Source organism: Muscardinus avellanarius (genome assembly GCF_963383645.1).
Source record: "Muscardinus avellanarius genome assembly, chromosome: 2".
NCBI lineage: Eukaryota > Metazoa > Chordata > Mammalia > Rodentia > Gliridae > Muscardinus > Muscardinus avellanarius.
Window position 1 is genome coordinate 11823728 of NC_137787.1, and position 144179 is coordinate 11967906.

The window sequence follows — 144179 nt, forward strand, 5'->3', positions numbered from 1 at the left end:
ATGAGGATTGAGCCTGTATTAATTGTTAATAAGAGCTATATTAATTACTGATAAGAATAAGCTTTCATACTTAGGCAAAACAATAAAATCCTTTTCTCTTGTCTCTAAGCTGTCAGCCAAGAGCTGCAGCCAATATTCACCTCGGTCAGCTAAAAGTTAGCTGTTAGCCCAGCTAAACATGGAATGCTAAAACAAACACTAAATTCTCACAGTAGTTTAAAGTAAGGTCAAAAGATCCCTATATTAATTACTAAGTACACAAAAGTGATATAGCCCAAAGTCTCCATACTTTAAAGACAAATTTGCGTAATAAATAACTTCTAGCAGAGAGATATAAAAATGGCTAAAAATTGCCCAAGGATGCGGGAAGATGGTACAGGCCTTCTCCAAAGTGGGCACATACCATGTAACCCCTGACCTTGTTAACCAAGTAACACATCTTGGTCATATATCTAACAAGAAAGGCCAACACCGTGGAGATCATTGGTGTTAGGGCTTGCGCCTGCATTAGGTCAAGGGGAGGTAAAAGACTACTGGCCAAGAAGCATGGGGGAAATGAGATAATGAATCCTTATTTAAAAACTGCTCTATGTTCAAAACTCCAGTGTCTTACCTTCAAGGCACTCCACCACATTAATCTCTCTAATGCAGTGCTTTGTAATTCTGTCCCTTCTTTCTACCTTTGTAATAATAAAAACTGCTTAAGCTTGCAGCAGTATAGTTCTGGGTATTTTTTCTAAATTAGCTAAGAACCGGATAGCATTGGAGCATGCCGTGAGGCAAGGCCTGTGCTGGGGCCTCCGAGGCCGGGATCAGAGCCTGCCGACGGGTTTGGCCGGTGCCGGGGCTAGCAGCTGGCATCGGAGCCTTCCGTGAGGCAAGGCCGCTACTGAGGCGAGGATCTGAGCCTGCCTTGAGGCTAGGCCGGTGCTGGGGCCACCGAGGCCAGGATTGGAGCCAGCCGAGGGGTTAGGCCAGTGTCAGGGCCAGCGAGACCAGAATCGGGGCCTCCCATGAGGCAAGGCCGCTGCTTGAGCCAGCAAGACCTGGATCAGTCCACCGGGTAGCCAGACCACTACTGGGGCTGTCAAGAGTGGGATCCGTATTTGCAATGTGGCATGCACAAAGAAATATCGCAGAAAATAAAAATCAGATGCTTCCCCTAATCAGCAAAAACTAAGAGGAAAGGGGCAACAGGAAGAGGTTTAGCTTAGAAAGGGCCCTATAGTGAAGCAATTAAGGTGACCAATCAGAGGGTATGGAATAGGGGAGGATAGAGCCTCTTTAAAACGAAGGAGGTACATAAACAAATGTATCAAAGTTAATCACCAAACAAGCATGGGATCGAGGGAGGGGGAGGGAATGGGATGGGGACTGGATGAGGGCTAATTGGATGATGTGTGCTTGTATATCCTCTCAAGTCTTATATTCCAATGTGATATATGATTACAATGCACCAATAAAAATAAATTTTAAAAAATAATCTTCAAAGTACTGAGAAAAGCACAGTCAAGGACCATGGTGGGTGGTCAACAAATATTTGCTGAATGAATGAGTGAATTAAGACTGCAATCTGAAAGGGGAGCGGAAACTGAAAAGACACTGTGCTCACCTGTGTGTCCTGAGGGTTTTGAGGAGAAATGGCCCAGGGCCCAACTTTGTGTGATGACACTTGTCCAAGTGAGACCACAGTAATCCATGGAAACATCTTCCATCACTGAACACCAGTCCCCATTTGAATCCACCTCTCCTACAGTTGGGACGTAAGCATGGACTTTCCCCATACGGCAGCCCTGGCATAATCGACACAGCCTGAACTTTGTGTATTTGAGCAAATTCTTACATCAGTTTATGAGCACTTTGTATTTCTCATGAAAGACAAGAGAATTGGGCTATCAGATGTAGCAAATAGGATGCCAGTTAAGTATGAATTCTAGATAAAATATAATTTTGGCATCATCATGTCCAAAATATTGTATTAGTAGAAACATACTGCTACTTAAAAGTATTTGTTATTTATCTGAGATTCTAAGTAAACGGGGCCTTCTGTGTTTTATTATCATTGATTTACTAATGAGGAAACTATGGCTCCATTTACTGTCAGCCGTCTTCCCCACCCTATCCCCAGGGCAAACAGCAGCCACGAGGAGGCTAGGTATTAGCTCTAGATGAGGTCGACACACTGGGCTGTGAGCCTGGAGCTGTCTGGACGCATCTCCGTCCAAAGTGGGGAGCTAAACTCAGGAAGGGACACATTCATGTTTTTCTGGTGGTACTGGGATTAAACCCAGGGGCTCTCAACCACTGATCTATATCCCCAATTCTCTTTCAACTTTTATTTCCAGACAGGGTCTCCCTAAGTGCGATCACCCCGCAACACCTAGTAGTTTTTAGTTAAAACTTGGACATTTTGTTAATTTTTCGTTGAGACTTTGGATTCCATCATAGCCCTCTCAAGAGTACAATTTTTTTGTTTTCATTTTATCAAGCAGTTAACTGTGTTCTGTTTTGTGGTGCTGGGAACTGAGCACAGCGGCATTCTATCTTTGAGATACACTTTGAGCTCTATTTTATTTTATTTTTTTAATTTGGAAATAAGGTATCACTGAGTTGCTGAGGCTGTACTTGAACCTGTGATCCTCTTGTCTCAGCCTCCCAAGTCCTGGAATTACAGGTGTGTATACCAAGTTCAACCAGATATGTAAGCCGAATTACTACAACTCTGTTCATCTTTGGTTAAGTGTCCATTGCCTCACATGAAGTTGGTGGGGCCTGTGTTCAGGCAAGAAGCTATAAAAACAGGGAACTCAGTGCCTGCTGGTCCCTTCCTCTTGCTGTCAGGTCACTTCCTGTGTCTGCCTCCCATTGGTCGGTCTCCAGTGCCTTCAGACTATTGTTTTCAGTATGTTTCCAGAATTCATTACTCATAAGGGGGTTGATCAGAAAGGAATCACTTCTCCGGGCGTGGTGGCGCAGGCTTGTAATCCCAGCATTCGGGAGGCTGAGACCCCGGAGGATGGCAGTTTGTGGACAGCCTCAGCTACTTGGTGAGGCCCTCTGCAACTCAGTGAGACCCTGTTTCAAAATAAAGAATACAAAATAGGGCAGGGGAGGGGGGTAGCTCAGGGGTTGAATGTCCCTGGGTTCCATCGCCCCCCCCCCCACACACAAAATAACCACTTCTCCATTACTGGAAGCTAAAAATCCTTCCATGAACTTGTTTCTAAATGCTTAAGCAGATGCAGATTTGAGATGGCGTCTCTAGTTCAGGACTCTCAACCGAGTATCTGTAACTGCCTCCTTCTTACATCACACGTAGGACTTTCAGAACCATGTCTAAAACTGACTCAGCACCTGCCCATCACCCAGCTGCTTCTAACAAGAAATGTTGCTCTCTTCCATCCAGCTGTCTAAGCCAGAGGCCTGAGCATTACCCAGGTGACTCCACCTGACCCCTAACATCTTATTATGCTGGCTCAGGCACCATCTTTTTTCACTTTAAGTTACTGGGACAACCTCATAATCATCTCCCTGTCTGGCTTTAGTCTTTCAGGAAATCCATCCTGCACTCTGCAAAGTCATATTTGAAAACCGCAAATTTGATTATGTTCAACTCCTTAAAATCCCTCAATGTTTAATCACCCTTATGCTTCGCACTGCCCTAAAACGAGTCAGATCCTAAAATGTTTGTACAGGAAGCCCTCCCTGCTCTGGCTTCTCTCTGTTCAGTCTGATCTTTTCATCATTTTGCACCAGTCTCCATTCTCCCTCTGATTTGAAATTTATCTAACGCTCCAAGTTTCTGTAAGCCCCAGATTTTTGCATTTGCAAGTGACCTCAGTACCTGCATTTCTCTTGACTCTGAACTAGATAATTCTTCCTCGTTCTTCAGGTCTCAGCTGGGTATTTCTTTTTATAGAAATCCTATCTCAGTGCTCTAGTTTGGGTCATCTATATCCATAGCACAGGAGCCTCGATCACAGCTCTTACTCACTGGGCAGATCTGTCTACACCCTCATTACACAAGTAATCCCAAGCTTCCTACTCGATTTCTGGACAGGCACTGTATTTTGTTTACTGTTAAGTCCCAGTACCTAACCTGGTTTCTGGCTCACAACAGAACATCCTTCATATTTGTGCTGATGAAGATAAAAATTTGAAAGCTATGGAACAATAACATTTTAAAGGACTGTTACTTTTCAGTGCCAGCTCTTTAATTTTCCCATTAGTTGGGCCACAAATCACTCATTATTCGAGAAACATTGTTTAGTTTATGTAGCCCAGAGGCTGGTCATAGTAACCCAGAGGTGACTCACACAGAGCTATGGCATGGAAGAGCTCACTGCCTGGTTGATAAGCAAAAGAACAAATGAACCACAAATATTATGTGAAATCAGAAGCAGTGTTTTAGAAATATAGCCAACAGTAATAAAACTATGTATTTAGTTTTGAACATTGGGGGATGAAGTGTCCAAGCATAAAACAAGTTTTTTTTCTTGTTTTGGCTTTTGTCTTTTGTGGTGCTGGGGATTAAGCCCAGAGGTATTCTACCTCTGAGTTACATACCCAGGCCACTAATATTTTGAAACAGGGTGTCGCTAAGTTGTGGAAGGCCTTAAGTAGCTGAGGCTGGTCTCAAACCTGTGATTCTCCTGTCTCAGCCTCCCAAGTACTGGGATTACAGGTGTGCGGCACCATGCCTGGAGTGAACAAGTTTTTATTTACATAACAATTAAGAAACATGCTAAGAAGCCGGGTGTGGTGTTGCATGGCTGAGACAGGAACAGCCTCAGCTACTATTTAGTGAGGCCGTTTGCAACTCAATAAGATCCTGTTTCAAAATACAGAATAAAAAAATATAGGGCTGAGGGTGCAACTTGGAGGTAGAATGCCCTTGGGTTCCATCTCTCCCCCTCCCAAAAAATGTTAAGGGCACGAATTGGCAAATCCCAAAAGATAAACTAGGACTAGCAAATTAACATTTGGAAAACAGTCAGTTTCTTTAGCAATTTCATTACAAGACACTGTATTTTGTTAATAATAATGCCCGAGACCACTTAAAAATCCTAGACCAGTAAGGATCAAGGAAAGTAAATATTCATATCTTAATGGTAGAAAGATACATTTAGAAAAATTTTTTCAGAGTATTTGGCATCATGAAGTAGGAACCTTGATATTAATTCCAATAAGTCTACTTAGAAATTTATCTTTCAAAAAAACTCTACACACACACACACACACACACACACACACACTCACACACTGATTTATGTATAAGTATTAAAATGTTATTCATACTAGTATAAATTGGAAACAAATTAAATGTGAAAATGTTAAATAGAGTGATTTTTTTCCTGTAGTGGGGATTGAACCCAGAGGTATTCTACCTCTGAGGTACACCCTCAGCCCTATTTCATCCTTTATTTTGAAAAAGGGTCTCACTAAGTTGCAGAGGGCCTCACACGTTGCTGAGCCCGACTGTGAACCATCAATCCTCCTGTCTCAACCTCTCGAATACTGGGATCACAAGCATGTGCCACCATATCTGGTTTAGAGTGACCTATTAGATAGTACTATGCTGGCATTAAAAATTTTGCTTTTCCAGTATTATCACATAATATATAGGTAAAATTTTATATATAATCACATGCAACCATTTTACATATTGGTGTATAAGATGTACATATAAACTCACAAGCAAAAAGTAAGATTATGGCTAAAATATATACTTTCTATATTTGCCTAATTATGTAGAGGACTCAGCAAAGTTTTCCTGTAAAGGGATATTTTAAGTCCAGTGGGCCACAGACCGACTGTACAGCTATACAGTTCTCACGGTCACTGGGCTAGACCAAAATAGAAAATAAATTTAAAAAATGGGTGTTGTTGCATTCCAATAAAACTTTGTTTACAAAAATACGGGGAGAGCCAGATTTAGCCACAAAGCAGTTCAGTAGCTTACTGACCTGTCATCCAGCATGAAGATGTTATTTGTTACATACTTTGTGAGTTGTATATTTTCAGAAATATTTGCTTTCAAAAATAACTTTATACTTGTATTCTGAGGAACCTATTGTGCACTCAGAATCGACCCTTGTAGTAAAGACTTGATTTTATGTACATAATCCATAATACATTTTTGAGAATTTTCCAGAGTAAATGGTGGCTTCACCTAGCTCTTCCTTATTATATAAATCCCCCACCACACTGACAAACTTTTCTAGTGAAGTATCATTCTAATCCCTGCATTTTCCTCACGAAGATGGCTAAATTCCTAGATTCGCGGGACGGTCACAGTGATTCTTTGACCAAGGCCTCTTGCGGAGCATGGATCTGCCTTGATGGGCTCCAGGTTGATACTCTCACTTCACTCCTTATTTTTGTACTAGAGATTGCCAGAGACTTTCTACCTCCGAGCTATACCCCAGCCCTATTTTTTAAAATATATTTTGAAATGGCATCTGACTTGCTGAGGCTGTCCTTGAACCTGCTGATCCTTCTACCTCAGCCTCCGAAATACTGGGATTACAGGCGTGTGCTGCGACACCTGGATTCTTTACTACTTTTGAAAAATATATATACTAGCTAGACATTTAAAGTCGGCACACCCCTGGTCTAAAGGACTAATGAAGGAATGTAATATTTGACCAAAAAGACTTATAGTGCAGCTATTTAATGACCTTGTATACTAGTTCATGATGGGAAAGGGAACCAATTATTAAAAAGCAAATTATTACCAATTATTAAAAACAAATAACATTTGCATAAATTGTATATAAGAAAATACATAAAATGGAAACATACTAAATTTTTGGGAAAAACTATACAAAAAAGTTAGTATATTCTGGAGGTAGGTAGCTCTCTTTTCTTCAATGAATATACTTTTGCAAAAGTACACACCAACGTAGACCTATGAAGTGATTCCTTTTAAATTCCACAAGTAAATTGGGTGTAATAAAACCAGTTTCCCATTCTGTTTTCTTAACATTGCCATAGAAAGCAGCGCCCCACTTCAGCCAGTTCCCAGGAGCTGGGCACACCTCAGGACAGTGGAATCCGGATATACACCACGCTCCTCTAGGCCAACACTCTTCTGAGCTCTCTGCTCCAAGGTAGACTGACGCCAGGGAGTTCTTCAGGTATTCTCAGCCCATCTGTGCTCAGCAGAGCCTCATTTTTCCTCCACACGAATGGCTTTACACTGAGTGCAATATACCCATCACAACAGGCTCCGAGAAAAGATTCCCCCGCCATCACATACAGTCCTCCCTAAGGCCTTTCTGTTTGAGGTTGATCCTGGAATGTTTCATTACTTTAATAAGCAAAATACTGTTTGTGTGAACTCCTTATTCCCTGAAACATGTCTAAAACCACACATGCTTGAGAAGAAACTTTTAGCTGTGCCTGGTGGCACAGGCTTGTAATCCCCGCGCTTGGGAGGCGGAGACAGGAGGATAAAACAGGTTTGAGGCCAGCTGTGCTGGCTTAAGAGACCCTGTTTCCAAATAAAAAAGTATAAAAATAGGTATGGGAGTATAGCCTGGAGGTAGAAGGGTTCCATCCCCAGAGCCACTCAAAAAAAAAAAAAAAAAAAAAAAAGGAACTTTTAAGTCAAATGCAGTTTTACAGAATTGCTTTGCTGAGTTTTTCTTAAAGGGTATCCAGAGTTATTTTGACCTAATAAATTAAAACTTTTAATTTGATAAACAAAACACTGTGTAGTATAAATAGGACCTAAATCAGTGCTTCCTGATCTTGAATTTGCATACACATCACCTGAAGATGACCTATTTCCCTGGGTCAGGCCCTGGGCCTATGCATAGCTCACAAGCTTCGAACAAGGGCATCCCAGCTGGTAGTCCTCAGACCACACTTAAGTACCACATGACTGTAACCCTCTTCCAAGCCTTACACAGAATATATACACTGCAGAGAATTTTAAATACAATCACTATTGGCTTATACCCCTTTCCATGTTCATGTTTATAGGGATCTGAAAAAAGGGAAAAATTTGCAAAAATTATTCCTATACCACACACACACACACACCTCCTTTAATCAAATGGCCTAAGGGTGGGGAGAGGCAACTTTCAAGTAGCAGCTGAGCCATCAATAGGGCATAGTGCGTCTATACACTCCTCTTGTCTACAGCCTACCACTCCTCTATGTGTGCACGAGGCTGGACTGAGGTGCCTTCTCTCCTGAGGCTCCTTATTTGCACTTATATTTACATGTCGCACTCTACCCATCTAGATTCCTAAAAATACAATCTGGGCGACTCAATATTGAAATGTTAGCTTTTAAGATAATGCTTGAATGAGCTGGGCGTGGTGGCGCAAGCATGTAATCCTAGCATCTACCAGCCTCAATTAGTGAGGCCCTTTGCAACCCAGCGAGACACTGTTTCAAAAGAAAAAAAAAATAGGGCTGGGGGTGTAGCTTGGAGGTAGAATGCACCTTGGTTCCATCCCCAGTACTGCAAAAGAAAAAAAAGAAAAAGGAAATGCATGAATGAGAAAATTTATCTGGGTAACCATGGCATCAATCAACCTCTGCAGTAAGTAACAAAAGGAAAGATGAGGTGTTACTTCCTTTCCTGAGTCAGCACTCAAAAGAATTCCCCCACACTGGAGGTTGGAATGAAATAGCAGCCTGCAGGCCATTTTAGTATTTGTAAAACTTAAATAATTCCCTTAAACAGTAACTTAGTTGAGAGGATAACTGATAAGCCAACAGTGTGATTTATAAAATGTACTCTGACCTAGTTCCAAGTGAAGAGTTATATACAGGGAGGTACTCACTTAAAGTAAAAAACGACAAGTGACCAGACACTACATAATGTACACCACAGAAAACGTCTGCAAGGTACCCAAGTTCCTCACGTGCAAGGTTGACTCATCAATTCCATTTCTAACAGGTAAAATTTCCAACATTGAAAAGTTGGACCTCCATATCCATCAGGGGAATTATGAGAACTCTGTGTAGTGACATGTACTAAGGGTTATAAAATAGTAATACAATTAATAAGCAATAAAATAGCAATGCATAAAATAAGTTAACAAAAACACAGGAAATAAATAAAATATAAAAAACCAAAAAATGTATAAACTAAACATAATACCTATCAAGTAATTACAGTAGTAAATAAAAGTTACAAAATAGTGAGCATGATATGATCGCATTCTCCAAGCTTGTTAATTTACTCACTCATAAAACAAAATTCAGAAGTACTTACATTATCTCTGTATAGGACCATAAAATCTTATAGAAAGTATGTTCAGGTTCTTTACATGAGCATGTATTTTCACAATCAGAAAAACTATTGAATGTATTTCCTTGGGAAGAAAACTATTACATAGGAAAATATAACATTAAAAATTAATATTGTGGCCAGGCATGGTGGCACAGCTTTGTGACCATCTTCAGCAACTTATAGAGAAACCCTATTTCAAAATAAAAAAATGGAACTGGGTGTAGTAGCTCAGAAGTAGAATGGGCCTGGGTCCAATCCCCAGTATCACATAGACGCAAATTAATATGACATAGGAAAAATTTTATGTGGGCAAGAACATATAGGAGAAAAAATAAACATGGATCCTGTGGGGTAGGAGGGCAGTTTTTCTGACTCTCAATATTTGCTAAACAAATGAGTTTTTTTTAAATGCTGTTTTCCTGAATTTATACTTATTATAATTATTGGAAGCAGGAGCTTCAAAGGAAAAACAGGAAAAATTTTCATCAGAATTCTACTTTGGTTACTTACTAAATAGCTGTATAGTCTTGGCCAAGTGAAGACTCAAGGTTTGAGCTGGGCTTGGTAGCCCACGCTTATAATCCCAGCATTTGGGAGGCTGAGACAGGAGGATTGTGGTTCACAGCCAGTCTCAGCTACTTTAGCCCTTTGCAACTCAGTGAGACCATTTCAAAATAAAGAATAAAAAATAGGGCTGGAGGTGTAGCTCAGAGGTAGAATGTCCCTGAATTCCATCCCCAATACCGCAAATAAATAAGGGTCAGTTGTGTGTGTGTGTGTGTGTGTGTGTGTGTGTGTGTGTGTGTGTCAAATACTGCCTTACAGGGTTTTGGTGTCCATCAAAGGTCAATTATATGAGGTATGAGTTGCATGGAACAAGCTGATGACCAAAAAGTGTTAATGTTATTAGTTCAAAATCAATCACTTTGCTGGTTTTTTTCGATGTTTTTTTTTTATTTTTTTACTGGCGCATCTTGATGGGGTTCAAGATGAACTTCGCTGTTTTTTTTGTTTTGTTTTGTTACTGGAGATTGAACCCAGGGGTTTTCTACCTCTGGGCTACACATTCAGACCTATTTTATATTTATTTTGAAACAGGGTCTCACTGAGTTGCTGAGAGCCTAAATAGCTGAGGCTAGCTTCAAACCTGTGCGATCCTCCTCTCTCAGCCTCCCAAGTACTGTGAGCGCCAAATACAAGCGTGAGCCACCACGCCCAGCTGACTTCGCTGTTTTTTAAATAGTCAGTTTCATATGTTTAACCTAACAGCTATTATTCTGAAACATTAAATCTCCAATGCTAATTACTCTCCAATTAACCAAATATTCCAAATGGTTGATGAGAATTTCTGTTTTCTTTTTTGGCACTGGAGTTTGAACCAAGGGGCATACCTCTGAGTTACATCCCCAGCCATATTTTATTTTTAAACAGAGGTTTTACTAGGTCAGTGAGGGTCTCTCTACTTGCTGAGGCTGTCTTCGAACCTGTGATCCGCCTGTCTCAGCCTCCCATGTACTGGGATTACAGGCACGCACCACCACACCCAGCTGAGAACCTTTTTTAACATTTATAAGAGACCTCATTTTAATGTTGGAATTGGAATCATCTAAATTCTCAAATGCCCATTAATGGAAGATTTTGACTGAACACAGGAAAATTTACTCTAAGCTAGTACTTTTTTAAAAGAGCCTTGATCAAACCTGGCGTGGTGGCGCACGCTTGTAATCCCCACGCTTGAGAGGCAGAGACAGGAGGATCGCGCAGGTTCGAAGCCAGCTGTGCTGGTTTAAGAGACCCTATTTCCAAATAAAAAAGTATAAAATAGGTCTGGGAGTGTAGCCCAGAGATAGAAGGGTTAAAAAAAAAAAGCCTTGATCAAAAGACTTCAGTAAAAATAATTAGCACACCATTTAAGAAAAAACTGAGAAACAATAAAAAGTCCAATCTTTTCACATCAAATAAGAGACAAAGGATGTGCTGGGTGTGGGTGGAGACAAGCATTCCTTCCAAGGAAACTAAATTTTCTCCTGAGTTCTGATGATAAGAAAATTTGAAAGACAAAAAATGTGTAATTGGGATTATTAACAAATAACAGTGGTTACTACAAGGAAATAAGGTCAGGGGTGTAATGATGGGAAATTCAATATTTACCACTGAAATTTTTATAGATAGAGCAGGGTAGGTAAAATCCTATCACAATTGTCTTAAAACTACACCTACACCTGTTGGTATCTCAAGAAAGGTTGTCATTCCATGGGGGGAGAGGGAGGTTATATTTTAAGTAACTTCCTGCTTTTTAAAAATGCAAACAGTTTGTAATTTTAAAAAGCCGACAAAAAGCACTCGTAGCTATTAACATATAACAGAAAAAAAAGTCCTGATGCGAAGTTATACATGAACTGTTTTATAGGAATAACTACAAAAGATTCTTCCAGTACTCCAGACATGGCAATCAAAGGAAGAGGATATTCCAAGTTGTACACAAATTCAGGTCTTTATTTCTTAAAAAACTTCCAACAATATTTCACAATGAACAAGAACTTACCAAATTTATCTACCATACTAAAACATTTTAGACATGAATACTGAAATCAGTCCATAAGTTTTCATCAAATCTTAAACCACTTCCAGCACCAAGACTGGTCTTCAAGATCCATTCCTCCCTATTTCTAGTCTTCAAGTACAAAGATATGTTCTAATGAGGTCTTACGCCAAGTCCTCCTCATAACAAACTTTTCCATTTCCAAGAAGCAAGTCCTGTGCCTAATAATAAATGCACAATAAGGATTTTCTGAATTATAACCTGAAAAATCCAAATCACAATTTTCATGTTAACTCAGATTTCTTCTAAGACAAAAGTAAATTTTGAATAAATAATGTATAGTTGTGCCAAAACACTCTGCCACAGTTAGTATTTTCTCTTCTTAAACAGGAGGTATGTTCTAAGCTAATATAGATAAGAAAAACCCCAGCCGGGCGTGGTGGCACGCGCTTGTAATCCCCACGCTTGGGAGGCTGAGAGAGGAGGATTGCACAGGTTCAAAGCCAGCCTCAGCTACTTAGTGAGGCTTTCAGCAACTTAGTGAGACCCTGTCTCCAAATAAAATATAAAATGGGTCTAGGAGTATAGCCTGGAGGTAGAAATCCTCTGGGTTCCACCTCCAGGACCACCAAAAAAAAAAAAAAAAAAAAAAAAAAAAAGAAAAAAAACCTTTATACCAACAAATTGTAAAAGAAAACCCTAAATCTTACACATTCAGAAACTTTGGAGCAAAGAAAAAAATCAAGGTGCAAAAAAAATAAATAAAGGTGAATATCCAGTCTTTTAATGACTAAATGTCTTCATAGTACAATGTAAAAGCTAGGGTTTTTCATCTATCTGAAGACAATTACTTTGAGAAAAATTTTTTTCCTTTTATGGAAGAATTTCTTAAATGGAAGCATAAGATTATACTGTACAGCTAGTGAGCCTCAAAATAGTTATCTACTTTACGGAAAGTTTCCAGGCAAGCAGAATCAAGAGTTATCTTCATTATATGTATAGAGATATTCTCATTGTAACATTTTTTTGTAAAAAAAAAAAAAGTCTATATAAGCATATTCTTTCAAAGGGATATCCTTGTAATTGAATCCTGAAGTCATTCATACAATGAGTTAGAACCAGATGTGGTAATTATGGGAAGACAACCAAGTTACACAAAAGGAATCGATTACAACTGTATGTAACAAGGGAGAGAGAAAGACATTTCTGAAAGACTATATGAGATATTCTTCAAGAAGGTGACAATGAAAACACAGAGGAAATTTTTTTCTTTATACCCTGTGATACTGCATACTTTGTAAAAAGTTATAAGCATGTATTAACTCAGAACGTACAAAAAACTTAAGTCTTTAAAAAACCTGTTGACCCAAAGCATTCTAGGACACACTGATGGAGACTTCTGTCAGCTTTAGTAATCATAGAGTCGAATTAGAAGGCTCTTTGGTGTTTTGCTTATTCAGTCATTTAATTCAAGAACAAGGAAAAACAATTTGAAATTCAAATACAAATGGTAGTCTTATTGCTTAGACTGTAACTTGGATAAATAACTAAAAACTTGATGGGCATCTTCATTAGCAATTAAAGTATTTTACCTGGGTCGACTTTTCTTTTACAATGGCCTGGATCACAATATCCGAACTTCATTAGAACCCACAGTTCTGTTTGTGTGTTAGACAAGGACAAATTTAAAAAACATATTTAAATATACAATGAATTCTAACTAGTGGCATAAAATAAATAATGCAAAGAGGTTACTGGGTATACATTCTTGGCAAAGATGTCTCTGGAAAAGACCATCATAAACTGAAACTATACAGACTAAGTCCAAGATCACAGTAAAAGGTGCCGTAGTCTCCTCAGGATCTGCCAGTTCAAAGGCCTTGAAAAGCACTGAGTGTTTGAGGCTAAACAAAGTGGGAGTGATAGGATAGTGGCTACTTCAAGAGTAGACACACTGCTTGCTGGAGTCAAAAGCCAACTTTTTAAAACATTGTGCTGGACAAACAAAACAGCAGACAGAATTCAAAGTATAGGCCATTAATGTACAACCCCTGCAACTGTGAAATTATTGGGCTTTTTGAAATTAGGGTTCAAAATACTTGGGTCTTTCCAAATTAAATACCTCAAGGTCTGGTATACTTCTAGAAATAAACTAGTGTCCAAATGTTTGCTGAATGGATTAATATAAAACATAAGGCTCTTCAACTACTAGATACAATAATCAAAATAGAAATAAGTTATAATGAACAAGCTGTGGAATCACACGTCACTGCTGTGCTGGAGTTGGCTTGCAAAGGCTTGGGAGATCCATGGGTGTACTTCTCTTTCAAACTGCATTTTATGAATCAGACTGGCAGGTCAACTGGGCCACAGAGAGGGTATTTGTATCCTAAGTATCTGTAAATACTACAAAACGGCCTTTTTCATTCACAGAAGACAGTTAAATATTTACCAGCACAACACTGGATTAATATACCATGGCTATATATCCATTTGTTCAAATAGAACCACATGAAAAGGTTTGTTAATGACATTGCTTTAAAATATACAAAGAAAAACTTGGATAAAATCAATACAATCAGCAAATATAATAAAATTTTAACATCTTTTAAAAAGCAAATTTGAGAACTAATGGCAAACAGCATGTGTAAAGGTGGAATTCTTAGTCATTATGATACTGCAGATGTGTCTTCAGTTTAAAACACACTCCACTATTGACCCTACTCTACAGTTTGAATAGAACTAGAAACTAAGCAGTACTGATTCCATCAAATTATGAGAAACTCAAGTTAATTATTTTTTATGTATATGATACAGAAAGTAGTTTTCTTGACATCTCAAAAGGGTAAAAAAGAATCTCCTTTCATTAATGTGACAACATTTTAATGAGACAATAAAATATTTGCTCCTAAGAACAAGTAACTTTATTATGCCCTGTGGATCCATAAAGGAATATGTGAGATAATAAAAGCATTTAGCAAGCAACTGATGAGTGTAATAAAGCACAGCCCACAATTCCACTATTATTACTTGAAAATAAACAATGTTAGGAAGTTTGCAATTCTAACTGGAATTTGTTGACCCTAGCGAACATTAGAAACATAGGAAGATAAGGCGGGTGTGATGGCGCGCGCTTGTAATCCCCGTGTTTAGGAGGCAAAGACAGGATGCTCGCGTGGGTTCGAAGCCAGACACGCTGGCTTTTGAGACCCTGTTTCCAAATAATAAGTATAAAATAGCTCTGGGAGTGTAGCCCAGAAGTAGAAGGGTTTCCAGGAACCCCAGTACCACCAAAAAAAAAAAAAAAAAAAAAAAAAAAAAAAACCCAAAAAACATAGTAAGATAGTAGCATGTTTACTCCACAAGTAAATATTCTTCTAGAAGCATACAAACTTAAATGCAGTGGTTCTGTGTGGTTGGAAGAGCTGTGTGAAGACAAGCTATTTTCATAATAACAGGTGTTATTTTCCTTTTTCACACTCTTGATTCCACAAATGCACATTGCAGTTTTCCAGTGTCTTTGGCTGTGTGGTTATAAAAAAAAAAAAATCAAAATGCAAAAGCAATATGAGAATCAGCTTGTATTAAGCTAGACATTAAAATGGTCTTGCCCAGAATTTTAGGCAAAACCTAAAAGAACACTCCTGCTTTTCATAGTTTTGATTTTTAGGAGTTATTTCTCCAGCAAAAAAAAATGTTTTCTATTAACAAGTAGAGTATTACGGTTATAATTAAATGGGTAAGCATGCTTCAGAAATATCTCAGTATTGATTTTAATGCCCTAAATTCTAAAAGATACAAGTTTTATAAACAAAACCTCTTTGCACATCTTTAACAGTTTTGAGGAGTTATGTCCTTGGACCAAAGGGCTCAGAACTGTTGATCCAGTGGTAAAGCGGCAGCCGGTTTCCTACCTCCCTTTGCCAACTCACGGGCTCTGTTTCCAGGAGGATGTGTACTGGAAGCAGGTATACCTCACAGGTAAAGACTGAGTTACACAAGGAATTACTTTAAGGAAGAAAGTGAAAACCAAGCCCTTATTTTCACAAAAAATAAAAATAAAACATTCTCTATTTTTAAAAAAAATGTCTTTATACCAACAAAGCTTTTGTCACCCTCCTCACAAAAAAATGCCACATTTCTTTTCCTGAACAAAGACAGAACGGGAAAAATCTGACTCAACCACTGAGCCAAAATATTTGAAGGTCTTCATCTCTGTCACTTTGAAGGGTTCTTACTACCCAATGGAATTCTGATAGTTTCTATAAATAAGAAACAAATCTGAATGCAGAAGTAGAAGTTGGTTTTTTTTAAACAATAAGCAGTAAAGAACACGAGAAAATCCATTTTAAAGCTGAATCCCTTCTCACCCCAAACATCTTGATTTTAAGCACACTTTAAGGTCAAGACAATAAGAACTCCCCATTTAGTTACAAATTTCTAGATCCCCTCTCCCCAAAAGCAGTCTTCCAAATTATTTTGATAAAAACTTTAATTTACTTCTTAGAAGGAAATGGCTCGTAGGATAATGGCCTACAATTCTATAGTACATTTGAACTTATTTGAACCTGATACAATCTAAAACAGAAACTTAAAAACATTTCTTAGGTTTTTCCTACATGAAACACAGGCTGAGGGAGTCCCCCCAAATGTAGAAACCTTTCAAGATTATATCAACACACATCTGGACCCGTGCAGGAATCATTTAATTCTAAGAGATGTATTGCTCAGAAAAGGGGAAGAGATTTTCCAGTCATCCTGCTTATTAAAACGGTTCAAACAGACCATACTTTCAGCTAGATGTTCACTGGACAGCAATATTTTAACAAGTCCAAAACACTATTGAGATTTTAAAACATTATGATAACAACTCATGTAGTCATCAATGCAAAAGGCATTCAACATGAATATTTGAGGAAACTGACGTTCACCTTTTAATACCAAAGCTTTTTAAAAAATTTTTAATCATCTTCAGATAAAAATTCTCATACATGTATTACATATCTGTGTATGCAATTTCACCTTTTCTTGATGACACAGAGTTACAATAGCAGGCAATTATCAGAAGATGGTGTAATACAGTGGCTTCCCAGGCTGGGCTGGCTGTCCCTGTACCTAAACGGTCTTGGCTGTGGGTGCTGCTCAGTCTTTCCAGTCTCCTCCTTTCAAGTTGTCACTTCTGACTAATAATATGCTATGGGCTAGAAAATCAAGTAATCAAAATCATTAAAATATCACATAAAACAAATGCATGAGCTCTAGCACATGGGCTTTATGACTTACATGGGTTGCTCAGAGACATTAAAAATAAACTATTCCAAGTTTTTTTTAGCTGTGTTCCATTTTGATGAGATTGCCAAATTATCTCTGGATGAATGAGGCCTTACTATATATAAATATTTAAGCAAGTGCATGTGAATATTAACAAAAATATATAACTTAGTATCATTGCCTTTTTAAACAAAGTATTCCATAATGGTGAATAACATAGGCTCCAGCCTCTCCTCTCAAATGTCCTACATTATAATATCAGTTTGTCCAGGAAAAAGAAAAAAAAAAACAAAAAGAAAACAACTGAGGTGCATCATGTCACAGTTAATGCATGTCTGCTTCTAATACATTCAAAAATAATTAAAATTAAAAAATCAATAGTTAAAATAGGCCTTTTACAAGTCTGAGAATTCAAGATCTTTAAAAAATTTGCAAATAACACATACATGCAAATTCTTCATATATACAAATCTCACAGAAGTAGGAAGTTGCAAAGAAATCAGAAATGTTATGGGTAATCTGACAAGCTACATTTAAATGCTTTACCACCGACATATTCCTGAACACAGCAGTCCTATAGTTAAATTTTCTACATGGCCTTTTTATAAAAAGTTAGTCACTAGAAGTCTTTAAGATTCGAGATGTTCTCAATTCACTACTCCTATTTAAGGCCACTTTGGTAAAGGCATTGCAGCAAGAACACAAATACAATAGCATATTTTCTAATATTTATTTTTCACCTGCAAACTGTAGCAAAACATGATCAGCTTTATTATGCAGACAGGTATCCCTCTACATTTTTAAAGAATTTAGGCATGTATAAATAGAAGAGCTCTTTAGAAAGGAAAAATTCAAGAACGAATAAAACCTTCCAATTTTGACTTTGTAACTTTCTAGTAGCAATGGTTAAAATGATTTTAGGCCGTTCATTCCAAGATATATGACAGCACCTTAAAAGTGGCTGATCTATTTCCCCAGTAACATTTCTCACATAACAATGTGTTAAAGTTACAAATACTGATATGCACAAATAGCTACTTTCTAAGAAAAATATGTACAGTACTGCAGCATAATGAATGTGGTATCTGCAATAACTTAATATTAGCCAATTTTTCATATACATGATACCGCTACCTTTTTCTGCCAATACTCAGGTTAAAAGTTGTTACTGGAGCCCTCTGTTTTGCACATATTACCTGGTGTTTAATACACAATGCAGGCTTTTTAAAGACTTCTCTTGTGTTTAAAGCTAAGATCAGTGAAACAAGACAACAGTGCAAGAGGCGGAGAGATGTAATGTGACCACGTACAAGTCCGTCCAGGAAATGTCTATATAAGGCTATAAGAAAGGATTGGTTGATGAGCTTCCCGTTGGGAACTGTCCTGCAGGTGCCCCAGTCTAAAGGAGACAAAACACAACAGTCAAATAAAAGACGTCTGAGTGCAAACTGTGAGAAAATTAAATTGCTGATAATCTTATTTCAACTTTATTAAGAATTATTTTATTGGCCGGGCATGGTGGCTCACACGTGTAATCCCAGCATTCAGGAGGCTGAGACCAGAGGATTGCAGTTTGCGGACAGCCTCAGGTACTTAGTGAGGCCGTTCGCAACTCAGTGAGACCCTGTTTCAAAAATAAAAAGACTAAAAAATAGGGCTGGGGGTGTAGCTCAGAGGTAGAATGCCCCTGGGTTCCATCCGAAGTACCGCACACACACAAAAGAAATAATTATTTTATTATTGGCAACAATATTCATTTATCATGCTTACCGGCAGCATGTGTCTGGGACTGTTCTTTTATAGCCATTATTTATATAATTCTTGTACCTGAATTTAAGAAGGGACTTGGTCTTTTTTATGGTACTTGAGATTAAACCCAGGGGCATTCCACCTAAGTTAAACTCTCATCCCTATTTTATTTTTTATTTTGAAATAGAGTCCTGCTAAGTTGCTGAGACTGGCCTTGAACCTTTGATCCTCCTGCCTCAGACTCCCAAGTGGGGATCACAGGTACGCCACCATTTTTAGCATGGCTTCTTAAAAGATGGACTAGAGGCTGGGTGTGTTGACGCACACTTGTAATCCCAGCCATTTGGGAGGATGAGACAGAAGGATCGCAGTTCACAGAGAGCCTCAGCTACTTAGTGAGGCCCTTTGCAACTCAGTGATATCCTGTTTTAAAATAAAAAATAGGACTGGGGGTGTAGCCCACAGGTAGAGTGCCCCTTGGTTCCTTATTCAGTAACACACACACACACACACACACACACACACACACACACACACACACACAAATGAGTTATTCAAACAAAAATCTGACTCCTAAGACTCCTTAAATCTTTTACTTACTGTTAATGCTTTGATTTGCAATTAATTCTTTTATTTTTGAAGTTCAAATAAGGATCATGCATAATTGGCTTCGTCTCAATTTGTGTTATCTTCTCATATCAGAACATCAAACAGCATGTAGAAATATCCACATCCTATCTTTCCCAATTTGAAAATAAGCTACAACAACCTAGAAAGTACTTACAATTGAATTTTACGTACCATGAAAGGATTACTAGACACTCCAGCAGCTGCAACTTGACCAAAAGGGGTCACCACTGGCTTTGTTTGTCCAAATGCTGCAAAACCTGCACCTTGTTAAAACAGAATCATCAATTATAATCCATAACTTCAACAGACAATCTGATGCTAATAAAATCTCACATTAAGTTTCAAAGAAACTTATCAGAGCACCAAATTAAAAAAAAATCAAAGTTCAATTAAATCTCATGTTCTTTCAGATAACACAAAATTTCCTATGACATGTCTTTCAAAGTTTTTTGCATAGCTTTTCAGAAATAGTTAATTCTAACCTGTTCCAGTTACCTAAGTCAAGGACATTCAAATAATTTAATTAACTGATTATTTGGGAGGGGCTGTATAAACTATACAATTGTATAAAAGAGTATTTTAAGACATATCATTTATGGCTCTTTCACAGATCGTATTTCCAAATTTATATCTTATCACTGACTTAAAAAAACTAAATGTAGTTAAAGAATAATATTCAAATCTATAGATTTCAAACTTTTGCAAATCATAGATAAGGTTAGGTGAATCATCTTGCCTCTTCTAAAAACAAACCCCAACTACAGTATAGCTATCTAGTCTGCTTTAGACCATATACACACAGACACACACACTCTTATTCAAATAAGCACATAGGCAATATTTTTGTAATGAAAAAACACTCTAAAGGTGAATTAATGAGAAAACTACACTGCTGGTTCTAATAAGGAAGAAATGCTCTTTTAATAGTCACTGATTTCTCCTTAGTCTGTAATCTAATTATACAAAACATACTTAACATGATACGTAAAGAATAACTAAAGTGAGCTTTAGTACTTAGGAGGCTGAGACAGGAGGACCACAGGTTCAAGGCCAGACTCACTAACTTACCAAGGCCCTCTGCAACTTAGCAAGGCTCCATTTCAAAATAAATAACACAGGGCTGGAATTTAGCTCAGAGGTAGAATGTCTCTGGGTTCAATCCCCAGTGTCTTGTCTGTCTGTCTAACACACACACACACACACACACACACACACGACAGAGCTGCTGAATCTTACCATTAGGCTGTTGGGAAAAGGCTGGCTGCTGAGGGAAAGCTGCTTGGGCCGGGAAGGCAGGCTGCTGGAAACTGCCACTGAAGCTGGTGGGAAGACTGTAGGGAGCGGGCGTGCCGAACCCCGCAGGCATGCTCATGGACGCAGTGCCAAAGGTGGCGGCTGACAGAGGAGAGGGGTCAGTGACACACAAAAGGTAGAGTTTGTTTCTTTTACTCAACATTGCAAATGTACTTCACTCACCTCGAGAAACATGAAGATATACATTAGAGGCATATGAAATTCCAATCAAGTTAAATAATCATGGTTAGCACTATCAGTTTAGCGTAACTGAGAAAATGTTGTTCTCCTGAAACCCGATGACCAGATCAAAATTATTAAAGGTGTCACTTGAAATGCCCCAAATTCTCAAAGTAATTAAGTTAAAGCCCATGATAATGGAACTCACACATATACTAGTATACATTTTGGTTTTTAAGTCTATAAAATAACAATCAAAATTTTAATTCTATTATTAAACTATCTGCTATGTGTTCTCCCCTCAAAAAAGTTTACTAAAAATAACAGAACTTATAGGACAAAGAGGATCAGAGGAAGACTAGGCAGTTTTGTAACCAGAGCCAAAAAAATACTCTATTAAAAGCAAACACAATTAAAAGGACATGTTAAATTCCTGTTAAATCAATTCCAAATAAAATATATGGGGCTCCCACTTTTTCTTGAAGGAAAAAATGCTTTGGAAGAGGGTTGAAGAAGGGATTGACAAGCCACAGAGATTAGTGCAAACTGCAGAAACAAGTGGAAGAGAAGTGGAATTGGCATTTTTTACAAGACAAAAGATGTCATGACCGCTAAGGTGGCACTCCTCTGCCTCCACGCCCTGCTGCTATGACGTGTGGGTGGACAAAGCACATGTATGATGAAAGGACCTGTGTGTGAATTACTGCTACATATGTGCTATCATTCTTCCATTTATCAACCATTTAGAAACACATATAGCAGAAAAGTATGTTACTTATTGTTAGCAAATATTTAAAAACACCTTTCAACTATATGTTCTAGAAAGGGACATGTTGCCTTAAACACAGACTACTAGTAATTAATTATATAGTAAAATATCACTAGGAAGCTGCTATCCAAAAAATCATAACTGAGTTTCTTTACCTTAAAAAATTACCAAATTTATCATCTAGTTAAGGCACAGAAACACTAAATGTTCCATAAAATACTAATGTTTCTACTTTTTAAAAACTGAAAAGTAAGTTATTGTCCAAATTAATTATCTTGGTCCTTATGTTTGAAACAATGCAATTTGTTTTTGTTGTTGTTGTTGAACCCAGGGACAGTCTACCTCCAAGCTACATCCCCAGCCCTATTTTTTATTCTTTACTTTGAAACAGGGCCTCACTAAGTAGCGAGGCTGGCCCTAACTCAAGATCCTCCTGTCTCCTCTCCCAGGCACTGCATGTGCCACCACCCCCGGCCACAATGCAATTTCGATCAATGAATCTAATTATACTATCAAACTTTTAAAAATTATTTCATTACTGATATAAAGAAAAGACAGGCCATGGGAAGCAAGTGAAAGGATAATAAGCACACTGCAAGGGAAACAGGAAGGTTTCGTAACAGACAATAATGCATTGACGTAACTCGACAAATCACTAAGAAAGCACTAAAAAGCAAAGCTTGGATAAAGTTAAGCAAAACCAAACTCCATGGAATAATGTGGTAAAATGGTTTGCTATAAAAAGGTATCACTGAAAGTACTATGGATTTAAACTTAAAAAAAATCAAAAACCCACTAACATTCTACTGTGACCATGGAGGTAAGCAATAATACTTTTCAGCATTAAAACATAAATCACTACATAAGATATTCATGTAACTTTAAATGGAACAAAATCTCGATGCCACACATCCATGCCCACTCCATTTTAAAACATGGAAAAAACTTAATTCCACATGCAAGGATCCAGAACACTAGCAGAAGCTTCCACAAGCAGGTAGACAAATTGCCACACAAATCTAGGTGTTAGTTGTGGCCACCTACCAAAGTGAGCGTGAGGGAACACTTGAGAATGCATTGCTCCAGAAAGGCCTTATGGAAAGCCACAGAGAGACCAATGTCAATTAGGTACGGATAACCATGGTTACGACAGAAGTAAATCTGCCTCACTAAAGAGTTCTAAAATTACAACATACTATTGCCAAATGGGCAGCACAATAATATATAATAAAAACACATTCACAAAATAAGCCTTTTACTTTCAACTATATTCATGACACATTAATAATTATACCATTTGAAACAAAGAGTTTAGAATACCCAATGAAAACAGTGATGAAATCCATTTTTAAAATAAGCACCACCATTTTTCCCCCCACATGAAGACACAACTCTATAAAATAGGGCTTGTGGGCATCAGGAGTGATACCCAATGCTGTAGAGTGTCTAAAACCCATGTCTTAACTAGACATATACAGATAACTCATGTGAACCAAGTACCATGAGGAGAAAATTATTAAACACAATTCATTAAAAATGGGAGAAGTGCGTTTTCAGGTTAAAATATAATGGCTTAAAGGTTAGAGGAAAGAAAAATATATTTTGTGCAGATCTTACCTGATATGTTTGAGGACAGAAAGGCTACATATATTAATTTACATAAACCATGTTTTGTCAAATATAAAAACTTTGTTTTTGGTTTATCTTAACAATCTGGAGAAGAATTGTTTCCAAAGTATATTTCTATGGCTGCCTATTCATTCATTCATTCATTCATTCATTCATTCATTCATTCACTCATTCATTCATACATTCATTCATTCATTCTGGGAATAGAACCCAGAATGTATCTCCAAGCTACATTACTATCTACTACTTTATATTTTATTTGGAAACAGAGTCTCACTAAGTTGCTGAAAGCCTAAGTAGCTGAGGCTGGCTTCCAACCTGCACGATCCTCCTGTCTCAGCCTCCCAAATACTGGGATTACAAGCGTGTGCCATCATGTCCGGCTTTATGCCTTTCAAATTAGAATAGATTTTAGGATGGCATACATTTGAAGAACTATTTCTTAAGAGTGTGAGTCTTGGTTCCCTGCCATTCATTCTCTAGCTGCATGGCGTTGCTCAATGGTACAAGGCCCATGTGCAAATGGAGAGAGGGGTAAAGGACGGAGACAACAGGATCGACATACTTTACAAAGCTGCTATAAAGATAAGATGGAGCCATGAAGGAGAAGTGTAGTATAGTCTATTCAGCAAATGTATTTTTCATGCTAAATTTATCTATTTATTTATTTTTAATTAATTTTTTTGTGGTAATGAGGGTGGAACCCAGAGGCATTCTACCTCCAAGCTATACCCCCAGCCCTATTTTTTATTCTTTATTTTGAAACACGGTCTCACTGAGTTGCCAAGGGCCTCCCTAAGTAGCTGAAGCTGGCCACAAACCGTGAGCCTGTTGTCTCAACCTCCCAAATGCTGGGATTACAAGTGTGTACCACCATATCTGGCCAATTTTTTTTGGTTTGTTTGTTTGTTTGTTTGTTTATTTATTTATGTATGTATGTATGTATGTACTGAGGGCTGAACCTAGAGGCATTCTACGTCCAAGCCATACCCCGGCTTGATTTTATTTATTTGGAAACAGGGTCTCACTAGGTTTCTGTGCCTTGCTACATTGCTAATGCTGGCTTTGAAGCCGTGATCTTCCTGTCTCAGGCTCCCAAGTATTGGGATCACAAGCATGCACCACTACACCAAGCTTTTCTTGCTAAATTTAAAAAGACATTTTTCATACTGTGCTATGAATTCAACAAAAGGTTAAACAAGAAGCATTCTGTGATAAACAAGTTTGGACAAGTTAGATTTTTCTCCTTAGCATTCTGAAGGGTTTGAGAAACACTGCATTAACAATACTGGCTATCATATGATATGTGTGTATCTTCGCATTTCTCATGTGTATTTAGGTATAGAATCCTTTCCCATGTAACATTGCTAACAATATCTCAGTCAACAGTGATTGTTATCCAACACTCAACTCCAAAGAAACTACATGTCACTGCCTTAAATCTCTGGATTCCCAAACTGCTACAAGTTTTCTCTGGAATCTAACAGCATTTTGATATATAATTTATGTGCCATATAATCTGTCCACTGAAAGTATAGAATTCAATGTTTTTAATATACAATTTGTCCACTGAAAGTATAGAATTCAATGTCTTTAAATATACTCATAATATTGTACAACCAATACCATAATCAAATTTTATATGATTTTTATCTTCTCTAAAAGAAATTCCATATCCATAAGCTGTTATTCCCCATATTGTCCCGCCACCACCAGACTAAACCCTCAGAAACCATTAATTAATCTATTTTTCTACCTCTATATATTTGCCTATTTTGGGCATTTTACACAAATAGAACCATAAATACATAAGTTTTTTTAACTAATTGTTTTGCTCAGAATAAGGTTTTCAAGGTTCATTTGTGTTGTAATGTATGTATCGGTATTTCCGTATTTCTTATTATCAAAAAATATTCCACTGTATGGCTACTCGACATTCAGTTTCATGAGTTGGTCATTTTTGGGCGGTTTCCACTTTGGGGCTACTGTGAACAATGTAGCTATGGATATGTTTCCATTCCTCCTGGTACAGTCCTGATAAGGGAACTACTAGGTGACTCTTTTTGAGGAACAGTCCAACCAGTTTCCAAAAGCGTACCATTTTCCCCACCAGCAATATATGAGGTTTCCTTTACATCCTCACTAATGCTTATCACAGTCTTATCGTGACAGCCACCCCAGCAGCTGGCACGTGGCACCTCACAGTAGTTCTGATTTATATTCCCCAGTGATTCATGATGCTGAACATCTTTTTATGTGCTTAGAACATCTGTTCACCAGGGAGAAATGACTACTGACACTTTTTGCTTATTTTTAAACTGACTGTCATTTCATTATTATGTACGAATTCTTCCAATATTCCAAATACAAGTGCCTTGTCAGATGTGACTTGCAAACATTTTCTTCAGTTTGTATAAAGTTTAGTTTGGGGTTGTATTCATTTTTACAACATTCCTATTGCTTTCGTCTTCCCTCTTCTCTATTAACAAACTGACAATTTTCACTTTTTACTGCTAAAACTGCCACTTGAGATGATTAAATGTTAGAGATGTTCAAACATTAGAGTATACAGAGGGCGGCCTCAGCAACACAGCGAGACTCCCAGCAACCTAGTGAGACTGCTTCAAAACGAAAAATAAACGGGCTTCGGGTGTGGCTCTGGGTAGAATGCCTCTGAGTTCAATTCCGAATAATGAAATAATAATTAAAAAAGATGAACTATTACCTAAACCCTAAAGACAATTTCATTAACACTTTTACAAATCAGTTTCCACCTACGTAAAAAATTAAGGAGGTGGAGTCTAGATACTCTAGAAATCTTCAGCTCAGCCAGGCATGGTGGTGCGTGCTTGTAATCCCAATACTTGGGAGGTTGAAAGACAGGAGGACCCCAGGTTTGAGGACAGCCTCAACAAAATATAGACTCTCAGCAACCCTGTGAGTCCTTCCTTCCTTCTCTTCCTTTCTTTCCCTCCCTTGCTCCCTCCCCCCCTCCCTCTCTCTCTTTCTTTCTTTCTTTCTTTCTTTCTTTCTTTCTTTCTTTCTTTTTTTGTGATACTAGGAATGGAAGCCAGGGGATTCTATCTCCAAGCTATATCTCCAGTCATATTTTTTATTCTTCATTTTGAAACAGGATCTCGATAAGGTGTGGCAGGCCTCACTAAGTAGCTGGGGCTGGCCGTGAATCTGCAATCCTCCTGTCTCAGCCTCCCAAGTACTGGGATTGCAAGTGTGTGCCACCATGCCTGCCTTGAGATCTTGTTTCAAACCAAAAAATAAAACAGGACTGGGAGTACGGTTTAGACTAGAACTCCCCTAGGTTCAATCCTCAGTACCCCCCCAAAAAAAAAGAAGAAGAAAAAGAAAGAAATCTTCAAATCTTCAGCTCTATTATTTCTGTAATTTTATCTCACTGGGAAGAAAAATGTTCTTTAAAACCATATATTAATATCTTAAAATAACAGAAAATAAGGACATTCATTCACTGGCAAAAAAAAATTAAGTTTTAATAAAATTTCCCAATATATGAAAATATTTAGAGTCTATTAATTAGATTTAAGGGCTCTGGAAAAAAATGCTAAATATCATTTCAGAAAAAAATATTTAAGCCAAGCCGGGCGTGGTGGCGCACGCTTGTAATCCCCGCACTTGGGAGGCAGAGACAGGAGGATCGCGCAGGTTCGAAGCCAGCCGCGCTGGCGTAAGAGACCCTGTTTCAAAAATATAAAATGGGTCTGGGAGTGTAGCCTGGAGTAGAAGGGCTTCCAAGAACCCCAGTACCACCACCAAAAAAAAAAAAAAAAAAAAAATTAAGCCATAGAAGCTAATCTCCTAAAAAGGGTTCCTACATAATATGTTAAAAGAAAGTTAAAGGCCAAAAATTTGCTTTTTTTTCCTGTTTTTTTGTTTTTCTTTTGATTTACTAGAGATGGAACCCAGGGTCATTCTACCTCCCAGCTACACCCCCAGCCCTATTTTTTATTCTCGATTTTGAAACAAGGTCTCAATGAGTTGCAAAGGGCCTCACTAAGTAGCTGAGTCTGGTCATGAACCTGCTATCCTCCTGTCTCAGTCTCCCAAATGCTGGGATTATAAACATGTGCCACCATGCCTACTGTCCAAAGTTTTATAAATCTAGGATAAAAGATTAAAATGTATATTTTAAGAATGAAATGTTATTGGTAGAACTTTTTCTCATTCATTCATTCATTCATTCATTCATTCATTCATTCATTTTTGTGTGTGTGGTACTGGAGATTGAGCCTAGGGCATTCTACCACTGAGCTACACACATAGCCTTACTTGTTATTTTTCAAATAGGTTCTAAGTTTGGAGGGCCTTGCTAAGAGACTGGCTGTGATACTTTTGTTCAGTCTCCCAAGTACTGGGAGAAAAAGTGTGGGCTACCATATCCATCTTGGTAGAAGTTTTTCAAATTTCACAAAAAGTTATTATACAACATTTTTTTCCCCAAAAGCTACCTCAGAATGTAATTTCATAGTAGTAACAGACTTTAGGATAATAAGAAATAATATCTAAAGACTATTAATTTTGATGGTATGAAGCATTAGAAATTCCTAAGCATTGTGTACCTACCAAGGTGTTTACATTTCAGCTTCAACAGAAACATACAATTAACAGTTTGCTTTAATTTAGCCAACTTAATAACAACCTAATAAAGATGGTCAGTGAGATAAATTAAAAATGGCTTATAATAGAAAAAAATTTTACCTTAAAATAAAAATTTGTGGACATAGATTTACCTTGCTAATAAATATCACTAATACTAAAATTACTTTGTATCATCTATACATTTTATACCTTTATAGCCGATGCTTAGCTTTTACAAGATTTTTGTACTCTAAATAAAATAAACAAAAAAGAAAAAAGCAAAACAAATCAAAACCCCGTTAAAAACCCAAACTCTTAAGGACAGAACCAACTTAGTGGTAGAGTCATGAGAAGAAAATACTAAGTACACTGGGTGCAGTGGCACCCACCTATAACCCCAGTTCTTGGGAAGCTGGGACAGGAAGACCACAGGTGTCAGGCCAGCTCCAGCAACACAGCAAGACTCTCTTTCAGAAACAAAAATAATAAGAGGAGCTGAGAGTGTAGCTCAGAGGTACAATGTCCTAGGTTCAGTCCCCAACACCAAACCCTACCCCCCCCAAAAAAAGCAAAAAAATACTAAGTATATCAAGTACCTAATATAATACAAAGAGCTGATTTGCCTCATTTGATTTTACACTAACTCTGCCAACCAGAGAATATTATTCCCATTCTAAAAATAAAGACAGCATAAGACTTAAATCTAAAGCCATCACTGTGTATATGTGAATAATCAGCAAATCACAACAGTAATAACTGATCAATATATATGAATTAAAATAAATCATTTTTAAAATGATTTTAAATTTCTGGTGTTCTTCACATGGCGTTTTCACGGTAATTGTTTCCCCACAGCTTACTGTTCTATAACCTGCCTTTTTTCTTACCTGTTGCTCCTCTGGTGTTGGTCTGAAATGGATTTGTAGAAGATGCCACAGAAGGACCAGCAGCAGCAACAAATGGATTTGTGGAAGGCGTAGCTTTAAAAAATAATAAAATATACCATAAAATTCTAATATATTTTGTATTCAAGATTTTAAGTGTGTTCATCCAATTTATGAAGAAAGAAAACGTGAGCTTTTTGATAATAAATCATATCTTTGAGACTGCCTTACGGTACTGCTGAGAAAATGCTACACAATATATAGATTCTATTAAAACCAATGCATACACCAGAAGCCCATACCTCCAAACGGAGCAGGCACGCTTGAAGAAGCAGGTTGTGTCTGTGCGGAAGCACCCACTGGAACTGTTCCAAAAACATTGCTGAAAACAAATACTCAGAGTCAATATTTAGAGAGAAAGAAAGAAAAAGCAAGGATAATGCAGCCATAAAATGTGGAAAGAGATTAAAACTGAAAATAACAGGTCATAGCAGTTATCAAACTGTGTGCTTCAAAATGTGTCCACACCGGGCGTGGTGGCGCACGCCTGTAATCCCTGCCAAGCTTGAGAGGCTGAGACAGGAGGATCACACAGGTTCGAACCCAGCCTCAGCTGGCTTAAGAGACCCTGTTTCCAAATAAAATATAAAATAGGTCTGGGAGTGTAGCCCGGAGGTAGAAGGCCCCTGGGTTCCATTCCTAGTACCACAAAACACACACCACACACCACACACACACACACAATGTGTTCGCTTATACTCTGAAAATTACTGAGACCCTAATAATAGACTGATTTTTATGTGCTACATTTGTCAATCTGTATCAAAGGGAAATTAAAAGTTGAGAATTTTAGAAAAATATTCCTCAGATTTAAAGTTATTATATAACAAAAACATTTTTATGATAAATATATTCACAAAACAAAAAGAACTTAGTGAGAAAAGTAGCACTGTTTTGTTTCTGCAAATCCCTTTAAGTGGTGACTTAGAAGATCAGTAAGTCATGATTTGTTCTGATTAAAGTACATGAAGGATGTGGCCTTACACAAATAGTTGAAAGACAGTATTTTAATATTCTCTTGTGAATTTTTTTAGATTAACTGCAAATACTGTCTTTTATATCATAACCAAAAACACCAGTGATAGTTTCCGAAAGATGAGCTGAAATATGGAATGTGATAGCGCACCAATGAAACTGTATTCCACTAAAGTTCACTGGTCTATATTGCATTTTAAATGAACTTTTATAGACTTTTTATCATGCACTGGCCATTTGGAAAATGCATATTCACTGAGTTATGACAATCTTCAAAATACTGATATTTCTTTATGAAACATAAAAAATCACATTCATTAATATGACCAACCATCTTGTCATAAATGCAGAAAAATAATGAGAAGCTGCCAAATTCAAGGTAGTCTATAAATTTTCCAAAGTTTTAATATTTGCTTGAAAGTTATCAATTTCATCCACTGTTTTCTTTAAACTGACAAATAAGAACAGCTATGGTTAATCTACCAAATAAATGGCACTCCATAAAATAAGTAGCTGCTTCTTCCTACATTCAAACTAACCGCGTAAGTAGCTTATTTCAAGACAATGCAGACTTTGTTATGCACTAGAAACACTTGATTTTACGCCTACTTCAACATACAGAAAACTAAGAAGACATAAGTAGGGCAAAGATTCAATAAAGTTAAAATGTTACTGCTTCAAGAATGCTCATAAAAAGAGCTGGGCGTGGTGGTGCAAGCTTATAATCCCAGTGCTTGGCAGGCTGAGACAGGAGGATCCTGGTTCATGGCTAGCCTTGGCTACCTAGTGAGGCCCTCCACAACTTAGTGAGACTGTTTCAAAATAAATAATTAAAAATCCGGCTGGGAGTTGCTCGGAGGTAGAATGACCCTGAGTTCAATCTCCAGCACCATACAAGCGCGCGCGCGCGCGCGCACACACACACACACACACACACACACAAATGAATACTCTTAAGAAAAAAAAAATGATCAGGAATATTCACAAATACAGCAGCGTGTGGTGGTGAGAAATGCAGAGACTACTCGATGACCAGTGTCTCATTGTGCGCTAAGACACTAGCAAGTTTTACCTGCCGTCAGCACAAATGCTAGCTAGTGAAAAGGGAAATAACCTCTTAGAATTATTATGAAAAATGTTTTTACTTCAAAGATCCCAAACTTTCTATGGACTATACTTTGTGGGAACATATGATGTCATCAATAAACAAACCATCTGTTACCTGTAACTTATCTATGCTTTCAGACCACCTTATTATAGTCCATTATTAATTTTTCCTGACATACAAAAAAGTTATTATCAAACAGTCCAAGTAGCTGGAACTATAAAGCTTACCATTTCTCTTTAGAAAGGGTGCTGAAAGGAATTAAGCCATAGGATAATAAAGAAGCAGATATTGGCCGGGCATGCTGGTACACACTTGTAACACCAGTACTTGGGAGGCTATGCTGGGAGGATCTGGGTTCATGGCCAGCCTCAGCTACTTAGTGAGACCATTTCAAAATAAAGATTAAAAAATCTGGCTAGGCGTGTGGCTCAGAGGTAAAAATACCCCTGGGTTTAATCCCCACAACCACAAAAAACAAAACAACAAAAATCACCCAGCAGATATAATCTACAGGAATGGAAAACAGAAGATAAAACACTGCACAGGTAAATGTTGGGGTTTGTCTTCATTCTTAGCTTTAAATTAAACTTCCTAATGACAAGAATCCCTTTGTATCAAACATCAAACATAAATAAACATGGTAGTAGATGTGCGTTTACATATACCAGCGTAACCAATATGAGAACTGAGGCTGGATTTTGGTGCAAATAGTTCTAAAAATTACATCTATGACATGATACTTTCACTTTTTAGTCTTTATGATTGAAAACTGTAACTGAAAAATATATGACTGTTAAATACATTATCTGAATTGTACAATCCATATAGAATTGTTCACTTAACTTCAAGAGTGACATGTAAAAAATCTGATCCAATGAAAGATAAAGTTATAACAATTACACAATAATATATATATATATATATATATATATATATATATATATATATATATTTTTTTTTTTTTTTGCAGTACTGGGGATGAAACCCAGGGGCATTCTACCTCCAAGCTACACCCCCAGCCCTATTTTTTATTCGTTATTTTGAAACAGGGTCTCACTGAGTTGCAAAGGGCCTCACTATGTAGCTGAGGCTGTTCTCGAACCGCGATCCTTCTGTCTCAGCCTCCCAAGTGCTACGATTACAAGGGTGCGCCACCACGCCCGGCTAATAATTACATTTTATTAACAAATCACATTCAATTTTCTCAGATTAAAAAAAACTATTCAATATTTCCTTAATTATGTTTTGGTTTGGTGGTGATAGTAACTGGAGATGGAACCCAGAGGCATTCTACCTCTAAGATACTCTTCCAGCCCTATTTTATTCTTTTATTTTGAAATAGGGTCTAAGTTGCAGAGGGCCTAAGTTCCTGAGGTTGTCCTTGAACCTGCTATTTTCCTGTCTCTGTCTCCCAAGTACTGGGATTACAAGAATGCGCCACCACACCCAGCTTTAATCATTTTAGAATTATATCCCCCAAACAGTTATTCCTTAACTACATTATTCAGAGCTGGGGGAACAAGATAAACACAAGGAAGGTATAGTAAGGCAAGGCACCTGCTGGCATTCCTTGTGGAAGCATGCGCGTTGCTGGAGGTGGCTGCAGAACTAAAAACGCTGTCCAGTTCCGCCAGGGCCGCATACTTGTCTGAAGACGCACTCGCCTGCCTGGGAGCTGGAAGCACAGCACCGGCAGGAGCCTTAGCCGGGGCCCCAAAGCCACTCCCTTGATCACCACCTGAAAACAACCGGAACACAGGGAAAAACTGCAGGGAAGCTCTAGGTGTGCTTTCAACTTGTCAACCACATTTATCATGGAACACAGGTAAGAGTTAAAACTAAGCTAAAAAATTAAACGGGATTCCAGATAATCAATAAATAATCTAAATTAATAATGAACAAGACTAGCTGCTATACATGCTACTATGGGAAGGACAATACTATTTCTGTAACAAAATCTGTCTAGAGTTTTATGTATTATATGTCTAGATAATACAGAGAAGAAATTCTTAAAGAAACCCAAGACATGTAGATCTCACTCTAGAAAACATAAATTCACACAATGTTGGACCTATTTGTGAGCAACCTATTAGCACCATCTTCCCAGAGTTTCCATGAAGGAGTTATAAACATTTACTGTCTATTATGCATTTACTCTAAATATCTTGCATGCAATAGCCCACGGAACACAACTCCTTAAGTTCAATGCTATTATCACTGTCATTTTGGAGATGAGAAAAACTGGCCAGGGCATCAGGATGCAGAAGCCCATCAGCACCAGATCCCCATGCTCACGACTGCACTGTGCATTTGCAGGGGCAAATGCTAGTCGGCCTCAAGGACAAAACTTAGTCTAGGATACATGTAAAAACAATGAATGTAATAAAGATACTAAAATAGTAAGAGGGAATAGTTCAAAATATACTATGGAAACTATCAAATAACCCTCCAGTCAGTTCTGTAATTGAAATTTATTGGCCTTTTATAGCCATAGAGTAATAAAATATGCTTTCCAGGAATTATTTTCTTTTAAAGTAAAAAATTAATAAAGTTCTATGTTTTCAGTTAGTAGGTATTTCAGGCCCAAATTCAAGGGAACATTTTACTTAAAAATATTCAATGTAGACTGTGTCTATACAACTGAAAAAAAGCATTATACCCTCACATTTTAATAAATATAATCGAACTTATTTAGAGTAGTTTGATATACAAATTTGCATTTGTCTAAAGCTTGATACCTTGACCAGCACTGAAGATATTGTCTAAATTAGCAAGTGCCGCATATTTGTCTGCTGTCTGTAAACCAGCTTTGTTTGTTGAAACTTTACTAACAGTTGATGCTGTCTGATGACTCTGGGAAGCATTGAAGGTTCCAAAATCAGCACTGGAGGATTTGGGGAAGTTATCAAAATGAGCAAAATTAGCATTTACTGATCCAGCATTTCCACCTGTAACAGAATAAACAGAACACTTGAAATTTCTAGACTTGTCCCAATACCATCTGGTAGATCATCTTCCTAAATTAAGCATCCTATAAATATTATAGGGCATTCTTATACACATTTTAAAAACTATACACATTTTTAAAATCAGTGAATGGGAAACTGCACAACTTTAATCTATATGTGACTTTTTCTAACTTGTGAAACTACACTTTCAAAAGCCCTGGGTAATGTGTAAGATGGCGCCGACTGTGCAGTAGTGACCATGACTCACAGGAGGAAATGCGTGCTACCTGGTTAGAGTTCGTGTGCTTCTCAGAACATCCAGCTGTTCTACGTCCTTCAACTAACTCCCCCTTCAACAGACTACAAACAATAAGCAGCACATCTTCCTTAGAGGATTTAAACTTTTGACGCTACATGGAGACACAGTTTAAACATATCCAAGGGGCAGGGATTAACAACGTTTAAGATGAAATATTTTGATCAGGAATTTCTTAAAAGATGGTCCTTGAATTTTACACTTATTTCACTTACTGAAGAGATATTATTAATTCTACAGTCATTTAATGTGCATTCAATAACATAGCGTTCATAGTAAAACCATGCCCTGCTGTAGTTTAAAACGTAAACATTTTAGCATGTTTTAGCAATTTTTGACTCCATAAAGCACTAGTCACTTAATTGTCACTGTAAGTCTTTAAAGAATGTTCTCTATTTTAGAGCTTTATTCTAAAGTACTAATGGAAGATAAAACCAGTATATATCAACCTATGCTTTTGGTCCTACACTTTTGACATTAGATCATTATTCCTAAGCTATACTTTTAGCAATCAAAATAGGATATACATGTAGTTATATACTAATGTGATGGCAAAATACACTTAAGAGATATTTTCAAAACAGAATGGGTGCGCTCCTGTGCAAAAAACACAAACACTCATCAGTCAGCTCCTTAGAAATTCTAAAACAAATACTGATAAAATGTTTTCAGGAATTAAACTCTGGTTATTTCAGTTAAAACTAAGGAAATACATGTCAGCATTTAAAAGGTAGTAATCTATTATTAGCAGCAGGCAAAGGAAATAAATATGAAATTTCTAATATCTGTTCTTTTTCTGTGTGGGGGTACTGGGGACAGAACCCAGGGGCCTTCTACCTCTGGGCTACACCCCCAGACCTATTTTTTTTATATTTTATTTGGAAACAGGGTCTCACTAAGTTGCTGAGAGCTTCAACAAGTAGCTGAGGCTGGCTTCGAGCCTACGCAATCCTCCTGTCTCAGCCTCCCAAGTACTGGGATTACAAGCGTGCGCCACCATGCCCGGCTAAATTTCTAATATTTGTATGAAGAATTTTACTTCAAATTATTAAACCTACTAACTTGTTTATTAAGTACCACTGCGGTCTCCTATGCTGTCAGTTTAGTAATAAAGAGGGAGAGTAAACGTGTGCATTTGTGAAGGATCCTCACTAAAAATTATTAACAATTTTAAATTAAAACCATCCATGAAACATAGCACAAAACATATACATTAGTCTAAAAAAAAACAGCCTACTTGACAACAGAACTTACTGTGGGCAGCCTGGAGAGGAAAAGCTGAAGTAAATTCACCAAAACTGCAGCTAGATGAAAGCATTCTAAATGCTGGACAGCCAGAAATTATGGAAATGATGAAAGTTAAAGAAAAAAAAAAAGAAAATTGAAAGAAAAGGCTTTAAGACAATACACATAGAATCAAAAGTTGAAAGAAAAGCAATCAGCCAAAGATCTAAATAAGGGTTCGATGAGTTTCTGTAAATAGTAGTTTACAGGAGAATATTCAATATTTAAAACCAATTCCTGCACAGAAAACTATCTCCATGTTTGGTTCAAGCGATCATGAATAATCTACTCTTGATTAAATTCCACTTAGGATTTTTTTTTCAAGCTTATGGTCATTAAACTTACTTTCATTTTTAGTTCTATGGAAGCAGACAATTAGCTTCCCTTTATGCAGAGATAAAATGTCACAATTAATGTGTTCCATGAATCTAAAAAACTTTTAGTACTTTAATGACTCCATGCATGGGAGACTTAACAAGGATTCACATGCAGGAAAAGGAAGAGAATGGGTATTGTGAATTGGACAGCACACTAAAGAGCTCAGAGTAACAGCAGAACAGGAAAAAATAAAATAAGATTTCAGGTTTCCCCAGAGCTTTACAAGATACAACTACTTTAAAATTAGGTAATCATAGAATTTAATTTTTCAAAACTATACCTAGAGGTTTTCTTTTATTTTGTTTAAAACATTTAAGCACAATGCTGGAGAAGCTCTACCTGTAGTTTGGGGCTGAAAAGGAGAGTGACTCGCTGTGGGGAAACCTCCAAAATTACTCGAACCACTAGACTGTCCAAATGCATCAAAGTTTGCAAAATCTGCATTTGCAGAATTCTGAGCTGTAAATGGTAAGGAACAACATACGTTAATGAATATGAAAACTATAAATGAAAATTCATGACAAATGAGTCAAACTTTATGAAAAGTGCTGATGTATCATAACTCACTTTAAAGGGAATTCACTTAGAAATTATCTTTTAAATCCTATCAGCATTTAACTCAATTATGAAGTATTTAGTAAAGGGTATTCAAAAGTTTCCCAAACTACTTTGTGAAATTACAAATTTGCATACAATATCCTCTGAATGGCCTGAGGAAGAGTCCTATCAAATTGACTCTATGAACAAAGGAATTTCAATTCCGAGCACTACTACATGAGTTATACTAAAACAAAGGTGTGGGATACATTCTGGATAATTCACTGATTTAAAATGATAACCAGGTATGTGAATTTAAAAAGGGACCTAAATATCTAAAAAGGGACCTATATATCTAAAATAAAAGAATGGTTTAATGACATGAATAAGATATTCTTTGAGGGGTTTCTTTAAATTTTATAAGTATGTCAGACCATGAACATATAAAAATAAAAAAATTATTCACATTCAATTAGAAGCTTGCTATTTATTTATTTATTTATTTATTTATTTATTTATTTATTTATGGTACTGGCGGTGGAACCCAGCAGCTATACACTCAGCCATATTTTATTTTTATTTGGAAACAAGGTCTAAGTTGCTAAGGCTGACTTTGAACCAGCAATCTTCCTGTCTCCGCATCCCAAGTACTAGGATTACAGCAGTACACTACCACACCTGGCTAGAAGGCTGCCATTTTAAAATTTAACAAACAATGAAAGTTATTAGGAATTATAGACTAACTGTACATTCAATTTAGCAAAAAGACCAAGGTGTATTTCCCAACTGGTCCTGAATCAAAGAGTAAAATTCTAGAATTCTCCCACCCAAGTAATAACCAGGCCCGACCATGCTTAGCTTCCGAGATCAGACGAGATAGGGAGCATTCAGGGTGGTATGGCTGTAGACAAGAATTCTCTAAACTTTAAATATGTAAATGATTTAGATAAATGTTTTTTAAAGGCCAAAATAGATGATGAATAAGAATTTTATAAGAGGATATTATGCAAATAAAAAATGTCTGGTACATGGAAAAAAGCATGTCCAAAGGATAGAGAAAGATTAAGCATCATGAATATAATAAAAGGTAACCACTCTGAATCCTTTGCAGGCAGTTCTACTTTGAGAAAATTTTATAAGAAATAACCTTGCACTGCACCAGGCCAGGTGAAAATGCCTGTAATCCCCACGCATGGGAGGCTGAGACGGAGGATGGCACAGGTTCGAAGCCAGCCTGAGCTACTTTGCGAGGCTCTCAGAAACTTAATGAGACCCTGTTTCCAAATAAGGTATAAAACAGGTCTCGGAGTGTGGCCCGGAGGCAGAAAGCCCCTGGGTTCCACCCCCAGTACCACCACCCCCCCACAAAAAAAAAAAACAAAAAACAAACAAAAAAACTTGCATGAGCATGCTGGCATACGCCTGTAATCCCAGCATTCGGAAGGCTGAGACCGGAGGATTACGGCTCGCGGACAGCCTCAGCTATTTAGCGAGGCCCTCCGAAACTTAGTGAGACCCTGTTTCAAAATAAAGAATAAAAAATAGGGAAGGGGATGTAGCTTGGAGGTTGAATGCCCCTGGGTTCCATCCTCAGACCCACCAAAAAAAAAAAAAAAAAAAAAAAAAAACTTGCAAATAAGTATAATTTTATCTAAAAGCTAGGAAAGCATGTTTTTTTTTTATATAATGGTGAAAAAATTAGAAACTCAAATGAGCACTAAAGGATCGTTTAATTACATCACGGAACAGCCTATGACAGAAACATAATGCAGCCTGTAAAAATCATGTAAAAATATTTAATCTTGTACAAAAATGTTTAAGTCAAGATAAATAAGATAATTTCATATATATGCTGATCTGCCAATTTTACTTTTAACATGGTATTATGTGCATAAGAAAGCCTACATTTTAATCAGTAACATTTTGTTCTTTCATGTTTGCCTAAATTTGGAGAGGTTTTGCAATGAATATGTATTTTACTTGTAAACAAACCAAAAATTTCCTTCACCGACAAAGCAATGCACTGAACACTACTGTAGGAAGAAAATCAGGAACGACGGGGCCTACCACTAGGCAGCGCACGGCCCTCAAGACTGCCCCCTCAGCAGGCCCTGTGCTCTTCACTTGTCTTTGGAAGTATGGGCAGTCCCCCCGTGTATCACACACCACCGCTAATATTTTCTTCTTGAAATCTTTTTTCCCCTCAACATTTTGCTTTCTCAAACATTACAGAGAAAAGCCTAAATTAAAAGACTGCTTACTGCTTAATAATGTAAATTTTGTATTTTCTGGATAGCCTACAATCATTTGTTACTACATTTACTTAACATGACAAAAATTAATTTTCTTTATAGGCTGAAAATACAATTTCATAAAATAATGGAAGAAATACTAATAGGTAAGTAAAAAGCTAAAAATAAGCTTCCTGAAACATTTAGAAGAAATGTCTATATACAAGATTAAAAAGTGAGTACAAATTGAAACAGGCACTGCTCAGTATTGCTAAGAATGCCAGTATGCAAGAGCAGTTGAGTGAGAAAGGAAACTGGGTAAGCATTAGAAAAATCCCTTCCTGAGCTAAGTCTCTGCTTGGCCCTGGCCAAGGCCTTCCACCCCTCTGGTCTTCCCAGCTTCCTCACTCGCCCCAAAGGAAGATGCACTAGTCTCGACCTGCAAACCCACTGCTATTCCACAGCTTCTGAGACAACAGGAGGAAGTTCTTCAAGGGCTCTGAAAGACTAAAGTTCCACTAAAAGACAAAATAAATTCTAGGCAAAACCACATAATATATAGATTATAAACTATAAACTCAATAGTAAGCATAGTACAGGCAGGTCTCAAAGTCAGAGTGGGCTATATTCCGAAAGGAAAGGTACTGTGTTTTGAGAATAAAGGCAAACCAAGAATTGTCACTCAATTCCATTTTTTTATATTTATATTTCCCCATTATTTTTCAATACAGTCCAAGACACATTTAATCAGATACCTATTCAATGCGGCAAGACAATCTTTAGAGTACTCATATCAGTTTTTATTTCTAGATACTAAAACTATTCACTATCTTCAACAACTGGCTATGTGTGCTAAAGAATATAACTTAGAAAATAATGCTGAAAATTAAACATCAATAGATTCTATTTAAAACAGTTACAAAAAATTACTATCTAGACCCCCAAGAAAACTCTGCACAAAAATTCCAAGCAAAACAGAATGTGACAACACAGTAAAAATTCTTACTCTCGTTCAAAAAGTACAAAAGATGCAGTTTAGTTTAGAATTTAAGCAACCAAATTAATGGGCCTGAGTCTTGCTGACAGTTGTCCTTCATCTTCAGTCAGAAAGCAACACTCAAGAGAAAGGGGTACGTGGCTTGCCGGGACACACACGGGAAGCCCAGAGCAAAGACACCTGACAGGCACTCTCTGCTTCACCTCTACCACAGTAAATACTGTTCAATTTCCAACATTTTAAAAAAAGGGCATTTCACATTAAATAAACAAAACCAGATTTTTGGTACTCTTAAAGAAAATCAATATAGTAATCCTGATGCCCTATCTCCAATGGCAGCACAGTAGGTCCCCCTGGAGAAAGGGCAGTACAGTTGCATACAACCATATTGACTCATCTGTGTCATATGGCTTGCAAGGCAGTTGAGTCTGAATCCCTAGTATAAGGTATAACAAAAATAACAATTACATTTCACAGGCTTTATGATATGTTTATAACCAAGCAAAATGCCTATTTAATGCTGCAGGTGATCGATGTTTGTGTCATGCATACTTATAGAAGATGACTGGGGGAGGGGGTGTGCTGGAAATTGAACCCATGGATATTCTATCAAGGAGCTACCGCCTCAGCCCTTTTTTATTTTTTTAAAATTTGAAACAGGGTCTTAGTAAGTTGTGGAGGACTTAAGTTGCTGAGGCTAGAACTGCGATCCTCCATCTCAGCCTCTCAAGGGTGTGTCCCTTGGTCCCTTGATGACAAGGGTGTGTCACCACACTGGGCTTGAAGATGATTTTTTTTTACAAACACACTGACAGCCGGGCATGGTGGCGCATGATTGTAATCCCAGCACTTGGGAGGCTGAGACAGGAGGATTACGCAGCTTCAAAGTCAGCTTTAGCTACTTAGTGAGGTTCTCAGCAGCTTAGTGAGACCCTGTTCCAAATGAAAATATAAAATGGGTCTGGGAATGTAGCCCAGAGGTAGAAAGCCCCTGGGTTCCATCCCGAGTGCAACAACAACAACAAAAAATAAATAAAAATAAAAAAATAAACACAATGACCCCATCCACAACACAGTCAAACACAACAACTCGGCCATAATGTTCCAATGAAGGGTAAGGATTTCTATCTTTTAAGCCAATAAATTATCTGCACAAGAACAACCTGTCTGTCCTATACAAATAGGTTAGCTAGCTGGGCGTGGTGGTGCACGCTTGTAATCCCAGCATTTGGGAGGCTGAGACCGGAGGATCACGGTTTATGGACAGCCTCAGCTACTTAATGAGGCCCTTTGCAACTCAGTGAGACCCGGTTTCAAAATAAAGAATAAAAAATAGGGCAGAGGGTGTAGCTAGGAGGTCAAATGCCCCTGGGTTCCACCCCCAGACCCACAACGGAAAAAAAAGTTAACTAAACTGTAATATTTGAATGACTATTTGCTAACAAAGGTTCTATCAAATCAAACTTCACCTAATATTTTAGAAAAATAAATGAGTATTTTAGAGTGAAAGTTCAGCCATCCATGCTTTTGTGAACTACATATAGAAAAATATGTAGTTCCAAAGGCTCTGAAAAAAAATTCAGTTGAACCATAACATTGATTTACACCTGAAAATTACAAGGGACAAGGACAATGTCAGAAGAGGTATCAACTGCACTAAAAGGGGAAACAGTAATTTTGTGGCATCTTCATACAAAAGGCGTATACATTTTTTTCCTCCTGGATTCAAGCTAAAAGTAAAGTGAAGCAAAACCAAACCAAACAAGATGATTTGAGTAGCCGCTTTTAAGTAAGAACTTCAGGCTGAAAAAGGACGATTCACTGGCAATAATCTAATGAATCTAACTGGCCGTTAGCCGATCTCCTGACACTTTACCTACCCCATCATTTCTACCATATGAGAGAGAAAAGCCAAAACCTACCACCTTCTATCCATCTTGTAAAAATAGGTTCCTCTGTGATGCCTAATTGTTTTTTGGCCAACAAGGCTACAAGGAGTATAACATTAATTCTGATCTCTGAATATTTATAAGTATAGAAATATAATAGAAACATAAAATAAGTTAGAAATTTATAAAAGTTTCGTAATTTCAAAGTAATCTCAAGAAACCTAAAATAGAGATAGGGTCAGAATATGTTCCTAAACTCTAGTTCATTCTTAACCGACTCTTCACTAACTCTTTTTAACAGCATTCAAATGCAAGAGGTTGTCAAAGAGGAACCACCTAGCTTTTTACTAAAGTAAAGTGGGAAAAGAGGCCTCCAGGTTTTCTGGGCCTTTGCAGCTCAGCTAAAACAGGAATCCGCCATATCCTAACAACTGAAGCTTCCACTTCTTACCCTTTTCAGTATAATCTCTCCTGAGAGGGAAGCCTATCATCCCAGAATCCCTTTAAAAAGCAAACACACACATCAAGCATATAAAAGTTATTCCATCACTTCTTTCTGAAGCATGACTGTAGAAAGGTTTTTATTAATACCTACAATAAAAAGTTCCTTTAATGTTTACTAGAAAGAACTGTGGCTGGAGAGCAACTTTTCTAAAATTTTCAAACTATCCCAAAATAGTACTGGGCTGTATATACAGGAGATACACTTTATACATCATTATTCAACAACAAGCCACTAAAAAGAAAAAGCAATGCCATCACAATTGCAAATGTGAGTAAACAGCTGCTAAAATCTGAACAGAAGACAGGTCCTGACAGCAGGCTATTGCTGTGCTCATCAACTGCGAAAGAGCTGGGCGCAGTGGTGCATGCTTGTAATCCTAGTACTTGGGAGGCTGAAAGAGGAGGATTGCAGGTTCAAAGCTAGTCTCAGCAATTTAGCAAGACTCTTAGCAACCAACCAAGACCTTGTTTCAAGTAAATAAACAAACAAAAATAAATAAATAGGGCTGGGGTGTAGTTTGGAGGTAGAACGTTCCTAGGTTCAATCTCCCATACAGCAGGAAAAAAGTTATAAAATACATGTTCTAGAAAGATAGCCCCGATTTTTTCTTATCTATAGTTAAAATTATGAAAATTAGCATTAGCCAATAACTTCTATCCACCCGTGAAAATATATAAAGCAGTTTCAAATTAGAAAAAAACCCAAACTATAAAGTGGCTACATCAACCCCTAAATCAGCGGTGTACACGTGGCCTGCTGCGTATTCAGTCACTCACAGATGAAGGTGAGCACGCCTTCTGCAATACACAGCGATGCTGACTGGCATCCCCAGTAGACTCCACATATATAAATACAGTGTTTTTAGTATAAATCCAATATAAATAAGAATATACTTAGGAATTACTAGATCTCAAGCAATGAACAGTAAATGTGTAAAATGATAATCCATAAGAAAGTGCCTCGTCTTAAACCCTAAGCAGTAAGTGTCCTAATCTATCAACTTATATACAGGAGAGAGAAATTTGTCAAAGACCACCACAGTGGTACAACCAGATCCCTGCAGGATTTTTAGGACAAATAACTTACTTCCTTTAACAAACAAATTATAGAGGAGAAAGAGATAAAGGAAGAACCTATAGATTAAGAGACCCAAATCACAATTTCAATGTATGTCCCTTACTTAGTACCAAATTCAAACAAGCTCTAGGTATAGATGTACACGTACATATACATGTGTGTCTGAGTGTGCATACACATACACATAACATAATATATATACACACAAAATTGTTTTGGAATGGAATAATAATCTGAATACTGAGTAATGACTATTATTTAGAGTGATCATCCTGTGATATTTAACAAGGAAAAGCCAATGTTTTATAGACACAACATAAAATATTTAATAATAAATATTATGTCTAAATTTCGCTTCAAAACCATTAAGTAAAATGAGAAATGAAACAAAATTAGCCTTGTGTATTTGCAAATTCCCATAAATAAAAGAGTAAAATAAAAAAATAAATAAATAAATAAAGCCCAGCTGGCCACAGTAGCACACAACTGTAATACCAGTACTTGGGAGGCCGAGAAAGGAGGATCTCAGGTTGGAGGCTAGCCTCAGCAATTCAGTGAGTCCAGGTTTTAAAATAAAAAATAAATAGGGGTGAGGATACAGCAGAGATGCAGAATGCTCTTAGTTCAATCCCCAGAACCATAAAATAGATAAATAAAAGTTAAAAATAGACTCCCATGTTTTCATGGAAAAAGATCATGTTAATATTTCACATATATCATCTCTTCTGTGATTAAGATGTACCAGGGAATTTGGGTGACCCAATTCCCTCCACTGAACATGTTTACTGATATGTAATTTTAATGCAGAATGGTGTTTCTTAGTGACACATTCTGGGCAAAAGCTACTACGAAAAGACACATACCTGCATGACTGTTGAAATGTGCAAAGTTAGCAAAATTGGCCGTGGCTGTTGGCTGAGGGGCTGGAGCCGCAAAGATGTCTGAGCCCAGATCACTCAAAAGGTCAAACTGCTTCTTTTCCTGCTGCTGCCCTTGAGAGCGACCTACAACTGGGGACTATAAACCACATATTTACTATCAAGATTTTCCAGTCAGAAGTACTGAATTTTTGTTATAAAACCATCTCCAATTTACCAAGCTCAAAGCCCACTTATCCACAGGAAGAATTACAGTACGATGGCTTAACTCCTCATTCCATTTTCTCCTCAGACCTTTTGTGAAAACAGCAATTTATCCCAACGCCCAGTCATGCGTTATAAAAAGGGCAGGGCCTAATCCATGGGACTCAGCTTGGGATCCACTGTACAGGACCCAGAGCAAGGCCATAACTAACATCTACAGTGAAGGACAGAGGTACAAACTTCAGATACTAACTTACAAAACGACTTCAGTCTTCAGTCTTTCTAGAATAAGGCATAATAAAAAGCCACCCGTGTTTCAATGATAACCGTGCCACACAACCAGGCGCGAGGGAAAGCCTTCCTGCTTCCTGTTAGGGTACACCAGAGGGTACACTGCTCTAACTCTGAGCTACCACATTCATGTTTCACTAGTCGTGTATTACACGGCAGGGAGCTTCAGTGACATTCTTGTATACCTTTACAAAGCTGCAGGGAAGTCAAAGGAACTGTAAACAGAACCACACACATTCCTACCACTTATCCAGTACATTTTTTCATAGAATATAAAACATTAAGAAATAATAGTACTGGCATTCAGGTTATGTTCAGGAGAGAGTTCAGGGGTACGACTGCTTGCACAGCACACATGGTGCCCTGGGTTCAATCCCAGGCACAACAAATACAAAAGCAGAACTCTCAACTGGGCATGGTGGCGCGTGCTTGTAACCCCAGCAAGACTGAGGATAGCCTCAGCACTTAGTGAGACGTGGTTTCAAAATAAAAAATAAAATAGGGCTGAAGGGGTAGCTCAGAAGAATCACCTGCATTCATTTCCCAGTAAAGTGCGTGTGCACGCGCACACCCCCCCACCATTAAAAAACAAACTTTTCTTTTTCCTTGATGGTATTAGGGATCAATCCCAGGGCACTCTGCATCTGAGCTATACCCCCAGCCCTATTTTTACTTTATTTTGAAACAAGGTCTTCCTAGGTTGATGAGAGTCTCAGTACTTGCCAAGGCTGTCCAAAAACTTTTAATTCTTGACATTCAATCCTCCTTGTACAAAGCCTACAAAGACCTTAAAGAGCACTCACCTGACTAGGTGTGCCCTTGTTTAAGTGAAGTGCTGGTGCAGAGTCTCCCAAGAGAGACTTCAGTGGCTTGACCTCAGGTGTGCTGCTTGTGCTACTGGCCGAGGACCCAGAAATAGATGCGTGAACTGAGGCCACCACTTTTGCTTGTTCTGGTGGGACATACCTAAAACGTGTAAAAATCAGAATAGGCAACTCACTAAGGAGAATTAGAGAATCCTATACTAAAGTGGTAGGCTCAATTCTAATTTTATATAAAACTCTTTCAACACTTATCTTATTTAAAAACCCACTCACTTACCAATCGGTAACCTAAGACTACACTCAAAGAAAGAGTAACAGACTAAGCACAAAACTTGTTTCAATTATTTGCTTATGTTTTTAAAGATAATACAATATAATAAAACACTAATTTTAAACGGATCTACATTTAATCATCATGAATAGCTAATATTTTAATTCTAATAAAATCATAAACAATATTTGAGTATGAATGAGGTTAAAAACCTGGTTACTAGCCTAAAATATAAAGGCCTATTATAAATCTTTAAGACCAACAACTTTATTTTAAAGTGGACAAAAACAATTCACAAAAGAAGGCATAGCAATAAAAACTTTTCACCTGATAGTTACCTTTGGTCTGAATATAAACTTTATAACTTTTCAGTCGCTCTCTACTGAATACATACACACGTGCTCTGTGCTCTAGAAGTACCATTTCTGAAACTTTCCTCAGAAACTAACTGAATAAATGTAGGCAGACACAGGTAAATGGATATTATCATTTTAATAATTTTGAAAAACTGGAACAAACCAAACACCCATTAGGAGAACAATATTTACAAAGCATGTGCTAAAGTTGCATAGTGCTGCCGAGCTCCCCTGCCTGACATGGAAAGGCGCCCACGAGGCCCCGCAGCTGTGAGCAGGACCCAGGGCAGGACCACGGGAAGAGAGAAGTAGTTAGGATGCGACGCCCAACGTGGCGACAATGCCAGCCTCTACAGGAGGGCCGGCTGCGAGCCTCTGCTCCCTGCAACTATGGGTTTATTCCAAAGCTGCCCATTTCCCGTATTAAGTAGTTGGGGGAGCAGGAAGATAGTGAAGGAAAGAGCACCTAGTGCAGAGACAGCTCAGAGCCCAGCTTCATCACTCAATGGCTGTGAAACCTCAGGCGGACTGCTCAAGTCCCTTTCTTCCATTGTTTTATTTGATCTGTAAAATGGAGATGGAGCTGCTGTGGGGTTGGAATGAGTTAGCATTTGTTGAGCACTCAATGGGAGAAATGACAAGAGGTATGAGAATGATTATAAGAAAGTTATGCTTTCCCATAATTTGGCATTCCACTGATAGCAAATTATTGAGCATAACCAAGTCTGATCAAAGGATAAAACCACAAAATAGTTCATGGCTCAAAAGGCTTGCCCCACTTAAAGAGACTAATCTTATATAATGGAAGAAATGATTCTGAGATCTAGCCAAAAGAATGATTTCAAAAATCTTGGATAGAAACGGGGTATGATGGTGCATGCTTATAATCCCAGCATTCGGGAGGCTGAGACAGGATCATGATTCACAGACAGCCTCAGCTACTTAGCAACTACTTAGCTACTTGCAACTCAGTGAGACCCTGTTGCAAAAATAAAGAATAAAAAAATAGGGGTGGGGGTGTAGCTTGGAGTTAGAATGCCCCTGGGTTCCATCCCCAGTACCAAAAAAAAAAAAAAAAATCTTCGATAAGAGCCGGGCATGGTAGTGCGCTGAGACAGGAGGATTGCAGTTCACAGACAGCCTCAGCTACTTAGTGAGGCCCTTTGCAACTCAGTAAGACCCTGCTTCACAATAAAATAGGGTAGGGATATAGCTCGGAGGTAAAATGCCCCTGAGTTCCATACCTAGTACCGTAAAAAAAAAAAAAAAAAAAAAAAAAAAAACTTGGATAACAACATCACTGTTTTAAGAGCAGCTTCCGACAGTCAAGATTCTTAGGAAGACTGAATAATGCTCATACCATATTCACAAAAACCGTTTCTCTGCACTCTAAATACATAAGTGTGCAGGAGAAATGTATAAATTCTGGCCACTGAGAATGGTGGTCAACCCACTCTAGCCACCACTCAAGTTTGTATTTGTATTCCTCTTGTTTCTTAGGAAAAAAGTAATATGAATTATTATTTGAGGCTTTCAGTTACTTGGCTTATGGTTTAAAGGAATAATTTGTTGTTATAAATGCAGAAATGGAGATCTAAGACATGGAAGTGGGGAATACTCACTTTTTTTATTATTCATGGTCACTTTTCTCTTGAGAACTAGTATAAACCTATCTAAAATCCTAGCTAAGTCCTATCAAACTGACTTTCTCAACTGAAGAAAATAACATTTAATAAGAAAACCAAAAATTATGCTAAGGCTATGCAAAAACAACATTCCCTATAAGGGAGAAAGTTCTAGTGAATTATGAATTAAATTATAAAAGGATTATGCCTTTCTAAAACATCATTCATGCCTACATATTTTTATTATCACCCCAACTTCTAATATTTTTTTTAATTTTTTTTGGTGTGTGTGTGGTACTGGGGTTCCTAGAAGCCCTTCTACCTCCAGGCTACACTCCCAGACCTATTATATCTTTTATTTGGAAACAGGGTTTCTTAAGCCAGCGCTGCTGGCTTCGAACCTGTGCGATCCTCCTGTCTCCGCCTCCCAAGCGCAGGGATTATAAGCGTGCGCCACCACGCCGGCTAATATTTTCTTCTTTCCTGAACTAAAATGGTACCGGTGTACTTTTACCTATATTCATGGCAAAACGTTTACTCTACTCAGGGCAGCAGTAAGAATATACATTTGACAGAGCATCCAAGTCACTTATGTGTCCACAGAATCAGAGATATCTCCCACAGAAACCGCAGCGAGCACTCTCTCGGGACCTTCCCTGGGTTAAAATACTCTTCCCTTGGAGGAAAGTGGCAGTTTACTTTCTATTGTCTATTCCTTCTATCCTTCACTCTCTCCTCCACCTTCTTAACAGCCAGAACAAGGAAACATACACTGTTCAATAATGTTAAAATAAAACCCAAAAAAGTTCATAGTCAATAAAAACAGTTAATCAATTGCACTTAAATGTGTGCCATAAAACTAAAAACAAGGTCCCCCGTGTAGCTGGACGCCAGAGCTCTGTGGAAGGAGTCCTTGCTCTGCTGTAAGAAATACACTAGCATTCTGTACTGCCTGTTAGGATTTCATTCTAAAAATTAACATCTGATGTCTTTCAGTACAAATCCTCCCTTCCTACCAGTCAACTGATTTCGGGGTGGGAAGTAAGGGATACTTTGAGCAAAGATTTACTGCAAAATGCAGCAACCAAATTGACAGATTACTGTATCACAGCTTTAGCAGCTGCCTAGTGTACAGAAGACATACTCAATAAAAACTTGCTGAAGGAACAAAGATTTTAAGAAAGGAGGCTTTATAGTACTAAAAACGTATAGAGGAGCTAACAGCAAGGATTAGAAAGAAGGCTCCTTAATTGTTCCAACAGGGCCGGAATCCTAGCAATTACAATAAAGCCACTGCTGGGTCTAGATGATAAAGATAAAGCGAGAGTAAATCCAAACCAAAGCCGAAGACAGCAGGTCCGCCTACCGACCGAGGCGCTGTCTCTCTCTCTCCAGCCTACCTTCCCTCATCTTGTCAACCCTATCTAACCTTGACCACAATCACTGCCATTTGGGGAGGTTTTACTCAAAATGCAAACTATTAACTCACCATCTTTTCTTTTCATATTTTTCTTGTAGAAACTCTTTCACTTTTTGTGGATCCCTGAAGTCGGGAATTGCTGACGATCTATCATCAAATAATCCTAGCCAAATCTGTTTACAGACCTTTGGAAAGAATTTAAGAAAAAGGTGTTAAATTTAACATCCTCACTTAATGAAATTAGAAGAGGAAATTAAGATTCTTTCAGAGAACTAACCTACTCAATTTCAACAATACTACTTTTTATTTTATTTTTTGCAGTACTGGGGGTGGAACCCAGGGGCATTCTACCTCTGAGCTACACCCCCAGCCCTACTTTTTATTCTTTATTTTGAAACAGGGTCTCACTGAGTTGCAAAGGGCCTCACAAAGTAGCTGAGGCTGTCCTCGAACTGCGATCCTCCTGTCTCAGCCTCCCAAATGCTGGGATTACAAGCGTGTTCCACCACGCCCGGCTAATAATACTGCTTTTAATGCAGCCGTTTATTATCAGAAATGAAGAAAATAAATTCACTTTAAATACAGCAGTAGGCAGTAAAATTTTAGCAAGAGAATAAAGTCCTTTGTAGGAACTCTGAAGTGTGAACTGGATTTCAGCGGGTCTTGCATCCTGCCGGTCATGGGTATGGTCGCCAGCGGTACACCATCAGCACGATCTATACAAACTTCAGCTTCCTGACCCGTAAAACAAACCCGGTGGGCTCTGTAACAAGCCTACGACCAATCAAAAATTAACTTCCCATTAAATATAACAACAACGAACATAAGTATAAGGCAGATACAACCCTAGCTTTAATACTGATTCCTATATTTTTTCCAGTGTCTAAAAATGAAAATCTGAGATGCTTAACTTTAAGAATCAAAAGAGAAATGAAATGATGCAAAACTGAAATAAGACACATCAGAGCATTAAAAAAGAACTATAAAGCAAAAACTGATAAAGTAGACTCATCAAAAAAAAAAAACTACTTGTTATTTTCAATAATCTTAAAACAAAAACCAAAAATGCAAGCCACCAACTGATTAAAATGTACTGGCAAAATGCATAAGAACTTGAATCCAAAATAAAGAATTCCTACCACTCAACTATAAAGGAAAAAAATAGGCAAATGATTTCAACTTTATCAAATTTACACATGGCAAACAAGCAGTTGAACTAAGTCAGGCAGAAAATGCAAGCCCCACACACAGACACAAGATACTATTAGAAGGGCATACGAGTGACCACAGCACGTGGGGTGAGAATATGGGGCAGGCAGAACTCTCCAGAATGTAAAATATGGCAGAGCCACTTTGCTGAGACTCTGGCAGTTAACAGTCACAAATCAATGGGATTAGTTTCAGTGACCTGGGGAGGGGGATAGGTCATTGGTTCTAATTAGAATCCAGTGTGGTTATGTTGGTAGTAAACCTGGACTAGGGATGAGAATGTCTGAGTTTGAATTCCAACTCAAATCGGTTAGATGCCTGACATGTCTTTATATGTAAAATGCAAATAATAATAGAATCTACTTCATAGGAATGTTGGGCAGGTTAAATGAGTTAATAAGTCTTATACTGAGAATAGGCAATATATAATAAAAACTTTAAGGAGAAGCAGTCATTACTTTGGGGCCTGGTCTCTAAGTGTTTGCAGTGCTGAGCTGTATAAAATGAGGTAAGCGAGGACTAGGAAAGAGAGATTCTCACCAGAAACACAGGAAATAGATAGGAAATATATGTCTAATTTATACTTCTAAATACTCTGTAATGCTTAAAACCCTCAATACTGCTATAGACAGAATCAAAGTTCTTTTATTTTTTGGTACTAGAGGCATTCAGTACCTCTGAGGTACACTGCCAGCCCTATTTTACCTTTTTATTTTGAAATAGGGGCTCCCTAAAGTTTCTGAGGCTGGCCTCGAACCCGTAATCCTATCTCAGCCTCTCGAGTACTGGGATTACTAGTGTGCACTATCACACCTGGCTTCAAAATGGTCTTGCTAGAACAATCTCTGGCTTCTGAGCTTACATAATAGCACTTTGAAGCTTTTTCTTTTTTTTTTTTTTTGAGGTCCTGGGGATGAAACCCAGGGGCATTCTACCTCTGAGCTACACTCCCAGCTCCATTTTTTATTCTTTAGTTTGAAACAGGGTCTCATTGAGTTGCAAAGGACCTCACTAAGTAGCTGAGGTTGTCCACGAACCACAGCCCTCCTGTCTCAGCCTCCTGTATGCTGGGATTACAAGCCTGCCCACCACACCTGGCTCACTTTGAACTTCTTACAGGGAACTCACTACAAACTGCATTATAATAGAATCACTAAGTATATGTCTAATTTGTACTTCTGAATTCTCTGTAGTGTAAAACAATACATTGTGCCATATTAAGTTTTCAGTAAGAGAACGATAATACTCAAAACCAGATCTTATGGGCGGGCGTGGTGGTGCATGCTTGTAAATCCCCGTGCTTGGGAGGCGGAGACAGGAGGATCGCGCAGGTTCGAAGCCAGCCATGCTGGCGTAAGAGACCCTGTTTCCAAAAAATAAAATAGGTCTGGGAGTGTAGCCCGGAGGTAGAAGGGCTTCCAGGAACCCCAGTACCACAAAAAATAAATAAATAAATAAATAAATAAATAAATAAATAAATAAATAAATATTTTAAAAAAACAGATCTTATGGAGGAATTTAAAATAAAATAATCAGCCAACAGAATAATCTCATGAAACTGAAGTATTATTTTTTCTTTATTCTACTGCTAACCAAAATTAGGATTATAATCATAATAGCCACTGACAGAATTTTAAATATTCTAAAATGATAGTTTATCAGTTGGTACTTTAGTAAACAGATGGTACACTAAACTTGGGTAATTTGAGGGGAGTTTAATCAAGTCACTCAATGGCAGTAAAAGGGAGGGAAGAGAAGAGATCAGCAGAAACTTAAAACTAAGAGGGCCATCTCACAGGCGGTGCCAGGCTACAGACATCGCACAGGCAAGAACCCCTCTCCCTCCCTTTCACACCCCTCCCTCCCTTTCTCTGTCCCTCCCTCTGACAAGTTTCCTCAACAGCTGAACCCAACTACAAGACATGGATTAAAGGAGTCCATCTGTGCATCCAAAAAGGGCGCTACAGGGCCAGACAGGAGCTGGGGCCAGACGGGCAGGGGAAGGCCATCCAACACACCACCCAAATCTTGGTGACCATAGTACAGGACCAGCAATTTAACATTCAGTTATGAAACCCAAACAGGAAGCGTCTAAACTTACTCCCAATTACTCGCACATAGAAGGAAAGTTAAGAAACTTATATCAAGCTTGAGAAAGAGAATTGATAAGAGTAGAGATCACTTACTACACCTTACCTCTTCTCAGGGGCACAAAATAAGTGGGAATAAATATTCACCTTTATTCAGACAAAAGCTTACTTTCATAAAAAAGCGTAAAAAGAGTAAACATATGACATGACTGTACTTAAACATTCTAGGCAGAAAGGTATTAAAGTAAGAAAAAGACAAAGATAACTCTGAAATTAGGAGAACTTTTTTGATTAAACTAATCTATATATTCAACTAGGTTTCCGATTTTTCTTTCCTCTCCTTAGTGGAGATGGGAGAATACTGTTTCCATCTATATGTAATATGTAATCCTAACATCTAATAATATTGTCCATAAAGCCCAAGAACAAGTAATAAGAGAGTTAATTGTTATAAAATTCATAACTTAATATCCACTTTTTGGAATCAGAAAGAAAAATGGAATAGAAATATTAACAAGAAATAGTATTAGAAGCTCTCTAGATAGTTACTATGGGCCTATACAAAATTCTATCACCAACTTTTTTTATTGGCACATTCCGACTACATGTAATAGTGGGGCTTGCTGTTACTTATCTGTATATATACATACACAACTTAGTCAATTTCTTACCCCAGAACCTCCTCCTTTCCCCCTGCCACGCCCCCATCCTCCTCATCTACCCCACTAGTCTTCATTCTATTTTCATAAGACACTACCCCTTTTTCTTTTCCTCTATCTCTAGTCTCCACATTTTAGAAAAAACATATGCCCTTTGACTTTCTAAGTTTGGCTTATTTCACTTAACATAATGCTCTCCAGTTCCATCCACTTTCCTGAAAACGACATAATTTTATTCCTTATGACTGAATAAAACTCCACTGTGTATGAATACATTTTCTTTATCCATTTATCTGTTGATGGACACTTAAATTGGTTCCATAATTTGGCAATTGTGAATTGCACTGCTATAAGTATGGGTATGCATATACAACTATAAAATCACCACAGGATGCTGACTTTAATTTTTTTGGAAGATACCAAGAAGTGATGCCAGTGGGTCTCATAGTGGTTCCATCCCGGCCTTTTGAGGAACTCCATAATAAATTTGTAATCCCACCAACAGCGTATAAATTCTCCTTTCCCCCCACATCCTTGTTAGCATTTATTACTTTTTTTTGGGGGGGGGTACTGGAGATTGAACTCAGGAGCTTTCTACCTCTGGGCTACACTCCTAACCCCTTTTATGGTTTGTTTTTAGAAACAGGGTCTTGCTAGGTTGCTGAGATCCTCACTACTTGCAGGGGCTGTCAAACCTGTAATCCTCCCATCTTGGCCTCCCAAGTACTAGGATTACAGGCGCATGGTTGCAATTACATTCTTGATGACTATCATTCTAACCGAAATGAACTCTCATTGTAATTTTGATTTCCATTCCTCTGATTGCTAAAGATGCTGAATTATTTTTTCATATATTTCAGATCTTCTTACACCAACTTGTTCTCCTTTTCTGTGGTAATGGGGATCAAACCTGAGGTCCTGTGCATGCTAGGCAAGAACTCTACCACTAAGCTACACCCCCAGCCTAACACTACTGCATTAGTTTGCCCTAAAAGAAACAAGAGAGAGTCCACAGTGAGAAAATTATTCCAATTATTATGCCATAGTTCAAGCTAAATTCTGGAAAAATGAGTACTCTGTTGACAGCCAACCAGCCAACATTAGCATGATTACCTTACTATTTCTAGACCACTAGCTGATAGGTGTGTCCAAGCAACAGAATATCTAAACAATATATAAATGCTTGCAGCAACAAAATAAAAAACAGTTTCTACATGCCTCATGAAAGAGAAATCAAGTCCTATATGTATGTATACAAATGTGCATCTTTTTAGAAACTGTACAGTCCATCTTAACATTTGGTTTTATAAAAAGTGTAAGAATTAAAACATGCAACTAAGTTACTAAAAAACAGGCTATAAATGTCTATCACTGAGACACAAGAGCCATTGTGAACTAGCCACATAAAATGAATATGTGGGATAGTATCAGACTTAGAAAAGATAAATCCAACATATTTATTTTATCCCGGTATTTTTAGTTATGTTTCTATAATTTAAGCAAAAACTGTCTTATAATAATTTCCTTACTAAAAGAATTAAAATTCTTCAGCATGGCTAACTAGACCCTCTGAAAAACTCTGACCCTCGACCACTCTTTCAAAAGGCAAACGTGTCATTATTCTTTCCGGCCACACTGCCCTCCTCAGGAAGTCATCCCTGACCATCCAGTCCAAAGTTACAACAGTCCCCACACCAAATCCCAGGCATTTTCATGTTTTTATCTCACAAATCATTTTCTTTTGGGTGGCCCTGGGGGTTGAATGTAGGGGCACTGAACCTCTGAGCCACACCCCCAGCCCTATATTTGTTTTGAAACAGGGTTTCCCTAGGTTGCTGAGTCTCTAAGTTGCTGAGACTAGTCTTGAACCTGTGATCCCTCCTGTGCATGCCTGGCTCGCAATGTTTAGATGCAAATTTCAGGAATCAAGAGCCTCCTTCATCATCACTGTCTGAATGCTCAGTATTTAAAACATAACAGCCGGGCATGCACAGGTTCAAACGCTGGCTTAAGAGACTCTGTTTCCAAATAAAAATATATAAAATAGGCCTGGGAGTTTAGCCCACAGGTAGATGGGCTTCCAGGAACCCCAGTATCACCAAAAAAAAAAAAAAAAAAAAAAAAAAAACCCACCAAAAAACAAACAAACAAAAAAAATAATCATAGATGTTTGGCTGGGATTGGTGGCCCACACCTGTAATCCCAGCGCTTGGGAGGCTGAGACCGGAGCATCGCACAGGTTCAAAGCTAGCCTCAGCTACTTAGTGCGGCTCTCAGCAGCTTAGTGAGACCCTGTTTCCAAATAAAATATATGTCTGAAAGTGTAGCCCGGAGGTAGGAAAGCCACTGGGTTCCACCCCCAGTACCACACCCACACCCACCCACACACACCCACATAGTAGATGCTTAATATCTGGTGCATGAATGAAAAAGTAACTTCCATGACAGCCCTGAAATGTATGTGAAGCAGAGATTGCCTTTTTTCTTGTGTCCCTTCTAAAATATACATGCTGACTTAGAACACTTAACTACCTATCTTGTTTTGTCAGAAATAATTCAGTGAACCCAATGCTCACATCATATAAGGGCAAGAGGTCAGCAAATCAAGCCCTGTGGGCTAACTCTAGCCAAGGCCTGTGTTTCCAGGTGTTTTCTTGAGGCAGTCACACCACTCGCTTACTTGACGTCTGGCTACTTCAGGAGCGGCCTCCCTCAGTACTCAACGATTACAACAGAGATCTTGGGGCCAGCAGGGCATAAAAGTTTGCTAACTTTTGCAACCATAGTTTACTGATACCATCTGGCATCCAAAAATAATGATTTAAAGAGAATAACAAAAGCCTGTTTTTGATGCAGGTTTGAAAAATGTGCACAAGGAATAAGAGATGGTCATAAAATGAAGTGAAGAAAGCCTTTTCTGGAGGAAAATTAAGTATTTGCTGTGTGGGGGCCTTACTTGGATCATAATGCAAACCAAATGTTACGGGGAAAAATGATATTTACAAAATAACAAGAAATGGACTAAATTATTACTATATATTTTGGAGGCGCTGGGAATTGAGCCTAGGGGCATTCTAGCACTCAGCGACACTCCCAGCCCCTTCCTTCTGCTGTCCTTCAACATTTGCTCCTCCTGTCTCAGCCTCCCAACAACTGGAATTACATGCATGTGTCACCATGTGGGTTTACTGTTAACTTTTTGTGTGTGTGTGGTACTGGGGTTCCTGGAAGACCTTCTACCTCCGGGCTACACTCCCAGACCTATTTTATACATTTTTTTTTTTTGGAAACAGGGTCTCTTCAGCCAGCGCGGCTGGCTTCGAACCTGCACGATCCTCCTGTCTCCGCCTCCCAAGCACAAGGATTACAACCGTGCGCCACCACGCTGGCCTACTATTAACGTTTTAGGCATGAAAATGGCATTGGGTTTGCATACATTTCAGTCCTTGCTTTTTATCTTTTCTTTTTTTTTTGAGAAAATATGAGTTAAATAATTTACAAGTAAAATTTATGTCATGGTGTGTTATATTAATGTCTATTTGTATAGTTTTATAAATATCCAAATAAAAATTTTTTTGGTGTGGTTTTCTATTTTTGCGAGTCTGGGGATGGAACCCAGGTGCGCTCGACCTCTGACCTATACCCCCTGCCCTATTTCTGCCCTATTTTTTTATTCTTTATTTTGAGACAGGGTCTCACTAAGTTGCAGAGCCTCACTAAGTAGCTGAGGCTGCCCGCCAACCACGATCCGCTGGTTTCAGCCTCCCGAATGCTGGGATTACAAGCGTGCGCCACCACGCCCAACTTAAATAAATATTTTAAAGGAACAAAATATATAATAATTATATCTGCAATTAGTTTCAAGTAAGATTTTTTAAAGGTGCGTGCGTGCGTGTGTGTGTAACTGGGAACTGAACCCAGGGGAGTTCTACTTCTGAGCTATATTCCCAACCTATTTGTTTATTTTCAAACAGGTTCTTGCTAAATTGCCGAGACTGGTCTCAAAACTGCAATCCTCCTGACTAGCCTTCCAACTACTGGGATTATAGTTCTATACCACCATACCCAGCTTATATGGTACTTAATTCTTAAGATTAGGAACAAATTAGAAAAAAAATCTATACACAAAACCACCATCCAACATCAACTTTCAAAATGTTTTCACAAATACTTGTTGCAAACCTCATGAAAAAGACACAATTTCTTACAAAGTACAGAGGAAAATGAGGCATAGGAAAAAAGTTTATCCAAAGTCACAAAGTTCATAAATAAGTAGTATAAAATTAAACCACAGTTTTAAAGATGTGAATGCCATTTTCTACTTCTAGAAACCACCATTATAGCACCTTTCTCTGGAGTCTAATTCCTATCACGGCCTTCTCATTTGTATGTGTGTGTGTGGTGCTGGGGATTGAACCCAGGAGCATTCTACTTCTGAGTCACACTCCCAGCCTTTTTTACTTTTTGTTTTTGAAACATGGTCTCCTTAGGTTGCTGAGTCTCACTATGTTGCTAAGGCTGTCCTCAAACTTGCAATCCTCCACTCAGCCTTCCAAGTATTGATTGGGATTTACAGGCACGCATCACCAAGCCTGGCCACAGCCTTCTCTTAAACTGTACCCCACTTCCCTAAATAAACCTCTTATTTTCTCCTTAGAACAAAAATCAAGCCTGAGCGCACACACCTGCAATAACAGTATGTGGAAGTCTGAGACAAGAGGAGACCAGGTTCAAGACCACTCTTGGCAACTTAAGGAGAATCTGTTTCAAAATAAAAAACAAAAGCCGGGGTGTGGTGGTGCACGCTTGTAATTCCAGCATTTGGGAGGCTAAGACAAGAGGATCTCGGTTTGAGGACAGCCTCAGCTACTTAGTGAGTTCTCCTTTGCAACTCAGTGAGACCCTGTTTCAAAATAAAGAATAAAAAATTGGGCTGGGGGTATAGTTCAGAGATAGAATGCCCCTGGGTTCCATCCCCAGTACCGCAAATAAATAAATAAATAAATAAATAAATAAATAAATAAATAAAGTATAGCTCAGAGGTAGAACACTCCTGGGTTCAGTTCTCAGTATGGGGGTTGTGGGGTTGATATTCCACCCCACATCTAAGTTCCAAATCTTTAGGAAGGAGAATCCAGAAACTTTTGTAGGAAAGAAAAAAAATAAACTACCACCACAAGTATTCATCTGGGTCAACATATATATATACACACGTATAATCTCACTGCTCTAAGTATAATAAACAAGTATATAATATTGGCCATGGAAATATCTATGTTTTGATGGCTGAAAGATCAATACAAAAAAATCAACGAGAGAAAATATGTCATTGTATAAAATCTATAGTGAAAACTGCCAAAATTTAAAAAAAAAAGTTTTAAACTACATTTGGGGATTTTAACAAACCTTGTGTATTAAAAAAAAAAAAAAAAAAAAAACACTCCTGAAAGACTTAAGAGTAAAAATTTTACAAAAAAGAACATCGGCAAAATGGCCAGACAATTAGAATACAGATAGCATATATGATTAACAAAAGAGAGATCAACGGAGTTAAATATTTCTGCTGGAAACAAAATACAAAAAGATCAGCTAGGTAAAGAAGCCAGGTTCTAAGATTTGTGTTCCAAGCTGAAAACTACCGAATTAATTTTGGGTTTTCTTTTTATATATTTTTTATTGGTGCATTGTATTTATACATCATAACGGGGTAAGAAACTTGTGTTGAGTTTTCAATTAAATTACTAGCCTGGGTTCCACCCCCAGTACCCCCCCACACACACATAAAATACATTTAAAAATATTATTTTAATTTTTGAGGTCTCTCTAAGTGGTTTGGGCTGTCCTCAAACTGAACCACTAGCCTGGTTTTTGATTGCCTTGTCCTAGAAATGGCCTTTTCATCAAGGGTTGTAAAACCAATTATTTATTTTCAAACAGGAATATGCAAGAAAGAGCCTGCAGATGACACGAAGCCCACAGTATTTACCGGTGGCCCCTTCACAGCAGTTTGCCACCCTATGTTTCTAGTGAAACGAGTCAATTTTCAATTATGTTTAAACAATATTGTGAACGACACTGTGACTATGAAAACAAAAAAATGCCCCCAATGAAACCAATCGAGCAAGGAAAGAAAATATTCATAATCTCTACCTTATGACTTCTATTTTATTTTATTTTTTTTATTTATTTATTTATTTATTTATTTTTTTTTTTGGTGGTACTGGGGTTCCTGGAAGCCCTTCTACCTCCGGGCTACACTCCCAGACCTACTTTTATATTTTTATTTGGAAACAGGGTCTCCTAAGCCAGCGCGTGCGCGGCTGGTTTCAAACCTGCGCGATCCTCCTGTCTCTGCCTCCCAAGCGCGGGGATTACAAGCGTGCGCCACCACGCCCGGCTTGAATTCTATTTTAGATTCATTTAATACATATCTGAGTATCTATATTTATCGACAAAAAATACACTGGCAATTTTCACAAGTTGGCTGAGTTCAAAGCATCCTAGCAGCCGGGCGTGGTGGCGCACGCTTGTAATCCCTGCACTTCAGAGGCTGAGACAGGAGGATCGTGCAGGTTCAAAGCCAGCCTCAGCTACTTAGTGAGACCCTGTTTCCAAATAAAGTATAAAATAGGTCTGGGAGTATAGCCCAGAGGTAGAAGGCCCTGGGCTCCACCCCCAGTACCACAAAAAAAAAAAAAAAACCAGCATCCTAGCCTATTTTATAGGTACAGAAACCTCACAGGCATCTTGTCAAAAGTTCACAACCTGATGAAATGCACAGTCTTCACTCTCACAATGCTTCATATACCTATGCTTATACTGGTCTTACACTCTTTAAAGAGTCCACTGTTCTTTACAATACTGACAACCATTTATTATAGTTTATAGGACAGCACTATTTAGGAAAAAATCACTTGCACCCTGTTTAATCTCCTCATAGACTGAATATAATACATAAAATGATACCTGGCTAATCCAGTAAAACTGCCACAGCACATGAATTTGAATTTTTAAATTTTTTCAACTAAAATTATTTTCATTTGTGGCAATGTTTGCTTCTGATTACAAATCTAATCTTTCCCCAAGATAATATAACTCTGGGGGCAATGTAACTTCCCCCAAAGCCTGAAGGGCTTTCTCATAAAATAAACGTCTATTCAACCTTTTCTCTTCTTAAGTTAATTATGTATTTTGTTATAACTCCACTTAAGAAACACTGTCTCCATATTACCAATATCAAGTCCAAAACTGAAATCCTTTTTTACTCTTATACCAACTCCCCTAGACTGTAAGCTTTACTGACTGGTTTTGCTCACAATTACTTCTTTACCATTCAAGGACAGGTCCTACCACACAGTTTGTGATTAATAAATCTCTGCTTCTAGAATAAATAATGAATCAATGATGAATAATAATGGGAGGGACTTTACCTTATCTTAGAGTTTATTTTAAAAGCAATTACTTTATTCTGAATCAAGATAAAAATAATCAAATACTAGCAAGCAATAAATGATTTTATTTCTACATGTAGACTGTATGCCTGTGAATCATCAGTAGTAATGCTTTTACTCTAAGTCCTAAAATATAATTAGGAAGGCTAATTTACTACTAGAAAAACTATATATATTTCATAATAAAATTATTTGTACATTTTCTTTTCTACTGAATCATCTATAGCACTAATCACTGGCCCTCTTCCATTAACTTTAATAATCAGACGCTAACTCATAGTGAAATGAGTTATACCTACAATATTACAAAAGAGAACATAGAAAAGAAACCATTAGTGATTTTTTTGGGGGGAGGGTCTGGGGATGAAATCCAGGGGCATTCGACCTCCGAGCTACATCCCCTGCCCTATTTTTTTATTCTTTATTTGAAACAGGGTCTCACTAAGTTGCGGAGGGCCTCACTACGTAGCTGAGGCTGTCCGCAAACTGCGATCCTCCAGTCTCAGCCTCCCGAATGCTGAGATTACAAGTGTGCGCTACCACACCCGGCTCCACCAGTGATTTTTTTAGAAGTAACTTTATGATAGAAAAGGAAGCATTACAGACCCACATGTTAAGGCCTTGTTCCCAGGGTGGCTCTACTGGAAGAAACTGGAACCTTAGAAAGGCAGGGCCTAGTGCAGGGAGTTAAGGTCCCTTGAAGGGGCTGGGGGACCTGGGCCCGGACTCCTTCTCACTTCTTTTGCTTCTTGACAATGAGGTCAAGTAGTTTTGCCCACCACGTGCTTCCTCACCACAAACCCAAAACAATAAGGCCAAATAATCACAGACTGGAGAGATGTAGCCATACCAAATGTAACGTGGAAGTCTGAAAACACAGTAAGATTCAAGTCATCTGTAAACCACATCTGCAAAACTTAGTGATTTACTGTGTAGAGTATGGCTTTGCCAGATAATGTGCCGCAATCTGTAATCCCTTGGAAGGCTGAGACAGGAGGATCACAGGTTCAAGACTATTTCAACAATATTGTAAGACTCCCAGTAATCGAATGAGACTGTTTCAAAACAATAAAGAGCTGGAGGTAGGATGCCCCTGGGTTCAACTCTCAGCAGCAACACACACACACACACACACACACACACACACACACACACACACACACACACACACACACACTATGGTCTTGATGTAGATTTAAAAATAATAATCAGCTGGGTACAGTGGCACATGCCTGTAATCCTAGTACTTGGGAGGTTGAGATGGGAGGACCACACAGGTTCAAGGCTAGCTTCAGCAACTTAAGGAGAACCTGTTTCAAAATTTAAATGTTCTTAGCTGTGTATGGTGAGTCATGCTTGTAATCCCAGTACTTGGGAGGCTGAGACAGGAGGATCACAGGTTCATGGCCAGTTCCAAAAACTTAGTGAGGTCGTATTCTAAAAATAAAATTTTTAAACAATAAGGCTGGGGGTGTAGCTTGGAGGTAGAGCCTCTGGGTTTAATCCCCAGTAACAACAACAACAAAAAAATTTTTTTAAAGGGCTGAGTCTATCACTCAGAAGTGGAATGCCCCTGGGTTAAACTTCCAACACAAAAACGAATGAACGAATGAATGTGTTTATCAGAGCTACCAACACAGACCAATAGAGGCACTTTGTTGATGACTCAAAGAGATGACTCAAATGCCATCAGTACTGCCAACCAGTTTTCTAATTTTCCAAAACAGTGACGGGTTCTTGATGAAGTTCTGAATGAAGTGAATCTTCACTAGACACACACATGGTAAGCCGCTGCACTACGGCCTCAGTTAGTGGCTTTCATGCATTTGTGCCCTATGCCTCTCATCTTGGTTGTCTGCTCTCAGTGATTTTGGGCGTGGAACATAACTTTTGGCAATATGATGTTCACAACTGTAATACATGTACGCCAGGGTTAAGTTATATAAGCAAATGATTGTACACAGATTTTTCCTATAAACAAATGTCTGGAAGAACATTCACAACATCTGGCATGCGGGGTAATTCTGTCTAATACATTAGAAGTCACCCATTATCCATGAAGCTTTCCTGCTTAAACCAGCAATACCTTCCAAGAGCGACAACAAACATGTTCCCAACCTACTACAACTCCCCTGTAGGGGAGAAAGATCCAAGACTACTTCCAAAGCCAATATAATGCTGGATCTTTTAATTCAAAAACATTCATCTCAGGCATGCACAAAATGTGCGACGAAGACATTTTAATCCTAAATATATATGACTGAGTATGGTCCTTTCTGAACTACAGAAAGATAAATGTGGCAACATGTTTTAAAATATAAAATACCCAGCCTTTTTTAGGAAGTACAGAGGGTTTTGTTTGTTTTTACTTAAAAATTTTTTTTTCTGGTACTGAGGATTAAACTCAGGGGCATTCTACCTCCAAACTATACCTCCAGCCCTATTTTATTTATTTTTTTTAATTTTTATTTTATTTATTTTTTTGGCGGTACCTGGGATAGAACCCAGGGCCATTCTAACTCTAAGCAACACCCCTCCCCTTTTTTTATTCTTTCTATTTTTGAAACTGAATCTCAGTTGCGAAGGGCCTTACTCAGTAGCTGAGGCTGTCCCCAAACCATAATCCTCCGGTCTCATCCTCCCGAATGCTGGGATTACAAGCGTGTGCCACCACACCTGGCTATATTTTTATTTTGAAAAGGGGTCTAATTAGGTTGATGAGAGTCTCACTACTTGCTGAGGCTGTCCTTAAACCTGTAATCTACTGTCTCAGCCTCCAAGTACTGGAATTACAGGAATGCACCACCATGCTGGAATACAGAGTTTTAAAATCCATATTAACCACTTACAAGTGAGTCCTCATTCAAAAAAGGATTAAGGAAAAAAAGAAAAATAGCCAATGAAATTAAATATTCTCTATGTATGTGAAACTTAAGAATTTAACTGATTAAGATAAACCAATAATAAAATACTTGCATTTGAAGTCCATAAACTTTTAATTAGGAAACTGTACCATCTACCCTGCATTTCATAATAATCCTCACCCTCTACATATCTGTTATGTTTAAAAACACAGATATTGATGATACTGTAAGGCATCAAATATACATAGCTTAACTATTTTGGTTCTAAGATGTTTTCAGGTATAGAATGAGAAGGTATGTTTGTATTCCTTAATAAGAGTTTATAAGGTTGGTGTATTTTCTAGCTTCCTACTGCAAATGTTCCTTTTTCTTTTTGTACTGTGTTTTTATTTTATTTTTATTTATTTATTTTTTTTTGCGGTACTGGGAATTGTGCCCAGGGGCATTCTACCTCTGAGCTACATCCCCAGCCCTAATTATTTCTGAAACAGGGCCTCACTAAATTGGGGAGGGCCTCACTAAGTAGGTGAAACTGTCTGCAAACTGGGATCCTCCTGTCTCAGCCTCCCAGGTACTGGGATACATGCGTGCGTCACCACGCCCAGCTGTACTGTAGTTATTCTAACCTTGTTTTTCCCTGGAGACTTAGGTCCCCCTCACCCTCAAAAATCAGCAAATGTCTCTTTTGTCGTCTCCTCAGTTCTTCCTTTTATACTGACGACTGAATCTTTCTTCCATATTCTTCTGAAACTTCTTATTCTTTTCACTGTTTACCCATGCTATAATTATTTGTCGTGTATCTATCTCTCCCACTCTGAACGGTTGTGGACTAAGTTTGTGCTACACCTGTAACTGCACTCACAGCACCCAGTATCATGACTGTAGTCTACTAGCTTCCATGCCTCTTCGTAGGATTTGAGATTTGTGAATCCATTCCAATTATCTTCCTGTTCTTTACTGCAGAGCCGGGGATCAAACCAGGGCATTGTATGCCAGGCCAAGCGCTCTATCATGGGGCTACATCCCCAGTACTCATTCTAGTAACTTCTAATGCTTATGCTTTGCTTCTACTTTTTAATGTAGTGAGCTCCTTAGAGTCAGGTACTTCTTATGCCTTTGAAATATACCTGATGTCAGCCAGGCATGGTGGCGCATGCTTGTAATTCCAGCACTTGGAAGGCTGAGACAGGAGGATTTAGGTTTGCGGTCAGCCTTGGCTACTTAGTTAGGCCCTCCCCGACTTAGTGAGACTTAGATTCAAAATAACAAATAATCAGGCTGGTGGTATAATTCAGAGGTAGAATGCCCCTGAGTTCTATCCCCAGGACCGCAAAAAATAATAATATACTCTGATGTTAAAAAAAGATCCTTTCAGAAATCCTGCCATATGTGACAAAGATGAACCTTAAGGTCATAATGGTAAGTGAAATAAGCCTGTCATGCAAAGACAAATATTATGATTCCACTCATGAATTATCTCAAGTAGTCAAACTACAAAGAGCACTGGTATACACCTTTAATCCCAGCTACTTCAGAGGCTGAGGAAAGAGGATCAAGGCCAGTCTGGGAAAGCTAGACCCTGTCTCATAATAAAATTTTGGAAAGGCTGGAGATGTAATTTGGTGGCAGAACACCCCTGGGTTCAACACCCATATTGCAAAAAATAAAAGTAGTCGACCTATAGAAGCCAAAGTAAAATGGTAGATGCCAAGGGCCAAGGAGAGAATGAAGAATTGCTACTGAATGTGTATAAAGTTGCAATGTGTATAAAATTTCAATTAATATTAAAGTTTAAAGCCAGGTGAGGAGGATCACAGGCTCCAAGACAGCCTCACCAAGTAGTGAGACTCTCATTACCTAGTGAGACTCTGTTTCCAATAAGAAGTAAAATCGGGCTAGGGGTGTACCTGGAAGGTAGAAAGCTTTGGGTTCAAATCCCACTAACACACACATGTGCACACACCTGAGATTTTTTTCAGCACTATGCCTGCCTATAGGTAACAATGTATCACACACTTAAAAATTTATTAAGAGGGTAGATCTCATAGATGTGTTCTTACACAATCAAAAACAAATACTCCTCAATATTATTTGTTGGGGATCAGTTCCCACCTAACTCTACCTACTGACATGTAAGCATGCTTTAACTTACTTTTCCAATGGACCGTTACCTTTCCCGGTCTGAAATTCTGGATTTCCTGTCATTATATTTTTAATCTAATAACAAAATATTATTTCTCACTGTATTTTGATTTTCAAAATTTTTCAAACAAAGTCAACATTACAAGAAAGTAATTTCAAGTCTATACTGCCGAACTAATCCCAAACTTTATACAAAGAGTTTGAATAGTACTTTACTCAGTATATACATTATTTTAAGCTTACCATCATTAAAAACCTTCTATTCTTTCATCCAGCTTTATTTTTTCCTGCATTGTACCCACATCAGCCTGGAAGCTGACTACTCAAAATAATTTTTTACTGAAAAAATTTGGAGACTTCAGTTAGCTCTCTTCTCCAAAACATGTACTTTAAAATATTTCAAATTTGTGCATTTATTCTTCCTTCTTCAATTTTAGAATATGTGTGCATCACAAGTAGACAATTATAAAATATTACTATCAAAGTATTAGCAAGAAAGATACAATACAAAATGCCTATATACCTTTTCTAAGACTAAAGACAACACTGAAACTAATAAAATCTTAACATTTAACATCTTTTAAGTCCACTAAGGTTATCAAACTATGTAACCAGAATAATACAACTAAAGTACTATTTTCTTTCTAGAAAAACACAAGACTTTGCTGTGAAATAATAATGGGTATTATCTATCAGTTGGGTTAACGGGCTCCTCCTTAGCAAGAGTATAATCATATGCCCACTTTTCAAGAGTTTTAAAGTACTAGATTTCTACTTATACTAACAGAAAAACACAAAACTAAAAATAAATAAGCAAACAGAATGAAATTACTGGAAGCTCATTCAGGGTAAGGAGGAAGCTCTCCTCCAAATCTTTATCTGGTACTCCATGACACTAAGATGCTCCACATTAAATATCCCACATATATCTAAGTTAAAGTTTTAGTAAAAGAATGAGGAAAGGACCTTAAATAAAAGCTGATCATACAAAAGCCTAAAAAGTTTATGACAGTACCAAAAAACCAATTCTCTTCCTTTCTGTTATGAACAGTAACTTCAATACTATAACAATGAATTGCTGAATAACATTCAACACTGATAAATTTTAAGTATATTCATTTCATCTCAGGTTTGAGGTAGACATTAGTAACAAATACATGATTAAATGATACATTCTAAAATATCTAAATGCAGAATACAAAATTAATTTTAGTGAAGTTCACCATTTTAAGTAACATACTAAATCTTAAAGTGACTGCCAACAAAAAAGCTGAAAATTGTAAAAAACACTTACTTCATTTCCATGTTTTTGTAGGAATTCAATTTCCTGCTGTGTGAATGTAGTCATGGAGATAGATTTCACTCTGTGTGGTGGGTTTAACCCTCGCCTAAAAGAGAAAATATTTTACAAAATTCACTACTATATATCTTGAAAATGACACATCTAATAATTCCAGACATTTTTAATCAGCACATTTAAATCCACAGCAGTTTTCAACCCACAAACTAAAAATATTTTTAATACTATTTTAAACTAATAATCTTCATAATAGATGTTAAAGTACATTTGGCCAGACTGACGCTGTATATTTGGAGATAAATGGAATTAAGTACTGAAGACCACGTAGTACCTATAAAACCATGCACTATCTAAAAATACAAATATTGCTTTATTTCTGGTAGAGGGAATAAGACTATATACATAAAAAACTTTAGGTGAAGAATTTAAAGTCAGCTGGGTGTGGTGGTGCACGCTTGTAATCCCCGTGCTTGGGAGGCTGAGACAGGGAGGATCGCGCAGGTTCGAAGCCAGCCTCAGCTACTTAGTGAGGCTCTCAGCAACTTAGTGAGACCCTGTTTCCAAATAAAGTATAAAATAGGTCTGGGAGTGTAGGCCAGAGGTAGAAAAGCTCCTGGACCCAGAAAGAAAGAAAGGAAGAAAGGAAGGAAGAAAGGAAGGAAGGAAGGAAGGAAGGAAGGAAGAAAGAAAGAAAGAAAGAAAGAAAGAAAGAAAGAAAGAAGTAGGCAGACAGCTGGGCGTGGTGGCACATGCTTGTAATCCCCGCTTGGGAGGCAAAGACAGGAGGATCGCGCAGGTTCAAAGCCAGCCGCACGCGCTGGCTTAAGAGACCTTGTTTCCAAATAAAAATATAAAATATGTCTAGGAGTGTAACCCAGAGGTAGAAGGGTTTCCAGAAACCCCAGTATCACTAATAAATAAATAAATGAATGAATAAATAAATAAAATAACTCCTGCAAGAAGTTGTTAAAAAAAAAAAAAGCCAGGCGTGGTGGCACACACTTATAATCCCAGCACTTGGGAGGCTGAGACAGGAGGATTGTGTGGGTTTGAAGCCAGCCTCAACTACTTAGTGAGGCTCTCAGCAACTTAGTGAGACCCTGTTCCCAAATAAAATATAAAATAGGCCTGGGAGTATAGCCCAGAGGTAGAAGGTCCCTGGGTTCCATCCCCAGTACCACACACAAAAAATAAATAAAATAAAATAAAGTCTTATTATTTAAATATTTTCATGTTTCTAAGAAAGATACAATGACATGTTAATGTAGGAACTACTACCTTACAATAACTTTAAAGCTAACTTAGGAAAGCTAAAGAAAGAAAACTTGAGGTCATTAACCAGTAAGAACAAGAAGTTCCAGCTCACAATCAATTCAGGTAAGAACTGTTAATATTTTTTCTCCCCGGCCACTTCAAAAAGATGTAAATGTCCAAGAGAGAACTACAGAAGCATAGAGAAGAGATTTAAGAAACAAATGGAGAAGTGTTCCAAGGACATTCAAGGCCCTTGTATGGCCTTTTCTATATGGATGGCCTTAGGAGGACTTTACCTTGGTGATCTTTTATCATGAACTCAGAAAACAAATGCACTGAGAGAATTCTGTCCAATTACCACATAAAAGTGAGCTACCCACAAGAAGAATTAAAGATCCATGCAAAGTTCCACAAAATTACTTTGAGGGCACGTCCTCTGATAAAGACGTCATTTGGACTCTGGGTTCTACAGCAGATTACTATATTATAGAACTGTCATAGCCAACTAGCAATCATCCATGCTAATTAAATATAAGATTAGCAGGGCATGGCAGGATGTGCCTGTAACCCCAGCACTTGCAGGCTGAGACAGAAAGGATGTCAGGTTCAAAGCCAGCCTCCGCAACAGATGAAGACCCTGTTTTAAAATAAAAAAATATAAAGGGCTGGGGGTATAGCTCAGAGGTAGAATGCACCTGAGTCCAATCCCCAGTACCAAAAACAAACAAACTTATTAATTAATAAAATGTAGCAATGATAAGTGAACCAGAGGTCTTTCCAAAATCTCCTGAAAACTTTTTAATAATTAAATATTGTATAATAGTCTAGAAATGCACAATATTTTAAGTCAAAATACTAAGGCAAATTCAGAGTTAATGGAAGTTCCTCAACTTTCATGTCCTGCTCTTCTTTCTCCTTCTCTTTCCCCCTCTACTTGTCAGCAATGCTCAACATTCCCTTTCAGATCAAAATCTGAACTAAGACAAGTTATAATTTCCCCATTTCACATTCTAAAGCAGAGAAAGGTTAACCTGAGTATCCTGGTTTTTGTTTTGCTTTGTTTAAATTTTAAACTCATACATTGTTTTCCTTCCAGCTTGCAATAGGTTATAAAATACAGAAATAAAGATTGAATAGTGGAGAAATTCTAAATAGCTGCGATTTTATTCCTGTAAAACTTTTAAACTTAACAACCAAGAAACAACCTCAATGCACCTTTAATTAATTTGCAATCACAGATTAAGGCTCTAAAGATTACTTTTAATTTTCCAAAAATGAAAAGCAATTATTATTCATTTAAAGTATACTGTTTTCCAATGTATCATCACTTTGGAAGAGGTCTACTGATATTTTTACCCCTGTCCTGTCTCAAAACAGCTCAAGAAATCCTCTTGATCTTCTCTCGAACGCTCTCTTCCTCCCCTCTCCTTTGCAACTTCATCTCTCCTTCCTCCCTCGTGTCTGCTCTTTGGTCTAGCAAACCTTTAGCTGTCCACTTCCCTTGTAATAGCTCTTGTTTTAAAACCGAAAAAGCAAAGGAGTGACTCTGAGGAAATACCACACACTAACAATGCAGAAGTGTCTAGAGAATTTCAGAGCAAAGAATTACACTCCATTATACATCTCAAACTGTTCACTGAGGAAAAAGCAACTCATAAAGCTAACTGACCTTTTCCAGCGACATTACACAGATGTAATCTCATGGATGTAGTATAGTGTACCATGTATTTACTATGTATACTAGACATTTTCCTATCAAAGGATTTATTTTTGAACAGAGAAGACATTCATATTGCCTAAATAAATGAACAAAATACTGAATTTAGGAAACGAATGCAACCACAATGTACTCATAACCAAACTATGAAAGGACTTTCCCCCACTTAATAAGAACATTTATTATAGGATTTCTTTAAATGAGTTCTCTCAGCACACTGAAATAGGACTCATTTTACAAAAATAGCAGACACAATTTTGCTAGGCCACATTTAATTACATAAATTGAGTATTCCCAAGGATATTTTGTATGCAATCACGTTGCTCTAACTGTTCTTTATATCCCATTATTCAGGAAGATTGAATATATTCCCAGTTTAAGAACACAGAAAGATTTCTTGTTTTAGCCTCTAAAAGCTTTATACATAGACAACACGTGCTTATAAGAGTATGATAAAACTGAAGACTGGTTTTACTACTATCCTAAGTAGCATTCCAACTGGTGAGTTTGTAGTGAAAACGAGCAGTCTTATTTATACACAGATGCGGAATTAATTCACCAATTTGCTTCAACCACCTCAGCCATGCTTTCTGGCCCAAGAGTAACACTTTTGGGAAGCTATTCTATTTTCTTTTTTTTTTTTTTTTTGTGATAATGGGGCTGGCACCCATGGGCATTCTACCTCTAAGCTACATCTCCAGTCTATGTTTTTGTTCTTTATTTTCAAACAGTCTCACTGAGTTGCGGAGGCTGTCTGAGAACCTCGATCCTCCCATCTCAACCTCCCGAATGCTGGGATTACAAGCGGTGCCACCATGCCGGGCTTGGGAAGCTATTCTAAAAGGGATATATGAAATGTAAGTAATTATGTATGAGATGTTCAAACAGTATTCATAATAGGAAGTCATTAGAGACACTTCAATACCAAAAAGGAAGTGGCTAATAAAACTATGCAACCTTATGATACTTATGTTTGTATTTCTTCTTTCTTTCTCTCTTTCTTTTCTTCTCTCTCTCTCTCTTTTTTTTTTTTTTTTTTTTTTTGGTGTACTGGGGTTCCTGGAAACCCTTCTACCTTCGGGCTACACTCCCAGACCTATTTTATATTTTTATTTGGAAACAGGGTCTCTTAAACCAGCACAGCTGGCTTCAAACCTGCGTGATCCTCCTGTCTCCGCCTCCCAAGCGCGGGGATTACAAGCATGCGCCACCACGCCCGGTGTGTATTTTCATTTTAAACTGGACTTTTAGTCTTGGTTTTACAGGTATAAATATCTTTGCTGAAAAATTAGAAAAAGAAAGTATGAGAAAGTGAGCACAGCCTTCCTTTCTAAGGGCTTCTTTTGATTTTTCTAAAAAAAGAAATCTTTCCTACCAAATCCCATGATACTCGCCCACCAACATCAACACCTTTACTCTGCTATAAATAAGTTTCTTCACCTTGGAACTAATAACATTTGGACCAGATTAATTTTATTGTGGGGGACTGTCCTGTGCATTGTAAGATACTGAAGGGCATCCTGGCATCTATTCACAAATGTCAATAGCAACCCTCACCATAACATACATACATATATACATACATATATATACACACACATACATATATCTGAACTATTGAAATACAAGTTCTACCAAGGTTCAATCTTTTCTAAAACATTCTACAACTTTATTCCATACACAACAAAATATAAAAACTTTCTATAACTTTATGCACAGAAAATAGAAATGCGTATCTCTTTAAAATGATAACAGGCAAGCTTAAAATATATATATATAGTGTGTGTGTGTGTGTGTGTGTGTGTGTGTGTGTGTGTGTGTGCATGATTTATATAAAGTAGAAAACACACTAAGGAAAGAATCCACAATAGCCAAGAATAAATTATATAATATAAAGCCACTGGCTGGCAAAAATATAAGTTAATAAGGCAGAAGAAAATGAATGCTTGTAGCATACTCAACTGCAATCTACATATTTAATCACATTCTAATTTTGACACTACAGTAGACTACATATTCCGAAAGCCTTCTCTGCCTGTCTATAAATTACTTTTATGGAGAGGGACACTGGAGATTGAGCCCAGAGGCATTTTACCTCTAAGCTAAACCCCCAGCCTGATTTTATTTCTTATTTGGAAACAGGGTCTCACTAAGTTACAGAAGGCCTCACTAAATTGTTGAAGCTGGCTTTGAATCTGCAATCCTCCTGTCTTAGCCTCCCAAGTACTGGGATTATAAGCATGCACCACCATGCCCGGCGTTCCATAAATAAAAATAAAAATTGTCAACATATTTCTAGATTTAAAAAAGTAAGGAAAATCTCTGACAATGATCAGCCTTTCTCTAAAGAAAAACAAATTTAAAAATCAGAATTCTCTGAAATAAGCACATAAATATGGAAATCAAAAAGTCAGCAAATCAGTTCAAAGAAGTTTAAACTCAGGTGAAGAGAGCATTAATGCATTGGGAGACAAAACGAATAAGCTAGAAGGCAACACAGATAGGTACAGACTCAGAAAAAGGGGGATACAAGCCAGGCGTGGCAGCGCACACTTTTAATCCCAGCATCTGGAGACCAAGACCAGAGGATGGTGGTTCGTGGACAGCTTCAGCTACTTAGTGAGACCCTCCACAACTTAGTGAGACCCTGTTTCAAAATAAATAAAAACTAGGGCAGGGGGTGTAGCTCGGTGGTAGAATGCCCCAGACCCGCAAAAAAAAGGGGGGGGGGATACAATTAGGAGGTCTAACATCTGTCTAATTGATTTCCTTTCTGAATAGGAGAGAGAAGTGTGAGAATTATGGAGAGGTAATATTTAGTGGCTGAGTTTTCAGATTAAACAAAAGGTATGTATGTACAGATAGAGGAAGCACAGCTCATCAAAATCTGAATAACTAAAATCCACATACACACCTTGGTGAGACTTCAATGACAAAGATCTTTAAGGCAATTAAAAAAGCAGAAGAAACAAAATTTTACAGATAAGACTTTACAGTGGAAACATCAGAATATTATCTTTAAGTAGTTACGAGGAAATAGCTATTGTGACCATAGCAAAGCTATTTTGAAGTATGAGATCAAAACAGTAATACTTTTAGGTTTAAAAAACTCAAAAGTTTACCCCAGGAGATCTTCACTAAGAAAACTTACCTTGTATGTACTTTAAGGAGAAAATTATCTAAAACGGTCTTGAGATACAAATGGGTAAGCTGGTAAACACAACGGACAAACCTAAACAAACATTGTCTGATTATAATAATGTCTAATTTTTAAAAGGAAAAGGGACAAGTTTAACATTTTGCCAACAACAACTTAAGGTATCCTCTATTTTTAAGGCCTTTGCATTAGATGACTAAAATACTGATTAACCGTATAATATTTTCATAGATAGTACGATTTCAGAGGAGACTAGAAAATATGAAAACTATAGCTTTCAATCCAGTATAATGAGCAGGGAGTGGTGGCAGAGGCCTGTAATCCCAGTACTTGGGAGCCTAAGGCAAGAGGATCACAGGTTCAAGGCTAGCCTCAGCAACTTAACGAGGCCTTGTTTCAAAATACAAAATAAGGGCTGGGGGTATATCAGTGGTAGAATGCCCCTGGGTTCAATCTCCAGTACCAAAACAAAGAATATACTGGGAGGGAAAAAACAATCAAACACTGTCAATTTTAAATTAATAAATAAATTCTTGCCACATAACCTAGCAATCCCACTCTAAGGTATTTCTCCTCAAGTAAAATGAAAACTGACATTTACCCAAAAACTTGTACAAACTTTGTAAAAACTTGTTATATTTTAATAGCCTTATTCATACGCATCAAAACCTAGAAACAATACAAATATGAGATGGATAAATAACAAATTATTGAGAGGTAATAAGTAAACCGAATCACCTTGAAGGCAATCTGGATTCCATTTCAGGATACGATCAAAGACAAAATCTATAGTGTTGGACAACCGTAGGTACTTGTCAGGGGTTGAGGAAAAACCAGAGCTCAGAAGTGTTTTCCAAGGTGATAGGACAGCTCATACTCCGACTACAGTGTTAGTTATATGAACAAAATCCTTAACGAACCCAAACTGAATGTTTAAGATGTATTCCTGAAAGCCACTTCTCTCCACGCGGTCACAATAGTCTACCACGAAGAGTGTTTATGAAACATTTTACTGTAAGATTAGTCACAGCTCTTTGATGAAAGTGTTCAGCAAGTAGGCCACCACATTTTTACAGGGCCAGTGCTAAAGTACCACCTATTCCAAATCCTAAAACACACATTTTAAGTCACCAGTTTTGTGCAAAAAAACTTTTTGACTCATTTAATAACTGCAGCACTGATGTTTTTGAAGGCATGTTTGCCAGTTACTCGGTCCAAGTTCTAAAGTAGCCTACCAGTGAGGCCAATATGTTTTTGCAGTCTCGTTAAGTCATATGCAGATCCCTAGGAGTTTTAGTTTTAATGACCACCACCAGGTATGACTGTGACCAGATGGCGTGACTCATTCCATATGCCCACCAGTTCGCTGCTCTTAACTATGCCTCAGACAATCTTGCAAACAGCCATTTGTTCAATTCAAATAACAATCTGTGCTGGATGAATTAAGAAGGCTTACTTAGTTTTATTAATTGTTTTTCTCCTGCTGGGGGAGAAGCTGGTGAAAATATTTTAATAGGCTATGGAAATTTATGTGGTTACTAATACTACTTGCAAAAGGCAATAAAGTTAATTTGACATTTAGATCTATACTAATCTTACTTAGTAAAAAGAGCATGTTTCATATTATAAAAATTATATAATTTAGCCGGGCGTGGCGGCGCATGCTTGCAATCCCCGCACTTGGGAGGCGGAGACAGGAGTATCGTGCAGGTTTGAAACCAGCCGCACTGGCTTAAGAGACCCTGTTTCCAAATAAAAAGTATAAAAAATAGGTTTGGGAGTGTAGCCTGGAGGTAGAAGGGCTTCCGGGAACCCCAGTACCACCAAAAAATAAAAATAAAATAAAAATTATATAAAGAATATATAAAGAATTATATAAATAATATATAAAAATTATATAAAGAAAGAATAGGCCTTTAATAAATTACCAAGATTGCACAAAGTATTGATGCCAAGACATATGTACTTGACTGTCCAGGTTTTCATCTATCCAGAGTTCAACTTAAAAAACTGACTGTATATATATAATTTTATATATTATATATACATTAGACATACATACTATTACGTATATGTAAATGCATACATATAAAACACACACTCACACATATGTAATGATACAAACCACAACTATTACTTTGAGTTTTTTTGGAAAGCCACAAATATGACACCATAGGTCCTTATAATACTTAGGACAAGCATCTAAAAATAAGGGACAAGTAATGATTTAAACCTAATTAAGGCAGTCCAGTTAACAGTGATAAATAAAATCTAAAAATTTCTTTACTACAATTTCAAATCCCCAATGAATGACAGCAAAGAAATAAAAAATATGTTAATCCACAAAAGAAAGATGGATAGAAAACAAAGAAGGAGCCCCAAAGCACACTATAGTTCTCTAATAATAAAACTTCAAAGATAAAAAAAATGAGTCTGGCATGGTAGGTGTAGTGATGCGCATCTGGAGTCCCAACTACTCAGGAAACTAGGACCAGAGGATCACTTCAGCCCAGCTCAATGTCCGCAACACCACTGTGGGAGCTTGTCTCACAAACAAAGCAAACTGCAAACAAAAATGAATCTACCAGTGGCAGCTGACTCCAAAGAAAAGCTAAACAGAAGCTCCTGCGGAATGGGAAAGGCCAAATGGAAGCTTGTTTTGACCACAGGTACTATGAAAGATTCACTGAAGGAACAAGACACTGGGGGGGCCTAAATAGGTGCAACAGCCACAGGCCCTACCCCGCTCCCAGGCAAGGCCAGGCCCTAGGCAGAGCCTAAAGGAAAGTTTAACCTGAACAAGTCATACCAAAGACTCTGGACTCATGCACAGCTGGGAATTGCTGTTAGGTATCAGGCCAAATCTGAGACAATACACAGAGAATGACAGATTCTATACCCCAGTCACCACCCTTAATTTGGCTCAGAACAGTAAAAGTGATGCTTTTTTATTCCTTCAAAAGAGCAGATCTCAGCTGGGCGTGGTGGCGCACGCTTGTAATCCCCTCACTTGGGAAGCTGAAACAAGAGGATTGCACAGGTTCGAAGCCAGCCTCAGCTACTTAGTGAGGCTCTCAGCAACTTAGTGAGACCCTGTTTCCAAATAAAGTATAAAACAGGTCTGGGAGTATAGCCCGGAGGTAGAAAGTAGAAAGCCCCTGGGTTACACACACACACACACACACACACACACACACACACACACACACCAGATCTCTCTCTCTAAACTAAAACAGAATAACCAAACAACACCAAAAACATTAAAGCAAAATGCACAAGTTTCCAAGACCTAACCAAAATACTTCAATATAAGGTTGAGAATAGCAGGGATAAGACCATAAATATTCCCCAAAGGAGGGGAAAAATGAGTCACAAAGACTCACTGATAATAACAACATCAGATTTCTCAACAAAAATACTTAAGGTTTGAATATAACTAATGACTACAAAGTCCCAAGGGTTAAAGTATTTTCATTTTTGTGAATATAGGTAGATAAACTACTTTTTTTTTTTTTTTGCGGGTCTGGGGATGGAACCCAGGGGCATTCTACCTCTGAGCTTCACCCCTAGTCCTACGTTTTATTCTTTATATTGAAACAGAGTCTGAGAGTCTGAGTTGCAAAGGGCCTCGCTAAGTAGCTGATACTGTCCGCAAACCACAATCTTCCAGTCTCAGCCTCCCAAAGCTGGGATTACAAGTGTGCGCCACTACGCCGGGGTGATAAACTATTAATTTTAAAATGAGGAAAAAATAAGATATTTTTAGTCATTTAGCTCTCAATTCCTTTTACCTCCCATTCACCTTTAATCAGGAGGCAATTAGAGATGTGAGGGTTCAGGTAAAAGAGCCCAGGGCTGAAGAAAATTTCCAGAATGAGGATAGAAGTCCAGGGGTTGATAGATGCAACAGTGGCCTAGAAACTAACATTTCCAGAGCAGAGGATTACAAAGGTATCTAGAAAAGAATTACAAAAAACAAACTGAAGCCGGGCGTGGTGGCGCACGCTTGTAATCCCCGCACTTGGGAGGCTGAGACAGGAGGATCACACAGGTTCGAAGCCAGCCTCAGCTACTTAGTGAGGCTCTCAGCAACTTAGTGAGACCCTGTTTCCAAATAAAATATAAAATAGAGCTGGGCGTATAGCACGGAGGTAGAAAGCCTCTGGGTTCCACCTCCAGTACCACCAAAAAAAAAAAAAAAAAAAAAGCCAAACTGAAGTACCTATCACATCTGATCATATTGAAAGAAACTTCCAAACTAGAACCACCAAGCTTCATTAAGAAGTAAAGGTTTGAAAAGATAAATGATCAAAAGGTTTCACATTTTCCCACATTATCAGTTCTACTAATTCTAATGCTTCTTCTAACAGAGAGCTTATAAAATATTTTAAAAATGAGGAAAGGACAAACATGTTTAGCACCTGACAATTATAAGGAACATTTCTTTTCTAAACATGTTTCTCGGTGACTCCCATACACTGGTATTATATCTCCATCTAGAGTAATACAGAATTTATTACTTTCTCAGTGATAGGCCTTAAATTACCCAAAGATGATGCTCTGTGCACCTCTCTCCCCCTCCTCCACCTGCATCCTTCCTTCCTTAAGCTAAGAGAGTTCAAGTTCTTACAGACGTTGCTCTCATATGGTTTCCAGTCTCTACCATCTTGATCACATTCCTTGGAGCATGCTCCAGTTGTTAATGTGTCTCTTACAAAAAGCAATCCTAAAAGGTATAATTACTACTTCCCGCTCTTAAAAAATTATGTTAATCAAAAAGATAATACTTCACTCAGAAGTCTCTGAACAACAACATACTTTAAAGAATTATCATTCCTCATATTTCAAACAATTCAAATAAATTTTCTGTCCCCATTATAAAGTAAATGAATTTTATTTTAATTAGGTTTAGTCAGGTGTCTTTAAGGCTCTCATGTATGAGGTTGTAAAGGATACCAAAGGCACCTGTTACTAATGAAAGTATTCAAAGTTATGGTTTACATTTTCATATACATTTTAAGCCTAACCTTTTAGGGATCTAAGTTGTGTCTCCCAAAACATTATTTTAATTGTATGTATTGGAGAATGTATTACTCTACCTGGGGGGGAGGGGTAGAAGGGTTAATGGTACTTAGTCTTAAAGATTTCCACAGAAATCTCACAAATGTGAGTACCATATAAGCTGCATACATACAAAAGATTGAAGATCTCATCTAAGAGATTTGCTTATTTTCTACAGAATCAACTGCAACAGACAGAGGTTTGTAAAGAGTTAATGGTTTTTAGCCGGGCGTGGTGGTGCACGCTTGTAAATCCCCGCACTTGGGAGGCGGAGACTGGAGGATCGCGCAGGTTCGAAGCCAGCTGCGCTGGCGTAAGAGACCCTGTTTCAAAAATATAAAATAGTCCTGGGAGTGGAGCCTGGAGGTAGAAGGGCTTCCAGGAACCCCAGTACCACCAAAAAAAAAAAAAAAAAGAGTTAATGGTTTTTAAACTGAGATCAGAATTGAATACTTAATTAAAAAGTTTCAATTCTTTTTATTTAGAATACAATTCAATGATACTTAAAATGTTAATAAAATACTGCCTACAGAAATGGCATTTTATATATTTTGAAACCAAGGACCAAAGTGTTTATAATCACCTTGCACCAGAGACGATGGACAAACCTGGCAGAATGGTACATGCCTGTATTTCCAGGAATCAGGAGGCTGAGACAGGAGGGACACAAGTTCAAGACCAGCCTCAGCAACTTATCAGATCCTGCTCTTTCAAAATTAAAAATAAAATAGGGTAGGGAGTGTGGCTTAGACTTAACTCCAGGGTTCAATCCCCAGTACCACCAGAATACAAATGAACAAATAAAAAACCAAGGACAAATGAGTAAATAGAGAAAATCATAATATGGAAATGATGCTTTCATATCAAGTTAAAGTCAAATGATGTCCTCACACCCTGAACAGAAGAATCACCTTCTTAACCCAATTGCTGCATGAATTCATGTTCCGCCTTCCCTCTGGGAAACCTACAGCTAATGCCTATTGCACAATGAACATTCATGGCCAAAAGGTCACTGTCTGGATGCTTATCAAGAGAGGCTTGGTCGGGGTGTGGTGCAGCACAGTGTAATCCCAGCAACTCAGGAATCTAAAGCAGGAGGATCATTAGTTTTGGACCCCCAAATGAAGCAGGGTATTGCAGTAAGGCATTGAGTGAACGGCTAACTTTACAATTTAAAAGTTGTGGGCAGACTGCAGCAACTTCTTCAAAGGATTGTCAGTAGAATAATGCCTACTACACAGCTAGCACTCAAAACATAATTATTGTATTTTTTTTATTTTGACATATTTTGTTGCACCCCTAGCATATATGCTAGGGTCTCACTTAAAAGAGAAAAACTGACTTTCACAGTTAAAGTATCAAATAATTCTGACACTTATTCGAAACTGAAGCTTACAGAACTGTCGAAATATCTTACTGAATGCAGCCACATTAGAGAATCAAAAAAGTGAAAAAAAGAATTAGGACTGTAAATCACTACTCACTGCAAGCACATGAGTTCCTAAATACTATAAAAAGAACTACAAAAGAATATTTTATTGCGATCATCCTAAAAAAAAACCTTTTTATCTATTTAATTAAACAAGTTAAATCTTAGAATAAAGATCCAGCCTACATTTACCACTTGTGAAATTCCAAATTTAAAGGCACTGGTCACATAAAATAGCTGTCATTAAGAATGGCAAACTGAGAGCTAGGCAGGGTGGCACTCGCCTGTCATTCCAGTACCTAGGAGGCTGAGACAGGAGGTTCACACGTTGCAGGAGAGCTTCAGAAAGTACTGAGATGCTTCTTAACCTAGTGAGATCCTGTTTCAAAATAAAATAGGGCCGGGAGTGTAGCTCAGAGGTAGAATGCCTGGGTTCGATCCCCAGTTACCCACCCCGCCCCCGACACACAATAGCAAACTTTCAGAAATGTTACTTTTTATTTTGCCTAAACTCAACGAAAACTCTACAAATCATCATTTTAACTAAGGCAACTTTAAATGCTCTATATTTGTACCTCTCTCACCAAGCCCCATCCTCCCATACAGTGCATGTACAATAAATATAGCCTACATACCATTTGGTCCTCCTCACAACCCTGAAATACACATTATCTTATCACAAACCTAGTGACTCAAGTCAAGCACGGCACAGTGGCACACGCCTGTAATCCCAGTATTTACAGGCTAAGACAGTAGCATCACAAGTTCAAAGCCAGCAACTTTGGGCTGGCCTTAAACTTTTTTTTTTCCCAAACTGGGCAACTTTGGGAGACCCAGTCTCAAAAGAAAAGTGAGTGTAGCTCAGAGTTCTCCGAGTTCAATTATCAATACCACAAAAATGAAATAAATTAATAATCAAAGGTAAGAGGATGACTTCAAGTCAAGCTCCACACGGTGGCCTCAAGTGCACCTTGCCCTAAGTAACAAAGCTAGTGGCACTATAAAAATCTGAACTTAAAATTCTTTTTCTTTCAATTACACTATGTCATCTATATAGCAAACACATAGTTCCAGAGATATATTATGCTCCCTAAATTATTTTCTGGTATCGGTGCTTTTCAAATATAAAAATCTTCAGTAGCTACAGTCCCTTCAATATTCTGCAGCCGACCACGTGTGTGTTTTTACTGGGGATTGAACCAAGAGCCTAACCCGTGCTAGGCAAACAATCTACCACTGAGCTATATTCCCAGACCTTTTAAAAAATTGTACAATGCCTGGCGTGGTGGCACACGCTTGTAATCCCTGCGCTTGGGAGGCGGAGACAGGAGGATCACGCAGGTTCGAAGCCAGCCTTGGCTGGCTTAAAAGACCCTGTTTCCAAATAAAGAAGTATAAAAATAGGTACTGGGAGTGTAGCCCGGAGGTAGAAGGGCTTCCAGGAACCCCAGTACCACCAAAAAAAAAAAAAAAAAAATTGTACGATGAGAAAATTTTCACCAATTTGCCCTGGCTGTCCTTGAACTCACAGCCCTCCTCACTCACTCACTCAGCCTCCCGAGTAGCTATGATTATAGGTACGGATCATGGCCCAAAGCTTTTGCAGCAGACATCTACTGGTTGTGATTCCAGTGATCTACTTCTTTCCCAACAATCTTGAGATATCTGGTTTGTGAGCTCCTTGTTCCAACAAAACCAGAGTGCATGATGCATCCAATCGAGATGCTGGTTCAGGGAGCCACATGACCGAAGCTGACCCAATCAGAATGAACTGCAGAACTTCTGAAAGTGTTGGACTACTATAATGAAGCAGTTATGGCCCCAAGAGCCAGGGGCCACCATTTTTGGAGGGCAGCCTAAGCAATATCAAGACAGTGGATAAAGTCTCACTTCAAACCAACCAACAGAGCTGGGTGTGGTGGTGCACACCTGTAATCCCTGCACTTGGAAGGCTTGAGACAGGAGGACTGCAGGTTCCAGGACAGGAAGCAGCGAGACTCATCAACCTAGTGAGACTGTTTCCAAATGAATGAGGGGGATCTAGCTGGAAGGGAGAATGCTTCTAGGTTCAATTTCCAGTACCACAAAAATAAATATACAAATCATAAATTCCCTTCATATTTTAAGGCAGATTTGAATCAACTTATATTCAAAAATATCAAATTGCTAACAATTTTATTAGGGTTTTCTTCCTCCTCCTTCCTCCTTCCTCCCTCCTCCCCCCCCCTCCTCCTCCTCCTCCTTCTTCTTTTTTTCTTTGCAGTACTGGGGATGGAACCCAGAGGCTTTCTACCTCTGGGCTATTCTTCCAGACCTATTTTATACTTTATTTGGAAACAGGGTCTCACTAAGTTGCTGAGAGCCTCACTCAGTAGCTGAGGCTGGCTTCGAACCTGTGCGATCCTCCTGTCTCAGCCTCCCAAGCGCTGGCTCACCACCCCCGGCTCAAGTTTCTCATCTTTAACAATGTCCTGTTCCCTGCTCATGGAATACCCTCTACAGTTCATTAGTAATGCTTTTCAACAAATCTACATTCAAGATATACAAGAATTTCATCCTCACCATTTCATGAGAAAAGTTCAAGTACTGAGAGACATTCTCAATATCACACAGCTGTTACCTGGAGCCAGAATTCAAAAGCAGGTTTACCTAGCTCATAAGTACTTGGTCATTCAACTACATGAAGCTGTCTGTAGTGTGGAATTTGTTTTTTAGGTCTTTACTGAGGCATTAACTCCTGTGAAGCCTTCTGTAACCATTTGTATATTCACAGATAGTATACTCTTAAAAAAGAAATAGTACAATGTGTCAAAACTATACCTCTATTACTTAGAATTGCAAATACCATAAGGATAGCAGGATCCCAGTAAGTCTGGCACTTCCCAGAGTATAGGAGTCAGGAAACGTAAGTAAAAAGTATCTGTGGAATAAAGATTGAATAGAAGGAGGGCATACCTATTATAGATAAAATTTCATTAAAACAAGCAATTAATATTATATTGAGATATCTTCTTATATACAGTGTTTCCAAAGCATGGAATTTAAGATGCTTTTTTTTTTTTTTGGTGGTGGTACTGGGGGTGGAACCCAGGGGCTTTTATACCTCAGGGTTATACTCCCTGACCTATTTTATACTTTATTTGGAAACAGAGTTTCACTAAGTTGCTGAGAGCCTCACTAAGTAGCTAAGGCTGGCTTTGAAACTGTGCAATCCTCCTATCTCAGCCTCCCAAGCGCTGGGATTACAAGTGTGCGACACCACACCTGGCTTAAGACGAGATTTGAAAATATTTCCTTTATGTTTTACGTTTGCTGCAAGGAAAGTATTTTCTGTACTTTCAATGGACCACACTTGAAATATCAGAAACCTAGAACATAAAATATGTATGTTTTTCCAGCTGAATACTTCTTTATGATGCTGGGGATTGAACTCAGGGGCATTCCACCTTTGAGCTACAACCTCAATTATTCTATTTGGAAACAGGGTTTCACTAAGTTGCTGACAAGACAGCATCACTAAGGCTAGCTTCAAATCTGTAATCCTCCTATCTCATGCTCCCAAGTACTGGGATTACAGGCATGTACCCCCTGCTCTGGGAAATATTTTAAATGCATCAAAGGAGGTGATGTTTAATAAAAGCAGGACATGCTTTTAAAGAACATATGAAAAGTCAAATGTACATCAGGCACGTGGAACTGGCTGGCAATCACTGCTACTCGGAAGGCTGAGGCAGGATTACGAATGTAAGGCCAGCTGGACAATCCAGAGGGACCCTGTGTCACAGTAAAACTGCATTTTGAAGCAGGGGGAGGAGGGGAGCTGGTAATGTAGCTCAGTTGGTATAGAGTCTGTCTGGCATGTCTGAGTTCCTCAGTTCAATCCCAGTATCACACACACACACACACACACACACACACACACACAAAAAACTTAAAAAAGAATAAAAGTCACACACGTTAGGCGAATTACCTTAATCTCTGTGCCCAACATTAAATCACTTAACTTCCTGGCTGTATTTACAAATGAAAAGTATGAACCAGGCTATCTTTTAGATACTACCTACCTCAAGCAACTTCTGTTTCCCTGACTACACAACCTAAAAGCAACCTTAAGGACCTCTCTCCTACCACAATACCCTTAGTGTTGAGCAGAGTACTTAGCCTGGAAAACTAATAATGACTCTTGTCCAGATTTTTTTTTAAATGGTTTAAAAATAAAGCAAATAGTATACTGGTGGGCAATTTCCAGCCTTTATGAAACCTATTTCCCATTTATTAAGTACTTTTCCTCAGTTATCAATCTTACAAAGACCTTGAGACTATTTAGTAACTACCACTTCATTAATAAGCTAGAGAACCCAAGATAATGACTACATAAGCGCACCTTACCAGCAGTTCCTAAATCACCTGCCAATTTTGCAAATGGAATGTCAAGCCCCCACCAACAGCAAAATAAAGCCTAATGAAGCAAAGACAGGTGCAAGCCGTCTGAGTAATCCACGGCGGTAGCCTCGGTTTCTCTGAAGTCCTGCTGTCTTTCCATCCCCCCCTATGTCTGTGTGGAGCCGGGGCCCTTGGGTGTCGATCCAGCAGTCTCGCAGATACCGCCACCATGTTTAGCATCACCCCACTCCTAACCAGTACCTACTCTCCACTCAAACTTCCCCCGAACTCAAGACTCTCTACGGATTCTTCTCCGCCCCCTCTCGCCTCCCCCTTCCCGCAATTAAACCCCTCCAACTTTTCTCTCGGGATCCACAACTCTGCCCTCCAGACGTCTCCCGCTCTCCCCCAGCCCCCCGGGCGCGGTCCCGGGGAGGACGCGGCCGGGCGGGCGGGCGGCAGGTGCGGGGCCGAGCGGCGGGGCGCACAAAGGCCCCGGCCCCGGGCGCGGCGGGAGGCTCGCCGGGACCCCCAGGGCAGCCCGGGCCCCGAGCCACTCACAGGCTGCCGGAGCACGACGTGCACACGAAGGAGCCGACCGTCATGTTCACGTAGGTGGGGCCGCGCTGGTCGCAGTCGAAGCACTTGCGGTTGTGCGGGAGGCCGGTCATGTCCCGCAGCATCTTCAGGTGCTTCTCCTCCTGCTTCCGCTTCGCGCTGGCCGCCATGGCCGCGGCGCCGACGGAGGAGGCCGGCAGGGCCGGGAGCCGGGCGGCGCTGCGCCGGCCCCGCCGCGCTCCCACGGGCCGCCCCGGCCGCCGCCGTCAGCGCCCCCGCCGCCCCGCCGCCGCCCCCCGCCCTGGCTCGACGCCCCGCAACCGGCCGGCCCCGACAACCGCCGCCGCCGCCGCCGCCGCCGCCGCCTTCCCGACTGCTCCGGAGGGGAAAGACGGCGAGGGCCACGGCAAGAGGAGGCGCGCCCCGGGCGGCCCCAGGCCCGGCGGCGGCGGCGCCCCCTGCTGGCCGGGAGGAGTCACTGCGCCCGGCGGCGCCCCGCGAGGGGGGCGTCCTGCTTGTAGGCTGTAATACGCGGTATCGATTAAGCTCCTGTGCACCAAGCGCGAGGGAGGCGTCCTGGTTGTAATGGGTAATACACGGTATTGATGGCGCTCCTGTGGACCAAGCGCTTCGCACGGGTTGCTTTCCCCCTTGCTCCAAACTCTGCAAAGGGTGTCCATTGTTTGGGGGATAATCCCCAATTTCTCACTGTGCCCTAGTCCAGATTACTCCTTCCACCCCTCGCTCCTTTTTCTGTATCAGGGTTTTTCGGCCTTCTCACTATTGATTGTGTGTGTGCGGGGGAAGGGGGTCTGGGGTAGAACCCAGGGGCATTCGACCTCCAAGCTACACCCCCTGCCCTATTTTTTATTCTTTATTTTGAGACAGGGTCTCACTGAGTTGCGGAGGGCCTCACTAAGTAGCTGAGGCTGTCCGCGAACCGCGATCCTCCGGGCTCAGCCTCCCGAATGCTGGGATCACAAGCGTGCACCACCGCGCCCGGCTCACTACTGATACTTTGGACCCATTCATTTTGGGGAGGTAAAGGATGCCCTGGACACTATAGGATATCTTGTCAGCCTCTCCTGACCAGACACCAGAACGCTTCCTCCCCCCAGCTGTGGCGACCCAAACTTGCCAGTTATTGCCAGATGCGGAGGGAGTTTGGAGAGAAGCCCTTGCACCTGGAAGGCCCGTGAAGTCCCATCAGTCGCAGGCGACGCCCCGGTCACCCCAGCTGGACTTCCCCAGGTCAGCCTCTTAATGGTGCCGCCCGGAGCTGCTCCGGGTCAGACTGCTCTGCTGTATTTTGTGCACCGTTTCAGAAACGCTAGGTCCAGTTCGGTGCTCAGCAGCTGTGTGCTCTCCTTGAAGGCGCCAAACCCAGGTCCCAGCCCCTGTACCTTCTTCACGGCTTCACCCATTCCCCTCTCAGGGCTGGAGAGTAGGTGCTCGCTGGGTGTTTATGAAATGAAGGCATGAAGAATCTCCTTCCGTCCTCACGTCAACCCTTGGAGGTCAGCAGGTTGTTACTTCTATTTCAGCAATGGGGTGGGGGGGGGTGCAGGGCTGGGGCGGTGTGTATTCACCTGGGGAAACTGAGGCTCCACCCCAGTCAGACTGCAAGGCCCCGGCTATCACTGCAAGAATCAACTGCCAGCAAAGTGGGGAAAACTATCTCGACCCCCTATTTCCAGAGAACTAGAGCTTTACAATAAATCCTTGGGCTTTTTTTTCTTTTTCTTTTTGTTTGTTTGTTTGTTTGTTTGTTTGTTTGTGGTACTGGAGGTTGAAATCAGAGGCATTCTACCTCCAAGTTATACCTCAGCCCTATTTTTATTTTGAAATAGGGTCTTGCTAATTTGCTGAGGCTGGCCTCAAACCTTCTAATCTTCCTTTCTCAACCTCCCAAAGCTCTGGGATATCAGGCATGTGCCACCATGCCTGGCTAAATTCAATAGCTCCCTTTGAGTGGGAAATTTCCATAGGAGAATCCAGGTTTCCTGTTGAACATCTCCCATAAAAGGCTGGAATCAGTCAGCCTGTGAGACTTCATATTACTCAACAGTATTAATAATAGCTAGGGGAGGCTGAGACCGGGGGATCGCAGTTCAAGGACAGCCTCAGCTACTTAGTGAGGCTCTTTGCAACTCAGTGAGACCCTGTTTAAAAATAAAGAATAAAAAAATAGGGCTGGGGATTGAGCTTGGAGGTAGAATGCCCCTGGGTATCCATCCCCAGTTCCACAAAATAATAATAATGATAATGATAATAAAATAACAGCTAAGGCTTTTAACATTAAAAGTAAGGGACAGATAGATCGGCTGATGGATTTTTTAACTTTTTTTTTTTATGGGAACTAACCAACTTCAATGAGTCCATGGTCCACAGCTGTCAGTTCATGACCAACCTTGCTTTTTTAGTGCTGACTTATCCCTCCATCCCCCATCCTATTATTTTAAAGCAAACCATGGCTAGCATACCATTCATTTAAAACCATTTCAGCAAGCCGGGCATGGTGGCGCACACTTGTAATCCCAGTGTTTGGGAGGCTGAGACAGGAGGATCACACAGGTTCAAAAGCTAGTTAGTGAGTTGCTGAGAAGCTCTCAGCAACTTAGTGAGACCCTGTTTCTAAATAAAGTATAAAAATAGGTCTGGGAGTATAGTCCGGAGGTAGAAAAGCCCCTGGGTTCCACCCCCAGTACCACACACACAAAATAAATAAATAAATAAATAAAACCTTTTTTTCAGCTGGTAGTACTATAAAACAAGAATATTCTCTTTTTCAAACTTAAAAACAGTACCACTAGCACACATAGAAAGTTAAGAATAACTCCTAACAGTTATTAAATGTCCCACCAATGTTCAATTAATAATTATATCATTAACATTTCTTAGAGATTTCTATAGTTTGTTTAAATCCACTTTCTGCAATTGAGGTTGGGCAATATGTCTCCTAAAGCCTTGTCTGTCTGTCTGTCTGTCTGTCTGTCTGTCTGTCTCTCTCTCTCATTTCTCCTCTTCTTTTTTCCCTTGTAATTCACTTATTTTAGGACTCAAGCTTTCTTTTCCCTACAGACTTTTTCATAGTCTATATCATTTAATGTGTTGCTCTGTTTCCTCTTTCCGAAAAGTCAGTAGTTGAATCTAGTTCACTGGTGTATAGTTCAGCTTGGGGGGAGAAGCAGATTTTATTTATTTATTTATTTATTTATTTATTTGGTGGTACTGGGGGTGGAACCCAGAGGCTTTCTACCTCCGGGCTATATTCCCAGACCTTTTTTTATATTTTATTTGGAAACAGGGTCTGAAAGCCTCACTAAGTAGCTGAGGCTGGCTTCGAACCTGCGCAATCCTCCTGTCTCCGCCTCCCAAGCGCGGGGATTACAAGCGTGCGCGCACCACGCCCGGCCAGATTTTATTTTAATGTTACGTTTTTCCATCGGGAGCACATGAGGGCGAGCCTTTTCATGATGTTGGCAGCCATGGATGATTAATGTCGAGATCCAGTCCCTCATTAAGGACTACAAAATAAGGATACTCGGTTTCTATCATTCTCGCTTCTTTTTTTAGCCGAATATTTTGATAAAAAAGAAAAGCTCCCTTATCTTTTATCTGGTATCATTCATGTCAGAAAGACAGGATAATGTTTGATTTCCTTATTCACACGCTTTCAATATAATTTATTTCTTTCATAGCACCTCCCAGTGGAGATCATTAAGTATCATAAACTCAGCCTAGAAGTATCATTATAAATGCAAGGATTTAGACATAGTCGATGACCTTGATATCCACAGGGTTTATCGTTGGCCAGCGAGCAGGAGCCTTTTAAAATTGGCTTTTGAGCCTTTTGACAAGACCCTGACTTGAGGTCATCTGGAGTTCTGTTCTGGCAGGGCCCTGGGCTCTTGAAGGGCCGAGAGCTGGAACTGTCCAGTCCTGGTCCCATCACACAGCGGGCTGACAGCAGCACGCTCGGCTGGCTGCCAGACCGCCCACAGCCCCTCGCAGCACTCAGCCTGCCCGGCTCTTCTCCCCGGGCCCATCACCTGATACATTCCAGAACCACAGGCGAGATTGCGGCACCTGCTGCCCACAGCTGTGTGAGTGACTTCTGTTTTATTACTGTGTTTTTGTTGTTTTTGAAGAGGCAGGGATGGGCATTTCCAAAACATGGCTCTAGTTAGCCGGGCGCGGTGGTGCACGCTTGTAATCTCAGTGCTTGGGAGGCTGAGACGGGAGGATCGCGGGTTCCAGGACAGCCTCAGCAAGCAGTGAGACTCTCATCAGCCTAGGGAGGCCCTGTTGTAAAAGAGAAATAAAATAGGGCTGAGAGTGTAGCTCAGAGATAGAATGTCCCTGGGTTCAACCCCCAACACACACACATACACACACACACACACACACACACACACACACACACAGTGCCAAAGAGAATTTGCCATGTGTCCAACAAGATTATTTATTTATTTTCATTTCCTTAACTCTCAACAACGCCGAGGAGGTATTATTATCCCCACTTTATGTCCAAGAAAACAGAAGCTCACAAAGGCTGACTTGCCGGAGGCCGAGCCAGAGGTGAGCCGTTGGGACTCTGCTCTGAAGCAGCTGCTCCTTCTGCTTCAGCCACCGCCAGTGACCGCTGACCCTGCTGTTAGTGGATTTGCAAAATGACCTTCAGAGATGTCAGCTCTGCAAAGTGCAAATGTATTTCAGACATCCCCAGACCCCTCCCTTCACCCAAGCCTTATAGTGATTTCCCATTGTTTAAAAAAACAAAAGAAAATAGAGGAGGCTCAGAAGCCCTGCACAGCAGCCCCTCCCTGCCCACCACCTAGGTCTGTTTCACAGCGGCCTGGGGACCCACGGGCACCACCTTACAATTCTCAGTTGTATTAATATTTTCTACTCTTCCCCCACAGGGCCTTTGCATATGCTATTTTTTAATTGCCCCAAACAGTCTTTGTCTCCTCTTTCCCATTCTCATCCCTCATATCGAGCTTAGTATCTTTTTTTTTTTTCCCAGAGCTCTTTTTTCCATCCTGCCTAGCCAGGTCAGACCCTATAATATGTGCTCATAGCCCCAGCCACCTCTCCTTTGTAGCATTTAATGCTGTGGCTATTTATACGGCATGGTGATTTGCAGCTGGGTCTCTCACTCCCTACACAGGATTTATTCAGGCAGAGACCAGAACCGAATTCTCACCAGCCATCACTTCTCCAACACTTGTCCAGGGGCACGGCACTTAGAAGGGGCTCAATAAGTACTGGTTGCACAAATACATAGATACGTGGTAGGGTGCCAAAGATTAAAGCTTCCCATGGTCTTATGCAGAGGGTTCAGTATTCTGTTTAGCGTTTCCTTTCTGCTGTTGTGGCTTCTAGGAGGATGACAGTTCTGTCAAAGCTACAAGAGTCTTGTTAAGAACCTTGCAAATTCTGAAATCAAACATCCATGGGTAAGGAACCGCCAAGGTTTCCTGGATGCTGCCGGACTTGCTGAGAGGCTCTTGCCTGCCTTATCACCAGGGCTGAGTCAGAGAGAATGTCCTGGACAAACCCTAGGTTTTGGAAGGCACCCAGGAAGCAGCGAGCCAAGGAGGCAGCTGCCAACTCATCTGGGGCTCCCGCCCTCGGCGCCTGCGGGCGAGGCCCAAGGCCCGGAGGAGGCCCCTGAGGTCTAGGGGAGAGCCGGGCAGGATAAGCATTCCTGATCTGGCTGATGGGTGGTGGCTTCATCCCTGCGAGCACCGGAGAGCAGAGAGATGGGCTTCCCATGGCTGAGGACCTCAGTTTAGCCTTCTGACAATACAGGAGTTACCCACAGGATGCCAGAGCCCCGCTGATGTCACAGAAGGTGTCGCTGGGCACGCACACGCGCCACAAAGCCCTCCTTGTGACCTGCGGGGCACTCTGAGTTCATACTGTTGATAAGTCTTGGACTTAACAACCAGTGAACAGCTCACTTGTCTTATTTTGTTGACTTGTAAATGAAAAGGGCTAATCTATTCAGTTTAAGGATTTCAAAGCATGACACAGTTTGGGGGCTCTATTTTGATATCTTTTCATATTTCGATTTTCTGAGATTCCCCCTGCCCTGAAATTGAAGTGGGCGTGAGAACCCCTACATTTTCTCCTGAGCCCCAAAACTTGGAGCTCAGAGCACCTCCGAGGCCCCCCCCATCTGCTACCCCATGCACCTGCTCTCAGCTGAGCACATCTTGGCTTGGGGGAGCTCCGATTCTCCAGTGTTGGGGTCTTCAGCTCTTCCCTTCCTTTAGGCCTCCTGACTCCCCAAAGGTGATGCTGAGTCCAGAGAAGACTCAGCCGGCAGCGGTAAACATTTACAATGTAGGAAAAGCGGAGCTGTGGGTTTTCCATTTTGATTAACATTCTTCCTTTCCCGTGGCGTGACTTTTCCCAGCTTTTGGCCAAGAAGCCAATGCTGATTTTTATGGTCCGTGGAAGTAATGCAAAAGAGACGTCTAGATGGCCCTGTGAACTCCCCCAGGCCCCAGCGGGTTTCACACAGCGAATAATCACAGGGCCTCAAGTATAAAGTGCTGTGGAATAATAGTCAGCTCGATCCTTTTCCCCTTTTCTTCTTTTGATTGCTGCGTTTTGATTATTTTTAACATTGCTTCCTGACTTGCTTTTTAATTTGTAAAAAGCAGCGAGATAGAAAAGGAAGAGGGAGGGGGAAAACCGGCAGAGAACAAGCAGTTGGTTTGCGCTTCCTGGAAATCGCGTGGTTTCTGGGTACACGCCGGCAGGGAACGCCCACACTGTAGAAACCAGACACCCAAAGGCCACGAGTCCCTTGGTACTGCTGCTGTAGTGCTGACAGGTGGCCACCTGTCCTCCATCTCCCTACAGAGGCCGGAAAGAAGAGAGGCTACAGAGGCGTCCCCTGATGCGCCCTCCGGCCACACCTTCTTCTGTATTCCTTCTTTTGCTCTTATTTTAAGCTTTCTCTAATCGCCGACTTTTGTGCTCTCAGAGAGTAGAGACCAGTTCATAACTTTCTTATCTCGTGTGTGTGTGTGTGTGTGTGTGTGTGTGTGTGTGTGTGTGCGTGTGCGCTGCTATGCCTTTAGCCCTTTTACAGTGTCTCCCTAGGCTGCCGAGAGTCTTGTGAAATTGCTGAGGTTGGTCTCCAACCTGTGATCCTTTTGTCTCAGCCTCCCAAGTACTGGGATTACGGTCACGTGCCACCATGCCCAACTGGATCTCTATTTTTTCCAGGATATAGAAGATGCTTCGTAAGTTGTGCCTGATGATTGGCTGACCCAAATGGGGCCATTCTGGAAGCCCAAACAATTGCAGAGTGATATCTATTATCCATTTATCGAAAAAAAAAAAAGCATTTTTCTGGATTTTGGAGGAAAGCTAGAATTAGCATTCAGCCTTCCTGCCTCCCTCCCTTACTTTAGTGAGCAAGTACTAGGTACCTATGATGTGCCAGGCCCCGGGGTAGATGCTAAAGGTGGAGCAGTGAGCAGAGCAACAGCTCTACTATTTCAGGGCTTCGATAAGTACATTAATATAATAGACCCGGTGGCTTGCATGGAAAATAAAGCAGCGTAAAAAATGTAGTGGGAAAGGAGAGGGTGCCCCTGGATGGCCAGGCTGGCACAGAGCAAGTAAAGAAGAAAGTCAGGCGCAGTGGCACACACTTTGCAATCCTTGTATTTGGGAGGCTGAGACAGGAGGATCGCAGGTTCACAGCCATCCTTGGCTACTTAGTGAGGCCCTCCGCAACTTAGTGAGACCCTGTTTCAAAAGAAATAATAGAAAATAGGGCTGAGGGTGTAACTCAGATGTAGAATCCCCTTGGTTTCATCCCCAGTACAACAACAACAAAAAAAAAAAACAGAAGAAGAAGGAGAAATTTAGTCAGGCACGGTGGCACATGCTTATAATCCCAGTACTTGGGAGGCTGAGATAGGATGATTGCAGGTTCAAAGGAGGCCTCAGAAAGTACCGAGGCTCTCATCAACCTACTGAGATCCTGTTTCCAAATAAAAATAAAATAAGGTTGGCTTGTAACTTGGAGATAGAATGCCCCTAGGTTCAATTCCCTGAAACACACACATACACACCAAAGGAGAAATTCCAAATTGCACATATCAGAAATCACTGGTAAAGTCCGGCATGGTGGCACAGGCTTGTAATCCCAGGATTTGGGAGGCTGAGATAGGAGGATTCAGGTTCGAGGCCAGCCTCAGCTATTTTGTGAAGCCCTTTGCAACTTAGTGAGACCTGTTTCAAAATAAAAAGATTAAAAAAAAAAATAGGGCTAGGAATATAGCTCAGAGGTAAAATGCCCCTGGGTTCAATCCCCAGTACTGCAAAAATAAATAAATAAATAAATAAATAAATAAATAAATAATAAATAAACAAATAAATAAATATCACTGGTCAAATGAAAGATGAACGGACACGGGGATGGGGGACGACGCAGCATCCCTTCCGCAGTCAGTTTGTGCCAGAATCAGGAATCCTGGGCTGCTCTGGGGGCGTGGAAGGAACAGAAATCGCAGTCTCAGGAAGCCAAAGGGAGAGAGAGGAAAGGTCCCTGGCGGCGCAGCAGGAAGCGCGCCCTGGGTAAGAAACCCTCCATTCTCCTCGTCAATGGGGCGTTGTTCAGGGCCATTGCTGAGGAGAGAAAGGGGAGCTTCCCTTCTGGTTCAGGGGAAAGAAAGAGGCCCCTGTGGGGACAGAAACCTGCCCTAGTTATCAGAAAAGAAACCCCCACAGAGCTTGCTTAGCCCGAGGAAAAGGAAAAATAGGGCCACTCATCAGCCCTGCGTTATGAAGAGTCAGATGGAGCTATTTTTAAAGTGGGTCTTTCTCTCTCTCTTTAAAATAAAATAAAATAAAACACCCTCCTCTTCCTTCTCTTTCCTGTGTCTTCCCTGGCAGGTGCCAGCAGATAAGTGGTGGCTCACGAGTCTGGGGGTTAACTGAACTCGTAGGAGTAAATCCCTCGAGCCCAGGTGACCGAGCACCCCACCCTGAGAAGATGCGCTCACGGGGGACTCTGCTCTGACACCCTGTGATGGAGACGGGCAGTTCCTGGCGCTCAGCACCCACAGGACCCAAAGCACGTTGTGAACAGTGAACCGTGACAGCAGCCTTGCAGGTAGATTTTATTCTTGGACCATGTTACAGCTGGAGACGCAAAGGCATCCAAGCTGAGGCGCTTGCCCGGGTCACGGAGCTGGGATTTGAAGGCCTGGGGTTTTGCTGGGGAGACCATAGTTGAACCTCAGCGGTCAGCACCGTCCTCTGTCACTGACCCCATGTGAACGGGAAAGGCATGGGCCACTTTCCTGGTGTTTAGCTGGTGGTACAACCCCCTCTCCTCCCGGGTTTAGCCTGAGCTCTTTGCTTTGTAAGGATGCTCAGCCACCCCAGAGGTTCAGGCTGTGCACACATACGAAAGAAGTGATTCAGATAAGGGAAATTACCTGAACAAACTCCCACTCTGAAAACGTCCCCAACACTCATTTAGGCCACTGTTGCAGTAGAGATGGGGCCTTGTAGCTTGTACTAAGAGTCGAGGAACAGACTGGGCTTCAGAAGTGGGGGCGTCCCCGAGGAAGGGTCCAGGAACAAGCCCGGGACCCACTTTTACCGGAAGGATGCCATCCGGCTTACCATTACTCACCTGCAGCCCTGGGCTACTGAGGACTCAGAAGGTCCTACAAGTCAGAAAGAATACTCAGCCCAGCACCAGGCAGATACACACACACGGCTGTCATGTCTTAAGCTTATCAACGCCCTCCCAGTAAGCGTGTGCAGCTCCTAAGGTCCCACATCAACCACAGTCACACTTCAGCTACAGCTGGCCAGGTGCCACTTCTCCGTGAAACTGCGGCAGGGTGGCCGCACTCTGACCAGGGCACCCTGCACTTGCCTTGGTAAAATCACTGGACAGTGTACGGGAGAAACACTTCTGGTGGTACCAATCTTCCTTTGTACTGGGGACTGAACCCAGGGAGATTCTACCTTTGAGCTACACCCCCAGCCCTTTTTTATTATTTATTCTTTATTTTGAAACAGGGTCTCACTAAGTTGTCAAGGGCCTCACTAAGTAACTGAGGCTGGCCATGAACCTGAGATCCTCCCGTCTCAGTTGCCGAGGGTCTCACTAAATTGTCGAAGCTGGCATCGAACCTGCACTCTCCTGTCTCAGTTTCCCAGGTCCTGGGATTACAGGTATGCACCACTATGCCCAGCCCTATTTCTTAATGTCTTATTTGGGAGACAAAGAGAAATGTTGTGTCCACATGTATTTAGTTATTCTTTATTTTGAAACAGGAAATGTTGTCAAGCTGTTTAGCCAGACCCATATCTCCTGGGCACACCTGCACGTGAAGAAACAGCGCAGAAATCATAAGCGCGGTTTCTGAGCCCAACAGTTCCGGTTCCAATTTTGATTCCCTGGAAGCTTGAACAACTAACTCGACTTTTCTGTGCCTCAGTTTCTTCATCTGGGCAATGAAGATGATGCTGCCACCTACCTGCCATGAGAGCTAAGTGAATTAGCCCCCCAACATCACCTAGTGTCTAGCACATGGAACGCATTCTGCAAGTTTTAGTGACCCTTGTTAATAATTATGAACCCCTCTTTCCACCAGCCACCTCCCCTTCAATCCATCTGGAGGAAGAAAGTATATATGTTTTTTCTTCCCATAGAACACCTACTTTTTATTTCATTTTTCTTCCCTCCCTAAGTCCTCCCTCTTTTTCTTCCTTTTTCCATTTATGGTCAAACTCAGAGCTTCCTGCATGTAATGCAATCAGCTCGATCACTGAGCTGCATTCCCTGCCTGTTTTTTTTTTTTTTATTTGAGATAAGGTCCCCCCAAGCTTTCCAAGATGGTTTTGAACTTGTGATCCTCCTGCCTTAACCTCCAGAGTGGTTGGAATTATAATCATGAACCACCATGCTCAGCTCACTCGGTTTTTAAAAATTCTATAAATAATATAAAGGCATAAGATATATATATCAGTATATAAGTTATATATGTGTGTACATATACATATATACACAATATATATGTATACCAAGATATAGATAGATAGATACATAGAGATATATATTAAAGACAGTGCTACTGCAGTGGGTTGAAGTGTCCCCCAAAACTTCACATTGAACCAGAACCTCAGGCTATGACCTTATTTGGAAACCAGGCCTTTGAAGATGGAATTAGATTAGTTGGCAATCTCAAAATGAAATCATCCTGACTTAGAGTGGGCCTGAAGTCCAGAGGGGACACACAGGCACAGAGGAAGGCCACGTGCCAACAGAGGAAGCGTTTGGAGTCACGCCACCACCAGCCAAGGGATGCCAGGGGCCCCCAGAAATTCAAAGAGGCAAGGAAGGCAATTTTTCTAGAGCCTTCCAAGGGAGCACGGCTCTGCTACTGAATTTCTAGGCTCTAGAATGATGAGAATAAATTCCCGTTGTTTTCTGCCATCTGCTTTGTGACAGTTTGCCCCTGCAGCCCTAAGAAATCAACCCGGAGGGTAAAGCCAGAGTCCTCATCCCGGCACACGTTCCCCTGCCAGCATCCGTCCCGGCAATAGCGTCCACCCTGGTTGGCTATCCTCCTGACCCCTTCCCGGCGCCCTCCGCACGTATCCAGCGTCATTTCACCTAGCTGTCAGCCACATGTGCCACGTGTATTGAATGTGGCTGAGCCGTTTTCATTCCTCTCGCCCAACGTTCTACGCCCTGATGGACAGCCGCACGCCTGCTGACTCCCACGAGCATCGCCTCTGATATACAGTCAGCAAAGCGCAAGAACTGGCCAGAACAGAGCCTCGTTTTCATAACTCATGGGTTTTTAGGGTAATTTTAACAGCTTCTACTTCCTTAATGGGGTTTACATTTGGGGTCTACTTAAGCGCATCTTCTATCAGTCTGACTCATGGGTCCATGCCCATGAAGACAGTTTTTATCTGAAGAGTGTGTTGCCACATGTCCCCACTGTGAGCACGAGACCTAGTTATTCACTACATGAGAAGCATTCTTCCCAAAGTTTCGAATGGAAAGCATAATAGAAATCAGACCGAGAAGTTATGGCAGCTTCAAGGTGCGGTCCCTTTTAAGTAATAATGATACCAAGCTCCCTTCCTTGAGCCACAGTTCACTCATTGTATACAACAGCATCTCAGAGCCAGGCATGGTGGCACACACCTGTATTAGCCCAGGACCGAGGAGGCTGAGACAGGAGGATTGCAGGTTTGAGGACAACTTCAGCAACTTAGCGAGGTCCTGTTTCAAAATAATTTTTTTTTTTAAAGGCTGAAGGTGGCTTGGCATGGTAGCATGTGCTTTTAATCCCAGCATTTGGGAGGCTGAGACATGAGGATCACAGTATATGGACAGCCTCAGCTACTTAGTGAGGCCCTTTGCAACTCAGTGAAACCCTGTTTCAAAATAAAGAATACAAAATAGGGTTGGGGGTATAACTCGGAGGTAGAATGCCCCTGGGTTCCATCTTCAGTACCAAAAAAGGCTAGGGATGTGGTTCAGAGGCACATTGCCTTTGGGTTCAACCCCAATACAAAAATACACACACACACACACACACACACACGCACACAACATCATCATCATCATCACCTTCCTATGTCCAAGTTCAAATCTCCCTCATTTTACTGAGGCACACAAGGATCTGGTGGCACACTGTAACAGGAACCCATAACTCATCTACCCGGTGGCGAGAGGCTCCCTCTGTCTCTCAGTCTGAAGCCTTTTCTTGGCCCGCAGAGATGCCACGGTGGGCGGCCCACGGGAGGGGGTGGACAGAGGAAGAGAGAGTCTGGCGTCTCGGCCTTAGATGCAGCAGGTGGTGACTGCACAGTGGCTCTTCGCCACTCTCCCACCCAGGCCAGGACAGAAGAAAACAGCTTTCCATCGGAGCAAGCGGGCCGTGGAGAACACAAGGAGAATTCATTTTAAGTAACGGTCTTTGCATTTCTGAAGGGAGTTTATACCATGTCCTCCTCGGGACTCTCAAAATAGACGTAGTGGCCTGCTTTTCTAAACTGGTTTGCGTGTAGACAGATAGGAAGTCTTGTCAGGAACGTGAACGCCGAGGTCTTTGCGCAGCCTCCTGCTACCTTGGCCCAGGCAGCAAGGGCTGGCTGTGCTGAGCTCTTCTCACCCACGCACCAGCAGCCTGGGATCCTGGCTGCTCCAGAGATGCTCCAGGCGACCCCAGTGGCCTCCAGCTGGCTCTGAACCCTGTGTCCTCCCTACAGCTCAGCGACTGACCGACCTTGCTGCTGGTCTCCCGTGATTGGTTATATCCCTGTAGTCCCTCCCATTTAAACCTTCTGACGCTTGACTAGGTTCAGCAGAGACCTCTCTTTCTAGGGCAGTCGTCTCTCCTAGGAGTTCTCCCAATAACTGAACTCCTGCATTCTCAGTCATATGGAATAATTAAGAGAGCCCCGGTCATCCAGGCATCCTGGTAGACTCGGAAGACAGTCCTTCCTCGGTCAATCTTTCTACAGCCTTACATCTGAGCCTTCATTTTTTGGATGTCTTCTTACATACCAGGGATCCCTCCTCAACCTCCCTATGTTTCTCTCTGTAGCTGTCTTTCCCCCGACACACACACACACACACACGCACGACCAAGTCTTTGGTGCATCACGACAGCTGAAAGCCCCCAAGTGTGGAAAGGCGTGCTCTTTTGTATCTTGTCACTAAGTACCAAAACCCATGTCCTTTAGGCATCTTCTACATCACTGAGATGCTGGGAGCATCCTGCCTGTCCCTTTGCCTCAAACCCATTCTTTGCTTGCATCACTGAACATTCCAGAATACGACTGGAATGTTCTAGCCTGTGTTTGCCTCAGTGGTCCTCCCTCAGTGAGCTGCCATCTGTGGGGCTATCTGATGGGCTTCTAGAGGTCCCGTGGGGAGCAGGAGGAGCCGCCCTATCAGGAGGGATAGGGGCGGCGGACCCCCCACGCAACTAAACAGGAGGCTGGGTTTTCTTTAGTTCTAAGTCTGCTTTAAAACAATGTAAACCAGCCAGATGTGGTGGTGCGTGCTTATAATCCCAGTGCTTAGGAAGCTGAGATAGGAGGATCACAGGTTCGCAGCCAGCCTTAGCTACTTAGTGAGAGGAAAAAAAGTATAAAACAATGTAAACCAAAGAGGGTTTCTTTTTTTTTTTTTTTTTAGTATTTTCTGGTGAGATTTTAGAAAATATAATTTGGCCTGGAGGGCAGGACATCTCTGTAATTTCAGTACCTGGGAGGCTGAGACAGCAGGTTGGAGGCCAGCCTCAGCAACTTAGTGAGACCCTGTTTCAAAAAAAAAAAAGAAAGAAAGAAAGAAAGAAAGAAAGAAAGAAAGAAAGAAAGAAGGAAAGAAAGAAGGAAGGAAAGAAAATGGGGAGTGGGGGCATAGCTTGGAGGTATAATAGTATAATACCCCTCGGTTCAATCTTCAGGACCAAAAAAGAAAAAGGAAAATAATTTGGACTCCCTACTTCCACACTGGCTCCTCCATTGTCCCTTCTCAACCCAGTACTAAAGGAGTCCTTCCGCTCCCCAACACCCTCCCTACACTCCCAACACCCCCTCCCTGGCACTGGAGTTTGAACCCAGAATGACTCTCTCAGTTACATTTTCGGACCTTTTTATTTTTTTGTTGCAAGAAAGAATCTCATGAAGTTGGCCAGGCTAGCCTCACTTTGAGTCATCCTCCTGCCACAGACTCCCAGGTAGCTGGAATTACAGCTGCGCCCGTGCGCCCAAGTTGGGGGAACCTTTTCAGCATGGAGCGGGATCAAGTCACATCACTGCTCACAGGCCTGCAGTGCCCCCGCCCCTCCAACTCGCACACAACACCCCTGACCCCTCTCTCTTCGAGGTCCCCCTCTCCTCCTCCCTCCTCCCTCCAGCCCACATGACCTTCCTGCTTCCTGGGCACTCACCAGGCTCCTGCTGGGCCTTTACCCCAGCTCTTCCCTCTGCTTTAAGACACATATTAGCTTGGCCTACTCCTAAAATCTCTGCGTCTCCGGCTCTCCTCTGGGTGTGTCCACAGTGGCCCTATTTAACAGGGCAGTCTGCCTTCTCCTTCCACCCACACACACACATTCTTTACCCTACTCTTCTTTTTACTTTTATTTTCCAGAAACTTATGAACCTTCTAGAAACTCAAAATTCTCTTGCTTACTTATTTTTTTTTTTAATCTAACTATTCACCATGAAATTGGAAGCCCCAGAAGGTCAGGACTCATTTCCTGCTTCTTTGCACTAATGAATTCCAAGTGTCTTGCTTGAATAGCGCTAGACGTGTAATAGGTGCTCGATTAATATGTAATGAGCACAAGGGTGAATGAAGCAGTACATGAGTGAAGAAAGCCTTTGTTCTGGGTTGGTCGTTGATCAGTCGCAAGAACTTCACCCCTGAAGGATTTCTGAAGTAGCAAAATGTGGGAAAGAGTAAGAAAGGCTGGAGGCAAGCGATAGCAATCATTTATATCTATGCTTAATAAGTACTTGTGGGTACCATTTACCAAGTTTAATGGGAACAAAACTGATAAAACTGCAACCAGGTATTTTTCATAGTATGTTTCTTATTTTTATTTATTTATTTATTTTTGGTGGCACTGGGGGTTGAACCCAGAGGCATTTTACCTCTGAGCTACACTCTCAGCTGTATTTTCTCTTTTATTTTATTTTTGAAATCAGTTTTCGCTAAGTTATTGAGGTTGTGCTTGAACCTGTGATCCTCCTGTTTCAGCCTCCTAAGTACTGGGATAATAAGCGTGCACCACCACACCCAGCTATAGTAAGGTTTATTTTATAAAGCAGTGATTTTTTTTTCTTGAATAAAAGAAGATCAGAGCAGTTCCTTGAGTCTTCTTGGCAAATACCAGTTATTTCAATTAATCGAACATTAGGTTTCTTTTCATTAGAGTATATATACGTATACTCTAGAGTTTGCTATACGTAAGTATAGCAAACAAAAATAAATATACAGAGAAGTTACTTAAGAGTCATAAATATTTTGCCAAAAGAAAGACTCTTTTGTGGTTGAGTGATGGAATAATTTGTGCTAACTACCTTTCAGTAACTCTACTTTTGCACACAGATATGTGAGCTTCTGCAAGGAGGAGCCAGAAAGCCTTAGTGAGACACACGCTCTGGACTGTTTCTGAGATGACAGGCCCGGGGGTCACGGAGGCAGCACACCGCGTTTCCACTGACTCATCATCACCCCGCCCAGTTAAGCTTTTTAGAGGAAGCAACTTTGAGTCTAGTATTGACAACCTCGGACCACATGAAATAATACATCACGATTTCATGAAAGAGAGAGCTGGGCACTTGAGGCCAGATAAAAGTGTGCGCTTAATACTCTGAATTTGAGAGCGGAGCAAATCTCATGCAAAATAACACTACAAACTTGCTATATAAACCTTGAGTGTGCTTTTAAAAGCATACTACATGTATTTATTTATTTATTTATTTATTTATTTATTTATTTATTTATTTTGGCGTTGGTGATAGAACCCAGGGCCCCATGTATGCCAGGCAAGTTTTCTACCACTGAGCCACATCCCCAGCCATCCCCAAAATATGCATGTTTATTGTTGTTTCTATTTTTTTAAAAAAATGGAAGGGTGTTTCTTGTTTCCTTCCACAGGCTTTGCAGGATTGCTTTTCACAACCCGGATGCTGACACGAATTAAACATGCACACAATGACATTCCACTGCTCACACTTGAAAACAATTGCAAGTCTAACCTTTTATAGGAAAATAATTGCAAGTCTAACCTTTTATGGGAAAACAATTGCAAGTCTAACCTTTTCTAGGAGCACATGGCTGGCTGGATGCAGTGGTGCAGGCTGTACCCCCCAGCTACCTGGAAGCCTGATGCTGGGAAAGGGAACATTCCAGGCTAGGGTAGGTGACATAGTGAGATCCTGTCTCAAAAAATTTAAAAATCGCCGGGTGTGGTGATGCACACTTGTAATCCCAGCATTCGGGAGGCTGAGACAGGAGGATCACGGTTTGTGGCCAGCCTCAGCTACTTAGTGAGACCCTTTGTAACTCAGCGAGACCCTGTTTCAAAATAAAGAATAAAAAATAAATTAAAAGGGCCAGGGCTGTGAGGATGGGATTCAGTGATAGAGTGCTTTCCTGGCATATGTGAGGCTCTGGATTTGATCCCCAGTACTTAAAAAAAAAAAAAAAAAGCACATATACCAAGACTTGATGAGAAGCAAGAGACAAAAGTCAAGGTCAGGAGCGTTTTTTCAGACAGAGAAGAGGATGGGCTGGTTCCTTTTCTTTCTTTCTTTTCTTTCTTCCTTTTCTTTCTTCCTTCCTTCCTTCCTTCCTTCCTTCCTTCCTTCTTTTTCTTTCTTTCTTCCTTTCTTTCTTTCTCTCTTTCTTTCTCTCTTTCTTTCTCTCTTTCTCTGTGTGTGTGTGTGTGGGGGGGGGATACTGAGGGCTAAACCCGGGGCATTCTATCTCTGAGCTACACCCCAGGCCAATTTTTATTTTGAAATGAGGTCTTGATAAGCTACTGCATGCTGAACCTCCCAAGAAAATCCAGGCCTCATGTTGAAGTCTGGCCTCGATTTGCAGAATCCAAACCCTCCTTCTCGCTGCCTTCCCAATCAGCAGGCATCAGCTGAGCTCAGGGCCAGCCCCTCTAACCCCTTTGTGGCTCTCAACTTTGTGCCAGCCCTACCCCTCTCCCCTTGTTGCCCTAAAGGTTTTCTGACCGTTCCCATCTCTCCTCTTTACCCCACTACCTCGTGGGAGAAGAAGATGCGAGGTTCAGATTCATCCACCTTCTCTGCTCCTGTGATACTTCTCCTCGCCCTCCAGCCCTGGCCCCATCTCAGCGATGGTTATGAGCGAAGGCTCAGCTGCTTGGATCTGCTGACTACTCTGCTCTCAAACATCTGTGGGACTTTGGACCAATCCCTTCGACTCTCTGTGCCTCAATCTTCTCATCTGCAAATGGTAATCATGGGATCAGCAGTGGTAGCCATGTTTTGGTATTAAATGAGATAATGTATGTCAAGTGCTTGGAATTGTGCATGCTACTGTTGTCTTCCAACACGGAGATCTTTTATCCATCAAGCTTCCAATCAGATTCTAAGTCTTTGATGAAGCCATTCCAGATTTTTCCAACCAGATACCGCTGTTCGTGGTGGTCACTTTGAACCCTCATGACACTAAGTTGGCACTTTTCTTATTCTTTGGAAAGTTGCCATATTGAGCAGCCATCTATGACAGGTCCTAGGCTCTGTGCCTCATGAATATCATCGCCTTTGTACTCGGAAGTGGCTATTGCTACATCCTATTTACAGTATAGAACCCCAAATTCATAGGAGACACACTGCTTTCCAGACCCATAAAGCAAACCCGCTTGCCCTCACTCGTCTACTCTGCTTCTATCCTTTCTACCTCCAAGCTCTACCCTCCAGCCCTTTTTATTTTTTATTTTTTGAAACAGTCTCACAAAGTTGCTGAGGCTGGTCTTGAACTTGCAGTTCTTCTGTTTCTCCCTCCTGCATACTGGGATGGCAGGCATGCGCCATCACACCCAGCACACTGCATTTTCACAAGCACTATCTCGTTCTAATTCTATGACAAACCCGAGAGTATATATTAATGCTGCCTCCGTCTTTTCAGACTGGAGGCTTGGAAGGCAGACAGGCTAGTTGGCTTTCCCCAGAGCAACCTGCCAACAGTGGCCCAGCTGGAATCCCAGGCAGGTTCACGTCCTGATAGACCCGTTCCTTACCTTTCGCCCAGTCCCATCTGAAACTCAACTAATGGTGTAATGTCATAACCACAAAGTAAACTTCACGCAAATCTCAAATACTACAAAAGGGGCAAGAATCATGAATTAGCAGAAAACATGAACCTGTGTTGCCAGAGTTCAGTTCTTCAGAAGGAGAAAGACAGAGAGACCCAGAGTCAGAAATCCAGTTCTCCTTCTGCGGGAGAAAATATTCAGCTCCAATAGTTGCTTTAATTGCAAAGTGGATTTACATAAAGTAACAAGCCCATAAGTTTTAAGCAACTTTAATGTCTACCCTCCTCATTCTGGGCTCCTACTGGAGCCTGCTTTCTCCTCTTGCTCCAAAAGGTCAGGTGTGGCAGTGTCATTACAACAGCTCTCTGGCAGTGATCCCTGCAAGGGGTAGAAGGAGGTGGCGTCATCAGCTCTTACATTTCTAAATGTGAAAGAACGGGTTGACGTGTTATATAACAGAGCGAGGGGTGGTGGGGGAAGAACAGCTGTGTCTTTAGTAACATGCCCCATTTCAATAACCAGCCCAGGTTTCCTAGGGAGTTTGGAGTTTGTTCACTGCAGATACATAGAAAGATCCGGAAGCAAGAAACGCTGTCATGTGTTTGCAAAGGGAAGGATTGCAACATTGGCCCAGGGAGAGATCTATAACTGTCCTTTGCTGTTCTTCAACTGGGGATGCAGACGGGGCTAGAGGGGAGCATACCGCATTATCTCACACCCCAGATGGACACAGTCAGGGAAGGACAAATACCAGGCACCGACATGATGTCTGGGAGGTCATTTATTTAACGTGTTATCTGCTGAACCCAACGTACAAAGTCCGAAGCCACGTGTTGTTGGGGAATGGAATTAGGAACCAGATACCAATTCGTCTCCAGTGGGATTTCTATGTAATAGGAATGGGAATGGAAATGACCTTAAACAATGCAGAAACCCAGTGGGTGAGACGCATCTGCAATCCCAGTACTTGGAAGGCTGAGACAGGAGGATAACATTTAAGGCTAGTCTAGCAACGTAGCGAGGCCCTCAGCAACTTAGAAAAAGCCTGTTTCAAAATAAAAAAATTAAAAGGGTTGAGGGGTGTAGCTAGGAGAATGAATGCCTCTGGATTTAATCTCCAGTACCTCCCTCAAAAAGACACAAACTGAAATGTCATGAGAGCAGGGAGATAATGCGCGGGGGCAGTCCCAGGGAAAGGGGGCTTCCCTGGGCTACACAGATAAGAAGAAAGGGGCTTCTTGGAGGAGCTGATAGTTGTGACAAGTAGGATTTGGAGAGCACATGTTCCATGCAAAGAAAACAAGCTGTTCTGAGGCTGGTGGTGAGCCATACAGCCATAGGATACAGGAAAGACAATGCAGTTTGTTTACAGCGTTAGGATGCTGGGAATTCAGATGACGACTGGTTTTAACTTGGACGCTGATTTCTGTTAGTGAGGTTTAGAAAGCATCAGTAAAATCATTTCAATAAAGTAGAATTTTTCCTGGATACGATGCTACCGGGGAGGCAGAGGCAGGAGGAGCACAGGTTCAAGGCCAGCCTGGGCAACTTAGCAAGACCTATCTCAAAAATAAAAATGGCTGGGGATGTAACTTAGTGGTAGAGTAGTTGCCTAGCAACAACGAGGCCATGGGTTCAATTCCATACTGCAATAAATAAATAAATACATAAATAAATAAAGTGGAATTCTTGTGTTAACCGGTTATTGGTCTGACCCTCATCCCTCTCAGTTCTCAGCAAAAGATGTTTTCAGGCACATAAAGCCACATAGGTGGTACTGGTACTGGGTCATTATCACTCCCTAGGGAGCAGTCCATGGAATTCTGTTTAGCTTTTAAAACTTAAGACCTAGCCGGGTGTGGTGGCACACTCTTGTAATCCCAGCATTCGGGAAGCTGAGACTGGAGGATCATGGTTCGTGTCCAGCCTCAGCTACTTAGTGAGCCCCTCCACAACTTAGTGAGACCCTGTTTCAAAATAAAGAATAAAAAAATAGGACAGGGGGTGTAGCTCAGTGGTCAAACTCGCCTGTGTTCCATCCCCAGACCCATAAATAAATAAATAAATAAATAAATAAATAAATAAATAAATAAAATGTAAGACCTGTCCTTGGTTAGTAGTACCTGAAGAGTTGTTCAAGCTATGAAGAAGCTAGTAAAACCCACACTCCCTTATTTACAGAGCTTGCTTAAGGCAGCTGCTTAATTTCCGATGTCCAACTCAACGCTAACAGTACGCAATACTTGTGCTGAACCATTCACACCTCATACTTTATTGCAAACCCCAGATGTGTTGGATCAACTTTTCTTATATATGTGAACACTATCAAGGGAAAAAAAGAAGAAAGAAAGACAGAAAGGAAATGGAAGTAAAGGGGGAGGGGGATGGTTTTGGTACCCAAGTCTCAATTTCTGCATTTCATAATTCAGTGGAATCTAGCAAGCATAGTGTGATATATTTCCCAAGTAGGAGGTAAGTAAGGTGTTTCACTGCCAAGTTGACTACGGGATTTGGCTGCCATTTTTAAGCCACCTGGTAGCACATTTCAAGATCTCTTCTCTTATGAGTACATTTTAGCTCTATCTATCCATGATTATGGACAGACACGAAGACAGGAAAAAGGCCGACCTTTTCCTTTTCCTTGAATAGCTGGAGTTTCTCAGCCTATGAAAAACAGATGCTGCAGTGTTGTGTCTGGCTCAGGAGACTAACAAAATCTCTCTGCTGGGGAGTCTTTGTTCTCATTGTTTTCTCAGCATGGTGCTGGCATCGGGCATGGATTGTGCTGTCACCAGCCAGAATACCGGGACAAGAACAAGATCTATGAGGTCATCATCAGAGTTCGTTCCTGGCTCAGGCCCAAGTTGCCCGGGAGAGACTATGACATGCTGTCTTGGGCAAATGACCAGAGATAAGGTGGAGCCGAGCGAAGCTTTACCCCATTGCCATTTTTGACTTTTTGAAAGTTTCTGAAACCGCATATTTCTTAGGGGATCAACACTGCTGAAGTTAGGCTAGTGGTTCTTAATCAGGGGCTGTTTTGTCCCCGGGCCTGGGAATATTTGGCAGTATCTGGGAGCATATTGGGGTGTCCCACCTCAGGGGAAGGGATTGCTCCTGGCACCTCGTGGGTAGGGGCTGGGGATGTTGCTGAATGTCCAACATGGGTGGCCCTACAGGACAAAGGACCTCCCAGCTGAAAGTGCCAGTGCTGAGGTCGAGAACCAAACTAGGTTGGTTCCTAAGTTTTCCTTCCTACTGCCCACCCTTCTCTCAAATTCAAATAAAGCAAAGCACTTGACCAACCACATGGCTTCGAGGAGCACTTACTATTTTGAAGTAACCTATTTTATTTTACTTTTGTGGTGCTGGGGATAGAATCCAGAGCCTCACACATGCTTGGCAAGACTTTGACCACTGAGCCCCATGCCCAGCCCTTCCAATAAAATTATTATTGCGTGTGGCGGGGTATGAGGAATTGAACCCAGGGCAGCCTGCCTCTCGGCTACAGCTCCAACCCTATTTTATTTTTTTTGTTTTGATACAGGGTCTCACTAGGTTGATGACAGTCTCACTCTATCATCAAGGCTGTCCTTGAATCTGTGATCTTCCAGTCTCAGCCTCCCAAGTTACTGGGATTCCAGGTGTGTGCCGCCATGCTTGGCTCATTAAAATTCTAAATCATTCTGAGTCCAAACATAAGTATTAATAATCAGAGAGAGAAACAAAATCTCACCTAATTATTTCAAGATTTAAGTTGTGTTGAATTTTATTAACAGTGCAGGGTGAATAATGTTCTAGAGACTTAAGGAAAAGGAGCCATTAAATACAGAAGAAAATCATTATATTTACCTTAATCTTTAGAGCCCTATTGCTAAAGTTTGTAGAGGTAGAGCAGAGCTTTCAAGTCAAAACCTCAAGTGAAAAACTTTTTTTTTTTTTTTTTTTTTGCAGTACTGGGCATGGAACCCAGGGGCATTCTACCTCTGAGCTCCATCGCCAGCCCTTTTTTTAATCTTTATTTTTTGAAACAGGGTCTCCCTGAGTTACAAAGGGCCTCACTAAGTAGTAGCTGAGGCGTTCTTGAACCACGATCCTCCTGTTTCAGCCTCCCAAATGCTGGGATTACAAGCGTGCACCACCACGCCCGGCTAAGTGAAAAGCTTTTGATGGCAAACAAATATCTCAAGAGAATGTAATAGGTGTCCTTCCCCTACATCACACCCATCACTGTTTTTTTAAGCAGAAAAAAAGCCTGAATGTGGTGGTGCATGCCTGTAAACCCAGTACTTAGAAGGCTGAGACAGGACGATTGCAGGTTTGAGATTAGCCTCAGCAACTTAGAAAACCTTCAGCAACTTAGTGAGACTCTGTTTCTGTTTCAAAATATAAAATAGGGCTGGGGGATGTGCAGCTCAGAGGCAGAACATGCCTGTATTCAATCTCCAGTACCAAAAAAAAAAAAGGAAAAAAATAAAGTAAAAAGGAAAAGAAGGGTAGGATTGAAGGACAGAATAAGGACGGAGGAAGAGGAAGAGGAGGAAAGCAGAGATAAGTACACGTTTTGCCTCTGTAGGTTTGAAAGGACCTTGGTTAACAAAAGCTTCCTGGTTGGCTGTTCTGTCCCCAGCTTTCCATGGAATTTGACACTGGGCTTAATCTCATCCATAATAAAGATTTCAATGCCAAAGGTCAGAGGGGGAAAAAAGGATAAGGCAATTTGCTTTATAAACTGTGTTAAAACAGGAGCAATGAAAAAGTAAGCAGAAGTTATAAATACATTGGCTTAAGGTTATCACATATCATCATAATTTTATTTACCTAGAGGTTCTAGTTTTGCAAATCTAATTTGAATCAATATTTCCAAAGGCCCTAGAGTTGCTCTCATCCCAGGCTACCCCAGACATTTTGAAAGTATGGAAAGCAAGCCAAAACTAGTGAGAATCTTTGTTATACATATATGCTTAAAATATACACATCAGCTGGGCATGGTGGCGCAAGTTTATAATCCCAGTACTTGGGAGGCTGAGACGGGAGGATCACGCAGCTTTGAAGCCAGCCTCGGCTACTTACTGAGGCTCTCAGCAACTTAGTGAAACCCTGTTTTCAATAAAATATAAAATAGGTCTGGGAGTGGAGCCTGGAGGTAAAAGCCCCTGGGTTTTATCCCTGGTACCACAAAATATATATATACATATCTCAACCAGGGATGGTGGGGTACACCCAGTACACCTGATATCCCAGCTACTCAAGAGGCCACGGCAGGAGGTTGCCTGAGCCCAGAAGTTCAAGACCAACCTGAGTAACACAGTGAGAACCCGTCCCCCCCAAAACATACAAATAAGTGTATTTGAACTTGTTGAAACCATTATCAAAAGAATGCTTGTGGGCTTAAGATACGTTAGGATCTTGGGATCTGGCTGGACTGTGACATGCTTTTGCCCCATCCTCATTAGCCCCACCCCAGCATTGGATTAAAATCTGTCACTTGGGTTTAGTCGCGTCTCTGTACCATTCCCTAACAAGCTGTGTCTGATCTTTGGGTATTAATTGGGGTGCGGATGGGAATGGTGCAGCTTAGTGAGGTATCTGTGCAACGCATACAGTTGAGAGATTGCTTGTCTTGCAATTTTTTTTAGGGGGGATATTAGGGATTAAGTACCAGGGACATTCTACCTCTGAGCTACACCCTCAGCTTTTTTATTTTTTTATTTTGAAACAGAGCCTCGCTAACTTGCTGAGGCTGGTCTGGAACCTGCAGTCCTCCCGTCTCAGCATCCCACATATTGGGACTGATTATAGGCATGCGTCACTGTGCCTGGCTTATCCTTTATTGTTGTTAAGCTCAGTCACCCACCTTCCTCCCCTGCTGAAGGAGGCTGCCCAAGATAACTCACACATGAGTTTTTCTTAGGGAAGACGGTCACACTGAACATGGTAAAATGAAAAATCACTAAATCAGGTCCTAACTTTATCAACCGTGGATACACGGAGGATGCTCTTTTCCTTTATTTTTATTTTACTTGTAAAAACCATGACAGTCATTTATGATGTATTTTTAAAGTGCCTACCACACAGAATGATGGAGAGAGTAAAGTTTCCACATCTGCCCAACCCCGAGTCCCACTGCACTGAAGTAAGCACTATTAATAGCTCCTCATATGTTCTCCTAGAAATTTTCAGAAAGGAGAATAGAAAAATTATTTTTTTCTGTGCCCCAATTTCTTTTTCTTTTCCCCCTAGAGCTCACAGACTATATATCACCACTAAGTCTTTACCAGGCCAGTCCCATAAATATCTCAAGCTATTCCAAAAAAGATAGACAATTTAAGAAAGTAAGAGTTGGTGATCATTATTTGTAAAGGATCAAATAATTTTCCTAGCCTTCAATGATTTCTCTTTATGTTTATGTGCTTTTAATCCAAGTTCTCAAGTCCACTTTAACTCTTGTAGCTGTTTTTCTTTAATTTAAAAAAGAGCTTCGTGTACCAAAATTCAATGGGGAGCTTAAAGTAACATCTCTCCTCTAAATCCACGGACCATGTGGGCCTGGGTATTCATTAGTGGGCCAGAGACCTGACTGTGCTGGTCCTGTATGGTCGAACATCTTGTTGCTTCAAAAAACTGATAACTCGCTTTTGCCTCTGTCCTAAAACAGAAACACGTTGCTCCTCCGGCCTGTGTGCCCGTCCTCCCTGGACACAGCTTTGTGTTTTTAAGCACCTACTGAGAACACATCACTGCATCTGGGTCTGCCCTTTCAGTTCTCTGTGAATTAGTCTGGCCTCCAGTCTGATGAGAGAGACCTGCCAACATCACAGTGGACAGAAAACTCTTGAAGAAGTTCCCTCCCTCCCTCCCTCTTCCTTTCCTTTTCCTCTCCCTTTCTCTTTGTTTCTGTGGTACTGGGGAGCCCAGGGGTGCTCTATCTCTGAGCTATACCATCAGCCCTTTTAATTTTTTTTTTTTTTTTGAGACAGGTCTAACTAAGTTGCCCAGGCTGGCCTCAAACTTTCAATCCTCCTGCTTCAGCCTCCCCAGTAGCTGGAATTTTTTAAAGTCTAAGTTAGCTAGAATATGAAACCCCTGCTACCACTTAATAATAAAAACAAAACCAACACAATGTGCAGGGTGAGGGCACATAAATAAAAGTGCAGCCTGGCTGAGGGCTGACAGGGAGATGTGGAGGGGCTTTAAGACCGGCCTTCATTGCTCCTGCCCACCCCCTCCCTCAGACAGAATCCTTGGCTGGGGAGCAGCTGAGCCTCCAGGCGGACGCGGAGCCTGGCTGTTCTGTGGGGACCCAGCAATAGGCTTGGGAGCCAGGAGGTGAGAGAAGTGGTTTCCTGGGCTCCGTGGGCGTCTCCCCATGCAACTGGACAGCCAGATGAAGAGCAGTGTGTCTTTTCCTCTGGATGCCATATTGTAGGGATAGAGGCCTCCACTTGGCGACCCCATCCTCCAGCTGATGTCAGCCGGGGACGGGCAGAGTCTTGGGAAAGGGAGCTGGAGCCTTGGACTCCATCAGCTCTGACCAGGCCCTGCACGCTCTAGTCCACCAGCCAAGGCGCCATCTCACTGTTGAAGCCAGTGAAGTTCCATTTCCGTGACTCAATCCCAGAAGCATCCTAAATGGTGCACAGAGAAGCGAGCACCCGTGAAACGAAGACCGAATTCCTACTCTGCAAACCATATTTTGGCCCTTTGGGCAAAGGAACTGCTTTGTATAAAAAGAAAAAACAAAAAAAACAAAACAACAACAACAAAAAAAACGCATGCTACGGGTAGTTTACTTTTCAGGACAATTACTCTTATGCTTTTTTTTAATTTTTATTTTCTTGTTTTTTGTTTTGTTTTTATTGAGATAAGGAGAATTGAACTCAGGGATATTCTACCTCTGGGCTACACCCCCAGCCCTATTTTTCATTCTTTAGTTTGAAACAGGGTCTTACTAAGTTGCAGAGAGCCTCACTAAGTAGCTGAGGCTGGCCCTGAAACCTGCCATCCTCCTGTCTCGGTTTTCTAAGTACTGGGTTTACAAGTGTGCACCACCATGGCTGGTCTTTCTTTAAATTTCTATAATGTATAGTGTATTTGTTTTGGCCTGGCTATTTACTTTTTTATTTTTTAATAGAATGAAGACACAAACTGTGTGGAACTTTTCCCCTTTTTTTCTAATTTGGAACCCCTAAACAACACAATTTATAAAAATAACAGCATCCATAAGAATAACAGTTGCATGCAAACATGGGGGTCATGAAAAGAGGTGTAAAAATAAGTAAGTCAGGAGTGATGGCACATACCTGTGACCTCAGTACAGAGACAGAAAGATCACAGGTTCGAGGACACCCTTGGCACCTTAGAACATTCTCAGCAACTTAGTGAGACCCTATTTCAAAACAAAAAATATAATAGGGCTGGGGATGTAGCTCAGAGGTAGAGTGTCCCTGGATTTAGTCTCTAATACAGAGAGAGAGAGAGAGAGAGAGAGAGAGAGAGAGAATGAGAGATAACCTATTGGTGGATGTGAGTATTCCTTTTGTTTTTTTCAAGATGATGGAGACGGAAGGTTCTCAATATATTTTCAAGCTGTCCTTGAACTTGCAATACTCCTGTCTCAACCCTCAAGTGCCTGGGACTATGAGCAAGCACCACCTCGCCTAGCTACCGTGTTCTTATTCTGATTTTATTCCCGCAGAAAGTTGGAGAAAAAGTCATTAATGGCCCGGCCTGGTGGTACACACCCAGACGCTCAGTACTTGGGAAACTGAGGCAGAAGAATCATAGGTTCAAGGCCAACCTGGAAAACTTAGCAAGACTGTGTCTCAAAATAAAAATAAAAAGGGCCAGGGGGATAGCTCAGTAGTAAAGAGCCCTGGTTAAGTCCTAGTACCAAAGCATACACACATGAAAAAAGCAAGTAATTTAATTCTTCTTGACAGTATCCCTGAGAGGATAAGACATTTGACCTGAGACTTGAGGCTTTTATGAAATGTAAAATAGCTGGGTTTGGTGGCGCACACCTGTAATCCCAACATTTGGGAGGCTGAGGCAGGAGGATCGAGGATCGTGGTTCGTGGGCAATCTCAGCTAGTGAGGCCCTTTGCAACTCAGTGAGATCCTGTTTCAAAATAAAGAATAAAAAATAGGGCTGGGGGTTTCGTTCAGAGAATGTCCCTGGGTTTCATTCCCAGTACCTCAAAAAATATGCAATATAAAATAGCTTTATATATAAAAGTACAGAGAATTATAGAATAAAAACTCATGTACCCAACTGTTTTTATAAATACTAACATCTTGCCATTTTTGTTTCAGATCCATTGTTTAATTGAGCTTGTTATTTTGAGACAACTTTAGGTTCACACGTGGGTGTGCTATGAGACTGAGGCGCACTGACATGTTAAAGGGTTTATCTGAGAAGGTTGTGATATGTTAACTGCAAGCAGTCTGGGCTCCTTTGAGGGGCAGAAAGGGGAAACTTCTCTAGATGTTCATGGAAGGAGCAGTGTATGGTGGTATCTGCCTACAATTCCAGCTACTCATCCCGGACAATGAGTTAAAGGCCAGACTGGGCAACTCAGCAAGACCTTGTCTCAAAATAGAATAAAACAGCCAGAGATACAGCTCAGAGGTAGAGTGCATGCCTAGTATGTGTCCCCCCCCTCCCCTCCAAAAAATATCAATGGAAGCCGGGCGTGGTGGCGCACACTTGTAATCCCTGTGTTTGGGAGGCTGAGATAGGAGGATCGCACGGGTTCGAAGCCAGCCTCAGCTACTTAGTGAGGCTTTCAGCAACTTGGTGAGACCCTGTTTCCAAAAAGAAAATATAAAAAAGGTCTGGGAGTATAGCCCGGAGGTAGAAAGCCTCTGTCTGAGTTCCACCCCCAGTACCACACACACACACACACACACACACACACACACACACACACACACACAAAAAAAAAAATCAATGGAAGCAAGACAAACTATTTGATTAGTTGACATGGACCATGGACCAGAAATCTTGAGGTCCCTAGTGAAAGGATAGTTAGCACTTTCTGATTAGTTAAGCTAAAGTTTCTTTTTCCTACCATATTTCTATTTACTCTCAACTAGATTTTGGTTAGTTGATGTAGGTTCCCCAAAGCACCGGGTGTCTCTCCGCCTAATGGCCTTCCAAATAACATTTTAACATAAGAAATAAAATGGAGAGAGCCCCTATAACTTACCCAGTTTCCCCCCAATGGTAACATCCCACGGAACCATAGTAGGAGATCACAACCAAAATACTGGCATTGGTTTCTCAAGATGCTGAACGTTTTCATCTCTGCAAAGCTGCTTCGCGTGTCCATTTACAGCCGCGTTAGCATCTTCTCTACCGTGACCTTTCCCATAAGCTCTGCATATTACTCATCTGTTCTCCGTTTCTATACTGTTGGCGTTTAGGAGGTAACCTGTGCTTTACTCACTCAACGTAAATCTCGAGAATCTTCCCACCTGCTGTGCACGTTGGTGGTTCGTTCATTCCATGGATTGCATAATTGCCACTGATTCTTTAATCATCCTTCCATTGAAGGACTGCTTGGTTGTTTTCAATTTTTGGCTAATCCTAATAAACTTTATTATTGTTGCTATAAATACTTTGTATAGGATTTTTTTTTCTGTACAAAAATAAGCCTTCATTACTTTGGGAACAAGTGCCCAGGAGTAGAATTGCTAAGTTAAATAAGTTGCCATGTTTAATTTTTAAAGAAATTGCCAGAGCCCGGCACGGTGGTGCACACTTGTAATCCCAGTACTTGTCAGGCTGAGACAATAGGATCACAGGTTTGCAGCCAGTATCAGCTACTTAGTGAGGCCCTCCGCAACTTAGTGAGACCCTGTTTCAAAATAAGGAGTTAAAAATAGAACTGGGGGACTTCCGGGAAGATGGCGACCGAGAAAAGCGGGGCTTAAGAGCCCCGCTAACAACAAATATCCATTACCACAAAATCAGCGCCTTTCAAAGCCAGAAAACAACATCACCAGAGAAACAAAAAAAATCACCAGGCTCCAGAGAGAAAGCGGACTGAGAACAGAGCCACAGAGGATATCCTCACGCCCGAGGACGCGGCAGACGCGGCAGCAGCTCCATACTGCCGGCGAATTCACGGGACAGCCACAGCAAGCCGAGGGGAGCCGCTGCGGAACAGCCAGGCGGGATTTCTCGGCGCAGAGGACATCTAAAGCTCCCAGTGTCTGAGCTCAGCACACGCTGCAGAGATTCAGAGTGGAAATCAAAACCAAGAAAAAAAAAAAAAACGCCAGCCCAACAGCCGAGGGCGTAGCAGCGGCGCCATATTGCCACCGGCGGCAGCAGCACGGAACTCACTACAGCTACATCTGCGTACTCAAGAACAGTGAGTCAAATTGCGGGCCACAGCGGAGAAATCCCAGTACTGTACTCACTGGGACTTGACCCAGTGGGAGAGGGGCGGTGGCAGTGATATCACACCATAGGAGAACGTGCAACCTGGCACCCCCCCACGGTCTAAAGCAGCCTCTATCGACTCTCTGGGTCGGAGACTCTGTGATAAAACCCAGTAAAGGAGTAGTGGGGTCTGAGATACTACTGACTCGAGATCCAGAGCACCTTAAGTGAAGTCGTAGTGACCCAGGGAAGAACCCAGAGAAGGCACAAACTTCCGAAATCATGGGAAAGAGGAATAATACTGGAGCAATTAATGCTCACAACCCCACAACATCAGAACCCGATACAAGAGAAAATCAGAGATTTCTAGAAGATCAAATCAGGAAAATAACTGTAGAAATAATAGAGGTGCTTCGAAAAGAACTCAGAGAGAGCCAAAAAGAGATAAAGGATGCAATTAATGAAGTAAAGGCCTCAATTCAAAGCACAAACAACCGATTAGAACACATGGAGAACAGAATCTCGCTCTTAGAAGATGATCATTCCAAAAATGAACGCATAGTTTCTAATCTAGGAAAAAATATCCGACAGCAGGAATCTGATATTGAAGAAATATGGGCCCATTTTAAGAGAGCTAACCTAAGAATAATTGGAATAGAGGAGGGAAAAGAAAGTGAAACTAAAGGGATCAACAATCTCTTCAAGGAAGTAATAGCAGAAAATTTTCCAAACATAGAGCAAGAGGTTGATACAAAGGTCCAGGAAACTTATAGAACTCCCTTTAGACAGGATCGGAGAAGAGGATCCCCACGCCACATAATTGTCAAAATGACCAATGTGGAAGCCAAGCAGAGAATCTTAAAGGCAACAAAAGCAAAGGGCCAAGTGACATTCAGAGGCAAACCAATTAGAATCACTCCAGACTTCCCAAACCAAGTTATGAGAGCCAGAAGGGCTTGGAGTAACATATTCCAAACTCTGAAAGAAAACAACTTCCAGTCAAAAATTTCCTACCCAGCAAAACTTTCTATCAAATTAGATGGAGAAATAAGAAGCTTCCATGACAAACAGAAACTGAAGGAATTTATGTCTTCAAAACCAGCACTAGAGAAAATACTCAAAGAGATTAACTACAAAGAAGAAATAGGTAACACACACCAGAACCAGAGAAACAAGAGTTTCCATCCAACAGACAACTAAGATTGGTTATCTGTGGAGATTCATTATTTATGTTAGTCTTTTACCTATCTCTAAATTGTATTGTTTGCCTTTATTGTTGTTAATTTTTAGGATTTCTAGTTGGAATATTAATATACCTTCATATATAGCATTTGGAAATATTTTATCCCATTCTATTAGTAACTTTTAACTCTGTTTACATTGTCTTTGGATATACAATATTTTTTTATTTTTTAGGGAGTTTGTATACTCTTCTGTTGCCTGTGCCACTGAAATCATATCCAAGAAATCACTGCCAATTTCAGTGTTGTGAGGTTTTATGACCCAGATTTTCTCCTAAAAGTTTATAGTCTTAAGATTTATATTTAGGTCTTTTATCTATTTTGAGTTAATATTTGTATATGGGATTAGGTAAGGGTCCAATTTTATTCTTTTCCATGTAATTATTAATTTTCAACAATATTTAGTTAAAAGATTATTATTTCCACCACCAAATGTTCGTGGAAACCTTGTCAAAAATAACTTGACAATATAGGGAAGAATTTAGCTCTAGGCTTTTATTTAGCTCCAATGGTTTATATATCTGCCTTTGGAATAGTGCTGCACTGTTTCAATTGTTGTAGCTTTGTATGGTTTGAAGTCGGAAAATATATATCTTCTAGCTTTGTTCTTTTTCAAGATAGTTGTGGGTATCTAGAGTCCATATTCCATATTAGGATAGATTTTTTTTCTGAAAAATAAATATATAAATATATGATAGTTTCACCTAAAAAATAAAAAAAAAATAGATTCTCTGGTAAGAAAGAAAGCAAAAAGAAATATTGAAATGTTATCTTTAAGTCATCAAAAGCTTGGTATCGGACAAATGAAACTGTTATGAGAGATTATCATTTTTAATTTTGGATAAATTGCTATAATACTAGATGTCAACTACTAAGCCAAGCATAGGAGGGGGGGATAGGGAGAGAACGGGGTGGGGATCGGGTGGGGGCTGACTGGGCAATGTGTGCATGTATGTCTACAAAAGTATGTATCCCACTATGATGTATGAATACAGTGCACCAATTAAAAATAAATATGAAAAAAAATAGAACTGGGGGTGTTGCTTAGAAATTAATTAATTTTGAGAGGGTGTAGAAAGAAATTGCCTAACTTTTCCAGAGATAGTATTTATTTCATATTGGATTACCACCAGTGGAGGATGACTAGGTGTCCTGGCATCTTCATGAGAATCTTGTATTATCAATATTTTTTAGGTCAGGCATTCTGATAGGTGTTTAGCAATATGTCATGGTGCTTTTAATTTGCATCTCGCTGATAGTGATGTCAAACACTTTTTAGTGTGCTTTTTTTCCCTTAGTAACATGTCTCCTCCTTAGTAACATGCCTTTTCAGTTATTCTCCTATTGGATTGGATTTTGTTTGTTTTACTGTTGAGTTTTGAGAGCTCTTTGCATATTCTATTTAATAGTCTTTTATCAGGTGAATGGTTTGCAAATATTTTCTCCCATTCTTTTTTTTTCTTTTTTTCTTTTGGTGCTACTGGGGATGGAACCCTTCTACCTCCAGGCTACTCTCCCAGACCTATTTTATATTTTATTTGGAAACAGGGTCTCTTAAGCCAGCAGGGCTGGCTTCGAACCTGTGGATCCTCCTGTCTCCGCCTCCCAAGCGCGGGGATTGCAAACGTGCGCCACCACTTTGTTGGCTTTCTGTTTAGTTTTGTTACTTGTTCAGAGAAGAGTGTTAACATCTGCAAATGTAATTGTGTGTTTATTCCTTCTTTTACTTCTAACAGTTTTTGCTTCACATGTTTTAAAATTGTGTTTTTTGGTAAGTACACATTTGGTACTATTTCATCTTCCTGGTGGATAGGCCTTTTTTAATCTCTGGATAACGTCCCTCTTTTTCTGGTGTTTTCTAGACTTTATCAACATTAAAACTTTTTGATCTATAAAAGACAATTAAAGAGAGTAGAAAGAAAAAGAGAAAGGAAAACATTTGTAAACCACATGTCTGGTAAAGGACTAGCAATATATAGACTGTATAGAGAACTCTCAAAATTCAACAATAAGAAACTAGCAACCTATTTTTTTTTTTAAATGGGCCAATGACTTGAATAAATACTTTACTGAAGAATATATATAGATAGCAAGTAATTACATGGTCTAGTTTTTAGTAATTAGAACAATTCTAACTAAACCACAATGACACATCACACCAATTAGAATGATGAAAAATAGAAAAATTCTGACCATCCCAATATACTCGCAAGGAAGTGGAGCTCCTGAAACTCTCATACAGTCATATGGAAAACAGCCTGGATCTTCTTATAAGATTAAACAACACTTATTCTAGGCCTAGTAATCCCATTTTTACATCCTTACCCAAGGAGAAGAAAAACTTCTGTTCACACAAAAACATGTACACAAATGCTTATAGAAGCTTTATGCATAGTTGTAAAAAACATAACTCAATGTAAATATCTCTCATTAAGCTATATCTATCAACACAATTTAATATTACCTAACAGTGAAAAAGAAACTAATGATAATGTGTAACACCGTGGATTGCCCTCTAGGACATTATGTTGAGTGGGGGGGGAAAAAAAAAGCAAGTTTGAAAAGGTTACATTCTATATGAATGTATGGGACAGTTTGGAAAAAAGCTATAGTGACAGGTTACAGATCCATGGTTGTCAGAGAGTAAAGGGGCTTTGGGGGGGATGGGGTGAGATTGGACTAGAAACAAGCAGGGTGAGGAAATTGCAGGGTGTGTCATGAAACTATCCTGTGTTTTGATTGTGGGAACAATTATATGACTGTATGCATTTTTCAAAAACTCTTAGAACTCTAGACCAAAATCAATGAATTTTACCTTGTCTAAAAAGTAAAGAAAAAAATTACACACATATCGTCACATTATATTTATCTTTCTGTGACTTTCTTATTCACTCAGCATTTGAAAATCCCTACATCTATCGTGTCTTGATTTTTTTTATTAGGTAGAAGAAATTCATGTCAAATGGAGAGACAATTAGGAACAAGAGTTTAAAATTGATATTACTCCAGTGCTCTAGATTCTAGAGTGAAAAATGCCATCTCGTGGAGTAGGTTCCCCCTGACCCTCTGGGGAAGACGGGTTTGACGTGAGGGTTGACAGAGTTTATCCATCACAGACCATTGAGCTCCGTTATTCCAAAAAAATGAATCCTTCCAGGGTCCTACATCAACATTAAACGGAGAATGTGGGGGAAGCTGGATTCCACAGTCTCTCTGTTTTGTTTCTGTCCAGGCCTGTAAGGATCAAGTGTATTTATGCATGCGGACTGGGAAAAGTTCCAGCGAGACTCTAGTCTGTCCTGTCATGGGGTAGTTGGCGACTCTGGCAAGTTGCTGAACTTCTCAGAGCTGACGTTCCCTGTCATAAAAAGTACTGTTGTCTTGGATGATTCAGGTTTTCTTCCTGGCGGTCACATATTATGTGATATTGATGAAGCTTCTGAAGCAGCCACTTATCCTTTCAGCTGCCTGACACATTGCAGGAACTTATGCAGATGCCCTAGATACAATAAAGAACAAGCAATCTCCCATTTAGCCATGAAGAACGGACGGTCAATGGTAGAGGACCATCACGAGAGCAGCTCATAGGCTGGATGTGGGGGTGCACGCCTGTAACCCCAGTACTTGGGAAGCTGAGACAGGAGGATTGCAGGTTTGTGGCTAAACTTCAGCAAGGTAGCAAGACCCTCAACAACTTAGTAAGACCCGTTTTCAAAATAAAAAGGGCTGGGGGTGTAGCTCAGAGATAAAATGTCCCTGGGTTCAATCCTCAGTATGAAATGAGGTATGATGTTTGGAACAAAGATGCCAAATAAGCATCCCTAGGCAGCCCCTCCCAAAGTCACTGATGCATCTCTGTTCTCCACGTTCGTTAAATGCAAACAGGAGGCCTTTCCTCTTCTCCCACCGGCCTGTCAGTGCCTGTATATAAACAGAAAGATACAGACCCTCAGTCATACTTAATGTGCCGCCGATGTGTGTCCTCTCAGATTGACATTTCCTATTTAACACAAAGGCCAGGGCAGAAACTGGGTGTGGTGGTACATGCTTGTAATCCCAGCATTTGGGAGGCTGAGACAGGAGGATTGCAGGTTCGTGGACAGCCTCAGCTATTTAGTGATGCCCTTTGCGACTCAGTAAGACTCTGTTTCAAAATAAAGAATAAAAAATAGGGCTAGGGGTGTAGCTTGAAGGTAGAAAGCCCCTGGGTTCCATCTCCAGTACGACAACAAACAAACAAACAAACAAACAAACAAACAAAATGAAGGCATCTGGAACTGGAGAGTCTAGCGCTTTAGTTAACATTATGATACAAAAGCCTCTCTGGCAATGGCCAGCCTTCAGAGCCCGGCTGCTTTAAGTGGGAACAGCGGCGCTTTGAGAAATGTGTGTGGCATATTTTCCCACACTTCTAAAGCAACAAAAGAGAGAAATCGTCTAGAAGATGACTTTGGAGAATGAACACAATTCCTACCCATTTATTATCACGTGGTTTGATGCCAGGAATGTTCATTTAAAACAGTTTAACCCAGAAGGTTAAGTGACGGGAAATTATTGTGGTGAAAAGCTAGGGGTCCATTAATATACTCTTACATGTGTGTAAAAAAAAAAAAAAAAAAAAACCTGAAATAGTGTGGGAATAAAACACACACAGTCGACGGTGATAGAAATAGTGTTGTATTTCTTAGGATCATGTTTGTCAAAGCTATGCTTGCGAGCCTCAATTAATCAGAAAGCTTTTATTTAAATAGGAAATGGGGATGTTTTCAGCACTTTATTATCTATTGCAAAAATTCTTATTAAAATGCCTAATTTTCCTGACTTTGTAAACACAGAAGAGTCATTGAGGTTGAGTTAATCCTTGAAGACCGAGTAATCTAAACATCTCTGACAATGGACAAACTTCAGTGGGCTCCAAGGTTGAAGACTATTATTGAGAACTTCAGACAACTCAAGAAAATCCTTTCAAAAAGATAAATTCCCGATGGCACCTCTAAAATGTCTTTCAAGTTCTCTTCTTTTACCAGGTTGTGGGGAGCAGCTAGAAGTTTGCCAAGGGCCCATGTGCTCTTAAATTTGTTCTAAGCAACTGAGACAGTTTTACTGTCTTAGGAGACTAATACTCATGAGATTAGATGCCAAATATATGGTGGGTCTCAAGGAAGGTCCCTCTGCTCAAAAAGTATTTATGATGAAAGGTAAAATAGTAACTTTGTACCGGAGAAAATTGCTAGACACCACCATAATCAAATGACCAAAGGTAACCTTGCAGCGATGGGACTGACCAACAGCAAGTATCTCCTGACAGGATGTTCTGGGAATTGCTGAGTATCGCTCCTGTGGCATTCCCGACGAAAATGCATAGCTGGAGCCTACTCATGTGGAAGCATCCCACAAACCTGAGTTAATTGAGGGACAATCTACAAAATAACTGGCCTGCACTCCTCACAGATGCCAATGGCGTGAGAAAGAGAAGATGACTCAGGAAGTGGTTCCAGATCCCAGGAGCCCGGAGACAAGATGGTGGAACAAAAACACTGGATTCCTTTTGCCATAAAAGACAGTGCTGGGACAACTGGCAACATTTTAATAAGGTCTGTAGATTAGATAATAGTGCCATTTCAGAGTAAATTTCCTGATGTTGGCAACTGTCCTGTGGTCATAATGGAGAATTCATGGTTTTCAGAAATAGAAATGGAGACTTTTAGGGAGTCAAAGGTCATCGCATCTACAGCTCGCTCCTAAATGGGCCTGAGAGAAGTTTCTGGCTGATGGAAATGTCCTTTATCTTTTTTTTTCTTTTTTTTTTTTGCGGGTCTAGGGATGGAACAAAGGGGCATTCAACCTCTGAGCTACACCCAGCCCTATTTTTTATTCTTTATTTTGAAACAGGGTCTCATTGAGTTGTCAAGGGCCTCACTAAGTAGCTGAGGGTGTCCACGAACCGGGATCCTCCGGTCTCAGCCTCCCAAATGCTGGGATTACAAGCGTGCACCACCACACCTGGCTGTCCTTTATCTTAATGATGGTGGTTACTTACAATAGTCACACGAATACCTATATTTGTCAAAGATCGTTGATCTTAAATGCATAAATGTTAGTATTTGTAATCATACCTCAATCAACAAAGCTGACTTTTTAAATTTCATTTTTATGTCATTCATTTTGGATTTGTGAAATACAGTCACCAGTCAAGTATTAGATCGTATGAACTAACTTCATGGTTTTTATGTATATGGTTTTATTTGTCTATTGCTTGTTTGCCTAAAGCTGATGTATGAAATTCAATGGACTGTCACTGGACTGTCAGTAGTTCACTGTCATACTAAATGTAATTTTATCTCCTCTATTTTAAGTAGTCAGCAATGAGGCCTGTGGGCCCTCATGCAAATTTTGCTTGATTTTTTTTTCCCCCTTGGCACTAGGGCTACTGGGGCTTGAACCCAGAGGCATTATATCTTCAAGCTTCAACCCTAGCCTTAATTTTTATTTTGAAACAGGGTCTTCCCAAGTCGTTGAAGGTCTTGCTAAGTTGCCAAAGTTGTCCTTGAGCCTGCGATCCTCCTGTCTCAGCCTCCCAAGTACTAGAATTACAAGTGTGTCCCAACACACCTGCTTAACAGCTGCAGCCAGGTGCAGTGAATCATAGGCTGGAGGCCAGAGCATGGTCATTTAGTGAGACACTATTTCAAAATAAAAATAAAACTTAGCCGGGCATGGTGGCACATATTTGTAATTCCAGTACTTAGGAGGCTGAGACAGGAAGATTATGGGTTCGTGGCCAGCCTCGGATAGTTAGTGAGACCCTGTTTCAAAATAAAGAATAAAAAGTAGGGATGGGGGTGCACCTTGGAGGTAGATTGCCCCTGGGTTCCATCCCCAGTTCCAAAAACAAAAAAACTTAAAAAGTGGTCAAACATCCCTGGGATCAAGTTCCAATGCCATACACATACAAACACAGGCAAGCAAGAAAGATAAAGGAAAGAAAGGGAAAAGGAAAGAAAGAAACAAAAAATTGTTAATAAAATATCTTTCCAGCGTAGGCCGGGTATGGTGGCGGCACACTTGTAATCCCCATGCTTGGGAGGCGGAGACAGGAGAATCGTGCAGGTTCAAAGCCAGCCACGCTGGTTTAAGAGACCCTGTTTCCAAATAAAAAAGTATAAAAAATAGGTCTGGGAGTGTAGCCCGGAGGTAGAAGGATTTCCAGGAACCCCGGTACCACTCCCCTATAAAAATTTTTTTCAACGTAAAACAATGCCTATATTTTATGTATATGTATATATGAACAAAAGATAATGGCTGCTTCAATTATGACAAAAAAAAAAAAACCCTAGAACTCTGTCAATTTCTGATCCTAAATAATGGGATTTGAGTTGCTCTGTCGTGCTGGAGCTCAGATATTAAGCCAAGTTCAGAAAGGGATTACCCAGTGGATCGTTTTCTTTTCTTTTCTTTTTTTCTTTCTTTCTTTCTTTTTTTTTTTTGGTGGTACTGGGGTTCCTGGAAGCCCTTCTACCTCTGGGATACACTCCCAGACCTGTTTTATTTTTGGAAACAGGGTCTTCGAACCTGCGCGATCCTCCTGTCTCCGCCTCCCAAGCGCGAGGATTACAAGCGTGCGCCACCACGCCCAGCCCAGTGGACCATTTTCTATGGTGAAGAGGTCCTATGTCTTTGCCTCTCATTACCAAAACCTTCAAAAAAAAAAAAAAAAAAAAAAAAAGGAGAAGCAGAAAGGGGCAGCAAATACGGTGGGAATCTGTTCTGGAAACTTGGGATGGAAGGCTGCAAGTGCGAGGGGAAGCAGGTCCAGCCCGCACGTGAACGTGGATTCCCCGCAGCAGCAGCAGGGCAGGATGAGGCTGCGTGGCCCCTGGGAGGGTGCAGCTCCCATGTACTATGACTCTGCCAAGTTCACCAGCTGTCCTGGAACAAGCCCCTTCTCCATGGCTCGGTCTCCTCATCTTGCAAGATGGGAAGTCTCACTGAGTGTTCTTTAGGAGAGTCTAATATCCTGATTCCGAATCCCAGAATCTTTGCTATGGAGCGCAGAGTTATTTTCTACCAGTTCGTTTCTGTCATTTTTTTCTCTCTCCCTGGCTTTCCCAAACTGATATTATTGTTAGATCCATTGTCTGAAGAGCTTTGTGGAATGTTCTTTGTATAAGAGAAAATATTCAAATTATTTCTACTGTGGTTTGGGCTTACTGAGAGATAGAAAACATTCTTTTTTTATTCTACTACATTCCTAGAAGTATTCATAGACCTCTCCGCATCATGTACAGTAGCAAGCTAAAGAAACAATTAGCAGATATAAAAAAAAATGCTCCATGTTTGCCTAACTTAGGTATTCAGGAATTTGTAAGTAACCGAATGACTAGTGGATAGAAATAACATCCATGTGTAATAGGCCTAGATTCTCTGGTCACCATGTTCTAAGGACAAATTCTAGATTTCAAAATGATTTATTTAGCCAGGCATGGTGGCACACACATGCAATCCTAGTACCTGGAAGGCTGAGGCAGGAGCATTGGAGGTTTGAGACTACCCTCAGCGATATAGTGAGGCCCTCAGAAGCTTAGCAAGATGTTGTTTAAAATTAAAAAATAAGCCGGGCGTGGTTATGCACGCTTGTAATCTCAGCATTCGGGAGGCTGAGACTGGAGGACTGTGGTTCGCAGATAGCCTCAGCTACTTAGTGAGGCCCTCTGCAACTTAGTGAGACTCTGTTTCAAAATAAAGAATAAAAAATAGGGTTGGGGTTGTAGCTTGGTGGTAGAATGCGCATGGGTTCCATCCCTAGACCCGCAATAAATAAATAAATAAATAAATAAATAAATAAATAAATATAAAACAAAAAATAAATAAATAATAAAATTGGGCTGGGTTGTAGAACAGAGGTAGAATGCCCCTGGCTTCAATCCCCAGTACCTCCCTTAACACACACACACACACACACACACACACACACACACACACACACACAGACTTCCTTAGCCTGAGAACATTCTTTTCTTACAATAGAATCAAGAAATACATAGAAACATTCCAAAGTGTGAGGTCAGTTCAAGTCCCAGTTTCAAATTGCATGTAGTTTCACTCTCTGGTGAAAATGCTTGGTTTAAACCCAACCTAGTTTCTGAAATTGGAACGTGCTCAACTTGGACAAAAATACTGGAATAAACTTTCTTCTTCTTCTTCTTCTTCTTCTTCTTCTTCTTCTTCTTCTTCTTCTTCTTCTTCTTCTTCTTCTTCTTCTTCTTTCTTTTTTGCATTAAAAAAGAAAGATTCAAGCTGTGTGTGGTGCACGCTTGTAATCCCAGCATTTAGGAGGCTGAGACCTGAGGATCGTGGTTCATGGATAGCCTCAGATACTTAGTGAGGCCCTCCGCAACTTAGTGAGACCCTCTTTCAAAATAAAGAATAAAAAATAGGGCAGGGTGTGTAGCACAGAGGTCAAATGCCCCTGGGTTCCTTCCTCAGACTTGCAAAAAATAAAAAATAAATAAAAAAGAAAGAAAAGAAGAGAAAAGAAAGAAAGAAAGAAAGGTTCATCTAGACCAATGGAAGAGACAGAGTTCCACTAATGCCCAGGCGGGCCTCTAACTTGAGATCCTCCTGCATCAGTCTCCTGAGTCACTAAGATTACAGGTGCGCCCCTCCGTACCTGCTTCTCATCCCTGATGCTGCCACTTTCAGGGCTTGCCCCAGGAGAATGTTAAACTGTCTTCCTGAGAACAAGGGTGTTTTGTGATATTAAAACAGAATGCTGCAGACTGGGGGAATTATAAAGATCAGAAATGGATGACTCACGGTTCTGAAGGCTGGCAAGTTCAATATCCAGGTGAGGGCATCTTCTGAGCCTGCTCTCTGTCCTAACATGGCAGAAGGCATCCGAGTTGGAAGAGAAATGATGAGGAGAGGGAGATGGAGAAAGAGTTCATCCTCACCACTTCATGACAAACTCACTTCCATGATGGTCTCAATCCACTCGGAGGGTGGCGCCTTTATGGCCTGTCGCCTGTTAAATGTCTCACTTCTTACTACTGTTAAATAGCTACTACATTTCTTTTCCTTTTTGGTACTGGGTACTGGTACTCTGAGCTGCACAGACAGTCCTATTTTATTTTTTATTTTAAAGCGGGATCTTGCTAAGTTGCTGAATTTCTGAAACTGGCCACAAACCTGCGATCTTCCTGTCTCAGCCTCCCAAGTACTGGAATTACAGGTGCGTGCCACTCCATCTAAACACAAGTAAATTTCGACATGATTTTTGGAAAGTGCACACATTCAAACCCCCACAGAGAGTCATAAAAAAGAGATGTGATTAAAAAAAAAAAGAAGAAGAAGAAGAGAGAGAGATTCTGTGAGTTCTGTGAGCAAGTAAGTAGGGTAAGCAGCATGTTCCAGCTCCGTGGGAGAGTACCTATCTAAATTGGTCCATTCTAGGCACTGAGATGTTTTGGGCTTATTAAAACACATGTAATAGAGCCGGGCGTGGTGGCGCATGCTTGTAATCCCAGAACTTGGGAGGCTGAGATAGGAGGATCTCACAGGTTTGAAGCCAGCCTCAGCTACATAGTGAGGCCCTCAGCAACTTCATGAGACTCTGTTTCCAAATAAAATATAAAATAGGTCTGGGAGTGTAGCCCAGAGGTAGAAAAGCCCCCTGGGTTCCACACCCAGTACCACACAATAAATAAATAAATAAATAAATAAATAAATAAATAAATCACATGTAATAGTTGGGCATGGTGGTGCACACTTGTAATTCCAGTACTTGGGAAGCTGAGACAGGCAGATCACACAGGTTCAAAGCCAGCCTCAGCTACTTAGTGAGGCTCTCAGCAACTTGGTGAGACCCTGTTTCCAAATAAAATATAAAATAGGTCTGGGAGTGTAGCCTGGAGATAGAAGGCCCCTGGATTTCATCCCCAGCACCAATCAATCAATCAATAAATAAATCACATGTAATTAGCCAGGTGTGATGATCCACACTTGTAATCCCAGCTCTTGGAAGGCTGAGACAAGAGAATTACTCAGGTTTGAAGCCAGCTTCAGCTACTTAGTGAGGCTCTCGGCAACTTAGTGAAACCCTGTTTCCAAATAAAATATAAAATAAGTCTGGGAGTATAGCCTAGAGGTACAAAGTCCCTGGGTTTCATCCCGAGCACTACACACAAAAATTACATGTAATTTTATGATTAATGGATTTAACCTTAAACATTTCAAATCTAAGTGATCTCAGAGCCCTTTTCCCACATAAGCCCTTTGGATCAACAGAATGAGGTTTGGGGAAGTCAGCACTGGGGTTAATTTTATGAACAAAGAGTTCAGAATAAGCTGGGCATGGCGGTGCTTGCTAGTAATCCCAGCATTTGGGAGGATGAGATAGGAGGATTTGGGTTCATGACCAGCCTCAGCTACTTAGTGAGGCCCTCTGCAACTTAGAGAAAACTTGTTTCAAGATAAAGAATAAAAAATAGAGCTAGGGGTATAGCTTGGAGACGAAATGCTCCTGAGTTCAATCCCCAGTACCAAAAATAAAATAAAATAAAATAAATTTAAAAGTCCAGAATAGACCCAAGTCCTGGCCTCACCTTCTCTCTGCACACCACGGCAGCAACTCATAGGCTTCCTTAGCAGAACAGGGAGAAGTCTGCAGGACACAGGGCAGCAATCTCCTGGGATCACCCCTCAAGGCTGGAAGAGGGACAGGCTCAGGGAAGCCACCTGGATCCTTGGCAGCAGGAAATGGTTGCAGGCTGAGTAGGGAAAGGATGAGGGGAAGAGAGTGATTCCCACCCTGACTTAGAACTAGCCAACCCCAAACCAAAGCTCAGAGCTGTGGAGCTTCATCTGCAAATCTGATCTTTGAAGCAAAACTTTCATGATAAAACTCTCAAACTCCAGGTTCCAAATTTTGTTTGGACACTCGCTAGTCATGTGACCTCGGGCAGGTTATTTAACATTCTAAGCCTCGTTGTTTTCTTGTTGTAGAATCAGGATGAGTCTGTTTCTTTGGCCTGTTGTAAGAATGAAGCAGAATGAAGGCTAAGACTTAGCCCAGTACCTGGTCCAAATTGAAGCACTCAAAACAAAAGTTTTACCAATGACAAAAACACAGCTGAAAACAAAGTTCATGAATATAAGCTAACAAACAGTAGCATAAAAGCCAGCAGAGAGCCACAACCCAAGAAGTAGCAGGAATACCTCATGTGGACTTCAGGGAAGATGGCGACCCAGGGAAGCAGTGCATTACCAGTCCTGCTGACACCTGATCTCCATTGCCTTAAAAACTGCATTCTTACAAAAGCCAGAAACTTTAAAAGAATAAAGGCAGCAGGAAAGAAGGCCAGAAGACCGATCAGAGAGCAGAGAAGAGTCCTGCCCATCTTGTGGCCGCAGGTGTCACAGGGGCACAATCTTCCCTCACTGCACCTGACTCCAGAGACCAACAGGAAAACAACCAGGGACATGAAGTGAGCAGCTGCAGATCGTAAGCCATCGGTTTCTCCTGTGCAAACACCGGCTACAACTTGCAGCAGTGGGGCTGAGCTCAGCACGCTCTCCAGAGATCCAGAGCAGTGCTCAACAACACCAGAAAAGAAACTTGCTCACCTCTTGGCACAGGCACCGCAGCAGTGCCATCTTCCCTCACTGCACCAGACTTCAGAGACAAACAGGAAAACAACCAAGGACTTGTAGTAAGCAGCTGCAAATCATCAGAATTATAAGCCATCAGTTCCTCCTGCGCAAACACCGGCTACAACTTTCAGCAGTGGGGGCCAAGCTCACCGCGCCCTCCAGAGATCTAGAGCAGCGCTCAGCAACACTGTAAGTAAAGCGGCCATCATCCAGCATGGCATCCCCAGGGACTCGCACAGCTGTGATAAATTCCCTGAGGGGGCCAAGAGTGGTGGTGCACTCTTGTAATCTCAGCATTTGGGAGGCTGAGACAGAGGATCACAGTTTGTGGCCAACCTCAGCTACTTAGTGAGGCCCTTGGCAACTCAGTGAGACCCTGTTTCAAAATAAAGAATAAAAAATAGGGCTGGGGATGTAGCTTGGAGGTAGAATGCCCCTGGGTTCCATCCCCAGTACCACAAAAAATTAATTAATTAATTAAAAATAAATAAATAGATAAATTGGCAGTTCACAGACAGCCTCAGCTACTTAGCGAGGCTGCCCTTCACAACTCAGTGAGACCTTGTTTCAAAAAATAAAAAAATATTAAGAAATTGGACTGGGGGGATAGCTCAGAGGGGCTTTGAGGTGTATCATTAGGTTATTTATTTGGTGATTTTCTGTTCTTCTTATGTGGGCACTCAGAGCTATGAAATTTCCTCTTAATACTGTCTTCAGAGTATCCCAGAGGTTTTGATATGTTATCTCTATTTTTGTTTGTTTCTATAAATTTCTTGATTTCACCCCTTACTTCTTTTATGACCCATTCTTAATTCGGCAGTGTGGTGTTCAGTCTCCACATGTTTATGTGATTTTTCTGGGTCTTCTTATAGTTGATTTCTAGTTTCATTCCATTATGGTCTGAAAAGACAAAGGAAAGTATATTACATTTTTTTTAAAATTTGCTAGTGTTCACTTTGTGACCAAGGATGTGGTATATTGGAGAATGTTCAGTGAGCAGCTGAGAAAAATGTGAACTCTGCTGTAGTTTGGTGGACTATTCTATTTGTGTCTAAGAGGTTCATTTGGTTGATGGTGTCCTTTAGTACTGAGGCATCTTTACTGACCTTTTGTATAGAAGATCAGCCTAACAGTGTGAGAGGGGTGTTGAAGTCTCCCAGTATTATTGTATTGGAACTTATGTGTGACTTAATGTCTCCAAGAGTTTGTTTATAAAAGTAGCTGCACCTGTGTTTGGGGCATAAATGTTGACTATTATTATATCCTCTTCTGGTTTGTTCCTTTTACCAGTAAAAAAAAAAATGACCTGCCTTGCTCCTCTAATAAGCTTGGTCTTGGAAGTCTAACTTGTCTGGTATCATAGTTGCTACTGCTGCTTGTCCTCGAGTTCCATTGGCATGGATGACCTCAGAAGAATGGGAATGAACTTACCATATGATCTAGCAATACCACTTCTGGGTATCTACTCAAAAGAATGGAAACTAAACTACCAAACTAATGCATGTGTATCTATGTTCATAGTTGCACAATTCACCATTGCCAAACTAGGGAATGTCGATGGACACATCGACAGATGAATGGATTATAAAACTATGGGATGTGTACACAATAGAATTTTACTCAGCCATAAAGAAAAACACAATTACATCATTTACAGGGAAATAGACCTGGAGAACATGATGCTAAGTGAGATGAGTCAGTCACAAAAAATAAGAAATCAGATGCTCCCCCTAATATGTGAAAGCTAGGGAGAAAATGGGTCATAGGAAGAACTCTAGATGAAGAAAGAGATACTATAGATGAGCAAATAAGGCGACCTAATTGAGGGGATGGGAGGAGGGAAGAGGGAAATTCTCTAATGTTCATGATGTACATTAACAAACATATCAAAGTCAATCACTAAGCCAAACATGAGAAGGAGGGAGAGGGAGGGAATGGGGCAGGAATTGGGTAAGGGCTAATTGGGTGATGTGTGCATGTATGCCTCCACCATCTTGTACTCCATTAAGATGTATGACTACAATGTACCAATAAAAAGTTAAACAAATTAAACAACAACAAAAAAAGAATACCTCATGTGCCAGTGAAAATCTTTTAACTATGACCAAAGCTCTTTTGTCCTAAAAATGAAGAAAAGAAAGCCACAATTCTAAAAAAAATGTTTATTTTTACATATATTCATTTATTTATGTATTCATTTATTCATTCATTTATTTATTTTTGGTACTAACAAACCCAGGGGCATGCTACTTCTGAGCTATACCCCTACAACCCTATTTTATTTTTTATTTTGAAATAGGTCTCACTAAGTTGTAGAAGGCCTCACTAATACAATTTTTTAAAAGTGCCTGAGCAGACATGTATAGATGGGAACAGTAGTATTGGACACTCATGTGCTTTTGCTACTTGTATTTATAAATCTTGGTTCAAGCCAGGCATGGTGGCGCGCACTTGTAGTCCCAGGCTGAGACAGGAGGATCGTGGTTCACAAACAGCCTCCGCTACTTAGTGAAGCCCTCCATAACTTATTGAGACCCTGTTTCATAATAAAGAATAAAAATAGGGCAGGGGTTGCAGCTTGGAGGTCAAATGCCTCTGGGTTCCATCCCCAGACCTGAAAAAATAAATATCGGTTCATGTTATATGTCTGAGTTGGTTTCTAGGAACTCTAATAATGTCTTAATTTTATTTTAAAAGTCCTATCTGTTGTTTGACAGATGTAGAGTTTCAATTTTACAAGATGAAAACTTATTCTGATCTCTTGCCCCAGTACATGGATATACTTAACACTACTGAACTGTACACATAAATGGTTAAAATGCTAATTTTTGTGTTATGTGTTTTTTACCCTGAGTAAAAATAAAGACAAAGAATTCAACCTGTATGTTGTCTTCCCATGAATTTCAGTGGGACTGACACCTTCAGGGTTGAAAGCGAGCAACAGCTTTATACAATGGCCTGTTTTTTGTTTGTTTATTTGTTTGTTTTTTAACTAGGGACAGAGGGTGTGGGTGGACATTTAATGGCTTTAGAAAATCTTTTGAGGGCTCCATTGCCACCACTTCAAACAAAAAAGAAAAGAAGAAAAGGAGGGAGAGAGGGGGGTAGGGAGAGAGAGAGAGAGAGAGAGAGAGAGAGAGAGAGAGAGAGGAGAGAGGAGAGAGGAGAGAGGAGAGAGGAGAGAGGAGAGAGGAGAGAGGAGAGAGGAGAGAGGAGAGAGGAGAGAGGAGAGAGGAGAGAGGAGAGAGGAGAGAGGAGAGAGGAGAGAGGAGAGAGGAGAGAGGAGAGAGGAGAGAGGAGAGAGGAGAGAGGAGAGAGGAGAGAGGAGAGAGGAGAGAGGAGAGAGGAGAGAGGAGAGAGGAGAGAGGAGGAGAGAGGAGGAGAGTCTTTTGATTCCACTTTAGAAGGTTTGGTAAAGAACAGGGCTGTTTATTGGATATGGTTGTTTGGTTAAGTGGGCCCTTTTGAAAGCAATATATTATAATTGGGTAATAGATCCACACCTGAACTCAAGTGTGCTTTTGCCAAACTGCTCCTACTGTTTCCTATACCCACATCCACCTCTGCAGCTACGCCAGAACCTGAGCTGTGGCGTGCTGATAAATATATAACAATCAGGAACCCAGGAACAAAATGTATGCCTATGTGCACATAGTTTGTTTAAAAATTTACTGCTACGGCCTTGAATGTAGCTCAGTGGTAGAGTGCTTGCTTAGTGTGTGCAAGGTTTGATTTCAGAACTGCAAAAAAAGCTTCGATATAAATATGTGTGGTACACCATTTATAAATATAATATAGCAACAAGACAAACATCGTTATTGTAAGTTCTGCTATAGCCAGTTAGTTCTCACAGAATTGATGCTTTCCTTGGCTTTTGCTGAACTCTGGTAATTACAGCCATCCTGGGGAGCAGCTGATAAATGAGTGTGGCTTCAACATGAATATTGGTCGCTAGTTTAGTTTATAAGAATGAGTATGGAGCAAGGATGATAGACATTGGAACTTCTCTCATTCACCAGTTATAAAAGCAGCTTCTTAACTGATCAAACAATAGATTTTGAACATGAGAAGAACATTCCTCACATTTTTATGCTGTTCACAATGTAATGTCCACAGGCAAAAAACCATTGAAGTTTAATTTACATTATCAACACTTTCTCCATTGCTTTCTTTATTTTATTTATGTATTTATTTATTTATTTGCAGAACTAGGGATGGAACCCAGGGGCATTCTACCTCCAAGATCCACTCCCTGCCCTATTTTTTATTCTTTATTTTGAAACAGGGTCTCACTAAGTTGCAGAGGGCCTCAGTAAGTAGCTGAAGCTAGCCTTGAACCTGTGATCCTCCTGTCTTAGCCTCCCAAGTACTAGAATTTCAAGCATGTGCCACCATGCCTGGCCTCTATTGCTTTCTGAAAATTAGATCAGAAGCTCATAAAGAAGAAATTCTAGGCAAAATACTCATCATCATCATCATCATCATCATCACAGGATGTTTCCAATAAAACTTTATTGAAACTTAAACACATTTGTCTGCGTGTTATCTTTGACTGCTTTTGCAATGGTTAAGTCAAATAATCATGATCAAGTATGGTCTACAAGATCATAAATATCAACTCTCTGGCCTTTTGTAGTAAAAGTTTGCCAGCCTCTGATCTAGAGGATCCACAAGACAAGCGAAGCCCGGATCTGCCGTAGCTGCTGAGCTGCTGAACACCATGGCGTGGGATTCCCATCGCGGCAGGCGTCCAGCCGCCAATGCGACACCACATGGGGGCCATGGAGTTGGGAGGGGATGCACGGAAGGAAGCACAGCTCCGGGTGGTGTCTCCACCCAGCCGACACAGTGGAGGCAACGAAGTTCTAGAGCTTGGATGATACCAAAGTACAGAAAACAGTGGAGAAGTGGTGAGTTGGGGGAAGGTATTATCCTTGTTTTCAATATGATTTATTTATTGCAAATGTGTACATTTTCCTTTTTCAGGATGGCAGTGTGATATACATTTGGATCTTCTGCTGGCCCTAGCCCACTACGACCTAAAGATGGCAAAAGCTCTCCACTCCCCACAGCCAAACCACTTCCAGGTAACCTTGAGCCCAGTCGTCCCGGCCGCAACCCCTGTAACATCTGTTCTCTCTCTTCTCACTGTTGGTGCCTTAGCCCCAGCCATCTTCCTCTCTGACCCAGACTATCACAATGATTTCTTAGATCTGCCCTTGACTTGGGGGAACGAACTTCACTAGCTTGTCCTCTGACCAGTGCTTTCAAGTTGCACTGTGCCTCAGAGCCAGCCGGGATTCTTATTAAGATTCAGATCGGGGTCAGTAGGTCCTGCAGGGCCCTGGATTATGCATTTCTAACAAATTCCCAGATGCTGTTCCTGCTGTGGGTCTTCCAAGCCACACCACAGGTGTCGAGGCTACACCTCTGCTTCCCAAAACATGACTGGCCCTGTTACTCCCCTGCATTGAAGTAGTGGTGGCTCCCCAAACACAACAGGCCGTCCCACAGCTCTGTGCTTCAATTGAAATAAAACAGAAACATTTAAAATAAATGATAACAAAAATAGAACAGATTACATCCAATGTCCACATCCTATGTATGATCCCATTCTGTCAATTGTTATTTCCTTTAAATAAATATAAATATATAATATATATTATATATTTATATATTATATATTTATTTATATATTATACATAAATATAAATATATATTCCTTTAAATATATATAAATAAAGGAATATATATATTTCTTTAAATGTGTGTGTGTGTGTGTGTGTAAATATACATCTGTGTATATAAAAATGTTTCTCCCAGTGCCTGTTGCACTCTGCTCCCTCTAGCACAGGCCTGGGGAACACCTTCTCTTTCTGAGCACAGCTTGGGGACAGCCTCTTCCAAAAAGCCTCTTGACATCCCCAACGAGAAAGCAAACCCCTCCTATCAGTGTCCCCCGCTCCCTGTTGGTGCATCATCTCACCACACTTTCCTGCATTTATTCACTTATGTGACCATCTCCTTCCCCAGAATCAGTCAACTAAAATGCCCGGTGCTAAATATGGGCCTCAACACAAGTGTCATTTCCTGGGAGAATTTCCCTGGCCTCCCTAAGAGATTCTCTCACCCTATCTGTCTCCCCTTCCTTCCTCCTTTCCCTTTTTTCTCCCTTCCTTCCTTCTTCCCTTTTTCTTTCTTTCTTTCTTTCTTTCTTTCTTTCTTTCTTTCTTTCTTTCTTTCCTTCCTTCTTTCTTTCTTTCATTTCTATTTTCTGTCTCCTTTCTTTCTTTCTTTCTTTCTTTCTTTCATTTATCTTTTTTGTCTTCTTTCTTTCTTTCTTTCTTTCTTTCTTTCTTTCTTTCTTTCTTCTTTCTTTCCTTCTTTCTTGGTATTAGAGATTGAGCCCAGGGGCATTCTGTCTCTGTGTTACACCCTCAGCCCTATTTTATTTTGAAACAGGGTCTCCCTAGGTTGATGAGGGTCTTGCTTCCTCAAGCCTCTGGTCCTCCTGTCTCAGCCTCCTAAGTACCAGGATTAAGGATGTGTGCCACCTTCTTGGCTTTACCTGCCCCTGTCTTTCAGAGTGCCCTTCACAACCTCTGATTACCTTATTTTAGTTAATGATAGAATCTGTCTTATCTGATGCAGTGAGCCTCACAGTAAGTTGATTAAAAACACACTAAATTTAGGGAATCATAATAAGCAAAATATTTTCGTGAAATATTTGTGTGAAAGCATAAATTAACGCTATTCCTTTGCCTGTGTTATTGTGTTGTTTCCTTGGTGGTGGTGGTGGTGGTGGTGGTGGTTTTCTTTTCACAGTGTCGAGGATTGCACCTAAGGGTGCTCTACCACTGAACTGCATCCTCAGCCCTTTTTATTTTTAATTTTGAGACAAAGTCTTACTAAGTTGCCCAGTCTGGCTTTCAACTTCCCATCCTCCTGCTTCAGCCTCCCAAGCAGCTGGAATCACAGGCCCACACTACCACACACGGCCCCTTGACTGTGTTTTATCCCGGGTCCTCACACTTACTCTGAGTTTGTGGATGGGAGGCTGGCATCAGCTTTCCTGCATAAACTAGCCATATGGTGTCTTTTACAATTCCTCATTTCAATCTGGAACATGAACATGAGGAAACTTATGCAGCAAGATGTAAATGTCTTCCTTACTCTTTACAAGGAGGCTTTGCTCACACTTAATTCGGCAGCATTGTTTAGGAGCAGCCTACCATTATCAAATCTCTCGAGACATGTAATTTAGTTGTATTTTTTTTTAAAAGAAAACAAACGTTTTATCTTGGAGTTACTTTAGATTTCCAGATAAGTTGCAAAGATAGGACAAATTTCCTGCACCCCCCCCCCCAGTCCTCCCAACTGTTGGCATCTGCATTACTGTGGCCCAGTAGTCAGACGTAAGCTGCCAACGCTGGTACATTTTCATCCACTGAGCACTTCAGTTTGATTTTACTACTCTTCAGTTCCAGGATCCAACCCAGGGCGCCTCCCTGTGATTAGTTGTCATGTCTCCCAATCTCTTCTGGTCAGTGACAGTTTCTCACCTTTCCCTGATGTCTTTGACCTTGGAGAAGTGCCAGCAGACGCCCTATAGAATGTCCCCCCCAGTCAGTACAGGTTCATCTCATCATTTTTCTCCTGGTTGAGCTGTTAGGGATTTGGAGAAGGGAGAAAACAGAAATGAAGTGGCCATGTCAGACATGTCACAGCTACTGGTGTCCCTGTGGAGAATGGCCTTCCTGTAACTGGGTTTTTAGAAAAATAAGGCTCATCCTTTTAGTACTCACCTTTTATGAGTGTGTATGTGATTATATAATATATAATGTATACACATGTATACTTTATATGTAAGTATATATAGTATATTATACATATTTATATATATTTTTATTGGAATATACTATTTCCTTGCTTAATGTAACCAGGAATATAAAAACAAATGGCATACACAGGATCGTGTGGCCTCGCCTTGGGGAGCAGAGTGTTGGGGGACCCATCAGCATACCAGGGACATGGGTTTCGTGCCGGAACAGGAAGCAGTGGCTACTCTAATATTATACATCCATTAGGAAGCTAAATGAGCATCATTGTTTATATTAGAGATTGAGAGCACAAATCCCTTCCTGGGGTCAGGGGAGGCCGGGAAGAAATTCCATCATGCATGTTTATGGCCTGTTTCCCTCCTCCCCCAGGAGTGGGAGGAGCTTGTCTGACAGTCACCCCTGTGTCTCACTGCCGCACTCCATGTATGTGCAGCGGATGCACGGTGGGAACTTGGAACATAGTTGCTGAATGAAAAAACCAATAGAGCCAACTTTAGGTGTGTGTCCGGCAGGGCCCAGTCAGGAGACAGAACCACACTAACTATGAATAGACAAGATCTAGTTGTTAACTAAGTAGGAATTTGTTGATGAGGTAGCAGAAATGGCAAAATGATAACCCCTCTTGGCGGTAGTAACAGTGGGAAGCCATGAGTCTGCTAGGCTGGGGAAGCTAAAGAAAGAAGCAGAGACTATTAAAACTAAGATGTAACCAGGCGCGGTGCTACACACCTATAATCCTAGCCACTTAGGAGGCTATGCCAGGAGCATCACAGGTTTGAGGTCAGCCCGGGCACCATAAAAGATCCTACCTCAAAATAAAAAGGGTGTCAGATGTAGCTCAGCAGTAGAGTTTCCTTGGGTTCAATCTCTAGTATCAAAACACCCCCAAACCAAACACAGAACACGTAGATGTTTGGAGGAAAACCTTACAGAGCTCAAAGAAGACCCTAAAGAGGGCTGCGGACCTCAGTGTTGATGTCTCAGAGCGGGTGTGATGGGGTAGATGAACATACCACACCAGCTATGGGCACAGGAAGAAAGTGCTGGTGCCAAGGTGAAGAATTGTGGCCCATGCCACTCACAGGAACAGGAAGCAGTTAGGAAGGAGATGGGTCTCCCCCTCCTCCAGCTGCCCAGTCTTTCTCTGGCATCTCTCCCTCCCAGGAAGCCAACCTCAAAGCAAAGCTCGTTGGCAGGACCTGGCCCCAGAATCACAAAGCAGCTTACAGAAGGATGGCAGTGCAGCTGAGAGATAATAGCTGAACAACTATTGGCCCAGGCTCAAGTCAGGTCATTGTTTGTTGTTGTTTTTGTTGTTGTTCGTTCATTACTTTATTTATTTATTTACCAGGGATTGAGCCCAGGGACATTCTACCTCGGAGCTATGCCCTATGTATCTACCCATTCGGTTATTCATTCATTCATTCATTTAGAAACAGGAACTCACTAAATTGCTAAGGCGACTTAAATCTTCGATCCTCCAGTCTCAGCCTTCCAAGTAGTAGGATTGCAGGTGTGTTCCACCACACCTGGCTAAATCAAGTTACTGTTAACATAGCACCTCCCCACCTCAGTATCTCCTTCCTAGCCACAATAGGGCTAAGGCAGGACCTTGGTACCTGCTTCTTCTGGTATTTAAATGGAGGAGTTCCCTAGCTGTGTCTTGGGTACAGTAGCAATGTCATTGGCTTTCAACACCGCCCTTGTTTCCGGCCAGTGAGCAGGGCTCTGTCATGATTCTAGCCAAGGGGATCCTTTTTTTCTATCCATTAGGAAGCAGTTCTCCCTTCTCTGGTTCTTTTCTTAAATATTCCAAGACCTGGAGTTACTGGGCCCCAAGAACAAATTCATTATTCATTTATTTATTTATTTATTTATTTAGTGGGTCTGGGGATGAAACCCAGGGGCATTTGACCTCCGAGCTACACCCCCTGCCCTATTTTTTATTCTTTATTTTGAAACCGGGTCTCACTGAGTTGCAGAGGGCCTCACTAAGTAACTGAGGCTGTCTGCGAACTGTGATCCTCCAGGTCTCAGCCTCCCGAATGCTGGGATTACAAGCGTGCACCACCACGCCCAGCTTCATTATCCTTTTAATTTCACACAAGGTCCTTTCCTCCTCGACAATTGACACACCTCTATATTTTCTGGCTAGGTCAGTGGTGGGTTCAAGAACAGGTGACCCCAGGTTTAAGATATAACGGTTACAACTAGAACAGGCTTGGGTAAAGCCTTTCCTGTTTATTCCAAACCTAGAGACCCATTCAAATGATGAATCTAGAGATATTTATTTAACAATAAAAGAAAATGCAAGTTGATATATGTATATATGTATGTATGTATGTATGTATATATTTTTGTAGTCTAGGGGCATTCTATCTCTGAACTACACCCTCAACCCTATTTTATTTTTATTTTCAAACAGAGTCTCACTAGGTTGATGAAAGTCTCACTACATACTGAGGCTGTCTTAGAACCTTTGATCCTCCTGTCTCTGCTTCCCAAGTACTAGGATTAAAGGCATATGCCAACACACCCAGCTTGATGTCCTTATATACAGTAAAAAAATGTGAAATCAAACATTTAACATAGAAGTACATATATTTAATATAGAAGTATGTAATTAAATATTTTACATAAATTTAGAAGAATATGTTAAATATTGGGTTTGCAATAATTTTCACATAGACAAAATATTTTTTTGGTGGTACTGGGGTTCCTGGAAGCCCCTCTATCTCCGGGCTACATTCCCAGACCTATTTTTTATACTTTTTTACTTGGAAACAGGGTCTCTTAAGCCAGCGCTGCTGGCTTCGAACCTGCGCGATTCTCCTGTCTCCGCCTCCCACCCGCGGGGATTACAAGCATGCGCCACCACGCCCGGCTAGACAAAATATTTAAAATGTTGCATTTTACAAATATTTCTTTGAGGAGAATTTTTTTCCTTCTGGGATGGACCAACTGAGGTTTCCTAAAATAGAAGTCCAGGAGAAATTGGGCTGAACATGCCTTCCTTTCCTGGTAAACATATAAATATAGGTATTCTTCATGAAAAAAGGAGCTTCAAATTGAACCAAGAATTAGAAGCATCTTTCTTTGGGGGGAGGTGGTGTTGCCAATTCATTGGCTTTCAAATTGTTTAAATGGTACATGCTGGGAGAAGGGCTGGAGGCGATAGTGATTCTGGGATAATTCCTCTGATCTCTTGCTAGCTATTTTATTAGAGTTAATTGCCTGAACACTCGTTGGTAATCCTTCCTAACTTTTGGGGGAGATTCTCCACATTCCCATTTCAGAATCTGTCTCTCTAGCGGCTGCTGTGATACTATTGTGGCCAAGGTTCTCACTGCTATCATCCAAAACAACTGACCACACAACTTAGAGGAAGAAAGAATTATTTGCTCACAGTTTTTGTTTTTGTTTTGGTTTTAGATTTTGTGTTTAGTCCATGTGAGGCCCTCCCAGCATCTAAAATGGTACTTGGCACACAGTACTTGGTAAGCATTATTATGCTTAATAAATACATATTACTAAATGAATGAATAAACAACTATGAAAAACAAATTGAGATTCAAGAAAAAGTAAAGGCATTTTTCGGGAGGAGAAAAAACAGAAAGATAGCAAAGCTTGTATTTTTAGTAGGAACCCTTCTTGGTTTCTTAGCAACTTCTATGGGAAATGTGGCAGAAACTGAGGCAGGAGGCCTCCGGCAGGTGACCCAGGCCTTCCTGCTAACCCAAGGAGCAAATCCTTCTTGGGAAAGAGGTTAATGCATTTCCATCAGCAGGGGCTTTAACAACCCCAAGAATTTCAGGATCCAGAAATAAGGGAAAAGAGAAGTTGGCTATGAGAATGGGCAGGTCAGATACAAGCCACAGAAATGCACATGTGAAAACCCCAAAGGGAAACGAGGTCTTAAGATGCCCCCGATGACGAGCCCACACGAGTTCAGATCTGTCAGGCCTTCTGCCTTGTGATGTGGTCTGACCAGAGCAGGAGTCATCGCCCCTGGGAGCCTGTGGCTGGATCCAGCCCACGGACCAGAAATGTCTGCTTGAGGTGTTTTTCTTTTCATTTGAATTAATTGCCAGGATTTAGAAAGTGGGAACTTTCCGATGAAATCAGGACTTCCGGCTTCTTGTGAAAAGCAAAAGATTTGGGGAACAGCCAGCCGGGGTTTCCTCGCGGTCACAATGGCCTGGAGGTGGGGCAGGAGCAGCTGGTCCTCCAGCTGCCTGGCTTCACCCTTGAACCCACCGCCTGGATGCGGGTGTCCAGCACCGGCTCCTCTGGGCACCACCCAGAAGGGCTCAGAGGAACTGAGCTGCCTGTGTGATCCAACAAGACAGGATAAAATTACGCTAATGAGCCGCTGTGTTTAGCAGAATCGCAGCTTCCCAGAGCCTCTCGATTATAAGCCCGAGTAGAGAAGGTCACAATATCACAATTGTATTGGGAGATGTAAAGATACGAGAGCCGGTTTTTATAAATGAGACCAATTGTTTCCATTCTGCTATGGCCCATTTGGTCCATTCTAAATTGGAGGACAATGACTGTCTTCATTGTCATATACTATTTTTGTTTACATATTTTTATTTATTTATGTATTTCTATTCACTTATATTTGTATGTCTGGGTCAAATGTCCAAATGAAGGCAAGTTCCTCCCACCTTTATGAATGATCATCATTTTCCCACCACTCACATTGAGGCAATATTGTTGTGAGAAATTTGCTGAAGTATAAAACTTGCCCTCACTTGAAATATCATTTCCTATGACATTTCTCTTCTGGCTGTTTCGGTATTAATGTAAGAATTATTTATGACTCGGCATTTCTCCACAGCAACTGCCCACAGGTCCGAGCAGGAACTGAAGAAAATAAAGAGCCACGCGCTGGCTTCTCCTTCCTTCCGGCATCAGTCAGCACTCCTGGAAGGGAAAGGGCCTGATTGCCTGGTGCGTACTTGGGTTCAAATCCTCACTCAGCAATGTACCAGATCTTGCCACAACTCTGCACGCCAGAGGTCGGCCAGCCCCGTGTGAAGGGCCGGCTGCTGGCTGTTTCTGTCTTTGCTCACTGTATAGTGTCTGTTGCCGTGACTCAGCTGCGCCACCGCTGTGGTGTGGAAACAGCCATTGGTCTGCTTGGGTGGCCATGACAGTGTCCCACAGACAGGGCCCCTTCAACAACAGGAATTTATTTCTTCTGGTTCCGGAGGCTAGAAGTCTGAGATCAAGGTGTCTTTACGGTGGGTTCTGCTGAGGCCTCTTCATGGGCTCATATGGCTCTCTTGACTGTAAAAACTCATTTCATTACCCATGTGTATGTGTATAGGTACATCATCATGTATGTCTTAAATATATATAATTTTTTTAAAGGGAGGGGGAGAGATTCAGCCCATAAGATATTTAGGATATAAGTGAATGGGTGTAACGGAAATGAAGTCTTATTTACAAAACAGGCCTCTGCAAGCTGGGCGTGATGGCATATGCTTGTAATCGCAGTACCTAGGAGGCTGAGACAGGTTCACAGCCAGCCTCAGCATTTTTAGTGAGGCCCTCTGCAACTTAGTGAGAGCCTGTTTCAAAAATTAAAAAAAGACTAAAAATAGATCTGGGGGTGTAACTGAGAGGTGGACTGCCCCTGGATTAAATTCTCAGTACCATAAAACAAACAAAAACACCAGGCCTCTGCAAAAAACGAACCACATAAATAGCCTCCATCCAGGTCAGGTATAGAGGCCCGGGTTTGCAGACTACTTGTCTGCACTGTCAACACAGCAGACTTCTCCATCTGACTCTCTTTTCTTTCTTTTTTTGTGGTACTGGGGACTGAACCCAGGGATATTCTGCCTCTGAGCTATGCTCTCAGCCCTATTTTATCATTTATTTTGAAACAAGGAGGGTCCCACTAATTGCTGAGGGTCTTGTGGGGCTGAGGCTGGCCACGAACCTGTGATCTGCCTGTCACCACCTCCCAAGTACTGAAATTACCAGCGTGCACCACCACACCTGGCTTTTTTTTTCCTCTTTGTGGTACTGGGGATTGAACCCAGGGCCTCACACAAGCTAGGCCAGTGCTCTCCCATGGAGCCACATCTCCAGCCCCTCTGACAGAGACCTCTCCCCAGGGTCACCAGCGGCCTCCTGCTGCCAGCTCATCCCGAGGCCTCTCTCTTGACTGATGAGCATAGGTTCCCACAGGTGCCTCCTTGTGAGCCTCTCGCCCTGGGTCTCAGAGTGCCCAACACCATCCTTTCCTCCTGCCGCTCCACCTGCTCGTCCCCAGTCCTCTGCTGGCACCTGCCCCTCTTCCAAGCAGGCTTCCTGAACGCTCCGTGCTGGCTTCCTTCCCTTCTTGCTCTGTAATCCGTCGCAGGTGATCTCATCGACACCTGTGATCTCATCTACCCTCCATCCACTGAAGACTTTCAAATATATAGTTCCAGCCCATCCCTCTTCTCTCAGCCTCTGCCCCTACCTCTAGCTGCCTCCTCCCCATCTCCTCTTTCAGTACTTGTGTCTCGAATCCTAGATGTTTATCATTTGCTTTTTTGGACCACTATAATCTCCAGGATAAATTTAGTTCTGTTCTAAAACTAGTTCCCAGACCTACTTTCTCTGCCTACAGCCAAGAGGGACACTTTCCTCTACTCGCTGAACATACCGTACATCTCCTCTTCATTCTTTCCAGATCCTAGAATCTTAACCCTCTTGTGTTTCTTGTTCTTCAGTGGACAGTACTCCTGACAGGGTAAAGCTCCTGTCTATTGTGGTGTGTGTGTGTGTGTGTGTGTGTGTGTGTGTGTGTGTGTGTGGTACTGGGGATTGAACTCGGGCATTTTACCTCCAAGCTCCACTCCCAGCCTTATTTAAAAAACAAACAAACAAAAAACAGGGTTAGCCAGGCGTGGTGATGCAGGCTTATAATCCCAGCGCTCGTGAGGCTGAGACAAGGGAGGATTACACAGGTTCAAAGCCAACCTCAGCTACTGAGTGAGGCTCTCAGCAACTTAATGAGACCCAGTTTCCAAATAGAGTATAAAATAGGCCCAGAAGTAGAAAAACCCCTGGGTTCCACCCCCAGTACCACCAAACAACAACAACGACAACAACAAACCACTAGTTTGACGAGAGCCTCTCTACTTGATGAGGCTGTCCTGGAACCTACGATCCTCCTGTCTCAGCCCCTCAAGTCCTGGGATTACAGGCGACACCTCCATGCCTGGCTTGTGCTTCTGTTTGTATCTGAGCACAGAGCCTGACGTAAAGAAGGATCTCAGTAAAATACGTGGTCTGATGACAGAACTTTAAGCAAGTCAGTTAAACTGCCAGAAATATCAAGAATCATTTAATTTCACTTTCGGGTTATTTGATGTTGGGCCATGGCGTGTTTGGTTTAAGTTGTAATCCTGTGAAAAATTTTCCCACTTTAATATATAGATGCTCCTTAAAAGGGGGATAACATCCCCCTAGTCCCATCATTAGTCTAAAGTATCTTAAGCTTACAACGCATCCAATACGTCTAACCTAGCAAACACCCTAGCTCAGCCCCGGCTACTCTCTAGGTGCTCAGGTCACCATATTCACTCACAGCTGGGCATCGTGAGAGTGCTGCACTACCCAGGAAAATATCAAAATTCAAAGTGTGGTTGCTGTTTGAATCCCGCGTGCACACCATTGTAAAATAAAAAACTCCTAAGTGGAACCAAGTCGAGGACCATCTGTGTGTATATTTATATATATCTTTGCCATGCCTTCTATTTTCCTAAATTCTACTGGTGCAGAAAATTGAGATCATTTTAAGGATGAAACACACTCCCTTCAAGTAGACATTTGTTTAGTTTTTGTATGTAGGAGAAGAGATTGGGTTCTAGAAACAGAAGATTCTGGCTCAAATCCCAGCTCAAGTATTTACGAAGCCCATGAGCTTGAGTTCGTTCTGTGCCTGGTCTGTTCATTTTTAGG

General features: G+C 40.7%; 1 protein-coding gene across 6 annotated transcripts; it reads right to left on the reverse strand.

The window, feature by feature from the left end:
• Nucleotides 1-18405: 18405 nt before the first annotated feature.
• On the reverse strand, nucleotides 18406-84429 carry AGFG1 (ArfGAP with FG repeats 1; the record flags this gene model as incomplete). Of its 6 annotated transcripts, XM_080689135.1 has the most annotated exons (14): nucleotides 18406-18465; nucleotides 19617-19702; nucleotides 20682-20840; nucleotides 28815-28907; nucleotides 29114-29193; nucleotides 32512-32692; nucleotides 33693-33902; nucleotides 35473-35544; nucleotides 36220-36339; nucleotides 43980-44133; nucleotides 45293-45455; nucleotides 49055-49170; nucleotides 66695-66788; nucleotides 84263-84429. In XM_080689135.1, 14 exons carry the CDS (start codon nucleotides 84427-84429, stop codon nucleotides 18406-18408), a joined length of 1755 nt encoding a protein of 584 aa, XP_080545261.1. The 6 variants fall into 6 exon arrangements, with proteins under 6 accessions (XP_080545261.1, XP_080545265.1, XP_080545263.1 ...); XM_080689139.1 differs by lacking the exons at nucleotides 35473-35544; nucleotides 36220-36339 and adding an exon at nucleotides 22732-22779 and having other exon boundaries at nucleotides 19617-19708; XM_080689137.1 differs by lacking the exon at nucleotides 35473-35544.
• Between the last annotated feature and the right edge of the window lie 59750 nt (nucleotides 84430-144179).